General features: G+C 42.8%; 5 protein-coding genes across 6 annotated transcripts in view; 2 read left to right on the forward strand and 3 right to left on the reverse strand.

Annotated features, from left to right (window-relative positions):
- LOC132986890 (SH3 domain-binding protein 4) overlaps positions 1-29,029 on the reverse strand; it is a 30,233-nt gene extending 1,204 nt beyond the window's left edge. The window contains exons 1-6 of one of the 2 annotated variants that reach the window (XM_061053569.1): positions 28,885-29,014; positions 18,349-18,403; positions 14,070-14,281; positions 10,887-13,246; positions 1,809-1,997; positions 1-1,638 (exon numbers count right to left, since the gene is read on the reverse strand). The exon at positions 1-1,638 is cut by the window's left edge and continues 1,204 nt beyond it. In XM_061053569.1, coding sequence (XP_060909552.1) covers positions 1,414-1,638; positions 1,809-1,997; positions 10,887-13,246; positions 14,070-14,193 — 2,898 coding nt within the window. In that variant the 5' untranslated portion in view covers positions 14,194-14,281; positions 18,349-18,403; positions 28,885-29,014 and the 3' untranslated portion in view covers positions 1-1,413. Of the gene's footprint in view, positions 1,639-1,808; positions 1,998-10,886; positions 13,247-14,069; positions 14,282-18,348; positions 18,404-28,884 lie in introns of both variants that reach the window. The other variant, XM_061053568.1, reaches the window with a different exon arrangement.
- Positions 29,030-48,623: 19,594 nt separating this feature from the next.
- LOC132986886 (dual specificity calcium/calmodulin-dependent 3',5'-cyclic nucleotide phosphodiesterase 1A-like) lies at positions 48,624-75,094 on the reverse strand. Its single transcript, XM_061053564.1, has 16 exons — positions 74,039-75,094; positions 64,232-64,258; positions 58,678-58,791; positions 58,116-58,298; positions 56,467-56,533; positions 54,529-54,645; positions 54,101-54,241; positions 53,039-53,139; positions 52,789-52,914; positions 52,521-52,622; positions 50,682-50,802; positions 50,435-50,516; positions 50,040-50,160; positions 49,486-49,670; positions 49,185-49,340; positions 48,624-49,103 (listed from the first exon to the last, which is right to left on the reverse strand). The coding sequence occupies exons 1-16, from the start codon at positions 74,626-74,628 to the stop codon at positions 49,048-49,050; spliced, it is 2,289 nt and encodes a 762-aa protein (XP_060909547.1). The 5' UTR covers positions 74,629-75,094; the 3' UTR covers positions 48,624-49,047.
- A 7,478-nt stretch (positions 75,095-82,572) lies between these two features.
- On the forward strand, positions 82,573-87,649 carry LOC132986887 (cell division cycle protein 20 homolog). Its single transcript, XM_061053565.1, has 10 exons — positions 82,573-82,817; positions 83,082-83,224; positions 83,429-83,525; positions 83,621-83,746; positions 83,957-84,153; positions 85,135-85,229; positions 85,317-85,548; positions 85,681-85,806; positions 86,987-87,104; positions 87,192-87,649. The coding sequence occupies exons 1-10, from the start codon at positions 82,625-82,627 to the stop codon at positions 87,368-87,370; spliced, it is 1,506 nt and encodes a 501-aa protein (XP_060909548.1). The 5' UTR covers positions 82,573-82,624; the 3' UTR covers positions 87,371-87,649.
- Positions 87,650-92,489: 4,840 nt separating this feature from the next.
- On the reverse strand, positions 92,490-102,222 carry dusp19a (dual specificity phosphatase 19a). Its single transcript, XM_061054668.1, has 5 exons — positions 101,950-102,222; positions 99,881-100,122; positions 98,296-98,342; positions 97,948-98,100; positions 92,490-92,807 (listed from the first exon to the last, which is right to left on the reverse strand). The coding sequence occupies exons 2-5, from the start codon at positions 100,101-100,103 to the stop codon at positions 92,601-92,603; spliced, it is 630 nt and encodes a 209-aa protein (XP_060910651.1). The 5' UTR covers positions 100,104-100,122; positions 101,950-102,222; the 3' UTR covers positions 92,490-92,600.
- A 4,944-nt stretch (positions 102,223-107,166) lies between these two features.
- On the forward strand, positions 107,167-120,218 carry frzb (frizzled related protein). Its single transcript, XM_061053584.1, has 8 exons — positions 107,167-107,501; positions 112,862-113,110; positions 115,491-115,526; positions 115,658-115,717; positions 116,549-116,614; positions 118,029-118,233; positions 118,941-119,004; positions 119,268-120,218. Exons 1-8 carry the CDS (start codon positions 107,297-107,299, stop codon positions 119,325-119,327), a joined length of 945 nt encoding a protein of 314 aa, XP_060909567.1. The 5' UTR covers positions 107,167-107,296; the 3' UTR covers positions 119,328-120,218.
- Positions 120,219-126,230: the final 6,012 nt, after the last annotated feature.

Genomic DNA, 126,230 nt, shown 5'->3' on the forward strand with positions numbered 1-126,230 from the left:
CTCTCTCTAACTGCAGCTTTTGATTTACAATGTGACTGAAGATCTGAAGTTTTAGTAAAGCGTCAGTGCTTTTTGGTAAACGTTTAAAATGCACGTCGTGAACATTTTGACAGCCTTCTTCGCCGCTAAATGAAACAGTTTGCTTCAGTGGCATCGTCTGTAAATGTTGTGTGAGGCAGAGAAGTGTGTCAAGGATCTGCAGCCTCTGACACGAGTAACAAACTGAATCTGCTGATGAAGACGGAGCGATGAAGCTGACAGCTCAGGAGCAGTGTGAGGACACGTGGACAAACATCAAGATGACCTCTGAAGCGTTTAAACAAAGCCAGTGTGGTCAGAAAACAGAAAAGTTAACATTTTCGTTGAAAAGATTGTACATAAAAGACAAAAAACTCACAAATGTGTCAACCCAGAGCTGCACACTGTTGAACTTATTTTCTGCAAACGAGGAAAATAGATGATTGAATTTATTTATTTCTCCTGAATTAATGGACTAAATGTTTTGGCACAAGAGGAGAGAGAGAGCTAGAACATGGTTCTGTTTTCTTGGCAGCACTTAAAGGGTCATTCTGGTATTTTTTCAACCTGTGATTTTTTTTTTTTTTTTTTACGTCATTCTGGAGTCTAAACGACTGAAGAAATCCATCAATACTTTGAAATTCATACACCACAGCAGTGAAACAGGCTGTGGTGTCTGCAACATGATGGATCAAAGTGTGTCCACTAAACGTTGTTGGTTTCGTCACATCCCGGCTAAGATTGTTAGTCTAAGGGTGTGACAACATAACATAAAGGATCCCTACAGAGAGAGACTGCTGGTCCACTGCGGCCTCCTTTGTTTGTCTGTTTGAGTTGCTTTTTTGATCTCAAAACATATAAAAAAATAAGCGGGTAGCCGAGGTTTAAAACGAGCAGAATAACCCTTTAAAGGTTACAGAGATGGAAAAGGAGCACAGTGAGAGAATCTGAAGAAGAAGACAGAGTGACTTTTCTCTTTGTTGTACAAATAAATAGAACAGCTTTGACACACGTGTGATGAGGATCCGATATTAAAAAGCGTCTTTTCTGAAAAAAGTGTCTCTGTTGGCGTCTGATCCACAGTTTTTAACCCAAACTGTTCAAAGTGAAGCCTTATAAAATGCTGTGCCATAACAAGAGTACAAAAATACACAACTATGCAGACAGGACTATTAAAAGAGTCTGTGTGAACCAACACCGCAGCTCTGTGTTGATTGGCCACTAGCCGAGGGGAGGCGGGGTCAGCCTGGCAGCGCCTCTAATGAGCTGAAGGCGAGCAGAAGACCGCAAAGGGAGCAAACTGCAAATCTGCAGCATCTCGTCTGTTTGAAACGCTCCCGGAGAGCGAGGTACGCTGGTGAGGAGGGGGGAGGAGGCGGAGGAGGGGGGCGGGGGTCAGATGGCGTAGTCGTCCTGAGAGGCGGGGCTGAACGCGGAGCTCCGCAGGGCGTCCAGGCAGTTGACGAGGATGAGCGTGCCGGTGAGGTGCTTCCAGCGTTTGGTGATGGGGCTCTTCATCTTGTCGAGGCCCAGGTGAAGATCCTGGATCACGTCTCTGTAGCTGTCCCCGATCTGAGCTGCCCACGTGACCAGGAAGTCGTACGCCGGCTTCCACATCGCCTGCAGACGAGAGGAGAGGGAAAAGGTTACAGCGCGGGCAGTTTTTGATTCTATCGATCACTAAAATAAACTCAGTATGTGAGATACGAGCGAAAAACTGCAGTTCGTCCAGTGTCCACTAGAGGCAGTCTCCTGAGCAAATAAAAACACACCTTATTAAACATTCTTACCTCACTGTCCACCACTCCGTTCTTGTCACGATGCGGCGCCTCGTAGGCGTCCATCTGCTGACGGGAAACCTTGGCGAGCCTCTCGGCGAGCTCCCTCCAGCGTCCGGCCACCTCCACCGCCGTGGTCAGGAGCACAAAGTCCATGACGAGCCGCGCCACCAGTCCCTGACAGTCCATCTTCAACAGAGCCTGAAGTGGTGGAGAAAGGGAATAAATACATGAGAAAAGCTGAGCTGGGCAGGAAGGAGGGAGGCCCCGGGTTCAAATCCTGGGTCCTGCAGAGGTGAACCGTGAAGAAGCACCAGATACGAGCTCAGACTGAAGGAGAGGAAAACAGAGCGGAAATCAGCGACGGCTGACTCGAACTCTACAGAGAGCTTATTAAATGTTCATGCGCTGGTTTCACTCCTCTGACTTTATCCTCTGGTATTTTCCAGCGCCTGCTTCACAATCCGTCTGTAAATCTCAGCTTTGTACATTTTTCACATGCTTTCTTCCTGCTGCTGCTGCTGCTCTGACAGAAACACTCAGGAATTACTCTCCTGGTTACAACACACACACACACACACACACACACACACACACACACACACACACACACACACACACACACACACACACACGCAGAGGGCTGTTTCCACTTCAACTAACTGTATTTATACAATAGGAACTTCAGTTGTGTAAAAAGCATCAGTATTTATACAGACTAGATAAATGACAGCACAGCACAAAAACAAACTACACACACACACACACACACACACACACACACGCTGACTCTCAGAGTGGAGGTGAACTCAAAGCTCCAGTTTTGGCTTCAGCCTCATGTTCAGGAATGTTTGGAACGACAGGATGTGGAGGGAGGAGGAGGAGGAAGAGGAGGAATATGGAGGGGGGGGGGGGGTCGGGGTGAGGAATGCAGCCGATCGCTCCGGCAGCCTCTCCGACTCTCATGAGGATGAGATAACAGAGCGGCTGAGAGCCAATCAGATGAGCCGAATGTTTGTGCGATGAAGGTGAAGCTGCTCGGAAACCAACTGAACTCCCTGAACGTGTCCAGACTCAGTCCCAGTGACACCTTTTGTGTGTATTTGTTTGTTTGTTTGTTTCAGTGTCTTCCTGAGTGTTAGTGAAGGAGAAGGAACACCTGTTTCCTCGCTGGATATTGACAGGAAATTCCTGCAAAAATAAAAGGGGTCACTTCCTGTCTTGCAACAGGTTTGAGTCTATAAAGAGGAGAGCTGCAAAAACCTGCTTTATGGATTCATGATGAAAACACATATGGACCATCGATGTCAACAAACTTTAGCTCTATTCTCTGTAACCTCCGGAAAGCTGGACACCATTAAAAAAACCTTTAATAAAGCAAATCACTTCAATGTTTTATGTCATGCTTTTAATGGATTTTATAATGGAGAAAGCGATAAGATGAATTTCAAGATCAAAGATTTTCTTGAAGTAATTTTCAATTTCACTTATTTTGATCCCAATGAGTTTATGGGTCTGCTCTCTCGTCCTCTCTTGTCCCCTCCTCTGTTTTTGCTGTAAATCTTTGATGTTTGTTGTAAAGTATTTATCAAAGTGAGAGGCTATGTGAGTCTGATTTTAAACTGATAATTACATTGCAGCAGACGGCGACGCTGCAGTTTAATTTATCCGGAAAGATTCAGACAAACAGAGAGAGAGAGAGAGAGCGAGCGAGAGAGCGAGAGAGCGAGAGAGCGAGAGAGAGAGAGAGAGAGAGAGGACAGATTTAATGCTACGCTGCTGTTTTTAAAATGTCAGCTGGTCTGTGTGAGCACATTATGAGACTCTGTGTGTGTGTGTGTGTGTGTGTGTGTGTGTGTGTGTGTGTGTGTGTGTGTGTGTGTGTTTGGTAGTTAAATGCCACAGACTGTTCTTCAGAGCTCTGTGGCCCTGCAGCTCCGAGGCTGCATAAATCAGCTGCTCGTCAGAACGGGAACAAAATTCCTGTAGACGTTTTTTTGGAGATAACGTCAACGTGGAAATGAAGCAATCATGTCCGCACACACACTCAGACACACACACACACACACACACACACACACACACACACACACACACACACACACACACACACACACACACACACACACACACACACACCTTCAACAGAGTGAACCCTGGGTGTAACAGAGTGTGAGCTTTTCTGATGAACGTGGTGTTTCCATCGTGCTCGTGTTTCGTTTTTTTTTTCGCTCTCGGCTGCAGACTGACGCGCCGTCTCTCCTCTTCAATCTCCTCTTTATTATTTTTCTATCCCGTCTTCATTTTCCGTCTGACTTCGTCCACCTCTCCCATCTGCAGCCTTCACTCTCCATCTGTGCCTCTCTGCACTTTCATTCCTTTTCCAGTTTGGTTTGAAAGCTGCCTCCCTTAAACTCTTCACCTTTTTTATCAACAAAGGTCAAAAAATGTTTTAAAAAAAACTTGAGGAGGCGTTAACCCTTTACACACAGACCTCCTCCTGCAGAAGGCCATGAAACATCACCGTCTGCATTAAGCTGTTTTAAACTGACCTGAAATGAAAAGTATAGAAGCCAAATCAGTCATTCCTTTTGGAGCAGAAAGCTGAGGCTCTCGTCTTTCACCTCATCACAATGTTATGATGTCATCAACACATGCTAAATGTGTTTAGTGTGACCTAAAATGTGCTGTAATCGAGCAGGAGGATTCAAACCTGCCACATGAGAGTGTTGCATGAAAACAAGTTTAAAAATGATAAAGCCGAGGCGTCCTCCAGAGTGGGTGACCTCTGTCCGAACCTGTGGCTCCTTTCCCACATGTCCACTCTCTCTCTAATGTTTAGGAAAGGGAGCTTCTTTGTTTTGGCTTGTAACTAGGGTCGTTCTTATTTCCCTCCTAGCGTTTGATCACCTGTGATTTTAGTGGTTATCTTTCTGGAATAACTTTAAGATACAGAGGATCCTCTCCCCCGCATCCTTACAGAACAGTGTGAGCTCATAAATCAAATTCATCTCACTCCTTGTTGACGTCTTTTAAAGTACATGCTGTGCTGATCTTAGTCATATAAAGCTCTGAATAATCTTTCATAAACGACGTGGCAGTGAGCAGAACGATCAATAAAAGGTCGGTACTGATTGTTTATTTTCTTATTACATAAACACTCTGAAGTTTTTGTTTCTGAGATGTTCTCATGAGCAGAGTTAGAAAAACTTCTGGACAAATCAGGAACCTTTCTTTTTTTTTGGAATCGCTTTAAATGTCGCACCTCTCAGGACTTCCTGTTTGAGAGCGGAACACGTGAGACGTGAGACACAGCGGAGATCTGTACAGTATCGACTTTAAGGTCATTAGATATGAAATACTTTAAGAAACAACATCAGAGTAAGAAAACATCACTTTGTATAAAGAGAGAGCGCGTGTTTCTCCGTCTGAGCTCTGCGTTCATTCTTCATGAAGCGGCTCAGAAATAAAACTCCCACATTCCTGAACGAGAACAAATCTCCAGAGAGGGACCGATCCGAACTTCAGTCAATTACTCCAAAAGAAGCAGAGAGACACACCCAGTGAGGGGGAGGAGGGGGGAGGAGGAAGTGAAGGAGAAAAAGAGGAAGGGAGGATGAAGATAACGCAGAGAGAGAAATCGGGACGTGTGTACAGAACGGAAATAGAAGATCTTTGCAGCTGCTGTTTAAAGTCACTGATCATCACTTTAATGTAAAGCCTCCCGTTCAGGTTTCACATGTTTCATTTACACTCATTGGATTTAAGTTACTGTCACTTTGACCAGTCACTGTATTTAAATCCATTCTGTAAAGCCTGATTTATACTTCTTTTAGAGATTCACACATCTACTTTTCTTCAGTTCTGATCCAATTCTGATACGTTTGTAGTGATTCCGATATTTTTACATCATAACTAATCTTGTTTTTGTTGTTGTTGGTATTATGGTAAAAGGCTACACAAAGCTGATGTAAACCCACTACTGCAGTGCATTGTGCTGTCGTCTCACACAAACAGGAAGCAGCAACAGCTGGCAGGTTTTTCAAAGTAAATCTCTTGAACTGAAGTGTAAAGCCTGGCTCACTTTCCGACAATGGCGGGGTCGCTCCCGACTCGAGGCTGCTCGGAACCGATTATCTGCCCAGATGATCTTGCAGTGTGAGCGGCGCAAACTTCAAATCTTACCGTCCCCGATGTGCTCGGCGATCGCCTGGGAACGCCCCAACTTATTTCAAACATGTTGGATATTTAGGATCTAAAAATGTCTGGCAGTCCTCGTCTCCTCAGCCCCCCGTGAGTCTATTCAGCCGGCATCTTTTTTTTTTTTTTTTTTTAAATGGAAGTTTGGAAAATGTTAAATATTCCTCACAGCTTTGATGCAGCTTGTCTGCTGCAAACATCATCAGATAAGAAGAAGGATCAATTATTATTCATGTTTTAAGACTTTTTATTGTTGTTCAAAAATCCTTTTTAACTCTCCATCAGAAAACATCATTTTATGTTTGACCCTCCTTGAAGTCTTGTAAATCGCCCTGTGCCAGCCAGCGCTCTGCATAAACCACTGAGTGTTCTCTCAGATATTCAGGTCACACGTTTAAATGTTTAAAACCACAGAGTAAGAACTACAGTCTGAATTATTCATATCTCATTCATTGTCTTCTTGTTGTGTCGCTGCACGCTGTTTAAAACACAAATTAGGACCTGTGTGTCCCATAATTCACCTGCAGCAGATAACGCTGAGCTACCAATGTGACATGTGCACAGGGGGTCTGGGTCAGAGAGGATTATGGGAAGTCTGCAGGCGCCCGCAGGTCGACGTCTGCAGCGTCTGTTTAGTTTGAGAACAATGTGGCAGGAAACATCTGCAGGACTAAGATCCAACAGACACACACTGGATCCTTTCCCTCGTCTAAACACAACAACAACACGACGCAGAAAACAACAAACAACATGCACATGTGACTGATTCACACAAAGACCGATTCATTCACAGAGATGGTGCTACCTGGGAACTTTCAGAATGAGAATCTAAAAAAAAGTATCTGTGTTGATCGGGGGGAGAAATTCTGATTTGACCGTGTTACACTGAATAACCTCTGAAGAAACTCACAACACAAACACAAAAACTTTGGCAACATTTCCAAATCATTGCCGATGTCTTTGTCTAACTTAGAAAATGTGCGGAGTTTGCTGTTTTTTATTTTGTTGGATTAATTCCTCTCCTACCCACCTGTCCAATGAAATAGAAGTAGCTTTTTAAAGCGTCTGAACTTTCTGATACTATCGATCGTTAGAAAAACAGATTATTTGAAAGTTTTAAAAGTGGTATCAAAGTACGGAAAGAGCGGGAAAATTTGACAGCCATCCTTACTGCATTAAAAAACAACAATCCAGCAGCATCAGATCACGATAAATAGCCTTGCACATTTGACTTTGACATAATTTATTGGTGCAAATAAAGAAGAATCATGCGAAACCTGCAGTTCCTCCAGTGTCCACTAGAGTGTGTCTCCTGTAGTGGGTCAGTCTCCATAGAGCCCCATGATAAAATGTCAAACTTTATAGCAGAAATAAACATGTTTACAGCCTGGTATGAAAACTGTTTTTGTCTCTAGAGATCATTTCTCTCTTCATGAAAACTGTACAACTAACCTGTTGACATTCTATTAAGGCTGTAAGTGATGTATAATTAGAGGCTGTGTCCTCTTTGAGTGACAGGTGGGAGCTGCTAGCTGTCTGCTAAGTGTCACCTCAGCTAATTCAGTCACTGACCTTTAACCCCTGAGTCGTGTTTGTGTTGTTGAAGCCTTTTGGAGATTTGTTATCTGTCTTGCTGCATGGTCAAATGTTTTTATTCTTTGTATAAAGTAAAATATTTCAAAGTTACCTATATGGCATCAAAACAACAAAATGAAGTTGAGAAGTTGTCTTGCTGAATGCGTCATCTGACACACTTTGTCGCAAGGTTTTCTCCTGAGGTCAAAAGCTACAAAAACACCATCTGCTTAATTTCACACCACACTGCTGACGAACACACACACACACACACACACACACACACAGATACCAATACAGTTGCGGTGTTCGAGAACTTCACAGAGAGATTTTAAGGATGACCACATTTGCACAAGTTTGATGCTCTAGATTTAGAAATCAGATATGGGCGAGAAAACACTTAAGTCTGATATCTGTAATCATCAAAATGCACAAACAAACTGAATATAGAAACATGAACAAAGTATTCCCTGACACTGAAGTGATTAAACTCTAATTCACGTTTTCATGAGCAGAGTTTGAGTGTGTTTTTACAGTTTACCTGCACTAGCAACACGGTGGATATGTTTGTATTTCAGCTTATTGTGAGCGCTTCATTAATCCCTGAGGGTGGAATTCTGGTTTACACTTTGTCATTAGAGACATGCTTCTCACACACACACACACACGCCCAAAACACACACATTACCTAACAGGACCTGTGGACATGCATTAATAGAGAGATGTCAGAGTGAAAGGGGGGCTGCTTCACAGGGAGCTCCAGAGCTGTTTGGGAAGTGCCCTCGCACCTCTCCGGCTACCAGACCAACTTCCATATTATAGTCCGCATCGGGAGTCGAACCGGCAACCCTCCAGTTCACAACCCAAGCCCCTACGGACTGAGGGGAACAAACACTGCAAGCAGTTTACAAACAACGAGCTGCAGACGCTTGCAGAGTCCGATTTGCTCAAAATCTGGCACGTCGACGTGGTTCTTTGGCTTCTCACGTCTTTGCCGGCTTCACTCTCTGTTTGTCACCAAATGCACGTTGTCTCATAGGGAAGGTTTTAACAGCCCTGTGTGTGTTTTCCGAAAGTGCAGTTGCACTCAGAAACCTTCGGTGGGCGCCAAAGCGCACCAAACTAAATTCCCAGGGCCCTGGTTACTGGAAAACAATTTGGAGAAAATGACAAAAAAAGATTCAGATTATCTTGGTTTGGGCATAGAGATAGTCTGGATTCTTTATATGATATAAATAAACCGGCCACATTGGAGGTAATTATATAGAGAAGGGATGGACATTTCTAAAAGTACAAACGCACTTCACTGTCTGTGTGTTCACGTCCTGCTGATGAAGCTTTACTTCAACAACAATCAGAGGCGGGCAGAAAAGACTCAGACGTTTGAGCACAAAGACGCTTCTGCTGCTTTAATCTATAAACAGAGTCCATCCCATTTTAAATGACACAGCAGTAAACCATCAGAGATCTCCTCTGTGACAAAGGGAGCCGTTAATTCGGAAAGAAAAGTCTTTTATCTGACAGTTTTCAGTCTCACTCAGCTCCACGCTCACTCACAACAAAATCTTCAAAACCAACGTCTGAGTCTGCAGGAGGAACACACAGCACATCATGTGTTTCCTCGACAAAGAGTCTGCGTGGGTTCTAATTAGCTTTAGTCCGCGGTAGTGTTGTGTGATCCTGAAGGAAGAAACAAAAAACAAACCTGTATTCAGACATGAATCGTGCAGCTCTGACTCCGTCAAAGGCCGTGTTTTCCCTCCCCACCTTCCATTATGTTCTCTCCCATGCTGCAGTTTCTCCGTCTAAAAATGGTTCTAACTAGTGTTTAGAACCTCGTGAAATTACAGAGTCTCTGCTCCGAGTTACTTCAGCTGAGAGACGCCTGTGAACTCTGACGGAGGAAGAGAGGCTGAACACATCGTGAGGATGATGGTTCAGAGCGATCACCAACACTCTAAAATACGACTTCAAACAGGGACGGAAATATAAACCAGAACCTCAGTTTTATAGAGGTTTATTTATTTATGTTCCATTTCAGTTCTGACAAGAACTGTTCCCAGCCGGCTCATATCCTAGACTGAATCCTGTTTCATTAATTGGCAGGTAAGAAAGGTAAGAAAACACTCAAAGTCAAGCATCATTTCTTCAAAACTCTCTGCAGGTAAACAATGTCATTTGGTTCGCCCAGAACATCAACATGCCTGTGCTGAACTCTGCTCTGATCAACCTAACATACAACTTCAACAGCTCCATTTTCTACATCCAGTCTATGGCTATAGCCCCAGCTAACAGGAGGCTGAGTTGGTGTTTGAGCACAATATTTCACTAGCATCGAGGGCCAACATGTCAATTATTCGTTTTGACTAGTAGTGGGTCAGGACGTTCAAAAGTTTAGACGACTAAAACTGCATCCCTCGTTCTGACTGACTGCTAAGCTAGAAAACACAAGAAAGTTATTTAGTGCTTAATCCCTGCATGGCATGTATTTATTTATGTTCTACACACAGTCTAACCTTTGTCAGGAAATAAAACATTTAACACATTAACACACGGAGAGTAGTATAGAGATGTCACCTCTAAGGCTGTTGCGTTGGAAAACAACACTTTGTAGTGGCTGATTATAGGTAAGAAAACGTCTGCTGAAGAGTTCCCGCCTGATATTCAAGTCAAAGTCAAACATTTTCTCTCATTTGTGTATCTGAGGAAGATTAAAGCTGTCGGTCTTTCTGGGTTCCCGTTTTTTAAAGACTCTACTGCAAATAAAAGTCTGAGGCTCTGTTTCATTTGGATGGTTTCCTCCCTCGAGGCTTTGATTCATAAGTACATAAAGATAGAAAATGATCGGAGCAGCCCGAGAGATCAATCTGATTTGGAAGATCAGCAAACCACACACACACACACACACACACACCAGCTCTAACTCCAGCAACATTGGCCTGTATATGGACAGATTATTGTGCTGATCTCCAAAGCTCTTCAGGTCCTGATTAGACCTCATGCCGACACAGCACATATCGACCCCCCCCCCCTGCAGAATCAACACTCTGAGCCTTAAGGCCTGAAGAAAAAAAAGCCCGGAGCAACCATGGAGAGATAACAGGAAGAAGAAAGAAATGTGTTCTTAGAGAGAAATCCCCGACCAGGAAGAGAACGGCTCAAGCACATGGATATTTAATCACACACATGAAGGACGGGAGACACTGCTGACTCTCACAGCGTAAATCAGGAAGCGCAATTTGCATTTTGTCAAAACAATGACTGAGAAAATGCAAAGTCACAGCAGCAGAGGAGGAAGCCAAAGCTGTAACTCACCATCAGGAGTTCTTTCTGGAACGACTTCCTCTCTTTGCTGTCTGCGTTGTTGCAGTCCTCCTTCAGCTTCTCCAGCACGGACGCCACTCGCTCCGGCTCGCTGTCCAGCTCCGCCCGACAGAAGTGTGTCAGCGGCAGGTTCACGTAGCCAAGGGCGTCCGCGAATGCTCGCCAGTTTCCGATGTTCTCCATCAGTATCGTTCTTACAGAGGCGTAGATGTAGGTGAGGAACTTGCAGGGCTTCAGGATCTGCTCCAGTAGCAGCGACGTCGTGAGGTCCGGCCCGCTGAAATAAATGGGTTTAACCTTTCCCACAACCAGAACATTCTTGGCGTGAACAAATCCCATCCTGCCCTGATAGTATCCGATGTACCATTCCTTAGTCCACAGCTGGCCCTTCAGCCTGATCTTCTCCTCGCTCAGCAGAGCTACAAAGTCTCCTTTCTTGTACTCCAGCAAGTACTGGTTTTTAGTCTGCCTGATGACAGTTTTGATTAATTTTCCAAACTTCAGGTTATTTATCCTCCGGTCCTGAAAAACGGGGTATTTGGTGGCGATGGCAAGAGGAGACAAGACTATCTTCCCCACTTCCTTCTTCTTGAGGAAGCGCCGTTGCACTGATGTCTTTGGACCTGCTTTGGGTGGAGGTGTCGGTGTCTGGACACAAAACTGCGCCAGGATACAGTCTCTGTCGTCTTTGATCTGGATTCTTAAAGTGAAATCTGAAACATCGTCCGTGTTTCTTGAGGCCATGACGTAGACGAGTCGGCTGACTTTTCCCAGTTTAACCTGGAAGCCTCGCACCACCTTGGCCTGGTCGCTGGACTTCACCTCGTAGTTGGCCATGTTGGAGTAAACATCCACCCGGAGGTCCTGCGGTCTGGACAACACAAACTGATGTTTACCCCAAAGCTGCAGCACCACCGACGGAGAGGACTGCACCGGTTTACCCAACTCACTCACCAATAAAGTCTTTGGAGCGCAGTCATGACCGAACAACGCCACGACTGTCTTAAAGGACGGGTGGATGTGTTTGGGACCATAAACCCCTAAAGTGATCTTTTTAACCACATGTTCCCAAACTGTGGAGTCTGCAGGTAAGGACTGGGACTGAGCCACGACGCACACATACATGCACGGCTCCAGGTTGTCCAGACACACCTGCACTGTGTCTCCATACAGGTATGCCTGAGGAACAGGTGTGTAAGGCCCCTCTTTACAGTCACTCCTCACACACAGGACTTGAGTCGTCTGCCTGCTCTCCATTTTCACCACCACTGACACCTTCATCTCCAGCGTGACCGTGGTTTTGGTCTCCATGTTGCTGAGTTTGATCTCCACAACCGGGCTGACGGTGGTACAGCGGTCGTTGTTCAGCTCCAGCGGCGGGTCGAGCAAAGCCTTAATGGAGATCTGCTGGGTGTCCCCCGGGGACACGTGACCCTCGGGTATGTGGACGCTGATGTTGGTGTCCGGAAGCTGAACGGCCCCTCCTGAACTGTCCAGCCTGCAGACGATGTTGGTCTCCACAGGCTGCGTTTGACCCCAGCCTGGATTCTGGCCCAGCGAGTCCAAGTCGTGGCAGGACCTGGCGAGCTTGCGGTGGGTAAGCCACGCTGTCCTGAAGTCCTCCCGGCTCTGGAACTGTTCAGGTGCCGGAGCTTTGAGGCCTCCAAAGAAACTGGAGGCCTGAGGGGGGTCAGACTGAGCCTGCAGGATGGACAGCTCAGACAGACTGTAGGAACGTTTGCTCCTGAAGAACGGGTTGTCCCTGCGCAGCGTTTGTCCCGCCCCTACAGAGGGACTGATAGCGTTCAAGTTAAAAACACCACCACCAAATCCGTTAATGTCGGCCGTGCTGCTGGTGGAGTTTGGCACTGAAGGAGTGAGCGTATCAAACAGAAGGAGGTCCACGGATTTCTCATTGCTGTTCTGATCCAGCGAACTCTGAGGACCCCCGTTTAGGAAAGGGTTAGTCGAGGTATTAGTTGTTCCAAAAGGATTTCCGTTTTGGAAGGTGGTTGGTTTCAGGATCACTCCCGCCCACTCTCCCAGAAGGTCCATCTCTTTGGCCGCCTCCTCGTTACAGTCTCCCACAGTGTCGATCATCCCGCTGTCACTGAACGACGAGTCTCTGTAGTTGATGGGCTCCACGTACGCCGCGGGGATGTAACCCATCTCTGTGTTGTTGTGGGCGTACCACCACTCCCCTCCTGTAGAGTCCAGGACGTAGAGGCGGTCTCCCTTCGAGAACTTTAACGTGGTGAAGCTGGATGGGCAGTAGTCCTTAATGGCAACCACTTCTCTGGCAGTACCGAAGGAGGCCGTTGTGTCCAGTCGTAAGGCACTGGGAGAAGGCACTGGAAGAAAAAACAAAAGTGTCAGGTAGAGGTAGATGACATGTGCTGAAGATCACGTGAGAGGAAACAATGTGTGGGACTAAAGCTTTAGGGTTCGGAGGTGAAATGTTGCTGCATGTTGTTTGTAGATGGTGTGGCCTGGTGGTGATGGCGGGAAACAGCAAATGAGAAGATTCATCGCTTAGTTCAGCCATCTTGTGTGTGGGGAATCCTTTCATTTGCTGTCAAATCAAATCAGATTTGGCTTTAACGTATGAAACTTTTGACTGTTTGCTCCATGTTTTATCAGTTCAGTGTCAAACTTAACCGTTTACCTGTACGACACACGGTTCTCACAGTTTTCTAAATGCTTCAACCGGGCCAAGATACTGTAAAAACTGGGAAAGGATCATTGAAGAAATCTTCTTTCAGGTTAAAGGCAGATTCAGTGGCTTTTTCCAAAACATAAAATATAGACTTGTACAAAAGTAATGTCCCTAAATCATCACTTCAGGGCCCTCCGTACATGTGTGGTAGTGACTGTGTCTGCAGAGACTCTGTCCTCTGATTGGATTTTCACGTTTTGGTTGACTCTTTGGTTTCTGAGCGGGGAGCTGGTGTGTTTCCTCCAGCCAATGACAGCCGCAGCAGGTTAGGTTAGGAGTGGATACATTGATCGTCCCTGAAGAAGTCGTGTCCCTGCCTCAATTGATATTAAAACTCCTGCAGCCAGCGGTCAACAAATATGACATCTTGTCATGCACATTTAAGTCACTTTAATCCCAGGCTGCATGCACACACAAATGAACGAAACCGTAATAAAACTACAGACACACATGCTGACCTTTAACATCCGTCAGGCTGGCCTCTGACACTCCTTCACTGAGGTCGATCAGCGTCCCCTCAGACCTGCAGCGAGGGAGAGACGTGTTGTTTGTGGCCGTGGCTCTGATTCGATGAGCGGCCATGTTTGGAGCCGTCGCTGTGTCTTCGAGCTACTCTGATGGGTTTCCTTTGATGGAGGCCGGGTCAGACATCAACAACCTCCCATGACCTCTGAAAGAATCAGAAAACAGCAGATTGTTCAACTGATTAGGGATGTTACGATACCAGAAACAAAAAAAATCAAATGATGCTGATGCCTGTTGGATACCATGGCAACCAAAATAAAAGTCCTAGACACCCAATCTTGGAAAAGAAATGTAACATTTCAATTTACCAAAAATTGCAGGAAAACTCCTTCACAGTGTCTGAATTGGACAAAACGTCGCCAGTGTATTTTTTCAAGGTTTAATTTTGGTCTTTATGTCTTTATTTAGAGAGGATGGATAGAGTCAGAAATCAGGGAGAGAAAGAGAGAGAGTGCAGAAGGAACCACAGGCCGTGCTCAAACCTGGGCTGCCTGCTTTGAGGACTACAGCCTCAACACATGGGGCTCAAACCGAAATTGGAATTCCTAGCAAAGTGAGTAAAGTGCAAAGTGGAGGTGTGCAAATCTGCAGTTAAAGTTCAAACAGAGCAACCAGAGGGCTGATTACTATTTAAGATAGTAATTGCATTGGGGACAAATGAGACCCGGGGTCTTCTAGTGTTCCTCACAGGAGCTCTGAAACGACGACCTGATGAGGGTAAAAGCTCAAACTCTCTGTGGAGTGGGCGGTTTGACCAGACCAGTAAAGCCCTAGCTCTCCTCGGGACCTGCTGGTTATAATGTTTTTTTATAATAAATTACAGAAAAAGAGAAACTTAAGACTTAAACATCCTCTTGTTTGTTTTTCTTTAAACGTGTTGATGCCTGGATGTTTCAATCTGACGTGTTTTTCAGTTCTCAGGGTGCTTTAATGAACACACTCAGTGATACACTGCAGGATATGTGTGTGTATATATAAGTGCATTTTTAAAGTCTCCTTAATATATTTGATCCTCTCAACCACAGACTTAATGTTCAGATCAGGAAAACAGCTTAGAGTTTAAGATCTGAGAAAAGAGAATAAATAATTTTCAGCGGAGTGTTCACTGATGTCTGATTAATGTTCAGACAGAGTTATTTATTCATCAAGTTAGTGTAGGCTCTTTTTCACATTTGATTTCTGTGAAGCTGAAGAAGTGTTTGCACGTTTCTCTCTAAGTGAACTCACAGCTTTTTTAAGTCATTGAAGAACAAACAGAACACATTATCAGTGTCGACATGAATTAATCTGTATCGGCCCTGGAGAAAAACTGTTATCAATTGACCCTAATTTAAATACATAGAAACACGAATGGCGTGCAGAGACGCTGTTTGCTCGGCAGCTCAGTTAGGGGAGAATTTAACCCTTTGTGTCTTTTGTGAATTAGACGGGTTTAGCGGGTGAAAAAGCAGCACAATCCTTTAGTGAACGAGGAACTTGGTATCAAAAAGTATCCATAACCCCAGTAAAAAAAAAAAGCCCCCAATTATTGAACATTTTGGGGGCTGGTCTTGTGGTTACGTCGAAGGCAGCATGGTTTACGGGAACAAAAATCCATTCACACATACATGTGATCTCATTTCTAAATGATGGCTTGCTCGTATTTCTCCTGTATTCAAAACAAGCTGCATTCACGTCAGCGCGGGCCACCCAAGTAGCTTATATTTCCGCCATTACCCGCTCTGTCTCTCCCTTTGTTTCCTACTCTATCCACGTCCTATCAAATAAAGGGGAAAAAAAAGCACAAAAATAAATCTTCAAATTAGAAAATATATATCTTCATATATATTGAGATATATTGATTCAGCCTTAATTCAAACCATGTAGAGGAATTAAATATTCTGCTGAAACAAGACAGGTCCAAACAGCAGATGTGGGTCAGTGGAACAGGGCAGTTTGAGAGACACCAGGCTCTTTCTGAATCCATAATTCATACCAGTGTCAGCTCGAGGAAGACTCTCTACTCAGAGAGGAAGAGGAGGAGGAGGAAGAGTCACTACTGACACACTTCTACAGACAGAACTACTCTGCAAACCAGAAAACATGATTATACACTTTATTCTGCAGAAAATCTGTCTGTGATGTAGCTATCAGGCTGTAGATAAAACACACCATAAATGATGATTTTCAGGATAATAAAGGAAGGTTTCAATCCTTCTTTATGGATTTGTTTTGCCAGTTACATATTAAGTTTTTAATTAACTGTTGGCTAAAGCACTCTTGGTAATTAGTGTTGTCACAATACCACAATTTTAAACTTTGATCAAACAATATCAATATCTGTTTGATGCCATGGCAACAAAGATAGAAATCCTCGTCTCCCGAGCTGCAGCATGTTATGTCACTTTGTGATAGGGATGTCCCGATCACGTTTTCAGCCGATCCACTGCAGACATCGATGATATTTTGTGTGTTGTTTTACAGGTTGTCGTACAGGCAGCAGCGTCACCTGATAAAAGGACCACAGAAGTTTTCCTCATTGGATCAACAGCATGGTTTTACTAACTTTGACTAACAGAGCAGAACAAAAACCTCCAAAGCAGCAACTCAACAAGTATCCTCCAGTAAGGACAACTGACGAACATAATGTGATGATTCATTAATGACAAAATTAATTAATGTGAATGAATCAAAACAATTTGTAGCAGACAAGGCAAAAAAAACTGTGCAAAAAGTGTCATGAATCAAAGGCAAGAGGTCTATGAATATGAAGACATTTTAATTTGGTGGGCCAGACAGAGTCACGTCTGACTAATTAAAAATAAATACAAAGACAAATGTGTGCAATTTTCAAACATTACACGATTAATATGAGGCTTTATGTAAGAATGGTGCTTTATAATAAACTTGCCTACATTTGTCTGCCATGTGTTCCTTTGTGTTTCTCTGCTGTCTTCATCGTTTTTCCTTCACCTCTGAAGCTTGTTGAACTCCATCAGTCTGTCTAAAAGCTGCTGAGCTGACATTTAGAGTTGTCTTTGATCCAGATATATCAGTTTCACATGAAATGATACGTTCTATTCTGACCCATATCAATGTCAGTGAGCTCTGCGTTCAGCGCCTTCAAAACGTCTGGATCTCATCTCTTTGAGACGGGGGGGGGGGGGGATCTGGGGAGGTTGAGAGTGGGAGGTGGGTGAGGTGGGGTCAGATGTGAACTCTGGGTGGTCTGCAGCAGATATCCAAACCTTGGTGCAATGTTTCCCTCCCCTCTGCAGAACAATGGTGGGTGGGGGCATCCTGCATGTAAATCTGCTCATGTTGGTGTAAAAACATCTGAGAGGCTGAGTGTGTCACTAACTCTCCCTCTGCACCTCTAATAACACCGAGCAGAGTTTAACTGTTTACTCTCATCAGGGGGGGAATTAACACGAGGAGAGCTTTGCTCTAATGTCGGTACTTTCCTCAACAACTCAGAAACAAGAGCCTGCAGCTGAATTCATGTTTTTAGGGCTCATGTTTGAGTTTGAGTCTCAGGAGGATGTTTGGGAGGCAGGACAAAGTTCAAAAGTTATAAAAAACGAATCAAAATAAATCCCATAAGTCTGCTCTTCTGTGATTTGATTGCGCTGTGCGGGACTGCACAGCATTTCATCACTTGTCCCGCGTCATGCAAACTGAGTCGATGTCCAGCATTTGATTGGCTTCAGTTTTCCAAAGTGCAGGACAGTCGCCTTTCTAACACCTGGCTTTCATCCAATGGCTGAGTAGAAGGCAAGAGAAGGCGATCCCCATGGCCAGATGTCAATCAATCAGCACACACGTGGGGGGCGAGGGTTCGCCAACTTGTCCCCAGCCTCATTGCCTGCTTTATGCCTCGCTGCCACAAAACAAAGACACAAGCTACAGGGATGTACTTTTTGGCAAAATACGACACAGCCAAAGACAAAGGAAGGAGACGCTGGGAAAGTATTTATACTGCTGGGGGAAGCTGGTGGAGGGCGATTCCCAGAAAGTCTTTTGCAACATTTGCCAGATTTTTTTTTTTTTTTTTTTTTAAATCGTCCATGGAGGAGAATACGACTTGAAGCAACACACTGCATGCCAGACTCACAAGAAATGCCTGGCTCAAGAAAAGAGAAGAAATGTTGATCTAAGGATACATTTCTCCTGAGACCAAAAGACGATTGCCCAACAGATAAGCTCACAGCAGTTGAAATAACTAACGCTCACCACACTGAGCAGCACACAGGTCGGAAGAATGAGGATCACGTCACTTCTACAGACTCTAAAGAAGACAAGATAACAGAGATCTTAAGGTTTCCAAAGTTGCCAGACTCAGTGTGAATATGAAATAACAAAGCACATTCGATTCATTTGCATGGATATAAGAGACATAGAGTCTGCTCCACATTTGCAAAAGTTCAATTATTGTTATTAAAATAGTTTCAATCACGACCAAAATGATAAAGAATATTTAAGTGTGAGAAAGTAAACATAAAGTGATTTACGGGACAGTTTTAGAAAATAAATCAGCACCTGATATTTCCGTCACTGAAGCAGGAAGTAAACATCCTTAATAAATGATTTCATTCCTTTACATACTGACTTGTTTTTGACTTCCCACCCACAAAACAAATCAAAAAGTTCTTGGTCGTTAGAGGAAGAGGAAACAAAACTCTGAATAATTTAAAATGGAACAGATATCCAGACTTTCCAATAAAACTGCTGCAGAATTCAGGTCTGCAGGCTGAGAGGAGATAATGTGCTCGTTTCTCTGTTTGTACTGCTCTCTGCAGAGAAGTTTACTGCCACAGATCCTCCATCAGGCAGCCTCGGGCCACCGACCGCTGTCCTGTAAACCTTCAGACTGTCAGGAGGACGAGGAGGAGGAGGAGGAAGAAGAGGAGGAGGAGGAGGAAGAGGAAGAGGAGGAGGAAGAGGAGGAGGAGGAAGAGGAAGAGGAGGAGGAGGAAGAAGAGGAGGATGAAGAAGAGGAGGAGGAGGAGGAGGAAGAGGAGGAGGAGGAGGAAGAAGAGGAAGAGGAGGAGGAGGAAGAAGAGGAGGACGAAGAAGAGGAGGAGGAGGAGGAAGAAGAGGAGGACGAAGAAGAGGAGGAGTGGAGGGGGGAAGAGGAACAGGAGGAGGAGGAGGAGGAAGAGGAAGAAGAGGAAGAGGAGGAGGAAGATGAGGAGGAGGAGGAGGAGGATGAGGAAGAGGAAGAAGAGGAAGAAGAGGAGGAGGAGGAGCAGGAGGAGGAAGAGGAGGAGGAGGAGTAGGAGGAAGAGGAAGAGGAAGAGGAGGAGGAGGAAGAGGAGGAGGAGGAGGAGGAAGAGGAGGAGGAAGAAGAGGAAGAGGAGGAGGAGGAGGAAGAAGAGGAAGAAGAGGAGGAGGAGGAGGAGTGGAGGGGGGAAGAGGAACAGGAGGAGGAGGAGGAAGAGGAAGAAGAGGTAGAAGAGGAGGAGGATGATGGAGAGGAGGAGGAAGAGGAGGAGGAGGAAGAGCAGGGGGGGACTCTGTTGTGTTAAGTGCAGCCTCTGACTGATGGGATTCTCCCCTCACAAACTAGAGCTATGAATATTAAATTGTAATCTTGTCTGCCCTCCTCTAACCTCTCTGCTCTCATTTCCTGTCAGGGCCGTGAGGTGATCTTTGTCGTGGGCGGGCGGGAGCGGAAGCGCCTTGACCCCCGCAGAGACACCGTAAGCAGATTAGCACGCTTCATCTCTCCGCACAGACAGCGTCCGTGTTTAAAATAAAAATCAGTCAGTCCTTCATTCAGTGTCCCTGCAGAGGAAGCGCTGTATGAAGCCGTCATCCATCCTGATCCTTTTACACGGCGGGTCACTTCCTGTCTGTGCGATTGCGTGTGTGTGTGTATTTTGGTCGTGAGGGGGATCCCAGGAGGAGATGAAGCCAAATGTTTTTTTATAGTCCAGATTCACTAAACACAAAGCGACTCTGATCAGCTGATTGTGCAGAGAGGATGCTCACCTTCATCTGAGAAAACAGACAGAAGGGTTGGAGGTTTGGATCCCTCACTACAGGCCGTGGTCACAAATAGATCTTTAGTTTTGATGCATTAAATACTGACTTTGAAAAGAAATCAGACAAGCGGATGAAACAACTGCAAAACACATGACTATGCTTTTTCTTGCCTCTTTCTCCAACATTTCTGACCGCAGCTTCAAGTCTTTTACTCAACAATTTACCAGCATTAGAAATCATAAAAACCTCAGCTGTATTTGCTGAATCTGAAGGAAGAGAGGGGGGGGGGGGGGGGGGGGGGGTTTGTTTGATGATGTTTGGATCACAGTTTGTGTCCTCAGAGCGACCCGGCCTCCTGCCTCCTGCTGACTCAGTTTATTTTGTTTTACTTCTCGTACATTATCACGCAGAGTGTATCTGTGGAGGGACAGACTGCAGAGGAGGAACATTAATGAACCTCAGGCTACAAAAGCTGCCACTGTACAAGGTCAGAGTCACAACAATGTTCACCCTGCTGCAATAAAAGCCTCCTGATGACCACAGACAGGCTCCATATTAAAGCCTGAGTTTAAGGCCGAGGAGGGGCCGAGGAGGAAATGCCTTTGTGATGAGAGGCTCTGCTCAGTGCTCGCTCCTCCAAGCCCCACTTCAACACATTGTTCGTATTTAAACCCTCACAGAGTGCGAGGAGGATGCTTCAGACTCAAACACACAGACAGAAGACAGAGTTTACGTTTCAGAGACACTGGAAGGATTTCATGTCCACACCGATGTGCATCTTTTGCCCCGGCTACACGTGTGCTAAAAATGAGTCCATGAAAGGCCCCGTGCCAAACTCTCACGGATGGTGAAATGCTCCTGTGACTGCGCCGCAGAGCAAATCGCAACTTGGTGGTGTTTGTAATTTAAAAGAGCAATTTTAAAGTCATTTGGGAAAAGATTTTGCGTCTTATCAGCGAATTACAGCGCTAACATCAACTCGCAGTTAGAGCAACCTGTTAACTCGCAGAGTGCAAAAATGACCATCCACTGAGAGTTGGTGGTAACAGCGCCGCAGTGTTTGTAAGAGATGTCGGTGTATTGATCAGGCCAACCATTCCTCCAATGAATGGCTTAATTTACAGATCAGTCTAACAGTCTATAAACTAACAGGGGTTAAATCAGTCCGGGCTGTCAGCGGCTCAACACTTCAAACAGTGAAACTACTTGGAGAACATTTTTAGAGGCAGGCCTCACAACGGGGCGGCTGTGGCTTAGTGGTAGAGTCAATTGTAACCCCAAGTTGCTCCTGCTGCTTCGGCGGCGATGTATAAAAGTGTATGAATGGGATAAGCTAATAGTGATGATCTCTTTACACAGCAGCCTCTGCCATCAGTGTGTGAATGTGTAGGAGTGACCTGCGGTGTAAAAGAGCTTTGAGTAGTCAGAAGACTAGAAAATAAATATACAACTTCCACAATTTCCCAGTTTGGGATCAATAAAGTAATTCTGTTCTATTCTAAGTCCATTTAACATTTAGAATGAAGTTGAAGAAGCTTCACTTCCCCTCTCAGCCCATCATCTTTACGTGGACAGAACTGAACTCCGTCAGCATGAGAGTGCAGCTCAGTGCAGAGAAAAGGTGCAGATAGCTTCTCTCCACATTCACACAAAAAACAAGAGCAAACTGCACGGAGCAGGACAAGTCATTAGAGCTGTGTGCTTTATGAATCAAACCTTGAGGTGGAGTGGAACGCTGAAGCTCATCATCTTTACCCTCAGCATGTCTGATCAGGTATGATACACCTGTGTAGCCTTGAAAGTCCAACTAATGTGCAAAGAAACCCATTCCAATACACTGAATAATTAGCTTTAAAAAATGTGCATCAAGCCTCTACTTTACACAACCTGAACCAATAGTACAGACTCTCATCCAAATGTGCAGTCGTCTGGTTTTTCTCCACTGACGGAGGATTCATCAGCTGAGGAGCGTCGCCTCAGTGAGCTCACAGACCCTGAATCAGCAGCTCGTGTGTGAATTCATGAGATAATGAGAGACAAACAGATGCCATGTTCTCAGCGGCGGTGGCGGCGGCTCACACAAACTGTCTCAGGCGGAGTCACACTGCTGATTCCTCGACTGTTTGGTACAAAGCTCCAGTTTCTCTGCACACATGTGCTCACTGATGATGTCTTTAAATCACACGGCACAAACCCCTCATCCACACAGTGAGCGGCAAGGGGAGCCTGCCACAAATATTAGAACAAGAAGCAGACATTTCTAGTGCGTTTCAAACATCAACCTTCACCTGCAAAGTCTAAAAGGAGCGGGACAGGGGGTCCGGAATAGCCTGGTGGTTATGGCATGTACCCCATGTAGAAAGGCTGTTGTCCTATTTCTGATCTCGGCTATTTGCTGCATGTCATCCCCAAGTCCCTCCACACTTTTCCTGTCTCTCTTCAGCTGTCCTGTCTAATAAAAGCAAAAAGTGACGAAAAAATATCTTTAAAAAAAAAAATAGAAGAAGAGCAGGGCAAAGACGAAGCAGAGTCGGGGCAACAAAACGACAATAAGGAAAGGATAAGATTCACTGTTACTGCTTTGTAAAGAATTATGCTACACTTTTCTGCCAGAAAAAAATGCTTCATTAACAATAATGTTTCGGCCTTTTTCCACAGTACCAGCACAACAGTTTCTGAGATTGTCTCTAGATTGATTGGAGAAAATATGGAAAACATTTGAATTTGGGGGGGGGGGGGGGGGGGGGGGGGGGACATGATTGATTTCCATTGCTCATATTTCTTAACACCTTACATTCATTTGTAACCGCAGCAACACCACGCAGACAGCTTGGTGTCTGGACAGGCTAAATCTAATTTGATTTCTTTCAAATTAAAATTCAGGCAGTCGATCTTAATTATTTGATTTTTCTGTGGTTCCTCTGTGAAGTGCAGGATTGGCTTAGACATACTACTCGCTATGCAGGCCATTTCCAACAGAGAAATCAGTTTGCAAGTTTTAGCTTTTAGCTTTGAGTGCAAATACAATCCCTCCAAACTCTCTCTCGCTTTCTGCCTCAGCGAGTGCATGCTTCAGACCCAGGCTCTGCTCTTTTAAAGAACACATTTTTCTGTTGTGTGGCCCTCAGGCTGCAGACTCCTGACAGTCAGAAAAATGCAGACTGTCTGACACACACTCAAGAGTCTTTACTGTTCACATATTAGCTTGTTTGTTGACATACAAACTCTCCCCTGAGGACTCTGCTGCCGACTGAGAGCGCTAAACTGCATGTTAAGACATTTTAGCTGCAGACACGCCTGCTCCTCTCGGGCCCGCAGCTACTTTCACTTAAACACATATTTGCACACGTTTGTACCAGATTCAGTCTGCAGCTGAGTCAGAGTGTGCACGCTTCGTTCAGTCCTCCAGGAGACAACAGCAACACAGCGAGGTGGAGCTGCAGGAGAGACTGAGGAGGAATGTGAGGAATGCAGAGCCCCAAATGAAATCATGCATTATTCAAGTGAAGCAGGAGGGGAAAAAAGGACAAATTCTCTTTTTCTCCTGACGACAAAGACGAGGTTAGAGATCACGTTCAGCTGTCAGTCGGCGCTTTTATCAGGAAATTCATGGGGCCGAGCTCAGAGTTACCAGTCCTGTCACGAAGCGAAAAACAAAGGCATTACACTAAGACCCGTATCCCCCGTGTCCCCACAACACACAACACACTCACACTCACACACACACACACACACACACACACACACAAACACAAACAAACTTCACTCCCTCTAACTTCTCTAACAGGCTCATCAGCAACAACAGAAAACTAAACTGATAGAGTGAAACTTTGCTTCTTAAATGTAGTGGGCCACATATGTGTTCAGTATTTCAAATCAAGCTGGTGTTAAATGGTAAATGGACTTTTATAACGCTTTTCTAGTCTTCTGACTACTCAAAGCTCTTTTACACCGCAGGTCACTCCTACACATTCACACACTGATGGTAGAGGTTTCTATATAAAGAGTCCATCAGAAATAACTCATCACATTCATACACCGCCGACGAAGCAGCAGGAGGAACTTGTGGGTTAAGTGTCTTACCCATGGACACATCGGACGTGTGGCTGCAGGAGCTGGGGATCGATCCCCCGACCTTCCAGTTGAGAGACGACTGACTCTGCCACTGAGCCACAGCCGCCCCCCGCGCTTGTTACCGCTTTCTTACAGCGTGTGCCAACAGCTCACAAGCGTTGGACATCACGACAGATGGTGCAGCATCTGAAGCTGGCTGTCCACACCGCATCCGATAAATATTTGCATCTCTGCTCCCAGGATTTCGGTTTCCCATTAAACAGTACGACATCTAGTGGTTTTATTTTGAAGGGGGAGAAATGGAAGTGTGGACGTTCACCGGGACTTTGAAAACCCCCGGTCTGAAGTGAAGTGGACACCAAAGTTCGGTGAGGAGGATTTCTTCAGTCCGAGATAAAACAATGAATCACAAACCCTTTAAACCCCAAGTGTGTCTGAAGCTTTGACCTTTACTCCCCCTCCAATGCATCTTGCAAATTTGCAAAGTTTTGTGTCAGGCAGCAGGCCGAGCGAGAGAGGGTTTGGGCTGAACAGTTAGCGAGCTAAAACAACAAGTGCAGGGACGTTAACATTTACATCCTGTCAGGGAACAATTGGTTTAAAAACAAACAAGTTTTCTTCCTCTTCGGTGACAAGTGGAGTCGACTCACTGCCACACACACACTCTCACACACACACGCACACGCACACGCACACACTCTGGGCTCCAGCTGATGGAGCATGAAGGGGTGGCTGAGCTCCTGTATGAGTCACTGCTGGTATAATGGCTGCCTTCAGTCATGTAAAGCTGACAGGGTGGCCTCAGTATGAGGTCAGGACGACGGAGAGGTACCAGTCTCATTGCAGCTCAAGCCGTGCCCCCCCCCCCCCCCCCCGCCCCCCTGGCCACCCCCGTCATAACTCTGCTGTAATCAGCTGGCTGTAATTGAGACTCACTACACCATGAGACGCACGTTCACCCCTGGGCAGAGGATAGGGGGATGGTATCAGGAATCACATGCATCCATTCAAACAATGAAGAGTATTCAGATCCAGCTGTGAACCAACATCAGTGATAAAGACGTGAGCTCATCTCACACTAGGCCTGTGTTATAAGAAAACATGTCATGTGTGTCATAACATTGTTTTATAATGTGATGCATATCAGCTCTGTAACTATGTTTTTTATATTTACAAAACCTGTTTGCAACATGTTTCTTCCAAAATGAAACCAGAAAAGTTTCATCACTTTCACCACTAAATTGCCACAGAGTAATGGAAGGTTAGCTGACAGCTAGCTGAAGCTTCATCTGGCTGTCTCAAAATAGTGTGAAAGGATGGACATTATGCCCAGGTTTTGATCCAAAGGCTAAAACTAGGAGCGTCAAATGGTCGTGCAGGGTTCGAATCCGATTTCGGCCCTTTGCTGCATGTCATCCCCCAACTCTCTTCTCCCAACATGTCCTGTCTCTCTCCAGCTGTCGGGCAAAAAGGCTCCAAAAATAACTTTAAAAAAATTAATTTGGTTCATTCTGGGTGTTGTAGTCAAGACCACCAAGAAATACACGAGACCAGAGTGCTCTGAAAACAAGACAAGACCGAGACATTTAGGGATCAAGACCAAGACCATAAATATCACTGAAAAATCATCAACTTGTGTGCAGCAGGTGCGTCACTCACTTGGAAGGTCGCAGCCGTAACCGGGGGATAAAAATGAAATTATGAATGAATTGAAGTTAATAGTTCTTTTAGAAAAAAACGTTTACCTTCTGATCAAAGTAATGATGTGGAAAAATAGCAGTCAGCAGCATCAGCGTTGGTCTTGATTTAAAATCCGGAGTGCGCCCCAGTCCAAGGCCGAGACAAGACAAGAGTAAAAATGCTTCTGATTCCGAGACCTTCACAAAGTCGTCTCGAGACCAAGACCGATTTCAAGTACTCCAACACTAGTTCCTGCCATTAAAGGGAACTGTTTGAGTGTAAACTGAGTGACTCCTGGTCACACTGCCGGTGCAGCTCTCTGAAAATATCCTCACATGACAATGAATGATGAAACAGTGAATCAGATGAGAGAAACCAGACTTCAGTGTTCTCGGACTGATTTTGTCATTCGAGCAAACCGTTCAGATATTTCTTCTGCGTTGTCATCTCTGGATATGAAGGTTCTAAACAAGTCAGAAGCAGAAGGGGGGGGGGGGGGGGGTGTTCAAGTCATTACTACCAATCAGACCAAACCTAACCTGAATGTGTGTATCAAATGCAACCGTATCCATTCAACATATGTTTAGTTCATAACAAAAGTTGCCATCCCTGAATTGCACGGCTGCACGTAAGAATTCAGACAATCAAGGCTGTCACACAGGTTGTAAACAAACTCCGAATGTAGTAATTTAATCTGAAAACACTTCACTCAGAGGTGAAACAAACCATCACTTCACAGGAAACTGTGAGCGCAAAACTATGGCAAGCCCTGTGGGTCAAATGCTCTGCAGTGGAAAGTCAGTCTGTGTTTACAGCAGCTCTTTAGTGATTATACGATCACCAAGATGACTGAATTGAACTGTGTTTCAAATCTATTTATCATGGTCAGAAATGTAGAAGTTAATCGGGATCATGTCAAAAGAAAAACCCCTACAAGAGTTAAATTTAGAGACAGGAACAAGCTCAGCATGCTGCTACAGCTCAGCAGACCACAGCAGGTTCATTGACTTTTTGCACTCCGAAAATAAGAGAAATAAATGTTCTCATTTTTAATTTCCCCAATGATACACGCTAAATCCAAATGATGATTGAGGAGTAACCATTTTTTCAGGAAAGGAACAGTTGGTAACATTACATATCTGCACAGTTACTCCTGCATAAACCTTCTTTGACTTGAAGAGCCCATATTATGCCCTTTTTGGGGTTTGTATATTTAATCTATGTACCTACTTTTGTACGTTCACAATAGATAAAGTCTGAAAAAAGTGTCTGTTTTCATGTACTGCTCCTCCTTGCTCCCTCTCCGCTCTGAGTCCGTCAGCTACGCTCTGCTGAGCCCACACTGTTAGACCCCACGTGGGCCAAGTCTGCTCTGATTGGTCTGCCGATCCGCTCTGTCGTTATTGGTCAGTTGCTCAGCACGCGTCTCAGAAATTTCAACATGAGCTGCTGGGCTTGCCACAACGAGCCAATGGGCTTAGATCAGTGATCTCACACTGACAATGACGCCGCACGGACACATTTTTATCGAGGGGGGCTAGAACCGAGCGTTACACGCGGCTAATGCTACAGCTAACAGGAGGACGTAGGAGAAGCCGCGTTTCCGTGGACTTTGAATTTTTGCACATAGATGTGCCTAAACATGCACAGGACACATGGAAAACACACTAAAGAGCATATAAAAACCAGAAAAAGCATAATATGGGACCTTTAAAGCTCCTGTGAGGAACTTTTGATTTGTGCAGAGTTTGGCGCCCCCTGTGGACAAAATACCAATATGCAAATAGGGCCTATATATTTTATTTCGAGATAGGACAGTGGATAGATTCAAAAATCAGGGAGAGAGAGAGAGTGGGGAATGACATACGTGAAAGGAGCCACAGGTCGGCCACCCACCTGGAGGACTATTGCCTCTGTACATGGGCCGCGCACACTAACCACTAAGCCACTGGCACCTACCTCTAGCCCTTAAATTACTATAGGACTATTTAAAATAATTTCATGGTTTTTAGTCTGTTGAATTCTGTTGTGTTGTTCTCTTGTGGATAGACCTTAACCACCTTCAGGGACAGTGGGGGTCCAAAGTCCGTGGCACACTTATTTTGGAGGCATGAGCTGAAAAGTTTGGGTACGAACTCCTGCTTTAAGTAAAGAATCTGCATAGTTTTTTCCAACACTCTGATTCCTGATTGTATACATTTATTTCAGTGACACTCAAGCACATTTTTAACAAACAGTTCAAACTTTTACTTCTATAAATGATCCGTTCATGCGTCACTCTCTGGAGACACCGAAAGACCCTTTCAGTGTGAGCCTCCTGTGATCCGGCGTTTATGCAAACATGAGGTGTTGTTGTGAAGATGATAAAGATGATGCTGTTATTTAATGCCATGGCAACCACAGTCCCAAACAGCACCCTCACCCTCCCCCCTAACCCCACACACACACACACAGCTGCAGACAGACCACGGTTACACACAGAGAGCATTAGCATTACAGTGAGTCCAAACAGGATCATAACACGACTCCTGTTAGATAATGACATTTAGAAGTGATTAGAAACGCCTTTTCTCAGTTTCAAACTTGAAGCGACGCTCTTGAAAACGTTTTTGATGACATTTGAGAAACATAAAAACAGCCTTCACTGTAGCCTACTTTAACAGCAGGTAGCCGATACAGTTACACCCACAGAGAGGCTGAAAACGGTCAAACTAAAGAGGGAAAAGAAGGAAAAGAAAGGTAAACCACTAAAGTCTGAAAACAAAAACGACTCGGAAAGACTACAAATTCAACAGAGACCGGTATGTTCTAGATTAATCGTCATTTTCGCACAGACAGACTCCTCAATCTGCACCAGTGGAGCTGGATATCCACAGGGGAAAAAGTTGCAGCTCCTTCTTTGGGCTCCAGGATGGAAACGGTCGCCTCCAGGTGGAGCGACTCGCACATTTTCAGACTTTTCAGTGTTGAAGGAGAGCCAAAACGACTTTAAACTGAATGCACGCGAAGAGGGAAATGTCAGCTTACCTGGTCGAGAATTAAAAGTGCGTTTTAGTCCCATGAATAAAGCGATAATAAACCCGACGCGCAGACTTCTCGCCGCTGTTCTCTCCCTGCGCTGCTGGATGTGTGTGTGTGCGGATCCGCCGGGTTCTCCTGGAGGAAAGCAGCCGAGCTCCGGCTGATGTCACCGGGACAGGGAGGAGCCTCGCCGGGCCACATTTCCATAAGGGCGTGATGTCACGAGTTGGAAACACTCTGGCTCCACACACTGGAACAGAAAATGTGATTTACACGACTGCACATTCACAGAACAGAAACCCCCGTGATTTAAAATCACACCAGCACCAGAATCTGATTTTAGGTTAATTTAGTTTTTCTTATTATATTAATGTGTATTTATCATGTTATAATAATCTTAGGATTGTCGTGATACCAGAATTTTAAACTTGGATATGACTCTATTAAAAAAAATTAAACAATATAGATAGGCTATCTGCTTTAATAGCATGGCAACTCAAATATTAATTCACACAATTTTGGATTATTTCTTGTTTTTCATTGCCAAAAAAAACTCCTGCACACTAAATTGCACAATACATTGGCAGTGTCCGTAAAAGTTCAAGTTGCTGCAAAGCGAGCTTGAGTCTTGTCTTGCAGGGATATCTTTTCAAAGCAGTGTGTATTTAATGCATAAAAAACTAAATATATATATTTCTAACCGAGGCCTGTGGTGAGGGATTCAAACCTCAAACCCTCTGTATTGGCCTTGCACACTGAAATGATGCTTTATTTTTAAAGCAATATTTAAACAGTGTGCAGGAGATCTCTTGCAATGTTTGATGGACTCATTCCTCTCCTGTAGACACTCTTCAAAACAAATAAATTCAGCTTTGGTTCTCTTTGATACAATTGATCTTCAAAACAAAAGAGATAGTGTCCTTTTAAAACATGGTGTCGTAAAGTTCTGCAAATGTTGACAACCTCAGGACTACTGTTGTTAGATAAACCTGCAGATCAAGCCCGTCCTCGTAGCTCAGCAGGTCTGATATGAGCGGTTCTGTTCAGTTTCATGTTCGGGCTCTTACAAAATGCCACACTGAGACACTTTTTCATTCTCTTTAAACTGAGTGACAGGCTCCAACAAACGCTTCACAATCCATACAGTGGAACAATAACAAACACCAGATCTTATCAGAGAGGAGCTTTGTTTAACAAAAACACCCGGCACGGCACTTTAATGGTTTATGCAAAACCTTATAAAGCCCATTATCACAGAGAGCTGAGGTGTCATGGAGATATCACCATCTGTGGTTACTGATTATCATGGTGGCCATTTTTCCTTGATGTCACTGTCAGGGTGGGGAGCTTTAAATGATGTAACTGTCATACAGGTGAATTCCAGGTTGGAGCCGATAAGTTTAATAAAAGTAGAATCTGACAATTATTATTAGTTCACTGCTTTGAGATTGATCAACACATTCAAAAATAAAACGGTGAAATCCAGATTAAAAATGTTATTAGTATATGCAACAATATATTGAACAATTTATAGCTAATAGACGACAGATAATGTCAACATATTACAGTTTTATTTGGAATTTATTGCTTCCTATCCCATTAACAATGTGAAACTGTGACGTCAGCATTTAACCACTTCCTAGCTGTCATACATTTACTACACTAGCTCATGTAACCATTAGCTAATAATGTTTTATCTACTACAGTTTATAAATATCAGACTGTGTTGTTAGTATCTAAAGATTCCATATTGTTCATATTTTAACCCTTCATGTTGTCAGTCTGTGAAACCTACACAGTAGCTTTGCGCGATTTGTAGCTCAAAAAACTCCTTATTTATTTCACACTGGCTTAAGTAAAAACCATCTGCCTGAATTGGTTTGTTTCAGCTGCTGTCTCTTTAAGGCCCCCCTCCCCACGTGCCCCCTTTCTTCTGATTGGACATCTCTTTTGAAGCCTTTCGGGGGGGCAGAACACTGCAGGGCTGTCAGAGAAGCGCTGCTCTCCAGTGCTGAAAAAACAGCCCTGTAAACAGCTGCACCGACCATAGAGGCTTGAACACATCGAGTGAACTTCTTGGTTTCACATTGGGGAACTATCGCAAAAAAATGAAGCTGATGAGGTTAGTCCTGCCAGGTGGGGGGGGGGGGGGGGGGGGGCAGGAGGTTTGCTTCTGGTGGGGAAGCTCAGACATGTAGTGGGGGAGCCAGGTTTTGGGGGGCTTTGTAGGTGGTAATCGGGAGTTTTAAGTGGATACCCTGGGGGATTGGGAGCCATCCGAGGTTATAAAGGATGGGGTGATGTGGTCACAGGGGCGGGAGAGTGTGAGAATGAAAGCAGCAGAATTGTAATTTCTTTAGTGTTTTGGATGATGAACCGTAGATGAGACTTGTTCAGTCGTCCAACCATGAAGTGATGCGTGCGTGGGAGTGGGTTTCAGCAGCTGATCCGCAACTAGAACTTTGACGTCCTACCGTCATTACAGTGAGCTATGATTTAATCTTTTCTTGGACTGATGATAGCTGCATGCCAACTTCTAGCCATTGTAACCGTGAAAATACAGAGAAATCAAACTCTGAATGTCACAGAAGTCTGGCGTTTAAAATAAGTTGGTTTGAGCGGAGACTTGTGGATGACTGTGTGAGGTTCAATCACTTTAAAGTGTCTGACAGAATAATTTATGTTCTGCGGTGGGAAGTTCAGAAACAGAATATCAAACTTTGATTCAACCTCCACAGAGACGCCGCTTCAGAAATAAGACATGTTATCTTTCCGTGATGTAGAAATGAATCTAATGTCTGTTATTTTTCATGGACTTATAATTCCTTGTTTACACTTTTGCTAAAATATTTTATACATCATTTATGCCATCATTTTATACCATCATCTTATTAAACATAATTCATCTTAAGTGCCTCACTGAACTGAATCAAAACCAAGTTCATGGCAATGTAAAAGTCTTAAAGGGGACATATTATGAAAAATCCACTCTTACAGTGTTTTTGAACATATATTTGGGTAACCTGAGTGTCTAACGACCCACAAAATGTGAAATAAACCCATCCAGTCTTTTGTTTGTGTTCTGCATAACTCTTACAACACAGAGAAAAATGCTCTGTTTCAAATCTGCTCTCCTTGTGATGTCACAATGGGATTCTGGTTTAAAAAAAATTTCATCTCTTTCCAAGGAACTTGGAAAAAAAACTCAGATTTATGGTGTCAAAACAACAGATCTTCAGACTTCAACAGTCTTTAAAACCGAACAAGTTTTCTAGCAGTCGCTGAAACTGGTGATTTCTAATTTTTCAGGTAGACATGATAATGACTTGTCAATCACAGGACATAACCATGGTTTGCATTTGGGCCCAAACCCATGTTGTCCACGTCTCCCCAGACATTTATTCAACCAAAACTTTGTTTGTTTTTTTCTTCCTACACAAATAATGAAAATCCCAAATCACATGAGACTATCGAAACATGAGGTGCGATGCGTTCCCCCGCTGGTCACATGTGATGCGCCATGATTTTCACATCTTGTTGTGTGTGTATGCTTGAGATTATGGAGAAGAATATCTCTTGATGTGTGTGATGCTACCTGATTTTAAAACTATTTTAAAACTCCTGTAGTGTGAGTCAGGCTTACGGGAACATCAATCAGAACCAAATTGAAGGTGCACTTATCTGTGAGTCATTCAAATATTACTCGTAAACCAGTCTGCTAACAAGTCAAAAAGCAAACCGTACAGTGGGAGTTAAATATGTGTGTGAGTGACTGATTTGCTTATATATTGGCATTATGACGCCTTTCATTCAGAGAGATGAATGACTTGTTGTAGATGCAGGAAGTGATTGACCCCGAGGCTCTGTCTGTGATAAATCAGTCTGGGTTCATTTCAGGCTCCGACAGACAAACAGGCACGTCCGTACAGCTAAATTACATTAGCAGAGCGCAGACAGCTCTTATACACCGTGTAATATTACCTAACAAATCACTCCATGTTTCATAACTCTGAAAGTAAGCCCGCTTCCATCTCTGCAGACGGGAGGGATTGAAACAGATGCACTAAGAATCAAAATCTGTTCATTTATATTCAGTGGGAAGAATCGCCTTGATAAAACACATCAGCAGACGTGGAGCGTAAGATTGAGGCTTGCAGGCAGACTGAAGACAGATTGCAAAAGACATCAAATAAGTTTCATAACGTGTGTTCGCCCATGAAACAAATGGAGCCATTATTGCAGAGTATTCCTGCACAATAACCTGCAGCTCCAGGCAAATACACCGAAGGATTCTGGGAAGTCTGAGTGAGAGAGGATGTGAGGCTTCTGTTCAGATAAGATGGAGGGAGCAACAGATCCCTAGGAGGGAAGCCAGGACATTTGGAGCTCCCCCTGCTGACTGGCTGCAGCATACGTCGTAAGCTCCGCCTCCTCCATGTTAACAGATCAAACTATAAACTATTGGTCAAACTATAAACTTAAAATACTCGAAAAATACATTTTTCTCAAACTCGGACATGAATCAGCATGACAATAACTATAACAACAAAGCCAAAGGGTTCATCTTCTGAGTAGTTTTGGGCTTTTGGTTAAAAAAAGAGCGGATTTAGCGTCATGATTGACAGCTCTTTTAACAAATCAGGCTCCTCATAAAGATGCAAAAGTTCAGTTTCTTACTTATACAAACAGTGTGACGCAAAAGTGAACAAGTGTCAACGTTTAAGTACCTTATTTGTTCAATAAATACAGTGTGCAGGACTTTGTCAGCATTGTTGCGACGGACTGAACAGCAGAGGCGCTGCTTGCCAACAGGCAGGGCAGGCAACAGCTTGGGGCCCCAAACCAGTAGGGGGCCCCTGAGGGCTGACAAACTAAAACTAAAGCAGTGCCCCAAAATGTGCATTTTTTTGCGACGACAGTAGGAAACCTCCCTAAGGGGGCCCCATCTGACAGCACTCGTTCTCTTTCCCTTCTAATTGTTGCATGCATTATTTTTGTGAAAACCAAAGTTTGTCAATGAAAGTCAACATGTAAAAATTAAGAGGAATTATCCGTCTATAGGAGAGAAAAAAGGAACAGGAGTAAGCGTCAGGACACTAGCAGACATGATAGTGATGAATGCTGGTTGGAGCGCCCCCAAATTGATTTTTGCCTAGGGCCAAACCAGACTCTGGAATCACCTCAGCTCAACAGGTAGCTACCTCTGGGTAAAGCTAAAAGACATCCACCTGATGACCTGAGGGGTCCGGGTCGGGTTGTAGTCTGTTAGCAGGTCAGAAATGTCCTCAGGGAGCTGAACCATTGAGAGCTTTATGGACTAATAAAAGGGTTTTAAAAAGTGATTCTGTTTTGCACGGGGAGCTGATGGAGTGTTTTGAGGACCAGAGTGATGTGTTCAAATTCTCTCAGACGTGTCTAGACTTTAATTAGTCCAATTCATGGACTCATTTCTTGGCTTTCGTTTGGGATAAGAATGATCTGAATTGTTCTTTTAGTGGTAAAGTGCTGTTCTGGTAATGTTGGAGATATGATTGTCAAAGCTTGAGGTCACAATCCAAAATGATGCCAAGATTTCTGGCCTGCTTGCTGTATTTCATGGACATGGATTTGAGGCGAGGATGGATGTGCTGGCTCTGATTTTTTTTGGCCCAATGGTGAGTATTTCAGTCTTGTGAAAGTTGCTGGACATCCAGGAGTTTATATATGTCATGCAGTCTGTTTGTTTATTCATCAATATTGTTTTGATTTTTACTAGAATTATATACAAGTTGAAAATTCTGGTATCTGACAACCCTGCTCGATACAAGGCCACACTTGTTCGAGTGTATCAGTGTTATCTGAGTCAGATTGAATGTTCTGTAAAGCAGTCATGGTACAAACACACAGTTACTGTTAACAAACTAAACCAGGCTGGTTAAATAAGCCCGACTCAGCTGCAGAGTGAGGAGACGTCAGCTCCAGCTGTTCCTCTGAAAGAAAAGCTGGAAGTCTCAAACAATGAAAGGAACACAAACGTCCGAGAAACTACCGACAGACGCATTGTTTCCTCCACTTCCTCTAATCGGCTGGATATTACCCTCCTTCGTTTGAAAAAGAGAAGTTTAACTTCTTCTAACGGGTGTCACAGAACAAAGTGAGACTGTTATAACAAGCTGCTGCGTGTCATCAGCTCGTATTTACTCTGAGATTCAGTTTAACCAGCAGGTAAATATTGTGCCTGATGGATGGGTGTGTGTGTGTTTGTACTCAAACTTTGTCACATCCTGTCTTATTATTAAAGTGTTGACAACTTTATATGTTCACCATGACGACCAGCTTTACTTCAGTTGAGAGGGAGGGTCCAGCTGTACAACATGAACATATCTCAGTCAGTGGGGACTCTGGTTGGGAACCGGAGGGCCAATGATTCAAGTCCCCGTGCTGACCATGTCATGCCTTTGGTTTTCATGGATACATTTTTCTTAAAGCATTTTTTTGTCTCCATGAAAAACAGTCCCCAAGACTTCAAAATAAAATAAAGTACAACAGGGTAAGGAGACTTGACTTGACATAATCAGACATGATGACATTATTTTGAATTTACTCAATTAAAGATTAGAAAATTAACATGTGATTTATTCCTGTTCATGTTTTAGCTGCTGATGAAAAGCAGCAAATTTAGAAGAAATAATCTGATTAGAATCTAAACTGTAAATGTTCCAGTTCCAGATAAACAAACACAGTTTTCTGCCTGTGAAGTGATGGATGGATGTGCAGACAGATGGATCTTGGTTGGAAATGTTCCCACTCAGTGGTAAAAAACAAACAGCTCAGTTCAAACTGCGTAAAGTTGGTCAAAGGCAGACTGTCACAGCTGCAGCACAGACAGAGTAAATATCTGATCAAAGCTCTGATTCCTGGGTGGAAAAACTCGGGAGTGTAAAAACACTGTGGTTTGGAGGCGGTGTAAAAACTTAAATTGACACATAACTCCAGCGCAGAACTTCTCACCAGGACGGAGATAGACAAGCAGAGTCTGCATGAAAGGAAATGTGCTGAAAACAAGTTTAAATATTTAACAAGAAATCCCTCTGCAATCAGTCGCACTGTTGTTGGAGAAAGGAGAGTAAACAGTGTGAGTCTCTCCTGATGGTTCTCAGCTCAAACTACATGCAGCATTAACATCCACTCTCAAATCAGCCAAAACAGGGATGACTGTAATTAGAGTCATTAAAGGACGAAGGACAAGTTTAAACAGCTTTTAAACCACTTTAAAAAGGATGGATTTGAGGATGTCAAACACAGGTGCTGGCTCTGTTTCTTTTCCTGTGGGAGAAAGATTGGAATCGATGTCATGTCACTGGCACATACATAACACTGAACCATTTGAATCGCTGGTAAAATGAGACAATCGAAACTGTAAAAACAACATGACATCACTCGCTGAAACTCAGACCCAACTACTGTACTTGTGCACATTGAGGAGGTTGGCTCGAGTACAGACTGTATGACAAAAGATGGTCGTGAGGTCGAAGATGACCGATCTCACGGTCTTCCTACCAAAGATAGCCTGCAACAAATATCTGACAGTGTTCGATCATCTCACAATGTGTCTGCGCGGTGTTGCTCTCGTGCAGTGAGGAGGTTCCTGGTTTGAATCCCCGTCTGACAGGAGTCTCTCTGTGTGGAGTTTGCATGTTCTCCCGTGGGTTATCTCTGAGTACTCCCGCTTCCTACCACAGTCCAAAGACATGCTCGTAATGTTAACTCTAAATTGCCCGTAGGTGAGAGTGTGAATGGCTGCTTGTCTGTCTCTATATGTCAGCCCTGTGATTGGCTGGTGCACAGTCCAGGGTGTAACCTCTTGCCAATGACAGCTGGGATTGGCTCCAGCCCGTTGCAATCCAAAACATGAAAAGCAGTATAGATAGTGGATGAATGAATGGATCTCACAATGTGAATGCAACTACCAACCAATAGAAATTCACATGGGCACCAGAGCTGTTGAAAGCATGTGCTAAGGTGACTTATATCAAGCTCTCTTTGCAACAGTGGCGTCCTTATTGGGACTCTTTTTCCTTGCCATGAGCATGTCCACATTTTGCTATTCCCTCGTTTTTTATATATGCACATGAATGTCACAGCAAGAGACACTTTCTGCTGACCTCCACAGCAACGTCAGCTCGATCAGGTTGACGGACAGGCGTACAGTGATGAAGCTAATGAGGCTGTGTGCTGAGCTGCCTCACAGCCTGTGATTCATAGGTACATCATCGCACTGTGTACATGCATGTCGTACCCAACATTATGAGATCTGAATGTTGTTGCTGTCGCACAGTCTGAAGGAGGCTTAAGACACTTCACTGACAGCTTATGTGAGATGTGCTGTTTTCAATGTCGAGTGTAATGTTTGTGTCTCCAGGAATAAGGCCATAACATTATATATTTATCACATTTACTTACGGTAGTGCCTGATTTTTCTAACTCCGGCTGGTTCCTGCAGATCGTCTCTCAGTGTTTTTAAAATACTCAACTCTTTCCTTATCTCTGATTTTCACAACCGCTCTGCAGCTGCGTTCATAATTGGCGTTTTTGATATGATACTGAGCGCTGAAAGCATTTTTATTAAAGGCAGAGTGATCTTTTTTGAAGGCACAGAACCTCCAGTTAATGCAAACATCCTTCCATGCATTACATCAAAGACAGTCATACGGCTCGACCTTTAAAAAATATGTTGCTAAAATCACTGTATTAATGCGAGGGTGTAATTTTACACCTGCAGTGATGAACTCTTGACAACAGACAGGTTTGACCTTTAGAGAAAATCCAACATGGTGGAAAACATCAGCTCAGAGTTTTTTTTTAACATCAGAGACCGTCCGTGGTTTAATAACAAAGACAGGGTGAATAAAGACTGGTGATCATGTTTCATTTGAGTTCATCCTCGATTTGAAATGTTTTACAACACAAAGGACACAGATTTGGAGTGACCATTTTTAGTTCACCTGCTAAACCCCAACATTGCATCATGTTACATCACAGGGGGACTGGTGTTCTCTAAAGCCTCCAACAGACGCTGCGATTTTTGAAATCGTGTACATTTATTGCAACCTGTGCGTCCTAAAGACAGAATGTGCAAGATTCAAACATAATCAGAATCGGAATCAGAATGGGGTTTTATTGCCAAGTACATTTACACATATAAGGAATTTGACTTGGTGTATTAACAGTTAACAAGGAAATAAAGCAGAACTAGCAAGAACTTAAATAATACAGTATAAGACAATATTACAGTATATAAAATAGAATTTAAAAATGTAAAATATAAAATATAACAAAAATAAAAAACACAAAAAGTACAAAAGGTGCAATGTAGGAGCTGTGCAGTGGAGAAAAAAAATCTTACAGTGTATGTAACCTACTCACAGAGTGCATGTAAAGAAAATACATTTAAATGTAAAGTCCAGTGGGCGTTAATGTAACACATAAAGAACAAAAATATATCATAAATGAAGTCTATCCTGTGTAAATGTGTCTCTGAGTCATGACTGTCTACAATGAGTGAGAAGCTCGAGTCCCGCTGACTGTGTTGTTGTCAGAGCCGTGTTTACATGGACGGGACGGCCGGCTCCTCCCCTTGTGTATAAAAGCTGTTTTAGTCAAGGACTAGAGAGAAGAAGAAGAACATACTCACTGATTATTTGGATGTTAGTAAGAGTTTTTAGATGACGGTCATTCTGTGTCAATTTACATTCAATGTGAAGCTACGAGCTAACTAAAGAGCGCCAACATTAGCATGCTAACACAACAATGCAGGACACAGGTGATCGCAGCTCGAGCAAAGGACAATTTTGTCCGCCGCTTGCACTGAACGGTGCTTAATTATGGTGTGTTCTAATTCATAACTCCTTTGTGTGAACGTGAGTTGAGAGGGGTTGGGGGTGTGTTGCTGGAGGAGAGCGGAGGCTTCAGAATAGCGGCGGTGATGGCACACAGCAGTTTGTTTTGGTTTCATGCTGATCTTGCTACTAGGGCCAGGAAGAAAATGTTTGAGATTTTAACTCGTGGTGTCAGGCATGTTAGTAGAGACTGAATATCTCACCTCTGTATCAACACAACACACGTTTGTTTCATGATTTCATTTGTACCGTCCAACTTTCTTCAGGACATGTGTGAACTACATTCTGAATTGTGCTGTCAGTGCGTGTTTCTCTTCGTGTCTGTTGGGACAATATGAGAGAAAGATAATAAATATGTGATCAAAGAGGAGATCATGAGTTTATTCTGGAATAAAACAGACATGTGAGTGATGTTTTAATGACACCATGACGTGTTGTCAGGGATGTAATACATTCACATCTGCTTATGAATAAGGTGCTAAAACACGTTTGTTCTTAGTATCCATCACGTCTACATTACAGACCAGTACTACTCCACTCTGTACTTGAACATCATGGTGAATGATGATATGACACTCGTCTGGGAGCACTGTTTCAGGCCGTGAAGCATTAACATTCAGCTCACAGGTGAAGCTCAAGAACAGCAGAACACCTCAGAGGAAACAGGAGATCCAGTGTTTTTGTTTGAGACAGAGAGAGAATCTTTTTTTTTACACTCCAACAGACTGAAATTGACGCTCAGAGACATGATTTACACACATGTACTCACTCATTAGCATGTTTGTGTTTGAACACGTTAAGTCACATATGTACATGCTAACATACTGTAAAATCTGGTGTGTAAGACCTTGCCATTATTAGAGACATAGGGCAGTGGATAGAGTCTGAAAGCAGAAGGAGAAGGAAAAAGAGAGAGAGAGAGAGCGAGAGAGAGAGAGAGGGGAATGATTTTCATCATATTGTAATCAAGCCAAACTTTGTGAAGCCACAAGTAAGATATATATTTTTGGATTAGGGAAATATTCTGGTAGCTCCAGTCAGTGAAATTGTAAGAGGCTAACGTATTTTTCAACACAATAACAGTGAGTGTTTTTCTGATAAAAAGACTTGATACAAACATAAGGTGTGTGTTACTGTTGCTATGTTCTTGTTGTAAGTTATCATGGTATTCTGCAGCACACGGTGTCTGCTTCGGTAAGTATTTAGCTGCAGTTTCCACACTTAGCCTACACCTAAACAACGCAATGAAGCTACCCGATGAGCATATATTACACACATATTACATCTGAAAAGGCTGCAAAATAAATAACGACAACACTGAAACGTCGGTCAGATTGGTGAAGTCGAAAACCGGCCATTGCTGTTTGTATACCGGTGTTTTTGCTCCCCTTGGAGCCAAAGTAGCTGCATTCCCAATATGGTAAAAGGGGCGTGACATTTCCGAGAACCGTGTTGAGCGACTGACCAATTGCGACAGAGCCGACTGGCCGACCAATCAGATCAGGCTTGGCACACGTGGGGACCCTGGAACGCGGGCACTTCAGAGCCTTAGAGAGAGAGTCAGAAGCGAGGAGCGGCAGTACATGGAAACAGACACTTTTTCCGAACTTTATCTATTGTGAACGTACTTTAGTAGGTACATAGATTAAATATATGAATAATATGACCTCTTTAAGTCGGGGTGAAAACATTTTATGTTTGTGTTCACACATGCAGCTAAACCCCAAACATTCCTGAAAATGTTCAGGAGTGAAAACAGCTTATGAAAATGCAAATGTTCCTAGTTTATCAGATAGAGTGAGCAGGTCCTTCTTTGTGTTTTGAATGCTGTATTCTTCACATTAATAAAGAAAGAAAACCTGAATTGTGTTAGTGAAAAATAACCATTAATTCTCCATGCGCTCGTGTCAAACTCCAAACCCTTCGTACATCCTTTTTGCCTCTGATGGGAATAATTATCGTGCAGCTTCAGCTCTGGCTCTTCAAAGATTTATTTTGTGTGATGGAACAAACAGTAACGTCTCTTTCAGCAGCAAACTAAATGCCTGTTTTCACAATCCAATTATTATGATCCTCTGTGTGTCAGGACTTCTTCCTCCTGCTCGGTTTGATGGCATTCGTCACGCCGTCGACCCAAACAAAGAGCAGACACACTGAGGGTCGGCGACAGCACGGAGGCTTGATTTATATCAGAACAGACGAACGAGCAGCGGGCAGCCATTTTTTTCTGAGAGACTCTGATGATTATCTGGAGGACAGGAGTTTATTAAAGTCGTTTTATGAATGCATCATCAGTTGTTTTTCTAAATTATAAGTTATTATCGTTCCTCCCTCCGACATTGAATGAGTCACTCCATCATTTAAAGACTAACACCCGACAGAAGCTCAGTAATAAAGCACTTTAATAAGAGGGAAATAAAGCAGCAGTGGCTTGATTTCAAGTAGGGAACAGTTGGTTTATGACTGGGAGAGGCTGAATTATAATTTAGGGGGAGAGAGAAAGAAGAAACAGAATTACTCTTAGGCTGCAGCCAATATAAAAAAAACTCCATAAGCTCATCACAACCTGAAGATAACGAGCCTCAAAAAATTTGTTGCAGAATGGTCAGATATGAAGAGATTTTAAAGGTTAATATGCTCATAATAAACTAGATAATTATTGTTTGTCTACACATAATTCTTCTTCAAACATTTGAACACAAACATTGAGGTCGTGTGATAGCTGAACCTATTACTTACGATCGTTATCCTGCTCCGAAGGTTTGTTCTGATCACAAGGGAGGGGATGTTTTTGTGGGCGTGGTTGCATACGGCGTTAACAGCATTATGTGTGTCTTTACGCAAGCTGCAACCTCCTGTGTTGAAAACTGAAGCCGATGCGGAAGTGGAAAATCCTGCAGTTCCTCCAGTGTCTAGTGGACACTGGAGGAAGGGTTGAATCATACAGATACCTCGGGACAATAATTGATCACAGGCTCACCTTCCAACCCAACAGCAAATCCATCTTCTCCAAGTGCCAGCAGCGCCTCTTCTTCCTCAGAAAACTCCACAAATTTCAAGTCCACCAATCAGTCCTAACAGCATTTTACAAATGTTTTATAGAATCAGTTTTAACCTTCAAGCTCACAGCCTCGTTTGGGTCTCTGTCAAACATTCATCGTAACCCATTAAACAGGATCATAACAATAAGCAGCAAAATAATCGGACAGCAGCAGGAACCACTGATCAGTATCTACAACAGGAGAACAAAAGTAGGAAAAGGACAACACATCTCAGACAGCACACACACACTTTGGCATCTTTACAACCATCTCCCCTCAGGCCACAGATACAGATCTCTCTCTTCCCGGACTGTCATGCCATGTCAAGCTTTGCTCCCACATCCATCAGGCTCATGAACAAATGATCTATTTCTTATTTATTTTTAACACCACTCTTTTAACCGCTTAGAACAATTATTTATGACCTATTTATCATGCTTTTAATAGAGCCACTTGTATGTGTGTGTTTCTGTTGTTTTTGTGTCTAGCTGTATGCGCACTGATGCTCTTTTACACAAATTAAGTTCCTAACGGATAAATAAAGTTATTTGAATTGAATTGAATTGAGAGGCTGGCTGCAGAAGCACAGGAAGTCACATACACACCTATTCAAAAAAGCCTATTTGATTGACAGCCTGATTGACAGGTGGCCGCGGTGTAACGGTTTGTCAGGAGGTTTAAAACCCGCCTCAGCTCCAGCTCTCAGCCTGTCGTTAGGTTGGCTGAAAGTTAGGCTGAGACAGCATTTCCAGCATGGAGACTCCAGCGCCCCCTGCAGGAACAGATGGATGATATCACTCAGGCTTCATCCATTAATATTCACAGTCTTTGGATTGCATAAGGCGGTAACAGCATTATATTCCTGTTTGTTTTAGCTGTTGTAACACAAAAATTTCCCCCAAAGGGAAATCTGTAAAGTTAATCTTTATCTTCATGTGTTTTAAGACAGTGCAGTTTCACTCAGAGACCTTCGGTGGGCGCCAAAGGACACTAAACCAAGTTCCTACATGTTGTTTCAAATCAGTCAAACACGGATAAAAGTCAAACTCATTTATCCATGCAATAAATGCAAGGGCTATTTCAAATAATTTTTAAATTCCAGTTAGCAACTTATTTTCTTAAAGCTTACAGACATGCAGGAAGTCGCACCCTGCTGGTGGGTCATCAGAGGCCGAACTTCAGTGATTTAGCTTCAGTTTTTTTGTGCATTTAACAAAAGCCAAACACAAATGTATCCATGGCTATGTAAGAGGTCTTTTTGTCAGTCTCATGCCGCTACTTTAACCTGAGTCCAACAAAAGTATGGATTTTAAAATGTCAGATGTTGGCATACACTTTGGAAATAGGTGAAGGTGGCCTTTTGTCAGACGTTTACAACAAACAGTTCTGCAGAAACATTTTCTATTACACCGGCTGATGTTTTAAGGAGATCACGTACTTCTTCTTTGTGCTGCGGTTTCTTCACGGCTCTCGTTTAAATAAAAGGATTCCCTGTTGACAAAAGGCTTTTCAAACTTTGCTCAGACCTTTGAGTCTCAGAGTAAAAAGGGAGAGGAGGGATGTTTGCTCGCTGAAGCTGAACGAGCTGAAACAACCTCCTCCTTAAACCAGAGTAGATATTCAGGACGTTTCTTTGACAGAGCGTTTTAAATCTGACCCTCTTTCAGACCCTTTCCCCCGTTTTCAATCTTGGTGGTAAAGTAAGAGTCGTTTAAAGTTTAAGTGGGGTGGCCTTTTTTGTATTTCGGAGGGAATGTTCCGCAGCTCAGATGTCAGCTTTAACTTCTCACATCGTTGGTTTAAACACGATCGAGCGGTCACAGCAGGACGGACACCTGCAATGCCCCTGCTGCTGAAACATAAACGACATGTGACAAACGTTAAAGGGATTCAAGATTTAACAGTATAACGTCTGATATAGAGCAGACAAAAGTTATATATTTTATAGGGTTATGTTCTTACATTATCCCAAATGTTTCCAACAATGTTTAAAGACAGATTTAATAATTGAAGGTAAAAGTGTGTTTCATATAATTTCATGTCTTCCAGGGAAACAAAAATACAAGATTACACATCGTGTGTGTACTTAGCTTTGGATGGTTTAATTAATTTGAAAGGGGTCATATTATGCTTTTTCTGGTTTTATATGCTCTTTAGTGTGTTTTCCAAATGTCCTGTGCATGTTTAGGCAAAAATTCAAAGTCTGCGGAAACGCGGCTTCTCCTACGTCCTCCTGTTAGCTGCATTAGCCACATGTAACGCTCGGTTCTAGCCCCCCTCGAAAAAAAATTGCCATTCCGACGTCACTGTCAGTGTGATATCACTGATCTAAGACCATTGGCTCGTTGTGGCAAGCCCAGCAGCTCATGTTGCACGCCCGTTAACTTCTGTAGCACGCCCACGATATGCTGTAGCCTGCTGTAGCACAGTAGTGCTAAGGTGCTAATGTTTATGCTCCCCTCGGACGAAGCCAGTGGCTGCATTCCCAATATGGTAAAAGGGGCGTGACATTTCCGAGAACCGTGCTGAGCGACTGACCAATTACGGGAGAGCCGACAGGCCGACCAATCAGATCAGACTTGGCACACGTGGGGACTCTGAACGTGGGCACTTCAGAGCCTTAGAGAGAGAGTCAGAAGCGAGCCGGTGCATGGAGCGGCAGGACATGAAAACAGACACTTTTTTCAAACTTTAGCTATTGTGAACATACTTTAGTAGGTACAAATATACGAACCCCAAAAAGGGCATAATATGACCTCTTTAATGTGCAATTAAGACTTTTACCTCCTCATTAAGACTGAGCTCATTTTAGCCAGGTGTACCTAACATTCTGAGTTAAAGCAACAATATGTAGGAATTCAAACGTCTCTGAATGCAACTGCACTGTTATAAAACACTCATAGTGCTGTTAGCTCCTCCCCCTCATCGACTACATGCATTTGTTGACAACCGGAGGGCGAGGAAGCCGGCAAAGATGTTGAGAGAAGCCAAAGAACCAAGTCGATTGACAAGGTTGAGGGTCAGACGATTTTCTGCAGCCGGTAAAGCTGCTAAGCATGAGACAACGATTACACTGATGAGGGATGGACACGCTGCCGTCAAGATTGTTGAACTCCCATCAGCCATGAGACAGATGATCATCTACTTGCTGGGCAATATTGTAACCTGTTTGCAACCTTTTAACAGCATCATAGTTAACTAGGCTTCGGGCTTGTTTCGCGACACTGTAGCCAACTCTCTTTTTCTCTCCTAAACTTAATCCCCCACCGTCCTCTTCCGTTTTTTAGCCTCAGTCATTTTATCAGACAATAAAGAGACGGGCTAACAGGCCGTTCAGTCGTAAAAACACTTCCCACGAGATGACCTCATCCTGTCGCCAAAGTTACATAGTGCAGTAAACGAGCAAACAGAGCGCTCTGTGGACGTGAGAGAGACGCCGTTCAGCTGAAAGTTATTGTACTATTAGATCTATGCCTTTGAAAGTTGCATATTGTTGCTTTAACTGTGTTTTCTTTTCACCAGGCGTGTCCCTGTAAGCTGCTGTAGTACAGACCGATGACATTTATCAACATGTCGGATGTATGGCTGCCAAAGAAAACAATAAATAAACCATGTTTTAAAAGTGATCTGAGTCTCGGCCTTCGATCACATCCGTGTCACTTTGAAATAATTAAGTTGGCAGAGGTGAGGGTTTCCTCCAGCTGCTGACACAGAACTCTGTCTGCTGGAAAACACTGTGGCTGAAATAAAACACTTAATTATAATGAGTTTGGCAGATATTCAGACTTCACAGGCTGCTGCTGCTGCTGCCACCTTTGGAATAATGTTATTATCATCAAAGTAGCAGCAGACAGAACTTTGATATGATTGTAAAAATCAGACGATATCAATACCTTTTTTGATATCATGAACACTTTTATTTCTTTTTTCTATATCTATTTCTATCCATCCGTCCAGCCGTCTTTACCGCTTTTCGCGTTTGGGGTCCCTGAAGCTGGTCCCAGCTGTCATTGGGCAAGAGGCGGGGTAACACCCTGGACTGTTCACCAGTCAATCACAGAGCCGACATATAGAGACAGACAAGCAGCCACCCTCACATTCACAACCTATACGGACAAATTAGAGTCACCAGGTAACCTAACGAGCAAGTCTTTGGACTGTGGGAGGAAGTCAGGTTACGATTCCCTCTGGTTGTGAGCTGTAACAGAATGAGGAACCAGAAAGTGCTATTTTAAATCTACACAGGTTTGTTCACACTGCCCCCTGCAGTCAGATGAACTGCCCTGCAACGGATATCGGATTGGATGGAAGATTTACAGTTGTGCTTGGTACAAAAAAGCAAATAGATCTGATGAGTTATTGTCTTCATGGACACACACTGTGGGGGGGGGGGGGGGGGGGTTTATTTATAACAGCTCTGTTTTGATTTCGAAAACGATATGTGTTATCCATAGTTAGGCGTGTAGCTGACATGATTGACAGGTGGGCACGATGGAACGGTTGGTCAAGAGGCTTAAAACCTGCCTCAGCTTGTTGTTAGGTTGACTGAAAGTTAGGCTGAGACAGCATTTCCAAAATGGCGGCTGCTGGCGATAAGCCTCCAGAGCCCCCTGCAGGAACAGATGGCTGACGTCACTCAGGCTAGATCCGTTGGGTGTGACCTCACTGCTAGGCCACGGGATCTTGTTTACATCCCACTAATGTAACAGTTAGAGAAAAAAGCACAACAATGCTAACCAAGCTAACGTAGGAATAAAGCCATAATAAACAAACAACAGGACATAACCGTCGTTGTCAATGTTTAATACAATAATACAGAAAACAGCTGTACAGTATACAGAGCACACACACACTCACTCTCTCACACACACACACACACACACACACACACACACACACACACATAGCCAAAGAGCACACGATGACTTTAGCACACGTTGCATTAACAAACACGGCGCTCAGAGGATCTGAAGAGTTTCACTGTCGGCCATGTTGGCTCCACCCTTTTGAATCTGGTGTTCCTGTTGCCGTTGTTGCCGTGGTGATACAAAGTACAGCACAGTTCATATCAACAGTCAGAAGAACAGCAACGACAGAGGCTGTCGGATCTCTTAGATGCTCTTTTTATGAATTACAATTCTGGTATTTTCTGACTTAGTGTTTTCTCTCGTTGTTGTTTTTTTTTTTCCCCCCGTAAGAGAGTCCAAAGATACTACAAAGATGGCAGAGAGTAAAATGTTAAGCTAACCTATGATTATATCAGCCAACAGTACAACAAGACGAGCTGTGTTGTAAAAAAAAAAAAAAAAAAGCGTATTCAAAGTGATCACATGTAAACTCTGTTTTGATTGATTATAAATCCACACTGATGGACGTCTGCTGCTCCGCTTGCTGAGGGCTCAAACCACAGATATAGACACATAGATGATGACGGGGCCGCTGTTGTTCACAGGAGCAGTGCGTCTACGCTGTTGCCATCTTGGAGAGGGATATAACCGCAGCTCGTAAGGGACGACATGGCAAAAGGTTAAACTATTCAAAACTCGTAGAAATGTCAGACATGTATTCATGATCGAGGATATTTGGTTACAGTAAAAATGCAGAAAAACGGAGCATGTTTTTATTTATTCATCAAAAACGTTCTCATAATCCAGAGATAATTGTCTCCTAAAATCCAGAGAAACAGCAGATTTAATTATTTTCAAGCGAATCAAAGACGCTTCTGTACATTTTAAACACCTTTTTAAAATCGCCTTGATCATACAAACCTGTAAGTTTCCTGGATCATGAAAACATGTCTGACGTCTGTGACAAAACAATCCGCTTGGAAATCAGCCGACATGAATAATGTAATCACTTACATTCATTAAGAACCTCTTCTTCCCCTCTCCAAGATGGCGGCCCGGGGAGATGCATCTCAGAAACCCAGAGGCCGCATCTACATGTAAATATCCGTATGCTAAAACTAGCAGACTTTTATTTTTTTTTACTTCAGGCCACGCCCCCAATGATGATGTCACAGAGGGTATACCTTAAAAAATGCATCTCAAATGCAAATGAATCATCTCCACAGTTATGAGACAGGAGTCAGAAGAACAAGAACTTTTTTGAAGTGAAGTCACAGTGAGGATGTAGTTGTAACATCTCCAGCTGCTGAAATTGATGCTTGTGGGACGGGTGTGGTTTCATAATAAGAATAATTTAAAGCTCCTGTGAGTGGTTTCTAGTTATTTATGATGTTTTAGTGCCCTCTGCAAACTTATCCTGGACAACTCCAAAATATGTTAACTTCACGATCTGAAACTTTGCCCACATTTAGTTTGGGCATCCAGCATTGTAACACTGTGTGTGAGTTTTGGGGAAATCGGGATCAGCACATCAACTTTTAGGTAAAAAAAAAAAAAAAAACAGCCATGGCCGAGCACACCAGCTGGGGTATGACCCAGAGCTGAAAGTTACAACAAACTTAAAGTCATGCCCTGTGCACCAGCTGGACTTAAGCCCTGTTTCTGTGACTTTTAGGTCAAGCATGGATGAAGGTAAACTTAAAAGTTAAACTCAGCACATCTTGTTTACGGGATGATGAACAAAAATGCATTAAGACGAGAGAGAGAGAGAGAGAGAGAGAGAGAGAGAGAGAGTCACCCTTGATTGGATATCGAACCCAATGAAAGTTTACTCAGACAATAAGCCAATCAAAAGGCTTTGTTTAAACAGGCAAGCCTGACACACAACATCACAGAAGCTTTTTTAACCTGACGCTGATATCGGAGAAAAATGGGCCACAGTGTGAATATGGTTGATGACATCACATTCAGTGGGTGTGGCCAGAGGCACAACAGTCATTTGAGCCCAGAGCAGAAATCATCCTCACACTCCTGACATCTTATAAGAGATTAACTTCATTCACAAATGCTTCATTCCTCCGCAGAATAAACACTTAACCTGCGTTAGCCTGAGAACACTTTGCTCTCTGGTTTCACCTGTCTTTATTTTTATTTACGTCTTCCTCTTATTTCACATTCTTTTTCCCACTGAGTCTCTAATAAAATCATAAACACGTTCAGCACTAAGAAGCTGTTCTTTGATGAACGGTGTCACTTTAAATGTGATGGATCGTTGTAAACATAAGGTCTGCGGGCCCTACGCGGTCCGCTGAGGGGGCCCGCCGGGGTCCACTGCTGAGTTTAAACAGACGAGTCTGAACACTCGCCGTCGTCGTCGAGTGGTGAGTGTGCTGCGGTTCATCCTCAGGCGTTTTCAGGCACTTCATCCTCCTGCTCATCTTTCTCCACTGACCCCGCCCCTGCAAGAGTTACCATAGCAACAGCTCATTGAGGGTTACCGTTCGTAAACATTTGCCTCAGATTTCCGTTTTTTTTCTCACCGTTGCAGGTCAGGTGATCTTCAGGAGGGGCGTCGTCACAGTTCTGTGATTGGTCCGAGGTGTGTCTGTCAGGGACACTGTGGCTGGGTGAGGCTTGTGATTGGTTGTCATTAGACGCCACGCTCTCTTTTTCCTCTTGCTCCTTATTGGCCAACTCTGTCAGAAACAAACAGGAAAAATAAGCATGTATAGTAGGGTTGTCACAAAACCAGAATTTTAAACTTTGAAAAACCATAGCAACAAAAATAGAAATCTGAGGCGCTGTTTCGAGCTAATTGGTAACGTTAGCGTGTGGTTGTACCGTGCACAGACAGCTCCTTCCATCTGTCCTTGTTGCTGGCAATGACACCTGACAGGTGGGTCCTCAGAGCCGGCAGGTCGATGGCAGTCAGGGAAAAATCCATGTGTCCATCATCACTGTTTCTATGGCGACCACTGCTGTGTCTCTGCACCGACTCCACGGTAACCGAGCCACTGCCTGTCAGGCTGCGGCAGAGCAGAGATCAGGTGTTTTGGAGCAAAAGGAAAGAGACATTTGTCACGGGGTGTCAACACAAAGACGGGAACCTGTGCTGATCGATGCAAATTTGAGTCATTATATTTGACATGCGTATATCATATGACATTGTAAAAACCTATTTATAACTTATGTAGCTACATTATTTTGTTCTGCAGAGATAGTTCACCCCCACAATGTTTGTGTTTTTGTCAAAATAAAATACATTAACACCGCTACATTTGTGTGATTTGGAAATATTAGCAGATAATATCTGATGCCCCTGAATTTAATTTTTCACTTTTCTTGAGAAGTGACACATTTAATTATGTTACAGTGGAAAGTATATATTTTAGTACCTGGACTCCCTGTTTCCTGTCTCTCTGGCCTTCCTGTCCTCATCTATCAAAGGACCAATCACCTTCTCTGTAGTGTCGATCAGACCGCTGAAGGTCGGCTCCACGATGAAGTCGATGAAACCTGTTAGCAGTCAGAGAGGAGATGAATGGATAACTGGTTAACATTATTTAAACTTTGTGTATATTTTAATGTTTAGACGATCTGTCTGAGATCAGGATGAGTGCAGTTCGGAAATCCACCACCAGGTGTCACTGTTTAACCAGAGTCAGACTGGAGGGTTCAGTCAAGGTTTCACTTCTAATCACCTCAGTGCTCCTGGTTATTCTTACTTTTCTGTCACTTGTCATCACCTGCGGACGATCCTGATGTTTGGCTGGTTGATGGTTATTCTTACCTATCTGTGATTGGGCGATCATGGTGGCTTTACGGTCACAGAGAGGAGAGAAAGGAAGGCCGAGCTCCACCTCTTTATCTCCCTGAAGGAGAAACAGAGTTTCAGTGTCCTGTTACCTGTGACTGTGTGCTGTTACCTCTAACAGTTTATTTGTTTATTTGTTAGGATCCCCATTAGCTGTACCGAGAGCTCGGCTATTCTTCCTGGGGTCCAGTTTTTACTTTCAAAGAAAACGGTGTTCTCTTACCTGTCTGAAGAACTCCTCCATCAGACTGTGGGTCCAGCGGTAGTGCAGCGGCCAGGCTTTAGCAGGATGACTGATGTCTGCAGCGTGAAGCATCAGAGACAAAACCTTCACTTTGTCTATACTGGAGAGAGAGAGAGAGAGAGAGCGAGCAAGAGAGAGAGAGAGAGAGAGACATTTAGTAGTGTGAACTCATGGTATTTAATGTTTTGTCATTTCCTGGCAAACATAAAAATAGTTGATGACTTCCTCCACCAGTGCTAAGGGTATTCTTGCAATTCAATAATTATTTTTCAACTGAGTGACAACTTTTTGCTTTCTGAGAAAAGTGTTTGTGGTTAACCTTCAGGAGGACTGTATCAATTAGAGGTAGGAACATTTTAAATTAAATTGTGTCTGTGTAAATTGAGAGTAATTCTTCAAAAGTTGCACATGAGGAAAGGTTAACACTTTCTCTTAAAATAAATAAATAAAAGACTTGAATTGCTCGTCCACATGTGTCCTCCTGTGTGTTATCTTGGCGGGGTTCAGCTCTTTATTTTTTGTATTTTGGTCACAGTGTGCAGAGAAGAGTCGTCCACACAGCTGATGGACCACAAGCAAAACCAGCCTGTCGACAGACTGATGACAGAGTCTACCCCAAAATCTCATCCAAGTGTGACAGGAACCCCCCCACCCCCACCGCACCCCACACACACACACACACACACACACACACACACACACACACACACACACACACACACACACACACACACAGGAGGATGTGGACTGCGATCAGACTGGATCTGTTTTCTCTCTCCGAGCGGTCTCTGTCTGGTTCAGCAGCCTGCAGGAACATATGTCTGCAGATTCACCAAACTCCCACTGAAGATCTGCTCGTCTTCATCACACGGACACACACGCAGTCTGCCAGAACACGCTCGTCATTAAAGCAGCTGACCGGTCTGATATTTACTTTTTATAATAAACATGATTTGATTTGTGCGATAGAGGATAAACACTGCATTCAATTTAAAGGGAAAACCCATCAAACCTGTGTTCAGTTCTGGGTTCAGTCAATTCCAAATGTTTCCCTACAAACAAGAAACGTGTTCCTCTCGTTAAAGCAACATCTTACATCTTATATCTTTTGATTTTCTACAACACATCACCAAATATTCTGCACATTCCCTCCTCTCCATTTACAGCAATCACTCTTAAGATTAAAAATATACGACATAATAGAAAGGAACAGATCTAGAAATCTTTCACAATGTTTCATGGGAATTTGTATGAACAAAAAATTAAAGAGAGGGGGCGCTGGAAGCCATCGGTCAGAGCACGCGTCCCATGTACAGAGGCTGAAGTATTTGAGAGTGGGCGGCCCGGATTCAAATCCGACCTGTGGCTCCTTTCCCGCATGTCGTTCTCCACTCTCTCTCTCTCTTGGTTCTGACTCTACCCACTATGAGAAAGGCATAAAAAGCCTCAAAATCAATATCTAAATAAAATAAATGAAATAGAATAGAGTTGATCCTCTTTATGGTTTTAAAATCAATGCATCTTATTTGATATAGCCATTCTTCCTGTGCAGTTTTAAAGTCTCTGTAACAGCCTGAAATGAATTATTGATGTCTCTATATGACCTACAAAAGCAAACGACACCATCAGAGAGAAGACTGACTATTTTATTTTTTATTTATTTATTTCTGCATCATCATTTTTAATGCATCTTACAGCCGTAACAGGGTGGGAGTCAGAGAAAAAGATTTACAGTCGATCAATACCGATGAACAGTTTTTAAAATAATCAATCCTGATGGTGTGACGTGTGTGTGTGTGTGTGTGAGTTAGAGCGTACCTGAGAGTCTGTGTCAGAGCGTTCCTCATCGTCTTTATCTGCTGGAAGTGACACGACATGTCTGTGGACATCACCATCTCTATCACCAGAGCCCGCAGCTCCCTGAGGAGGATCGATACACACCGATAATCAACACACACACACACACACACATCACCTGTGATTAATAACCGCAGCTCCCTGTGGATTTTTAATAATCATAAATAATCACTGATTAATAACTTGTATCATAATGTTTTTTATCTCTATGATCAGAGTCTTTGATCACCTCCAGTCGTCTTTGTTCAGGTTGATCAGGATGTTCATGTCCTCTTCCGCCATCAGCCTGTAGGCGGCGCTCACGTGATGATTCTCAAGCACCGACCTGTCGTTGTACAGGATGGCGACCTCCGACCTGACGGACAGATTCAACAGCCAAACAGTTTGTTTGTTGTTTTTTTTTTTTAAATGAGTTTGTATTCCTATTTAACTGATGATAATAAATAGTGACACATCACTGTGTGTGTTTGCACACTCGCCTGGTGTGGATGTGGAAGTTGTTGGTCGTTCCTGTGTGTTCAAAGTCGTGAATCGCCGCTGCAAAAACCATCGCAAGAATCTCCAGCTCGCTCAGCCAGTGCTAAACACACACACAAAAACACACAAAAACACACAATAGCGTCTCACTTTTTTTACTTCAAAAACTTGTTTAGATTTATGTCTTTATTTGAGAGACAGGACGGTGGATGGAGTCAGAAACTGGGGAGGGAGAGAGTTTGGAATGACATGCTGGAAAGGAGCCACAGGTTGGACTCGAGCCCTGGCCGCCCGCTCTACAGGTCTGAGGCCTCCTTACATAGGGTGGACGTACTAACCGCTAGGCTACCGGCGCCCCACATAGCCCTGCAACAACACAGAGGTTATGTGCTTACATGTACGTACTCAAGGGTGACCATACGTGCCAGATTTTACCGGGAAAGTCCCATTTCCAATCTCTGTGTCCTGAGTCCCTCACAAATATCTATAAAATACTAATATGTCCTGGTTTGGAACAGTCCCTGTCCAAAACCAACCAAAACAATACATCGTGTTGCAACACTGATTTGTTTGTAAAAACGTAAATCAATGTTGTTGCCAAGGCTGTTACAAGTTCAATAATGATTTTTCTGTACATATGTCAATCAATCTCAGGGTTGCAGCTGCTGCTTAGCTAGACAAAAGTGTAACCATGTGTTGAAATGATGCAGGCAGCAAGCATCGTGATTGGTCCGCTGGGTCGCATCGTATTTCCTGCATTTACATAATTTCCGGTCTCGCCACTGTTTTCATTTTCCACTCTGCAACAATGGGAGTAAAATCTACTTCTGCTCAACATCTATCAGATTCCAACGCCAGCATAATACGATTGGTTTCTGTTGCCATGGTTTCCTGTACACAAACGAGCATGTTGTGGAATGTGGCGGAACAGAAAACTGGGGATAAAACAAGCCGTGAAATCGCACTGATAACTTAGAGAAGTATAAATCAGGCTCAACAGTTTGTGTGTCTTCATGTGTGTGCGTGTGTGTGTGTGTGTGTGTGTGTGTGTGTGTGCGCGTTACCATGAGTCCTGTGTGTAACATGAGGAAGTGGGCGGTCTGTGTGACATCAGCGGCGTGGATCAGGTTGTGGTACGGGTTCTTGTGTTTGCTGTAACCGTTCTCCAGAGCTTCGACAAACTGGACCAGAGCCTGAACAGGGATCTACACACAGGAACACACACACACACACACACACACACACACACACACACACACACACACACACACACACACACACACAGAGTACAAATACAATGAATACTACAACACCCAGGTGAAAGGTCAAATACATCAGGTAGATCTAAGTTTTAGCTTCTTTAATTCAAAAACAAACCCAGAAAGTGAAACTGTCTTTGTGCATATTTATCAGAAGGGAAAAAGTGTACACCTGTCCCGACATTAAGCCCTGCCCCCTCCCACAGGTGTTAACGATACAAAGCTGTGTGTACCCTGAACCTGTTGATGAGGTCATAGCGGGTCAGCAGGTCGTAGACGAGGAACTTGAGGGCGTGGTCTCCCGTGGCCTCGTGGAAGGAAAAGACATCAAACGACCACTGATCCACTTCCTGGAAAACAACCAATGAGATCAGAAAGACACGTCAACAAATGACAGGTACGTCCCAAAACGTTCCTTTCCTATCCACTTCTCCTTGACCTCGATTTAAAACATCACGGGGTCAATGAGAGGTGCAGAAGAGGAAAAGTTGGCGGTGGAGGAAGAGAATCAGACAAAGCTCTTACACTGTGCAGATGTTACAGATGTTACAGATGTCACAGGCTGTAGTGTAGTGCAGGTAAACGGCTTTATAAATGATGCTTTATAAGCGGTGCGTTCATATGAAGGACGATTCGAGTGAACCCAACATGTTACATTTTAAATCCTCTATTCTTTGAGTGTAATGTGGGATTTGTGCCAGTAGAGGGCAGTGTGATAATTGTGTTTGCACAGAGCAAAAGGAAGTGAAGCAGAGCGTCTATTAAATTAATGTTTGTGACTAATGATGAGGTCATTATTACATTCCAGCTTCATATTGTGATTTATGTTGTTGTTCTCTAAAAGTTCTATTTTTATTCTTTCTCTGGTGGTTTTACATCCTGAGAGGAGCAGAAATTAGAAAAGTAATTATATTTGTTAAATCATTAGAGACCTAATTTCATTGTTTTAATGCTTGTGAGGACGTCCTGAGGAGGAATAAAGTGATACAGCAAACACACTGCATTGCACCTCCTCCTCTCCTTTTTGTCTCTACGTTATCTCCTCTTGTCCTTTCCTTCTCCTCTTTCTTTTTCTCCTCAAATGATTCCTCCTTTGCTCAGTTTCTTCCCTTTTTTTCTCTCTGCTCACCTGTCCATTTCTTACCTTTCTAACCTTTTCTTTTCTTTTTAAACTCCTCTTCCTTCTCATCGTTCCTTCTCGTCTTTCCTTCTCCACTTTCCTTTTCCTCTTTCCTTCTCTTCTTTCCTTCTCCACTTTCCTTTTCCTCTTTCATTCTCTTCTTTCCTTCTCCTCTTTCCGTCCCTAACCTGGATGTTTACTCATATCAGCTCTGTCTCCCTTCCTTTCCTTCCTTACCAGCTTCTTTCATTCCTCCTCTAACTTCTCCTTTTTATCTCCACATTTTCCTCTCCTCCTTTCCTTCTTCATCTCCTTCTCGCTCTTCTTTTCCAATTCCTTAACTCACTATTTCATGTCTGTCTCCTTTCCATCCATTTCTCCTTCCATCTGCACCTCCCTTTTCGTCCAACATCTATCCATCTCCCACCCACCCATCCATACATCTATCGCCTTTTTTCTTTTGATTCCCTCTTACTTCCTCCTTATCTATGGCCTCCTTTCCTTCAATTACTCCTCCTTTCTTCTACCTCCTTCCATTTTATCTTGTCATTTTAAGTCCTTCTTCCCTTTTTTACCTCCTAACTTTCCGTTGTTTTCCACCTACTTTCCTTCCCTCCTTCCTTTCCCCTTCCTTCCTTTCCTTTTTTACTTCTCTCCTCCTCTCCTCATTTCCTCCTCTTTATCACCTCAAATTCATTTTATGTCTATTATCCTTTTCCATCCTTCTTTCCTTTCTACTTTCTCTGAGGGGGTTTCATCTCTTCACATTCTTCAATACCTCCTTATTCCCTTATTGCCTTTGCTTCCCCTCCTACAACATATCTTTAAGTTTCCTTCCATCCTCTTAGGTTCGTTCTCTTTTCGCTTCTTTACTTTCAACATTACTCGTTCTTTCTCACTTCCTCACTTTCTGTCCTTCCTTCCTTGCTTCTCTTCCCTTCAAACGTCCTGTATTCCTTCTTTCCTTTCCTACCACCTTTTATAATAAAAGTAAATAAAAAAGATGTGACTTCCTGCAGATGGTTCTTCAGTTTTTTCAAACAATTTTTACCTTCAGAGCTGTCAGAGCCGTAGGAGGGTAGGTCAGACCGGCCATGTTGGACGTCCGTCTGTACATCCTGATGTCACACACACACACACACACACACACACACACACACAGAGAGATATAAATATCAGACCTCACACTTGGTGATAAAGACAGCTGCGTGCAGATAAACACTCCATCCTTCACAGTTTGAGAGGGATGGATTGTTTGTCGCCATGGTAACCGTGCTCTAAACATACACATACACTCAGCGAGTGCTGGGTTGTCGTCGCCGGGCGTCACGGTGCAGCAGATATTTTCTGATTTCATGCGTCATTAAGCGGCAGCAGATGAACTGATAGTGCTCTCTTTAACACTCTAATGACATCGGACCTCATTCCCTGCACGATCTTCATCTGCATCTACAGCTCGCACGCTAACGTCGTTACACGCCGCTTCTCCACGAGTAATCACATCTGAGGAGAGGTTCTCCCGGATGTTTTCCGATGTTTCTCAGAAAGTTATTTATCTGTTCTGTCTTCAGGTGATGCAGGGACAAAAATAACTCAAACAATACCTGACTGAGCCTGAAGAATTCACCGTTTTCTTATTTTCTGGACTCTTCATGTCCTTCAGTCTGTGCAGGTGAAAATCTTCATGTTCATTAATGTTCTCGGGTTTTAATATTTAAACCGGATGTTTAATGCCTTCCCTACACTAGAACATTTGAAAAAAGTTTTTTAAAAAGTAGTAGATGGGGAGCTGGTGGCACAGTGGCGCAGTGGTTAGTGCGTGCGCCCCGTGTATGGAGGCTATAGTCCTGCAAGCGGGCGGCCCAGGTTCAAATCCCACCTGTGGCTCCTTTACCACATGTCATTCCCCACTCTCTCTCCTTGATTTCCAACTGTATCCACTGTCCTATCTCTCCATTAAAAGCCCAAAAATAAATCTTTAAAAACTAGTAGATGACACCCTCTCACATCTGAAGTCAATGTGTCTGCAACTCACCAAGTTTTCAGTCAGGGTCACTAACTGCAAGTTTACAACTAGATTCCTTTGAGACGATTTCCCATCATGCACCTGGTGGACATTTATAACCACAACCCTCAAGCAGAAAACCAAAAGGGAGGAGAACCTGGTGGAGCATGAATGCCTCTTTGACATGTCCTCTTCTTCATGATAGAGTGGAGAAGGAAAAAAAACGTGGACAGAAATTACTGCAGCGCTCGACATTCATAGAATAATGATTGAGATCATATTCCTGGTGATGACCGGGGATGTCCAAAAGCACCCGTGAGGACTGGGGGATTTTCCTGGTGAGGATCCCCGGTATAGGGCAGCAGTAATTTCTGGTCAGATTTTGTTTCTTCTCCACATTACGTGCAGCAGATGGGAGGACTCGTCAAAGAAAATAAATCATAGTGTTTGAGTGCGTTGGTACAGATACAATCCACTGAGAAATCAGGAACAAAAGACTTTGGAGGTGGTGTAAACAGCACTATGTGTGTTTAAGGACAGTGCAGTTGCACTCAGAGACCTTTGGTGGGCGCCAAAGAGCACCATACAGAATTTCTAAGAGTTGTTGCTTTAAGAGTTGTGTCTTTGTAATTAGATAACAAATAGCACAGTATGGTAACTTTTAGTACTTCCAAACGCGTACTGAATGTTTTTACCTCTCTACAAATATCCCAGCCTGCACCGCGTGGACGATGCTCCTGAATCTCGGCTTCTCCTCCGGGCGACGCTTGGCCACGCCCATCTTCCTGCTGAAGGTGCACGCCAGCCAATCGCGTACCTCGCTGGGTACGGACTCCGCCTGCAGGTCGCTAAGCTCGTCCTCAGTGTCTAACAGACGTCTGCAGGCAGAAACAAACATCGTCAGTCACAATGGGGGCAGACTACCCAGGGCCCCAGTGGAGGAAGAGGAAGGGGCCTTAAATAGATCTACAGCTTTTAGTTTGGATTTGTTTCTCTCTGAGTCATTGTAAAGGAAAAACTGGCAGAATAAATAAAATAATGTAAACGTAAAAAACCTTTTGGATGCTTGAAATGATACCTGTTTGATAACACAGCAACAAAAAAAAAGTCCTATACACCCAGTACTGGCTCATTTATTTTATATAATTTACAAAAATACATTGGCAATGCATTGGCACTGAAATCCTGGCGGCGCTCCTGCTGTCACTCTCAGTGTGGACAAGCAGTGACGATGGTTCACTACCTGTCGAGTCTCACCTGGTCTCATCTGTGTAAACAGAGTCCAACATGGCGGCAGCGAGCTCCAGGTTCCTGCGGAGCTCCTGCAGGTCGACCACGCCGCGGTCCATCTGCTCCAGGACCATCTTCAGCCTGAAGACACACACGCGCACACACACACACACACACACACACACACACACACACACACACACACACACAGCAAGATCAATGAGAAAAGTACACCTCACTGCACTTTTTGTTAACTGTAAATGTGTTAATCTATACACAGTGTTTTCAAAGTGAGGGTCTTGACCTGCCTCCTGCAAGGAGGAAATTAAAAATCCATTAATAGCTTATATTGAGATACAGGCCTTTATAGATTTTATAATCATTGCTTATTGGGTTTGTTATAGCGACAATAAGCACCGGTGAGAAGCGCTCTGAAACTGAGGTTGTGAGCTCTGCCTGAGGAAAAAGCCCTGATATGTTTACCTTTTTTTTCTCAAACGTGTCATATGGCTCAGGGACTGTGTTGTGTTGATGCGTTTTTATATTGCCTATATTGTTTAATATCGTTTTTTTATGTGATATTTGTTGGGCACTGTTTTGGGTTACTTTCTCAGTCTGCCTTGAATAACTGTTGCATTCCCGGTGAAGTTAAAGTTTGACTGCATTTGATCCTAATAAATCTTGTACATTTTGCAAGTGGGGGTGGGGGGAAGGGGGGGAGTCCCTCCAGAGGCTGATGCTATATGGGATCCTTGGCATGAAACATGCAAAATATGGACGTAGTCTCAATGATGTCGTCCATTGGTTTCTGAAGCCAAACGATGGCGGCAGCCATGTTGAAAATGCTACTCAAACTAACTTTAGATCAAAGAGGTAAACATGAGGTGGAGCTGAGGTGGAGCTGAACCTCCTGACAAACAGTTGCAACACACCCAGCTGTCAATCAACTCAGCCCCACCATTCATTAAGCAAAGTATTGCAAAACTCTTAGCTTCAATATCATTTAAACAGATGTATAAAAAAATCAGCCCATCAAGTTGTTATGAACTGAGACATGAGCTATTGAGACCAAAACTGTTGTACACAAAGTTGGACATTTTATCATGGGGCTCTATGGGGATTGACTCACTGCAGGAGACAGACTCTAGTGGACACTAGAGGAACTGCAGCTTTTTTACACTTGCACATTGGCCTCATCTTTCAACACTGATAGGTGGGGATCTACTTTGGTTATTAGTATTAACAGAAGATGCTTTAACTAATCACCCACATCAACCCACTAGGAGCCTGTAATAAAACAAAGTAGTTAGCTGTGTTACTAATCAGACAACAAGTAGAGATTTGTGTGTGTGCCATCAGCTTCTGTCTCCCACATGACTACAGACTACAAGACGACCAGTTCTTCTCTGAGTGTTTCCCATTAAATGCTTGAAACAGTTATTAGCTTTGGTGCATTATCTGCAGTAAAACAGCACGTCCAGCCACTTCTGAAATGAAAGCTTTTCACTCCATGCTGTTTTCAGTGTCATCAGCCTGCAGAGAGCCGTCCTCTCCTGAGCGGATCAGCGGGAAACACTTTGTACCAGCTGTTATCGCCCTCTTATCACGCTCTGCTGCCTTGGCTCAGTGTTTCCTGATTTCAATCAGACAATCACAGCCTTGAACTCGCCCACCCAAAAAACTATTTTTACCCACCCACTTGAATAAAGAGTGGCCAAATCTGCCAGCAAAGCTTGTCTGAGCTGCTGCAGGTACACAGGAAACAACTTTTTTAAAATCTAATTTAATCTTCTTAGTCTGCTGAAATCTGACAAAGACACAGTGTTAGAGTTCAATACTCAGCCCCCCAGTTCAGCTTTCACAGATTTATACCACATTGGGATGTATGGTGTTTGACTTAGAGATTAATTCAGTATTTTTTAACCTTGCCGCCTATTGAGGTATGTCGAAGGGTATTTTTTTATGTAAGCTTTATTTTTTTATTTTTACATATTTTGGGTCTAAAAGATTAACAAAGGTACAAAAGTTTTAAAGTGGACATATTATGAAAAATCCACTTCTACAGTGTTTTTGAACATATATTTGGGTAACCTGAGTGTCTACTGATCCACAAAATGTGAATTAAACCCATCCGTAATTTGTTTGTGGTCTGCATAAGTCTTACAACACAGAGAAAAGTGCTCCGTTTCAAATCTCCTTGTGATGTCACAGTGGGATTCTGGTCATTGCATTTAAAGAGACACACACACCAAAACGGAGCGTTCTGAGAGAGCTGGTTTATACAGGGTCACAAACCTCCTCTGGTGCTTGATTCATGTTATATTTTGACCAAAGCACAGCACAGATGTTTCATTTAGACCACAGGGGACTGTTTGAAAAGGGGTATTATATGTCCTCTTTAAAGTAGCTCCAGTTAATTACTTCATCCTGCAGCGGTGAAACAGGCCGTAATGTCTGCAACATTTGATGGATCAAAGTGTGTCCACTAAAAGTTGTTTTAGGCTCAGACTTTTCTTCTAAGTGTGTGACAAAATTACAAAACTTATCCCGACAGAGAGAGACCTTTTCATTAAAGAGGAAGATAATTATTTTAACCACAAACAGCTGTTACATTATGGTAAATGGGCTTGATCTTGTTTTGGGCTTTTCTAGGCTTCTGACTACTCAAAGCACTTTTACACCGCACGTAGTGTTGTAGCCAAGACCACACTAACCGAGACCAAGACATCACGAGACCAGAGAGCTCCGAGACTGAGACAACAACAAGACATTTAAGGATCGAGACCAAGTCAAGACCAAGACCAAAGAAGGGCGAGACCAAATAAAAAGTTGTCCGGCCAGTCCAAGAGCAAGACAAGACAGAGTAAAAATGCTTTAAATTCTGAGATTAGGCCGAGACCTCCAAAAAGTGGTCTTGAGTCCAAGACCGATTTCGAGTACTACAACACTAACTGCAGGTCACACACATTCACACACTGATGGTAGAGGCTGTTTTGTTAAGTGACCATCAGAAGTAACTAATCCATTCATACACATTCATACGGCGTAGAGGGAGCTTAACTTTGGTTAAGTGTCTTGGCCAAGGACACATTGGACATGTGGCTGCAGGAGCTGGGGATCGACTCAGATGACCTGCTTTACCACTGAGACACAGCCGCCCCGCTCTTCAAAGACAACAGACTCCATTTTCAAAAACAGTATTTTACCTTTTTGACCAAAAAGGCTTTCAGTCTTTGTCGTCTTCAGAAAATCTAAAACATGTATAAAAACAAGGCTTCGATTTAAAAATACCAACATTATCCTTCAACAGAACCCAAACAGGAGCTGAGTTACTCCTCAGATAACGTTTTCTGCAGACTTCACACACCAGTTCACCTGATCAGGAGGAGGAACCCATCTTCATACTTTGCCCCCACACAGCTGCCGTCCTGTTCTCACTACACAACCAGAACATGAAAATCTGTTTCCTCCAGATGGTCACATGACACCCTGCCTCCTGTCAATCATCCAACGCCCACAGAAATCAACAGGAGTCTCCTATAGGAAGTAAACATGATTATAGACCTCGGTTTAAATCCCGATCCTTATACAATCACTGTGTCTCTGTCATTCAGAGAGCAGTTTTAACTTTAGTATCACTTAATGCTCGGCTCGGCTTCATATTAGTTTTTTTCTATAGTTATTAATCTTAGGTGACACATGAGAGATTCTCCACAGTGTAAAAAGATGCAGCCCTAACAGAATATTAGCTCAGGGTTTTTATTGTTTGGAGATGCTGCGTGGGCAGGAAGGTGCAACCTGTACCCTGAAGACAGCTCGTAAATGTGTCCTGTGCGGTGCCTGTCCTGCAGACGTTGGTGCACACTGATGGATGGAGGGATAAACTGACGGGTGAATGGAGGATGGATGGATGAATGAACAAACAGATCGATTATTTTGTGCTGCTGAGTCTCTGCGTTTTTAAAGACTCTGGACCGAGGGAAGGTTTTCTTTTTTTTTTTTTAATGTTTACAACAGAGGAGACATAAAGACTCCGCTGCGGCCGGGCATCGTGCCATCGCCATGGTAACCAAAACACCTCCCTGTAAACTGGATGGAATCTGTTTCAGTTGCCATGGTTACAGCTGGAGTCAGAAACGGAGGGAGAGAGACGGAGGGAGAGAGATTGAAAGAGAAAAAAAAGTTCAAGATGCGAGACATTGAAGGGTTTTGTTTGCAATAATGATTGTAATATATACCCTGACTTTTGATTATTGATGATTATAAACTTCAACACTTCTAATCAGTTGACTTTTTAAACTATTTGTGAACACTTTCGGACTCCAGGTTCCAGCCTCTTTAAGGATGTTTTTCCTCGCCACTGTAATTTTGCTAAATGTTGCGATTGATGGATTTATGTTGGGTGTTTGTAGATAATATATCAATCAGGTCTTTTACCTGCTCTTTGTAAAGTGATTGGTGTCCAAGCTAAGAAAAGGGACTGGGCCTTCAAGGTCACATATTCTCCTCCTCTTCAACCAGTTTAAATAAGTCACCAAAACGTGTGTGTGAAGTTTCTTGTTCTAAATCTCTGATCCTGTATTTGATCATGTCTATAAACCCCTCTATTTCAGCCCTGCTCAGAACAGGCTGTTTCTGTGTCCGTACCTTTAAATGTAAATGAGCTGTATCTGGCCACGCCCCCTCTCTGGAAGGGCTTGGGTGTCTCGGGCTTTCTCGCTCCATGCCCTATTGTTTATGGTGAGAAGGCAGACTCAGAGGAGCAGAACAAACACCTAGCTGTGGGAGTGTCACCCACCTGGGGGAGGGGCTACTGCCCTTTGTGATGTCATGAAGGGAAAATCTCCAAACGGCCTGTTTGAGCACACATTTTCTGAAAAGTGGAGCAGGAAAAAGACGGAGAGGATTGACTTTTCTCATCATTGGGGGGTTTGTAGACAGACTAGGGACAAAAATGTTTTACAACAGTTATTCAACTGGTTGAATTATGTATTATACTACGAAAATTTATGGATTCATGCAAAGTGGCTGTTTTGTTCTGCTGTCACCATGGACAAAAACAAAGCAGCAGAGTGGGAAGTTTGGCTGTCCAGTCAGGTTGTGGAGCTTGCTGAGTTGGTACAGCGGAGTGTCTTGTTGCTGTTTGTTAATGTTAACAATTATTAGCTGTTTATATAGCCGTTGTATGGAGCCGGTAACGCACTCAAGGTCGTGGTGTTGTGCTGAGTGTCTTCACTGCTGTGAACGTCTTGGTGCAATCGAATGATTTGCAGCTGGGCGGACATTCAGCGTGGCATCACTCGCTCTCATTGTGTTATGTTGCTTAATTGACTCTATTTCTCTCTCTCTCTCTCTCTCTCTCTCTCTCTTAATGTCTAGCTGTGTTTTTGCTGCTAACCTTTTTTTGCATCATCCAAATGTTTTATTTTATTTTCCATTTTCTTAAAGACTTTACTGTGAAGTTATTGATGCCATTGTGTGTGTGTGTGTGTGTGTGTGTGTGTGTGTGTGTGTGTGTGTGTGTGTGTGTGTGTGTGTGTGTGTGTGTGTGTGTGTGTGTGTGTGTGTGTGCGCGTCTTACCTCTGCGATGTACTTTTGTATTTCTGCCTGGAGACAAAAACAAAAACAGAACAGGCATTATAATCCACCAATCACGCTGCATTCAAACAAACATCATTCAACGCCTTTTTCACACATGCACTCCTGAACATTTGGAGTTCAATTCAGCACAGGCTTCCTCTAAACCCTTCCTGAGTTACTCTTTCTCACAGGTCGGAGTTTTCACTGTCGGTGGGCGGGATCTGTAGGGCCGAGACATGATGTAAAGAAGACGCTGTGAAAGTGTGGAAATCACATCCAAGATGGTGGACATAGCAACAGAGTCCAATGCTTAGACGACAGATATTATGCCTTTATATCACTTCTTGCTGTTCACTGGACGTGTTCTCAGTATAAACTAAGAGTGGAGAAGAACTAACTGGCGAGCAGAAAAGAGTACGAAACAGCTTCATAATTTGCATACAGAAAGCAGCGGTCGCACAGCGTTTGGGTAATATAATCATCATCACCGCACAGTTCTTGTTCAGGTTGACTTCTCTTGAATATTTCCTGCTGAGTAATCACATCAGCTCACCCCGATGTCACTCACATATTCTAAAAGGAGGCTGGCAAGAAAAAGCCATTGAAAAAAGTCATGCTGAGTTTTGTGCAAACTGACATTAACACACAGTGGCCAAAATGTGGTACTGCAGGTCACATGATTCAAACTGGTCAGAATAGATTTCATTTCAACAAATATTTTTGAAAGTTTAATGATATAATCAGCTTTGACAGTGTAAATCTGATATGACACAGAATTGCTTCTTGAATCAGTCTAGTTCGGACGTCTTAACGAAAGTAGTCCTCAACCAAAGTTCATCAGAATAAGTTCACCCTGGACCAACAATCGGGACAGAGTGGACTCAGTCAGAAAGCTCACCAGGGTTGGTTCAGCTCAGACAAAAAGAGAGTGAATGCGTTGTAAACAAAACACTGGAGAAAACACATCGTCACGCTCACAGCTCTGCAGTAAATCCACTACATGAGTCTGACCAATAAAAAGCCTCTCTGGGATGAAACACGTCTAGCTAATATAAAGCAGCAGGGCTGGAATATGACCCTAATGGCGGATCACAGATCTGACACGGATCTGACACTGCTGGGCTCCACTCTGAAGCCTGCAGCAGGAAGCTGTTATTTCATGCTCCAGCAGTAATTGTACCCCAGCCTATGTGGGCGGATCAGAATTACAAAGAGGGGACAGAGGACAGAGCAACGGGCTGCTGCTGCAGGCAGAAAAACTACTGAATACCTGCTGCAGAGACAGAGACAGGTGAGGACAATGACAGGTGAGGGCAGAGACAGGTGAGGACAATGACAGGTGAGGGCAGAGACAGGTGAGGACAATGACAGGTGAGGGCAGAGACAGGTGAGGACAGAGACAGGTGAGGACAGAGACAGGTGAGGACAATGACAGGTGAGGGCAGAGACAGGTGAGGACAGAGACAGGTGAGGGCAGAGACAGGTGAGACAGGGACATGTGAAAACAGAGACAGGTGAGACAGAGAGAGGTGAGGACAGAGACATGTGAGGACAGAGACAGGTGAGGACAGACACAGGTGAGGACAGAGACGGGTGAGGACAGAGACATGTGAAGACAGAGACAGGTGAGACAGGGACAGGTGAGACAGGGACATGTGAAGACAGAGACATGTGAGGACAGAGACAGGTGAGGGCAGAGACAGGTGAGACAGGGACATGTGAAAACAGAGACAGGTGAAACAGAGAGAGGTGAGGACAGAGACATGTGAGGACAGAGACAGGTGAGGACAGACACAGGTGAGGACAGAGACATGTGAAGACAGAGACAGGTGAGGACAGAGACAGGTGAGGACAGAGACAGGTGAGACAGGGACATGTGAGGACAGAGACAGGTGAGACTGAGACAGGTGAGGATTGAGGCAGGTTAGAACAATAATATATACAGGTGAGGACAGAGATAGAGAAAAAAGTGGACAGAGACACAGACAGGTGACAACAGATAGAAATGAGGTCAGAGATAGGTGAGGACAGATGAGGAAAGGGACAGAGACAGGTAAGGACAGAGACACAGGCACACACAGGTGAGGACAGGGACAAGTCAGCACAGTGGCAGGTGAGGAAAGAGACACAGGAAGATACAGGTAAGGACTGAGACAACGACAGGTGAGTATAGAGAACAAGGACAAGTGAGGACAGAGATAGTTTGTGAAGAATGAGTCACCACTCTGTCATGAATTTCTCTGCCCGCTTTCACCGACACATTTACATTTTATTCTCCTTCTCCATGTTTCTGTCCTCCAGCTGTTTTTCACTCTCACCTTACCATTTTTATTTCTGACACGCTCGAGCATAACAAGCATTAAAGTATCTTTATCTTTTCTTAAATACATTATTTCTCTGCGTGAGTCTGTTTTTTAAGGTTCCGACGCTCGGTGAGTTTCACGCTTTTTGAGCGGTTAACTTCATCTACACCGCCTACATCGACACCAACCGCCTTGCAGCAGCTCTTATAATGAACCAACAACAGAAAAACACACTTTTAAAGATTTAAAAAAATACATGAAAACATTTCTACTGTTCTGTACTGACACTTTATCTTATCAATATTAATGCAAATGTAACATAGAGACAAACATTTTGCTTTATATGTTTACAGTTTACTGGAGGAATTTGACGTTTTTGTGATAACAGCACAAACAAACTGGCTTCATAGGGACTGTTTTTATTTCTTTTGAATTCCACTCTTCTTCATTTTAATATTTCAGGTGACTGGACATCAAAAACTGATTTTCTGCTGCAGGTACCCAACCACTTCAGCTGGTTTCGATCCTATTTTACGCCTCACAAACTAGTCTGATGAACTCTTCACACATGCACAGTTCATCTCTTTTTTTTCCCCCACTCCTTGTTTGTATCTGATAAAGCATTTATATTTAAATTAATCAGCTTTGGATTTTAAAAGACCAAAAAAGAAAAAGAAAAGATGTCCTGTTCTCTTTCTGTCCCTCTCTCCTCCTCAGCAGAGAGTTTTACTGCATCGAAATGCTCTGCTGTTTCCATGGTAACAAGGAGGATGACAAAAAGAAAAAAGAAAGAAAGAAAATAATGAAATCCGTGCACACTAGTTTGTTTTTCCCTCCAAACGGCAACAACAGATTTCTTTTGTTTGATCTGCATCTAAGAATAAATGTGTTCAATTGAGACATGAGAGGACTCTGAGTGGTTCAAGCACGACACACACACACGTCAACACACACAAACATGCAGGTAAACACACACACACACACAAACAAACAATAACATGACACAAAGAAGCTGGTCGAGCGATGACATTGAGGTCTGTTATCATGTCTTTGAGCTGTTTTTTTTTAAGGTTGAAAATTAAAAAGTGGAAATATTCTGTCAGCTGTAAAGTCCTGTATTTAAAGGATTATTTCAAAATAAAGTACGTAAAGTATAGGAATTAAAATATGCCTACAATATACTTAAATTTTAAATTCATATTTCAAATCGCCAAAGTTGCAAAAACCAGGCTCATGTCAATAACTTACTTTCACTTTATCAGTGAAAGTACATAACCTCAAAATGTGTACCTGTAGTAGGGTTGTCTCGTGATTTTTAGGTAACGCTAGATAAGGGTCCAAATATTATCATGAATTTAATGCATGAATCATGAATAAATGATCATATTCACTGCAGTTATGCACATGTATTAACAGTATCATCATACATGTATTAATGCATTAACTAAGGGCTTTCAGTCAGCATGAGCAATGACTTATTAAGGAATAAAAAATAGTGTCTTCTGTTCTGTTGCATCGATTTTGTTCTTCTTTTAATTGTACGACTAAGACCCAGCTTACACGACAAAGATGTCAGCCAAAAGTGGTCACTTTTTGTTGCTTTTGGGCCGCACGAGAACAAAATTGTAAAAAAAATTGTAAAGTTTTGAAAACCTGTTTCAGAGTGCAAACTTTCTCGTTTAAACTGGAGATGTGCAGTTCCTCTGGAAACGGATACTTCTCACACATGTGCACTACAGTTCCAGTCAATGGACGAGTAGGTGGACTACAACAACAATGGCCGATGTTGGAGTGTTCGACTGGCATGACTCTCACTTGAAGAAGCGACCTCTCTTCATCATCCATCCACATGAATGTTTGTGTGTTGTTTTTGTATGTTTGCACCGCATCGCTCTGCAGAAGGAAGAATATGTACGCTTGGCATGTTGTTTTATTACAAAGTCAAACCGCCAACTACTTCCCTGGCATGTATACTACAGCGTTCTTTCTTGATTTTTTTGGAAGATCCATGAGCATGGCAGTTTTTATCAAAACGTTGCCGTCTGAACATGGAACTTTTTTGGAAAGGAAACAAAATATTATTCAGTGGACTGTTTACATGTAAACATGGCCTAAAGCCCTTTAGGCAAATAGCCTACTGAGAGATGTAATTTTTTTAGGCTGCTCAAATATCCTCTAAATCAACAGCACATTTTAACAATCCTTTCAAAACCTGCAAAGTGATGCCAATGATGGATTTCCCCCTGAAGTTACAATCTGAGTTATGTAAGAGTTTCGTCTGTTGAGCACGTCTGTTGATTTCTGCGTTTTTATTTTTGCACCTTCAGTGTTTCACTCGTCGAAAATCACTGCTGACAGTTCACACGTTCCCTCGCCAATGTTTATTACAGGATTTGGCCAAATCAAACACTCGTCAAGGCTTCAATCGACACACAGACTTGTGCTGGTCAGTTTCTGATGTAGTCCTCCTGTGATGTTTATTTACTAGTCACTAAAACAAAAGAAAGAAGCTGTTGGGTCTTTTAAACAGAGCGTGGATCACCGAGGGGCAGAAATCTGTGTTTGTTTTTTGGAAACGATGCGGCACATATTGCATTTCAGCGATGCTGCTGATGTGAGAAATTTCCATTAAATCAAACACTGCGTCCTCAGTAACGTGATAAATGAGACCACGGTGATGTGAAGAATGAGAAATGATCTCATTATAAGATGTTAATGTAAAAACAGGCAGCAGGAGCCGTGGTTAAAGAGTATGTGTCTGTCTGTCTGTCTGTCTGTCCTTCTGTCTGTCTGTCTGTCTGTCTGTCTGTCTGTCTGTCTGTCCTTCTGTCTGTCTGTCTGTCTGTCTGTCTGTCTGTCTGTCTGTCTGTCCTTCTGTCTGTCTGTCCTTCTGTCTGTCTGTCTGTCTGTCCTTCTGTCTGTCTGTCTGTCTGTCTGTCCTTCTGTCTGTCTGTCTGTCTGTCCTTCTGTCTGTCTGTCCTTCTGTCTGTCTGTCTGTCTGTCCTTCTGTCTGTCTGTCTGTCTGTCTGTCCTTCTGTCTGTCTGTCCTTCTGTCTGTGTGTCTGTCTGTCCTTCTGTCTGTCTGCCTGTCTGTCCTTCTGTCTGTCTGTCTGTCCTTCTGTCTGTGTGTCTGTCTGTCTGTCTGTCTGTCTGTCCTTCTGTCTGTCTGTCTGTCTGTCTGTGTGTCTGTCTGTCTGTCCTTCTGTCTGTCTGTCTGTCTGTCCTTCTGTCTGTCTGTCTGTCTTTCTGTCTGTCTGTGTGTCTGTCTGTCTGTCCTTCTGTCTGTCTGTCTGTCTGTCTGTGTGTCTGTCTGTCTGTCTGTCTGTCCTTCTGTCTGTCTGTCTGTGTGTCTGTCTGTCTGTCCTTCTGTCTGTCTGTCTGTCTGCCTGTCTGTCTGACTTTGTTTTGGGTCTGAATGTAGAAATAATAAATAAATCTATAATAATAATAAATTTTTATGTTATTATTATTTTCTGCATCTTTCCTCTGCACTGAGCTGCACTCACATGCTGACTGATGTTGCTTGTAGCCAATGAAATTCTGGATCTGATGCTTCAATCAATAACTCACATCCCGACCTCAGGAATAATGTTTTCTGAAGCCAAACAGACTGTGGACTGTGACGATCGCAGGCCTTATTTCAACAGTAGCATGTACTTTTTGTTTTAGATGATTTTTGGAAGAATTACAAAACACTCTGAAACTGCCAACTGTTAGCTGTGAGACTTTGTTTGGTTTAAGTTACTGAAAACCTGTTCACTCTGTGCATAATTTTTCTCAAGTTTTAGAGTCGCCATTTATTTCTTTTCATGTGTAAATCTCCTGATAACAGCAGCTGCAGCTGATTGAGTGCAAAGCATCCTGGAACATGTTAAACCACTCACTGCATGTGTTCGTTCGAATTGTCCCTCCTATCTCCTTTCACTATCCACTTCACCTTAACCCCGGAAGCATTTAAGTGGCGGCCATGATAAGAGCCGTTCGAATTCCCTAAAAGCTAAGGAAAGGTGGGTCAATGCTTCCTTGGATGGTCCAGTGTATCCTCCTTTAGCATAGGATACGCTGGACCATCCTTTACGAAAGGACATGAGATATGCCGCCCCACAATTCCTTGCGGCCGCAACATTTAAAGCGACTCGCGCATCCGACCGTTCACGAGCATGAACGATGATCGTAAAGTGACACAGATCATGTAAGGGATAAAAAGATAAGAGACATTTTTATCAGATGATGTTTTATTCAACATATTTCATTCACTTAAGAATGCTTTGTGCAGTTGTACATTTGTGTGCTTAAAACATTATGTCTAGGATATATCTTGCATTAATGTAACAATTCATTTCATACAGTCATATTTATTTTGATGTTGATTTCTGAGTGGACAGGAAGCTGATGGTTTCGCTTTTCTTACTTTTAGTCTGGTAGTCTATATTGCTTTTATTTCAATCCCAACCTTGTGGTAATTAGGATTATTTCACCGGTAAGAAGGCACAGGGGAAAGTTTTTTAGATGCGTTTTTTGTAGTCCATTTTCAGAACATTGTAGTTTCACCACGGCAGACCCGCGTCATTAACCTCCACCGGCTCGTCGCATTTAATGACGTCGCCTAGTGGAAAATGCGGTCGGATTGTCCGAGCAACGAGATCGCCTTTCCCTAAGTCCTTTATGAATTCTCCTAACATCTTTCCTTGACCTCATGATGTTTTCACGGGGTTAAGGTGAAGTGGATAGTGAAAGGAGATAGGAGGGACAATTCGAACGCACCCCATGACTCCACCAGCAGGAGAAGTCAGATTTGTCCGTCAGTGAGCATAAACTAAAGACCTTTTTTTTTTTTACCCTTTTATACACTACATTTACCATCAACACTGATTGGACGCCCACACAAACAAGCAGAAAAAAACAGCAGGGGGTTTTGGGAACCTGTGTTCAAACACCTGAGTTGTGTCTGCAGGGGTTCTTTTTACAGGCAGGGGCAGAGCATCAGTGATTTTGTAGCCCAAGAGACAAAAGAGGCAGAAAATCACTCGCTGTTCCTTGTTAGGAATAATTACTGAACACGCAGCAGCTGAAAGCACTCAAGAAGAACATACTGACATTTTCATCAACCCTCTCTCTCTCCTCTCCTCTCCTCTCCTGGCAGTTAAACATAATGGGAAAAAGTACTAGAATTTAAGAGATACATTTTCTAAACCTTGTTTACACAAGATTTGTGCTGATGTGGGCATATGTGAGGTTTAATTTCATTTTTTTTTATTTGGCAATTGTGAAGGCGATGTCACATAGTAATGCAAAAGTGATGTAACTTGTGGTGTAGCTAATTATCTTCAGCAGTAAGAAGTGAGGATAACTACACCAACACAGGTTTAAAAAAAAAAACAGCAAAGGACAATGCACAGGAAAGGGAAATGTTGGCAGCAGCTGAAAATGATCAATGTCAGCGCATGGGTCCTGAAATTGACAATTTTCCACTCAGACTTTTATAGATAGAGCACCAAATTGCAATTTTACAATGACCGTTTACATACAGAGCAGGTCTGCAATATAACCAACAAAGACCTTAATGAATCCCTCGATGATGGAGCAGAACTGAACTTGTTTGTTGACAGCCGTCTGCCTCCAGCGGAGAGAGGAAAGGCTCTGAAAGAAGCACAAATCAGCTTTCTCTGCAGCACTGAGAAACACACTGCTTTGGCTGACTGTATCTACCCTGATTAGACGTCCACATAAAACAAGACTGATATTGATAATATTCCCTTAAATGTTCTCCACTCACAGTTTCAATTGTTTCAGTTTTTGTAAAGCAGATGTTGAACCTGCTGCAGGGTTTTTTTTCCCCTTTCAGACACCAGAGCAACAGTAGGGTCTATCACGGATGTCGCTGTTTGTGTTTTAGTTCACCTCAGAGGTGTTGGAGGAGGCTGAGGTCAGAGCTCTGTGCAGAACTGAGTCCATTTAGCCCCTTTCTCACCTGCTCTGCACTGAACATTTCCTGACATCTTGGCGGAGGGCAGCATGTGTGAACACAAACATTTGAAGCTGTTCACCTTGACTTTAAGGTGACTTTCTCCTGCAGCTGTCTGTAAAAAGTCGATGTGAACGCAGCAGATAATAGTCTTGAACACGGGGGGGCCGAGGGAATGGACGGGGGCTTGGACTCTGCTCACATTTGGGAGGAGTCTCTCTACTTTACTTTCTTTACTGCTCGCCTCAGATGTCTGTGTCGTGTTTTCCGCTGTTTGTGTTTGTGTTTGTGTTGTGGAAATATCTTCATACATGTGGGATGGATATTAACCCACAGACAGGAGTCCATTCTGAACACACCTCCACCTTCTGCCCCTCCACTCGACAGGGTTGAGATGATACCAGAATTTGAAACTAAGACGTGATACCAGAAAAAAAAATCATATCCATACTTGTTTCAATATCAGGAAAAAGAAGTCCTCAACACACAAGAATTGCGGACAATGTCTAAATTGCACAAATATGCTTGCAACGTGTTTGTGCAGTTAAGACGGCGTGACCTCCTCTTGTCTCTGTCCGTTTGTTCGAGACAGAGACGTCACTTTTGCCTCGTTATGAGACACCAAAGGACTTAAGAAACGTCGTTATTTGCAAATGGGACACTGCTGCTCTCTCTCTTTTTCTCTCGTCGCAGCTTTTGGTTAAAAATGTGACTGAAATCTGAAGTTTTTTTCAAAGCTTCAGGACTTTTCAATACTAGATATCATTAAAATAACAGGGTTTGTATCGATTTCAAACACTTGATATGGATAAGTATTGATCTATCATACATTTTGACAACCTTAACACAAAACGGTGTCGGACTGTTCCTTTGAATTCATGATCGTTTCTGTGCTCTCAAAGACTCACAAGAAGTCACCTTTGTTCTCAGTGTGTGCAGTGATGAAGCTGGAGTTAAAAAACATTGTTTCATGTCTCCTCTCTCTCTCTGTCTATCTCTCTCTCTCTCTCTCTCTCTCTCTCTCTCCTGATCAGTCTGCATCCTTGCAGAGAGTTTGCTGCATCGCAACGCTCCGCCGTTACCATGGCAACTATAGAGAACCATAAAAAAAAAAAAAAGAAGAGACAAGGCTGTTCTACATCTGTGGCCTCAAAAAGAGAGACACATGTGATGCTGATGTTTCCCACTGCGGCGTTAGCTCATTAGCGCCCAAAATATCTGACAGACAGACAGACTTCATCAAATACCCTCTCTCTTTCTCTCTCTCTCTCTCTCTCTCTCTCTCTACTATGTTCAGTGATGTCGCACGCCCACAGCTTTTCACTCATTCTCTCTCTCTCTCTCTCTCTCTCTCTCTCTCTCCCATCCGTCACCTCTCCATCTTCACCTCGTGCCACCATCACCACAGCAACCAGGCAACCACGCTGATGCCGTCCCCGAGTATGTCGCTCCGATTCACACAACGTGATTATCGATATTACATCATCATAACCATCAGCATGACATCATCACCATCGCCAGCTGAGCGTGTTTACTCACATCCCTCTGAGACGGATCAGGACCTGCTGGTTGTGGTTCTGCTCCAGAGCGTCCTCCAAGTACTGCACCTGCTCAATCTGCGCCTCCTCCTCACTCTGTTGCTGCTGCTGCTGCTTCTCTTCCGTCTGCTGCACCTCAGACTGTGACATCTCAACAATCTGCACCTCCTCCTCCGTCTGCAGCTCCTCCTCCTCGGTCTGTGGAAGATCCTCAAACTGCTCTTCCTCCAGCTCCTGCTCCTCCTGTTCAGGCTGTTTCACCTCTTCATCAAGTTGCAACTCCTCTTTCTTTTGCATGTCCATCTCCTGCTCTTTCTGTAGCATCTCCTCCTCCTCTTCCCGTTGCACCTCTTCCACAAGTTGCACCTCCTCCTCTTGCAGCTCCGCAGACTCCTCCTGCTCCTCCCCCTGTTGCTGCACCACCTCCTCCTCCTCCTCCTCCTCCCCCTGCATCCCCTCCAATGCAAACTCCTCTTGCCGCTTTCCCTCTTGTTCCTGCACCAACTGCTCCTCCTCTTGCTCTTCCTCCTGTTGCTCCTCAGCCTCCTGCACCTCCTCGGACAGCTGTGACTCCTCCACCTCCTCGTTCATCTCTGCTGGGTGGAGGAGGAGGAGAAGGAGGTGGGATGTTCTGGTGTTTGTAGAAGTGTTCGCAGTGGACAGTTTATTCGTCTCTCAGACTGATGGAGTGGTGAAAAAAATCAACGCCGATCTCAGGTAGAAGTGTTCGGGTTTGATGGAACTTCATCCGACTTCCTGTGATGTCACACGAACGCCTGACCAATAAAAAACAACGATTAGAGAAGCCAAGGGGTTAAAAGTCACAGGACAGAGTGTTGTTGTTGTTTTTTTCAGAAAGTTAAATTCAAGAAGAGATGGATGGCATCATTCAGCACCAAGAGAAAACAGCATTGATAAGCTGATGACCTCCTGCAGCAGCGAGTAGTTGAGCTCTGTGCTCCGACACTGCGGCTGCAGAACAATCCAGCTGAGTGTCCCAGAGCAACGCAGTACAGCAACGCAACGAGCAAGTCGACCAGCGGCTGTGAAGACAGGATATAGGGAGAGAGAGAGAGAGAGAGAGGAGAGAAGGAGAGAGAGAGAGAGAGGAGAGAAGGAGAGAGAGAGAAAGAGAGAGAGAGAGGGAGGACAGGGGAGAAGCAGAGAACATTGCAGAGCGTTTCCGTGGTAACTCAATAACGGTTGCTAAGAGTGATGGAATCCTCCTCTCCTCCTGCTTACCCTCCTCCCCAATTCAAACAAACATAACTTTACGCTCCGTTCAAATGCAAACAGGCATCTCAATCTTACCCCCCCCCCACTCCATGCATCTGAAGCCTATGTGTGTGTGTGTGTGTGTGAGAGTACGTGTGTGTGTGTGTGTGTGTGTGTGTGTGTGTGTGCAGTGCTGAGACTTGTGTTTGCATGACAGAGAGGGATCATCTATGTTTGTGTGTGTGTGTGTGTGTGTGTGTGTGCGTGTGCATGAGTATGTGTGGTTTTTAGACAATGATGATGTAATAGTCCTGAAAACGAGAGTCACACTACCTCTCCACTCAAGTGGCACAAGCAGTCATTCATCAGTCCTCCTGCTGCCCCCAACAGGCTGCAGAGGTCATTACACTAACAGCACACGGAAGAGCAGAGCAGACCAACACTGTGTTAAAGGGGAAAGTAAAAGAGTTCAAGTTGTGTTTATCCTGAGGATGGTGTTAAAAAGAAAAAGCACATTTTGCCGTGAAATTCTGAAGGGTTCATCCTCTGAGGAGGAGAGATTAATGTTGAACAAGAAAAATAAAACTGGCAGAAGAAGATCAAGATAAAAAAGCAACAACAAACCTGAATCCATGCACAGCCTGAAACAAATAAATCAATGTTTGACAAGCACTGAACGAGCCCATGAGCCAGCTGTGGTGATCACACACAGAGATAACAGCAAGATAACTTGTCTGATATTTACATGAAATCATCTCTGAAAGGCTCCAACAGCACAAACAGGACCCAGAGGTTAAGAAGGTCAAAACGGAATTAGCTGAGGTGACACCCAGCAGACAGCTAGCAGCTCCCACCTGTCACTCAAAGAGGCCACGCCCCCTAATTCTACATCACTTTAAGCTTTAATGTTAACAGGTGGGTTGTAGAAAGATTCAGACTGTACCAGGATGTAAACATGTTTATTTCTGCTGTAAAGATGGACATTTTTAACATGAGGCTCGAGGGGAGACAGCCTCTAGTGGACACTCCAGGAACTGCAGGATTTGGGACTCAATTTAATTTTTCAACTCTGGGTGTTGCTGTCTGGCTTGTTATGACATATTTCATATGCTGCTCACTGATTGGTCACATCGAGTTAAAACGTAATTTCTGTGACCATAATTGGGTTAGTTTGGACGTCACGCTCAACTAGTCAAAACAAACCGTACGTCTCCATGGTAACCAAACACTGACACACCTTCAATTGCCAACCAACCTCGTCCACACGTAGAGTTTAGGGTGGACTTTACACCTCCAGACTTCTGATTTCACAGGTTCATTAGGACTCTTCTTCGGGCTTTGACTCTGCATTAGTGATGCTCATTTACATTTTCATTCCAAAAAATCAATCAATAAACAAACAAACAAACAAACAAACATGTTCCTGGTGGAATCAATAAACAGGTGAGGTGTCACCTTCTTCATCGGGTGGTTAATAATCTACTGCTCCATGGAGAAAGGTTCAGCTCTTCCAGTTTTCATCTGTTCACCTCCCTGACTTTTTTTATTCGGTTGTAAAAGAATAAGATTTATGAAAAACAACAACGGAGCCGAGTTTCCTTTGAACGTAAACCATTTATGACTTTTCTTTAAAGCCATTTTTTCTTTGTAGTCATTTTTGACTCACAGTCAGGGGAGGTCACAGAACATCAAACACAAGTGTTGTTGCCATGGTTACCTGCATCCATATAGGAGAGCTTTGTTTTTGTTTTCTGTTCCTTCATCTTCACAGCTTCAGTCCGTTAAACTATTGATTTACGAGCGGCTTATCATCCTTACTCCAACCCTGCTGCTCGATGAAAAATAACTCAAAATACACACAAACAGAAAATGAAAGGAAAATATGAACAACAGTTTGGTTTTTGTATCATTTATACAAAAGGTTGGATAAAAGATGAAAGACCTTTCTCCTTCCTAGCTTCACCCATCACCTCTCGTCTGTTTCTTAGCCTCAGTCATCGTATCAAACAGTACAGCGACGGGCTAATGGCTGCTTTATAGCTGAAGGCTGCTGTGTGAACTTCTCGCAAGATGAACTTGACCCTTTTCCAAAGTTACATAGCGCAGTGAACAGGCGATCAGGGCGCTCTGTGAAAATGAGAGACGCCATTGTCCCTGTTGAATGTTATTGTCCGATTAGATCGACCTTTGAAACTTGTATTCTGAGGTGGAAAGTTATATGTTGGTGCTAAAGACGCCCCATCCCGCACAAGGAGAAGCCCCTTTGACTTCTCCTGAAAGAAACTGCTGAACTGATGTGCCCAACAGAGTTGATTTGCTTAAGTTGCATCTGTGCCATCAAAAGCTCGATAAGGCCTCTTGAACAGTAGGTTACAGAGATGCTCAGTGTAAAAAGTCGCTCCCTAGCGCCTCCACAGGAGAGCTGTAGCCACTGTCTTTATCCCACATCCACACCAAAGGTGGACATAGAAACTATTGGAGGACTAGAAGTTTAAATCTTTCAAAAGAACTATTATTAAGTTGTTGTTCCCAGGGAAGGGTTGCACAGTGATGCAGAGGGGTAAGCACAGTGGGGAGGCTTCTGGTTGGACAAGGGGTTTCTGACTTCAAGTCTGAAGACATGCTCGTTAGGTTAACTGGTGAGTCTAAATTGCCCAGAGGTTTGAGTGTGAGCGTGAACATTTGTCTGTCTCTATAAGTGTAACACTGTGTCTCGCCTCGCCCAATGACAGCTGGGATCGGCTCCAGCCCCCGCCACCCTGAACAGAATAAGCGGTTTAGATAATAGGGGGGTGGATGGATGGATGGATTCCCAGGGAGTTGGTCAACTTGCAGAGAGTCAAATTTGAAGGTTGCATGATGCAGTTCTTCCTGCGAAAAATTGGTTTGTTAGTTTGTTTCAGTCTGATGGCACCTCACTCTGTAGTTTTTGCAGACAATCTAAATGGATGTCTGTTTAAGTGTTGATGTGTATAGAGAGGTGTATACCACTGTTTTACAAGTTTACTGATCCTTTGCACAAGAATCTCTCTTGAGGGATAAATACTTTTCTGTCATTTAAAATTCAAGCTAAATATCAGAATCCAGTTTGTCACCTAGACACTCAGTAATGTCTGCAGGTGCATTATTAAAAGCTCGCTCGGCAGCTGAATAACTTTGTGAGACAGAAAAGGAAATGTTTTGTAGAAACGTTCTGTCCACAGGTCTTTAGATAAAAAGAGTCTGAGAGATGTTTTTCCAATTTTAGATTACAGAAGAAAATCCTGTAACTTCAGGAACAGGAATCCACTCTTATCTTAGATTCATTCTCTCTCGCTCTAAATCCGCCCGCTTGGAGGATTACAGCCTCTGTAGCACTAACCACTTTTCCACAAGTGCCCCCTGCATGTACTCAACTTTAAGCACATTGATTGACAGCTGTTACACGTCAGAAGAGATCTAAAGATGCTCTGTTTTTTTAGAAGGTTACAACAGGTGATAAAATAAAGGACAGTGGGATAAGTCTGCAAAACAATCTTCTGCAAATAATGGAAAGGTGAGAAAGTAAGGACAGCTATCCACTAAAATATCTCTGTGGGAAGGTTTTAGTACACCTTCAGGAACATCTTTCATTTCATTTTCCAAATTAACTGATTATCGGTTCCGAGCAGCCTCAAGTCGGGAACAATCTGCGATTTCATGGAAGGAGGAATCAGACCTAAAAACGTCTTCATTATCCCACAGTCTGAGTCGGGCTTAAATTACACAAAAACATGTTTTTTTTGTTATTTGACTCTGCAGACGTTTGTTGTGCATTTTTTAAATTGGATTCATTCCTCTTCTTTGAACCAGTGTTGTAAAACAGATGTAGTCTTTTTTAAAGCTTTGGTACTTTTGGATACTATCGATCATTAAAATAACAGAGATTGTATCATTTCACAACATGTGGTATCGAGAAGTATAGAAGTATCAAACATTTTGACAACCTAAATCCCCCTCTGATCTCTGCAGAAGCTACAGGCTGTCTCATTGCATCAAAAAGACCCGACACATCCACGTCACCCCGATTCACACTCCATCTGTCTGACAGGTGGAGCTGCAGTGAGGAGTGTTAGAAACAGTTACGCTGCTGAATGCTACATTCACTCCTCTCTCTCACCTGTACTCCTCCACACTACACCTCCCCGAGAGTAACCCCGTCTTCTCTTCACATGCAGTGAGCTGATAAAAGACCCCAAACACGAGAGCCACTGACTGAGAGTCTTACATGTCAGAGTGATGGTACAGTAGATGAGAAGATGCAGTCGCAGAATGCCAATCACTGGAGGTGGCAGCTTCATGTTTCTTAAATACTTGTCATTCAAATATTTCAGCAATCTTTGTAAGCCGTGCAGAGCTGTCAATCACACAGAATAGATTTTTTTTTTTCATGAGTCAAATGTGTCCAATTAACATGTAAACAACTGTTGTGTATGAAGATGCTGCACAACAGACTTTTATTGTACAGGAGGCGGCTGTGGCTCAGTTGGTAGAGTCGGTCGTCTCTCAACCCGAAGGTCTGATGTGTCCTTTGGGCAAGACACTTCACCCCGAGTTGCTCCCGCTGCTTCGTCATCGGTGTGTGAATGTGAGTGAGTGGATTAGTTAATACTGATGTCTCTTTACACAGCAGCCTCTACCATCAGTGTGCGCATGTGTGGGTAGGAGTAGTCATGTTTTACAATCGTTGATACTTCAGAACATGTTTTAAAACGACACAATCTCTGATATCGTAATGATCGATAGTATCGTAAAGTAGAGAGGGAGAGAAATGAGTCCATCAAACACTGCAGGAAAACTCGGACACACTCTCAACATAACATTTGCAACGTGAGCAGCGGTTTGCTGCAATTTTTGTTCATTATAAAGAAAAGAGAACAATAATCCTTTGCACATCCATTTCATAACTATAGATATCAAATATAGAGCAATGCGTCCATCAAAAACTGAAAGGTTAACTCCTGTCTAGCTTGAAAACAAACATTTAGTGACAACGTTTCAGTCCTAGACCTTCATCAGGCAAACAGTTCGCTGAAATAGACATGACATCTTAAATAGGAAGTGGCTAAAAGCCTGACACCAATCCTCATCATGATGTCGGCTCTGAATCAACAAACAAATAAACAAACAAACAGCTTCTTGTTTCAGAGCACACACATCAAACCAGCTACCAAAAGAGGAAATTCTAATCTCCAGTTCAGGGGACACTAAAGGTCCCAAACAGTAAATTATGATCCAAACACAAAATCGGAAACGTTGCGGTAGATCTAAAATTTAAAAAAATGCTAGTAGACTAATCAATTTGAATCACTGAATCACGGCATCTCAACAGAAATATGAGAAGTGTTTACCATGTCTTGGAGCTCTTGACACTGCAGTTATTAGTATGTCCGAGGACACGCCTCCTGATGCTGCACCTGTTCCTGATTGGACGCTGCGGCCGACTCACTGCTTTGATTGGCTGTAGAGAGTCCCCTGAATTAGAAAGAAAGAAAACAAAAAGTTTTTGACCATGTAAACATTTCAGCTATTGAAGGTTTAAAGTGTCTCTTTGATGAAATGACTGTACAGTTAGAATGGAAATGAACATCAACAAAGGTGATGATTGTGTACTTTAGAGGTCACAGGTATAACGAGTCGTGTCACTGGTGAGAATGATCCCTCCTCATTGTACTCCTCCCTCGCTCCACTGTCTAATTTTCCACACAAAACTGACCTCAGCTCGTAATTTCCCCGAGACGTCAGACCTAAAAATAGACAAAGCACCCAAAATAAATGGAGCTAAAATTAAAAAGGATCCACAGCTGCAACAGAGCAGCGAACAGGAAGCTTTGTGCTTTCATGTGACGTTTGAGTTACTTTACTTTTCATTTTACTCCTCTGACCTTTGATATTTAGAGGGACATTCAGAAATTGAATGATGTTTTTTGCATTGCGTCTTTGTTTGAGAAGATGTCTAACACTGTCTGTTCGTGTTTCTGACACTGGTATGAAGAGGGGTCCTTACAGAATATCTGCAGAGCTCTCAGAGAGAATTAAAAAAAAAATCACAGAAATAAAAATCAAAGACAAAAGGATAAATTACAAAGGAAAATAAAGAAGATTAAATGTGTAAATGTCTCCCTCTGCTGGTTAGATCAGCTCTGAAAACCTCAACATCAACATCATTTTTTTTTTTTTTTTAATAAAGATCATAAAAGACTAAAAGAAAGCCAACAAAGAAAGAGACCAAAACAGGGAGAGGTAGTGCTTTTCATGCACATATCCTATGAAGAGTCTCCCTTTACAAAAAAATAAATGTCAAAACATTACAAACTTAAAAAAAAAACGATATGTAACTATGGCCCGTTTTCCGAGTCTTCCCAATCTCTTCAAACGCTATATGTCACCCGCCAGTAACCTACTCAAGAAGAAGCAGTAGAAGAAGAAGAAGAGAAGCACGCTCCACCAATCGCATCAACGCATAGGAAAACGTTGCCCTGGCAATCCACCAGTTTTTAACGGCTGCTCCTTGAACAAGCCAATCACAGACGCGCTTTAGGGAACTGGGCGTGACGTCATCGTCGAAACGAAATTTAAACGACAGAGAGAGAAAACGCTCGGTGGAGATTCCTGTTTATCGGAAGTGGTAAGAAGATTTTGTATTTTCTTACCTTGAAAATTGTCATTTTTACTTTGCTTTTACTTTGGAAGTGAAGTATCAAAGTAGGCTATGCGATAAATGCCAACTTGAGCTCGTTTTATTTTTGTGTACGTAAATAGTAACGTGTTCGTTTAGGTTAATTTATGGTAAGCTTCGTTTGTTAGCCGACACCATACCACAACAAGCATAACTATGATAATCTTAAAGCAAATATATTTAAGCAAATGTGACTACATTCCTACAAAGAAGACATTTTAACGTCACATGAGCTGTTAAAGTGAAGTCAAATCTGTTCGTTAGCATTAGCGTACGTCGCCTAGTGTTTCGGTTGAACGAGTGACCGTGTTATCTGGTGACTTTCAGCCGAATGCGCCTGTGGTTGTAGTATCTTGTGACACGTTTAAGAAACGGGAAAAGTCCTGTTTTTCTTTTTTCGTGATAACCACGTCAAAGTTTTTAATGGGAAAACTATACAAACAGACATTTTCGAGGACACTCCGTTTTCAGGAGCTGTTTCTAAGTACCCCATCAAAAGACGCATTGGGCTGAAAGCCACCATCTAGCACGGTCACTCTACAAACGGGAACACCTAGCCCTCTTTTTGACTCAACTGTTACTAGTTCACAGGGTAATGTCAGCCCTTCACTGTTAGACACTTCACGAACTTTGATTTGTCCTGATGAACAGGTGGTGTGTGCAGACCTGAATAAAATGGCGCAGTTTGGTTTTGAGAACGACATCCACAGCATCCTGAAGCTGGACATGCCCATCACAAACGCTCCCATGGCGAGGTGGCAGAGGAAGGCCAGCTCCTCCAGCAGCAGCTCCGTCCTGGGCGGTTTATCACCGGGAAAATCCATTAACACGTCCCAGAGCGTGTCAAAAACGCCGAGCAAAACACCAGGTAACGTGTGAAACCCACCCGAATTTATTTATTTGTGTGTTATTTAACTTGATCACATTGGTGCTGTAACATTTAAACGTGTAAGTCCCAGCTGAATTAAAAAACAGGTAGCACTTCTGCTTGGTTAAAAAGAGTATTGCAATAATGTAATGTGTATTTTTGTCTGTGTATCAAGTTTTGATTGTATAGCTATATCCCTACTCTATGGTTTGTCTTTGTGGGTGTAACTAGATAATTTGAGGTTAATTTTTGGTTGTCAAACAGGTAAAAGTAAAAAGCAAACACCCTCCAAGATGGGAGGTGACCGCTTCATCCCTACCAGAAACAGCAAACAGATGGACGTGGCGAGTTTTCTGCTTACTAAGGAGAACGAGCCTGTGGACGCCAACAGCGCATCAGGAACAGCAGTGAGTTATTCCTAAAAAAAATCTGACAATGATCAATACTTTTCGATAGCACGTGTGCCACCTGAGGTTTTTTTCTTATTTTAAACAAAACCGGCTGTAAGAGAAAGAGAGGGAGAACTGTCTTAAGTTGCTCAAATACTGTGGCAACATATTTGCGAAGTCTGCAGGATATATTTTAATGACTCATTGGTTCTGTTTTCAAAGGAAAGCCAGAAGGCGTGGTCGAAGTCACTGAATGGATTCAACATGGAGGACGCAAAAATCCTGCACCTTGGGGGGAAGCCGCTGAATGCTCCCGAGGGTGAGTGTGTTTGTATGCCAAGCTAGAGTCTTGAACAAATATAGAAAGTGAGGATTTGTTTTTAATTCCTGAGAATTCTTTCATCTAATTTACAGGCTATCAGAACAACCTGAAAGTTCTCTACAGTCAGGGTACGACTCCTGCTTCTGTGAAAAAGACAAGATATATTTCTTCAACACCAGACAGAATCCTGGACGCCCCTGAGCTTCGAAACGATTTCTGTAAGTCTTCATCTTATAGAGAAGTTTTTAAAGTTTGATTCGAGAGAGGTGGTTTCACATTCCCCTCCTGAAAGAGGGCGAGTCGGCACAATTTAAAAATAATTTGTCATTTGGAGATTCACTTTGCTATGGTTACAGCCTGTCGTTCTGTTGCTCCTGTGTTTATCCGTACACTTCCAGCTAACTTGAGTATGATCCTTTCTTTTCCAGATTTGAATCTGTTTGACTGGAGCAGTAGAAATACTCTGGCCGTGGCTCTTCATAACAGTGTGTACCTGTGGGACGCCTCTCAGGGTGACATCACTCTGCTCATGAAGTTGGAGAGCGAGGAGGACTACATCTGCTCTCTGTCCTGGACCAAAGAGGGGAGCTACCTCGCCATCGGAACCAGCGACTGCAACGTTCAGGTCAGTGTGACGCCAGGGCCTGTCTGAAACCATCAAAGTCCCACAACAACTATTGGCTTGTCTTTAGACCCTTTAAAATGGTCTGCTGAGGACTGTTGGTCAGAGTAGCCAGAACAGCTTTTAGCTTGACTGCTTTTTTTCACAACAGGATGTAGAAAGATACTGTGATTGAAACCCAGCACTTGACAAGGACAACTTTTCAGTTTGCAGCCTCCCTGATGCCAAAGATGTTTGGATAAACAATACTTTTTCAATGTTGTGACTAAATTTGGCTCAAGTGTTTTTATAAAATGGCTTAGCAGATAATTTGGCTCCATGAATCCTAGCAGACGAACTGAGCAGCTTAGCTCCCAGCTTCTTCTTTTTGGCCGGCTTCTTCGCTAAGTCTACATCCTTTGAATCAGATGAGATGAACACAGCAAGAGCAAATGCCTTAATTTTAAAGGACACATCTGCCCTTTGTTTGTAATGGGACCACAATTGTCATGATACCAAAATGTTAAACAAAGATATGATTCTGGTTTTAAAAAAAATGATATTGACACCCGTTCTGATATGAAGGAAACAAAAATTGATGCCCTAGATGCTGAATTTTGGGAAATATCTTAATATAAAAAGCTGCAGGAAAACTACACATTGTTTGTGTGGATTCATTCCTCTCCTACACACCTGTCTTATGAATTAAGTATTCCACTTCTTTGTTATTAGAAACCAGTTAACAGCGCTGTAAGGTATACAGTACAAATGTAATTCTTGCAGCTTTTTGAGACTCCAAAAGGCGCAAAAAGTCAGTATGTTTCGAGCTGAACGACCTCTGCTGTCTCTTTCTCTCACCACAAGTTTGGGTTAAAAATAGGACTAATGGTTGATAGTTTTGAAAAGTACCAAAGCCACAGAGTAACAGATTATATTGTTTTAAACAAACAATATCATTATGTATGAAATTATCCAAAAATTTCACAACCGTTTTTGTCTCGTCAGCTGTGGGATGTCGACCTTCAGAAGCGTTTACGCAGCATGACGAGCCACACCTCCCGAGTGGGAAGTCTGAGCTGGAACGAGCACGTTCTCTCCAGGTAAAGTCCTCTTCGTGTCTGATACAAAAACACTCACACACGCCTGCGTATTTGTGTGACTGGAAGTTAACGCTTCTCTCCTCGCAGTGGCTCCAGATCCGGACACATCCACCATCACGACGTGCGGGTGGCGGAGCATCACATCGGCACGCTCACCGGTCACTCTCAGGAGGTGTGCGGGCTGACGTGGTCGCCTGATGGTCGATACCTGGCCAGCGGAGGAAACGACAACCAGGTGTGTGTGTGGCCACGCGTGCAGGAGGGCGGGAACCCCAGCCAACCGGTGCGCTGCTGGAGTGAACACCAAGGAGCTGTTAAGGTGAGTGATGTCATGCCAGAAGCTGTTCTATTCTTCCAGATGATTCTGCTTCTTGAACACACCTCACACGTTCTTCCTAAGAAGGTTTCAAATCTGAAATCACGTTTTAATATCTCATTATTATTATTCTAGGCTTTGGCATGGTGTTCATGGCAACCAAATATCCTGGCATCAGGAGGCGGGACCAGTGACCGCCACATTAAGATCTGGAACGTAAACAGCGGCTCCTGCATCAGCTCACTGGACACGCAGTCGCAGGTAACTACAATGTTTAATGTCTAATTTTACAAAGATTTGTCTGTTTTCTCCAAATAATTCATGGCTCATAGTATATCTAGGTGTAAATATCACCTCATGAATACTTTTAATGAACTTCTGAAAACCCCTCATACTTTAAATCAATCTTAGTGTGAACATGAAATCAACTCAGAGTAGCAACGTGCTCAAACTAGGCTCAATATTGGAGATGCTTTTGAAAAATGGAGAGAGGTTAGAACACAGAAAGGTTTACAGACCGATGCAGAGCTGGATAAACACTGAAGCTTCAGTGTCCACCACATGGCAACCTGCGTGAGCATCGACTCTAAAGAGGAGGGGGTGGGGGGAGACAGCCCTCATGTTTTTAATTTGGACTGCAGTACCCATTTTAAACACTAGGTGTCAGAGTTACATATTGTTCACTTAAACTATTTTAATGATAGAATTTAAGTCAAAGGCCACAGTGGGGCCCACACTGACCCACCATCCAAACTTGTGTTCTATTAAAAATGTGACAGAGCCATTATTCTCCTTAATGAAGTACAATGGAATTAAGCCGACGGCCTGCCCAAGTACTGGCCAGCCAACAGTGGCTAAACTAGATTTTCCTGGGATTAGAGAGGCCACTGTGTATGAATTTGAAGGTCTTATACGGCTAATATCAGCGCTCTCTGCTTCCTCAATCAAACACTTCTCAGGTTGTTCTGGAGCTACAGTGAGAGATGTACTGACTCAGAAAGCTTTCTTCTTTCTGTGGAGTCAGGCTAGCAGTGCCTGCAAGTACCAGGACGCATTGCAGCCTCATTCTTGCCCAGTGCTCAAATAAATACATCTCAATAACAAGTCATAAAAGAACTTTCAATAGTTACATGACGTCCTCTGCTTTTATATTTGATGCATTTTCTGTGTCGTAGGTTAGGAGTGAGTTTGTAATTTAAGCGGACGGAGACAAGAAAACGTTTTATCAGCTGTAACGACCATAGGGTTTTTTTTGTTTTGTTTCTCTCTCAGACTCTACCACTGACAGAGATTAGCTCTGAAAACAGCAAACAAACTCTTTAAACCTTCAAAACTATCTTGTTGGTAATAAGTGTGAAATGTGGGACTTTAAAAATGGTTGATTTGAGCAGTTTGAGACGGCACAGATCTTTGCCTAAATCACTCGCATCTTTGCTTTTAGATCTCGTCACTGGTTTTTGCTCCAAACTACAAAGAGCTGGTCTCCGCTCACGGCTACGCTCACAACAACGTCGTCATCTGGAAGTATCCGTCGCTCACCAAGGTCGCAGAGCTCAACGGTATAGTACTTCATTTGTTTTGTCTGTATCAACATCCAGTGGTATTTATGAAGGCTATTCTAAAAGTGAAACTGCTTCCTGTTTAAGGCCACGAGGATAGAGTTCTGAGTCTGACTATGAGCCCCGACTGCTCTACGATCGCGACCGTCGCAGGTGACGAGACGATCCGTCTGTGGAAGTGCTTCGAGGTGGATCCCGTGAAGAAGAAGGCCAAAGAGAGGATGCTCAAACCCACCAGCAGCGTCATCCATCAGTCTATCAGATAACTGTTTATCCCGTCTTCACTTTGAGGACCATTTTATCCATGAACTCTGTTCCAATCATTGAATGAGCTTTGTGCAAATGTTTTGTAATAATCTTCAATAAAGTTAAAGTTTTAACATGGTATGCTGTTGTAGAGCTCAGTTCAAACCTTTTAATATTTATCTCAATGAGTGATCTGTTCTCAAGACAGCCAAACCACAGTAGTTTTATCTTTACTTTGACCATAGTTAAGTCTGAAACTGGTTTTGTGTTCCATTAAAATCCTTTTTGACTCAAACATCGGTGTCATCCAAAAGTAGTCATTTCTTTTCTGCGTTTGGACAAAAGATTACATTACAGAGCATTGGGACAAAAGGACATGTTGATTTCCTCTCCTTTGGTTTTTTAAAATTAATTTGTGATCATTTGCACAAACTACACTTTGGGAGAGAGGACAGTGCACACAAGGGGTGTTGTATACTGCCCTACAAAGGCAAAAGGCAGTAACTTCAATTTTTTCAAAAATGACTTTTTGTCATTTTTGGAACATTACAGATGTGCTTTATCATGTGGACAGATATCTTGAGTCAATTGTGCTGTTCTTTTGAGAAAATAGTAGTTTGTATTTGCCTTAACTTCCAAAAGCCCTCGAGAAACCAATGCAGAGTCCAGTAACTTCACTTATAAGGGTCTTTGCTTTTGTATTGCAGCATTCAGGAATGCTCAAACTGAGTTAAGGTCTTCTGCCTTTGTTTTGCTGCGGATCAAAGTGAAGTTACTGTTTTACTGCAGTGGAGTTGCTTTAATATCTGTCATCAAGCACTTCTGACACACACAGTAGCTTGACTAAAGTGTAGTAAAGAAATAGTGTTGGTTGTGTTATTTTAACCATGCAACTAAGTGAAATACAATATCAAATGGAAGTTACTGCCTTTTGCCTTGGCACGAGCCTGTATTATTGTACAGGCAATGCAAAGGCAGAGTACATTAACTGTTAATGTTAATGTTTGATATTTTTATGAACATTAATAACCTGATTAAAAAGAAAGAATTGCCACATTTCCAATATTCTGCCTGCAACTCATTTGGCTGGACAACAAAAAGACTTTAAAGTCATTTTTCTCAGTTCTACACTCTGGCGAGTTAAGGTCTTTTGCCTTTGTAGGGCAGTATAGCCTAGCGGTTATGTCGCGCACATCATGTACAGAGGCTGTAGAATATAGACCCTTTGCTGCAAGACATCCCTTACCCTCCCCTCCCGACATTTCCCGTCTCTCGTCAGCTGTCCCATCTGATAAAAGCAACAATGGAACTTAAAAATATAACTTAAAGTCAACACAAGGGGGGGGGCAAGTAGAAACCTTCATTATCTAAATGTCATTGCTGTTAAAATGGATTCCGGAAATATATGGCTGATTATTTTATTTAAACTCATATCTCACACTCCTGAAATTCTTCAACCACGCAGATGTATTTTAAGGTCAATTCGTGGAGTTTTCACACCGTCATTAGGGACAAATAGAACAAAGAGGTGGAACAATACAAACATGTTTGAAACGATTTTTCACATCCTTTTTCTCCAGGCACACATTCATCACCCACCTTTGGATCCCGACCATAGTATTATAAATATTAATGTTTGAAGCCTGAGTGACGTCACCCATCTGTTCCTGCAGGGGGCTCCGGAGACTCATCGGCAGCAGCCACCATGTTGGAAATCCTGTCTCAGCCTAACTTTAAGTCAACTGAACGATAGGCTGAGATCTGGAGCTGAGGTGGGTTATAAGACTCTTGGCGAACCCTTACATCATGCCCACCTGTCAATCATGTCAGCTACAAGCCTAACTATGGATAACATGTATTGTTCTCGAAGTCAAAACTGAGCTGTTTTAAAAAAAAATCCCCCCCCCCGTACAATGTGTGCCCATGATGACAATAACTAATCAGACCTATTTGTATTTTTGTACCAGGCTGTAAACATGTTTCTTAATGCTGTAAAAACGTATTTTTGGTCTGTCAGGTGTATGTGACTTCGGGTGTTTCCGGAGCCAGCCTCTAGTGGACACTCGACAAACTGCAGGATTTTGCACTTCCACATTGGCTTAAATTTACAACACCAGAGGTTACCGCTGGGTCCCGACCCACCAGTTAAGAACCGCTGCTCTTTAATAACAAAAACCTTTATTTAAGATTTTATAGGACTCATTTCTTGATAAACATAAAGCCCCTCTTCATCACCCTCTTTTTGTCAACCGAGGCACTCCTTAAAAAAGGATTCCTCCCAGAAACACACACATACACATTTAATATTTGACCCTTAAAGGGATAAATACTCCACTTTCAAACACGCCTGTCTCACCAGATGTTTGTCCCTTCAGGACTAAAAGTGTGATGAGTTAATGAGGCAGGCCGTAAACTAGAGTGTGTGTTGATGTATGTCGTGTCACAGTCTGTGTGTGCACATATTGTCCCACAGAGCCGCTCTTGTGGTTGTAAATAAAACCTCATGGCAACAGCGGACTGTCTGATTGGTCAGCTGGCTAATTTACTGTTAATTGGTTCTTCATAATCAGCAGCAACACTTAAGAGATTATTAAAGATGACACGTGGGCGGCTGTAGAAGTGTGTGTGTGTGTGTGTGTGTGTACGTGTTTGTCTCAGTAATGTATTCAGGCCTTTGTCTGTCAAAAGGCTTTTGAGGAAACAAGTAGAACAACACGAGCGGAGCGGAGAGACTCGTTGTTATTATGAGACTTTCATCCGGCTGAATTTATAAAAACAGGACTGTTAACTCGACTACCGCTTAATGATAATTTTACATCTTTAAAAACAAATAATCTCTGAATAACACACACATAAAACGTGCATGCATTTACTCTAAGCTCGGCTTAAACAAGCAACATTCAGCACAAAAAGCAAAATACAGACAGTATAAATGATAAGACCTGAACAACAGTTTGTCACTGATTTGTTTGCAACCATCTTACAGTTTAGCAACCTTTTAAAGCGACCCTTTTTGTTTGGCAGAAGTTTGAAGAGACGGAGTGGTTAGCATGCAAAGATATCAAAGCTAGGTGTGAAGTGCAGACTGATTATTTCAAACATTATGTCACACAGCCAGAACGATTATTATTAGTCTGATATTTACATGAAAGAATCTCTAAAAAGCTCCAACAGCACAAACACGCCCCAGAGGTTAAAGGTCAGAGACTGAATTAGCTGAGGTGACACCTAGCAGACAGCTCCTACCTGTCACTCAAAGAGGCCACGCCCCCTAATTCTACATCACTTTAAGCCTTACTATAATGTAAACAGGTGGGTTGTATAAAAATTCAGTTGTCATGAAGAGAAAGCTCTGGAGACCAAAACTGTTTTTATACCAGGATGTAAACATCTTTATTTCAGCTGTAAAGTTGGACATTTTAACTATGGGGATTGACTCACTGCAGGAGACGGCCTCGAGTGGACACTAGAGGAACTGCAGTAAGTTTAAAATTAAATAGTTGAGCTAGATATTTTTTTTTCCCATTATCTGGACTTATCCCAGGATAACAACACTGGTTTTGCAAAGTTATCTTGAGATCTCAAATCAACTGTAATGTACTCGTTATTATGAGAAAGCCGAGTCCAATAAAATGAATAGATGTATGTCCACTTAGGGTTTCCGTAAAATATAATATTCCATGGGCAAACAATGAATAACAAGGAAGTGACTGATGATGAAATCCTGCTCAAACAGTAAGCTGTTACAGTCTAAAAGTTTCAAGATAAACAATGGTGAAAGAAAAGGTCCTGACCTGTCACAGTCTTTACAGGAGACTCCCCACATGGCGTGATGGTCACCACTGCCATCTTCCCGTCCAGAGCCGAGCAGAAGGAGCCCATCGTCAGCAGGGGGAGGAGGAGGAGGAGAAGGAGGAGGGGGCGGACTCCAAGCTGAAGGATGAATCTGTATAATTTTGTTCCTTTACATATTGGGGAGACATCTTCGTCATGCTGCCATCCAGACGCTGCTCAGACAGTCTGTCTCTGTGTGAGTCCTCTCTCTCTCCCCTCTCTCTCTCTCTCCCCCCTCTCTCTCTCCCCCTTCACTCTCCCTCACTCTCCCTCTCCCTCTCTCTCTCAGAGTGTGCAGAGGTCTCTAACACTTCAAACAGGGATTGTTCATTCAGGAAAGGAGGATCAGTATGTTCTTTATGCCTTTAGTTATAGTCCACATTTTAAGGATTTAGTTAATGATTTTGCATTTTATTTGTGTGCCTTTGTTGTAGAGACAGGATAGTGGATATAGTTGGAAATCAGGTTATCAGTTATTTTTTAAGGCTAACCTGAAAAATCCACTTCTACAGTGTTTTTGAACATATATGTGGGTAACCTGAGTGTCTACTGACCCACAAAATGTGAAATAAACCCATCCAGTCCTTTGTTTGTAGTCTGCACAAGTCTTACAACACAGAGAAAAATGCTCCGTTTCAAATTTGCTCTCCTTGTGATGTCACAGTGGGATTCTGGTAAAAAAAAAATAATCCCCTCCCCTCCCCTGATATCTCCACCCCTGGACTCCACCCCCAGCCTAAAACAAAACTTTTGCGCAGGTCTGCCATTTGTATTCTCGCTACAGAGGAGTGAAGTCTATGGGGAAAACTCAGGGGGGGGGGGGGGGGGCTCATTGCATTTAAAGAGACACACACACCAAAAAGGAAGGTTGTGAGAGAGCTGGTTTATACAGGGTCACAATCCTCCTCTGGTGCTTGATTCATGTTATATTTTGACCAAAGCACAGCACAGATGTTTCATTTAGACCTCAGGGGACTGTTTGAAAAGCGGGATAATATGTCCTCTTTAAACAGAAACGATAGGTCAAATACAGAGGATTAATTCCCTCAAAAGCAGAACTTTTATTTGACAAAACACATAAACGACTGAAAAAGACGGCACAAAGAGGACATGGTCAATAATAACACACAAGACTACAAGAACGGAAATCTTTTTTCTCTGAAATAAGACAAAAAGAAACAAATCTATAAGAGTGTGAAAACTGTTTCTGAAATAATGATTTTAGACAAACTCATCGATACATTTCTGATGTTTGTGCAAATTTTGAAATAAATCTGATTTATATGTATCCTCTTTTCACTTTCACTACACTATAAAAAATATCTGAAATATTCTAACACTAAAATCTTGTAGTCTCATTAAGATCACTAAGTTCTTAAACTGCCGATTCATTCTGAACGTTTCCTTTTCCCTCCTTCAGTGTTTGGATCCGTTCACCATCGGTGTTTTGTATTTCCTCAGCTGTTCCAGGAAGCCTGGGTTTGGCGAGGAGGCGGGACGAGCTGATTTGACCAATGACAGAGCAGCGTCAAAGGACAGGCCCTCACATGACATCAGGCAGCCAATGACCACCGCAGGAGCCCGCGAAACACCGGCATTGCAGTGGACCAACACCACGCCTTTCTAAAGAGGAAACAGGAAACAGGTATTATTGAAGCTGCAGTGACTGATTTCAGCCTCTCGGGCAGAAGAGAATAAAAGAGAAATCTTATTTTGAAATGGCCATGTTCAGACACATTTATCTCGTATCTCTCGAGTTTAAAAGCATAAAATGGACATTTTCTTGGACACCAGAAAAAGTTCCCGTTTTCAGGAGATAGCAAGCTTTACTGTCTCAAAACCAGCTTTGTTTTTCAGAGAAAAAAGACAATAATCTTGTTCAATCCTGAGGGGAAAACAATCGTAATCAAAGGGAAATGGAGGAATTTAAAATGTTTGGAGCATGTCCGCTTGGGGCTTCCGTAGTTGTATTCTATTGTGTGGTACCGGACTCACATGCTTCACATGTCTATCGAAAATCCGCTGCTCTGAATAGTGTTAACTGCTTTTTTGTCACCAAAAAGTGGGGGCTATTGACAAATGGCTAATGCGTTTCGGCTCGTGGCCTTCATCAGGGTCATCAAGAAACAGATTAACAAACATCATTTAAATAGGGAAGGTACACAATTGAAGGAAATGCAAAAAGAAATCAAAAAGGTAGGGACAACCAATCAAATGCCTCCACATATGTGTGTATCAGCCGATAGGGCACATGCAAGGTGGGCTGGTTTGTTGGCCAGGTAACATGGAGGTGAAGGGCGTGTCTAACAAAAACAAGGCTGACATCACAACTGGTCAACGGGTAGGGATCAAGGGGAGTCACAGAGCAGAAAGTCATCAGTCAAAGCATCTACAACCTGACGCATCGTCCTCCAACAACTTCAACCTACTTTTAAAAAGATCGAAAGAAACCAAATAAATGACTGTCCTAATTACAAACAAAATTCTTATGTGGTAATGGCGGTCTTAACTGAAAGTCCGAGCCAGTCTGATGCAGTATAAAAATCCTTTATTAGCAGGACGTGTCTAGTCTAAGCGTTTCGATTTAACTGAGTCTTCGTCAGGACATGTGCCCTGGACTTTCAGTTACCTCACAATGAACTTTATTTGTAATGAGGACAGTCGTTTATTTATTAGCCATCTGACCTCGGTCCCCTAACCTTAAAGGGCGCCTCATTTTTCTTTCTTCAACCTTTTTCTATTATCCATGACTTTAGCCAAAAAGAGAAAACATGACGCTGTTGCAGTGGCGCTCTCTGGCCAACAGGGGGCTCTACCTACCAGCAGACAGAGCCGTTCATGCCCTGACATGCAGGACAATGAGCCACACCACAAATTTGCTCTTTAGGTAATAGACGTGTTGTTCATTAGTGTCTTGAGAGCCTCATTAGCTTCTCCATTACAGCCTCTATTTTCCTTCACATGGAGGGTTTACACAACAGCAGCGTATCTAACAGGCTGAACGCAGCGCTGAGCTCATTAATGTCAATCTGTTCATTCAAAGAAGAGGAGGAGGAGGAAGACGAGAGCTTAAAGACGTCGCAGTGCTCCGTCAAACAGGCTGTTTGTTTAAGCGGATCAAATTCAGTAAGGCGCTGTCTCAAATACTAAAATAATTAGATACAGACCTCAGAATATTTCCCCCCCCTGTAGGAGCAGTTCAAGGACGCCATCGCACATGACAACCATGAAGTTATAACCTTGACTGGCAAAGTTGCAACAACATTAAGCAACAGGCAGGGGCGCTGTAAGGGGGAGAAAAGTTAGGACGATTCTAAGGGCCCATAACTGACAGGGTCCCTTAGAAAATCTTTAGCAGCAAAAAGTAGCAAAAGTTACAATGGCAAGAAAAAACTTCTCTTCTCTCTCCTTCCCTCTGGGGCCCCCTAACTGGTCTGGGGCCCCAAGCAGTTGCCTGTCTTGCCTGTTGACAAGCAGCGCCTCTGTACACACATCAAGCCTATTTTTTCCCCCACCCCAAAGAGCACCTGTTTGCTGTTCAGCTTTATTGAGGACCTACTCAACATTACCATACGATACACTTTATTGTCCCCTTGGGGAAATTTGTCTTGGACTCAAACATTCAGCCACTTCTACTGGAATCAATAAATAATGATGTCATTGATGTCAAATAAATCCTGGCATCTGGACGTAAAGGATATTGATGTAAAAAATTATAGGCAATGTGGGACCCAAATCTTCACCCCACCCAAAAAACAATCACCCCTGTATTTCTTAAAGTCACTTTTAAATGATTATGTACATTTAAGGATGTCTCTTTTTTTCATACCTGATTTGTAAGTTTCGTTAAGTTGATGAAAACGTACAAAACCTAATTAGCATGGCCCCCCACTTTCGGTATCTGTTCCTTAGCCCTAAGCTCAGTCACATGATGCTGTCGTTGTCATGACAGCGTTCATACCTGAATTGCTTTCCAGCCAGATGGCCTGCTGGGTAATGTGACCCTGCTTTTAAAAAAAAAGCATCAGTTTGATTATCAGGGCTGGAATTACCCCTTACAGTCCTCAGAAACATATCATAATGAACACACACACTTCCCGTAATCATACACCCCTAATGACTGCCTAATGAGTGTGAGTGTGAGTGTGTGTGTGTGTGTGCGTGTGTGTGTGTGTGTGTGTGTGTGTGTGTGTGTGTGTGTGGTATCATGTTAAGGTGAACTGCAGGCTTCTCCTTTAAAAGCTTGTATGACACTGAGATCTGATCTGTGTGCGCTTTAATAAAACATGAACAAAACTAAACATCTATTATTCAAAACAGAGGAGGGGGAGGTGGTGGTGGTGGTGGGGGGAGGTGGGGTACTTCAACATGGGTCATCCTCATTTTAAGACCCTAACATGTGTTTTTCTTCCCATAATCCCTTGCTGTCATGGGATTGTTTCTTGTTGTTGGACTTGATTGGGTTGTTTGGTTTAACTGAGGTGGAGCGGCTCTCACTAAGGTTGTATGAATGTTCAATACTTAATAACACCTCAGCTCTATGTTTCCTCATCCCTATGTTCCCTCAACCCTATGATCCCTCAGCCCTATGTTCCCTCAGCCCTATGTACCCTCAGCCCTATGTACCCTCAGCCCTATATTCCCTCAGCCCTACGTTTCCTCAGCCCTATATCCATCAACCCTATGTTCCCTCAACCCTATATCCATCAACCCTATGTTCCCTCAATAGGTTCCCTCAGCCGTATGTTCCCTCAACCCTGTGTTCCCTCAACCCTATGTTCCCTCAACCCTGTGTTCCCTCAGCCCTATGTTCCCTCAGCCTTATGTTCCCTCAATCCTATGTTCCCTCAACGCTATGTTCCCTCAGCCCTAGGTTCTCTCAGCCGTATGTTCCCTCAACCTTGTGTTCCCTCAACGCCATGTTCCCTCAGCCCTATGTTCCCTCAGCCCTATGTACCCTCAGCCCTATATTCCCTCAGCCCTACGTTTCCTCAGCCCTATATCCATCAACCCTATGTTCCCTCAACCCTATATCCATCAACCCTATGTTCCTTCAATAGATTCCCTCAGCCGTATGTTCCCTCAACTCTGTGTTCCCTCAACCCTATGTTCCCTCAACGCTATGTTCCCTCAGCCCTAGGTTCCCACTGCCTTATGTTACCTCAACCCTTTGTTCCCTCAGCCCTGTGTTCCCTCAATCCTATGTTCCCTCAACGCTATGTTACCTCGACCCTATGTTCCCTCAGCCTTATGTTCCCTCAATCCTATGTTCCCTCAACGCTATGTTCCCTCAGCCCTATGTTCCCTCAGCCGTATGTTCCCTCAACCTTGTGTTCCCTCAATGCTATGTTCCCTCAGCCCTAGGTTCCCTCAGCCCTATGTTCCCTCAGCCTTATGTTCCCTCAATCCTATGTTCCCTCAACGCTATGTTCCCTCAGCCCTGTGTTCCCTATGTTTCCTCAACCCTATGTTCCCTCAGTCCTATGTTCCCTCAACCCTATGTTACCTCAGCCCTTTGTTCCCTCAGCCTTATGTTCCCTCAGCCCTATGTTCCCTCAATCCTATGTTCCCTCAACCCTATGTTCCCTCAACCCTATGTTCCCTCAATAGGTTTCCTCAGCCGTATGTTCCCTCAACCTTGTGTTCCCTCAACGCTATGTTCCCTCAGCCCTATATTCCCTCAGCCCTATGTACCCTCAGCCCTATATTCCCTCAGCCCTACGTTTCCTCAGCCCTATATCCATCAACCTTATGTTCCCTCAACCCTATATCCATCAACCCATATGTTCCCTCAATATGTTCCCTCAATAGGTTCCCTCAGCCGTATGTTCCCTCAACCCTGTGTTCCCTCAACCCTATGTTCCCTCAACGCTATGTTCCCTCAGCCCTAGGTTCCCACTGCCTTATGTTACCTCAACCCTGTGTTCCCTCAGCCCTATGTTCCCTCAGCCGTATGTTCTCTCAATCCTATGTTCCCTCAACGCTATGTTCCCTCAGCCCTATGTTCCCTCAGCCGTATGTTCCCTCAACCTTGTGTTCCCTCAATGCTATGTTCCCTCAGCCCTAGGTTCCCTCAGCCCTATGTTCCCTCAGCCTTATGTTCCCTCAATCCTATGTTCCCTCAACCCTATGTTCCCTCAGCCCTGTGTTCCCTATGTTCCCTGAGCCCTATGTTCCCTCAGACTTATGTTTCCTCAACCCTATGTTCCCTCAGTCCTATGTTCCCTCAACCCTATGTTCCCTCAGCCCTTTGTTCCCTCAGCCTTATGTTCCCTCAGCCCTATGTTCCCTCAATCCTATGTTCCCTCAACCCTATGTTCCCTCAATAGGTTTCCTCAGCCGTATGTTCCCTCAACCTTATGTTCCCTCAGCCCTAGGTTCCCACTGCCCTATGTTCCCTCAGCCCTATGTTCCCTCAGCTTTATGGTCCCTCAACCCTATGTTCCCTATGTTTCCTCAGCCCTATGTTCCCTCAGTCCTATGTTCCCTCAACCCTATGTTCCCTATGTTCCCTCAGTCCTATGTTCCCTCAACCCTATGTTCCCTATGTTTTAATGAGTGATTAATGCTTTCTACCATTTCCCAGGAAATCCTCCAAACTTTGTTTTTATCTTCTAAACATGAGGATCGTTTTTATTACTTTAAATTAATACCTTCAATTTCAAAGATGTTATAGATTTTATAGACCACACTATTCATTTCTGCAATGATAAATACAAAATAAATAAAGTATAATCTGCATTAAATGGTAGTAACATGTTACTTCATTGCGAGCCTGCTGGATGAAGTCACAGCAGTCCTTCATGTGGAGCAGAATATCAGCGTCTGGATGATCCATGATGCTGACGGTCCGATAGATGAAGAGATCAGGAAACACGTTCTCCACCCCGAAGGCCACGTTCAGGATGTGAGACACCTGCAGAGGAGGAGGAGACTTTATCTTTAATATGTCACAGAGAACAATCAAAAAGTGTGAGTGATAAATACACACAATCACACAAATGAAAATCAGCATCATAAGCTCTTTATATAACAATCTTCACATGTGTGGTTTTCTAAATTTACACATTGATTAATTTAAAGATGCTGATGGGTGTTTGAAGAGACTCACCTTGTGTTTTCTCAGAGTGCTAAAGTCATGGGCAGCATCTTGGGAACCTGTACACACAAACACATACCCATAAAAGTCAAAACACCACATTTATGTGAATTAAACTTTTTGTTTTTTGAGCAGATTTAGAGAATTTTGCAGGAAATAAGGCTAAAAAAAAAAACATTCAGCTGCTCTGTTGGTTGTTTTGTTGATACACACAAACACAATAACAATTTTAACTCTGAATATCTTTACACACACAGACACACAATTTAATATTGAAGTCTTTTATGAGCAAAATTAGAACAATGAATTGATTTTTTTATTTTGTTAATTTGTTTTTGTTTTGTATAATATAGTGCCAAACAAAGCTTTCTAATGTTGTTGTTTTGGTCGTCATGGTTTAGACTTCGTTTTTAATCAAGTCGCTGTCCAGAGTGCTGAACCAAACAGTTAACCTGAGTCCCTCCTGCAGAGTGTCTGCTGCAGGTCACAGGGTCATTTATGTTCCACCTGCTAACAGGTGAGCCCTGATAGGTCACATCTCCCCCTGTACTCCCCTCCCCCTCTTCACCACCAGCACCAACGTCTGGACTCAGGTTTCTCTGAAGCTGAGCTGAACGTGTCGGCGGACTGAAGGTGACTTCCAGGGCAGGAGCGCTTCCCGAGGGGAGGGGGTGGAATAATCCAATCGTTTGGAGTGTCTTCTTTCTTCATGAGGAGAAATTCATGTTTAAGAAGTCCTCATTGAGGCCCAACCTTATTTGTTAACCAGAGTTTACCACTGTTGATTTGATCAGCGTGTAATGCAGAGCTGGTCAAGTTATCTAAACAAATTTTAATGTGAAGAAAACATTAACTTTTGGCTACATGTAGTCCAGATGTATATGTTTTAAAACATAAAGATCCTTAAAAGTCTTGAAGTATTACCTTTGATTTAAAAATGTAAAGACAGGGTTGGTAATTTCCTCCAGATCCACTTTTTAAGATTTTGGTTGAAATTGTCTTTAGGTCCTGACAGAAATTAATAACTCATGTTCTCTGAAAAAGGAACAAAGAAAATCCGTCATCTGTATCAGGTGTAAGCCTGTAAAAACTTTGACCAACGTCTGCCACAAGGTACCAATCTGATGAACCAATCACAAGCCTCCCTGTCTCCCTGCTCGTTCTCTACCTCCACACTCAAAGCACGTCACAGATGATGGAGACATGAGACAACGTAGTTTCTACACAATGCAAGAGATGAGCTGAGGTCAGCTTCTGGAGAAATGGCACTCGTGCATGTAGGTGAGGGGCGTGACTTTTGAGGGAGCACAGAGGAAAGGGGGTTCAGACGGAGCACTAAGGGAATGCTACTTTCAAAATCATGCTAGTTTTTCTAAAATTATCAACCCTGCCTTTAAGGCATACAATGTCTTTTAAAAAATAAAATGTTGTGTGACACAAAATAAAACGTGCAGTAAGTGACAAAGTCCCTCTCAATCCATTTTCTTTTTGGTAGGTTTCTTCACCTTTTTCCAAACATTGAGTTGAAATACTGAAGTTTGACTTTTAGTTGGCTCCCACAGGTCTTAGTCAGTAATTATCTGTTACGTTCACTCACCCAGCAGCAGGAAGGGCTTGACGATGCCAACCTGCACGTCCCAGGAAGTGTCGGGGACGTATCCCAGCATCGTCTCAGGGGGCACGGGGTCTTCAACCACGGTGATCGTGGAGCCCTTCCAGGTCTCGATGATGCGGCGGCCGCTCAGTGATGTCACACGGGTGCATTGCTTCCTGAGCCGTGTGCGAGGGAAACTCTGGATCTCCTCTGTCAGAGACTGCATGACTGGACCAGACTGGAACCTTAGGAGGATTAAAAGGTAATCAGATGAATTTCAAATACATGAATATGTTGTAAATAAGAGGTTGTATTTTTCTGTGGTGTTCCTCAGGGTTCAATCCTGGGTCCTATTGTGTTTACATCGTTCTCCAAAGTCCCCTCAAACGATGTTTAATATGTATTTTTACTGATTGCTATGCAGATGAAGTTGGACAGGAGGTTTTTTCTTCAGATTAAAGCTGCTTTTAGTTAAAAAATGTGATCTTTAAAGCTTGATATATCTTCTGTACAGAAGCCAAGAGGGGACATTTTTTTTTATCTCTGTTTTCCCATGATAACCAGTGAATTTCATTTTCTTAGGATATCAACTAACTTATCTTTGTACCTCAGGATAACAACCCTGTTTTCCATTGATTCTAAAAGTTCAGCCATTTTCCTGAGATCTATCACAGGAAAACCAGCGTTGATATCCCAAGTTAACAAAATAAATACATAGAGATCTCAAGGAAACAACATAAATCTATTGGTTATCATCGACGTTGTTCTCCTCTTAGGTTACAAGATAAGAGTTGACTTCGAAGGAAAACCAACATTTACTCGTTAACATTGGAAAACAAAATAAAATGTATGCATGCATTTCCGCTTAGGGTTCCCGTACACTTTGTTATTCAAAACACTACTATTCTTTACTTTCCTGCAATGTCCAATTGTCCTAAGAACGAAATGTAAATCTTGGCCAGTGGAAAATAATCCCCAAGACCCTCTTAAAAAATATTCTAAGACTCCATCATAGCTCATTATTTAGCTCTATTATTTTTAATATGTTCGTTTAGGAATAACATGTTCTGCATTAAGGGTCGTGTTTACAGCTGAGCTTCAGATCATGAAGTACTGCAGTGGCGTGATAGAATATGTTGGATTTGGCTTGATTAATTCTCCTCCTCTTCCTTGGTGGTTATTGTTTGGTAAATCCATCCTCAGAAACAAAATCTATGTGTTTCCTTTGAGCAGCATGTGAAGTGTTTCTTTTGGCTTTTTAAAGTTGGAGAAGATTGCTAAATATAGCCTCTCTTTTCACCTTCCCTGGAAGGTGAAATGCTTGAAGTGAATGCCGTAGTGAATGCTTGAATGCTGAAAAGCTTTTAATCAGATCCTCTTAAAGTTCTCATGTGACATCCATCTTTGTCTTTTTCTGGCTCTCCATCAAGCCAAGAACTCAGACCGAGATCCTGCTGATGATCTCTGTAAGACTTTCTGCACATGCTAACTCCTACAGCTGTATATCACTGCAATCTCTGCAATTGTATATATAAATAAATCCTTCTCGACAGTGGCATGATAGTATTCTGTCAAACACTATAAACATGCATCTTCGGTGATCTGAAAGCACCTGAAGGATTCTATGTTGGGGTTTTTTAATGCACCCTTAAGGACTCATTTAGATATAGCCATTCACACATGTTAAGGTTGTTTAAGCTGTATCCAACCACATCCTTTTAGCAGTTTATATGTGAATGTTTCCTTGGCCACTTTTAAAGCATGCACGACTGGAAGATGCAAGTTAAGGCTGGGGAATGCAGTTTTTGGGGAAAACAGCTAGAGTTAGCTAGATTTAGAAAGTATGCAAATGGGAGAAAAAGGTCAAAAACAATTCCCCATAAGCGCATGAATGTGCTCTGCAGCTGTTATTCTGCAGGATGAGGTAAATGTCATTCATAATATTGTATCTTATAGTTACCAATCAGATACATTAAGACACTCTAGGCTCATATCTCATGGATTAAACAACAAACTAACCACATAAATAGGTCTATTAAGAGTTGGTATAATTTTCTTTGTTTGATAAAAACCTGTTTCTTCAGATGCTCAGCTTCGGTCCGGCCTCTGCTCAGACTGGTTCTGGTTCAGCTGATGGCAGTTTAAACTCCAGACACAGAGCAGGTGATCCGCTTCAGTTTGCAGAAAAGGAGCAAAGGTCGTCTTTTATCATCTTCCGGTCGAGGAGGAAAACACTTGAAAACTCTGGGTCAGGTTTTTTTTTTGTACGCTGGACAAACCAGGTCCACATTAGACCAGGTCCAGAGTTGACCCAGTTTAACCAGCTTCAGGCCTCTCTGAGTTAAACTGTGGAGAGGACTGAGTCTGCAAGAGGGGAGGCTGAAGTGCTGCTGTGCAACATGAAACCTGCCGTCTGTCAGCCTGTCACTGTAGTGCTCTACAATGGTGACAAATCCATGCACTTAGAATAAAGACCTGCACAAAAATCACTCTAATCAAATAAATAAAGTACTACATGATGTCATAAACATTAACTTACAGTGTATGGCCCCTTTATTGGATTCACATTTTACTTAAGGAAAAAGAGTACATTCAATCCTTTTTTTCTATGTAATAACTTCATAAATAATGACAAGAATCCTAGATAATGTAAAAATATTAATATAGTAAAGGTAGAAGATGATGTTTCACATGTTGTCCACAAGGGGGAGCCACATCCTTGCCATCACGAGCTGCTACAGCCTAATGAAATAAAAACCTGAATGAGTTAAATAAAATAAAACACTTTTTCACAATCATGTTCAAAGTTTTATGACCACAGGTTTTCTTCTAAGGACAAAAGAAAGGCTAAATGTGTGATCAACCAAAAAGAGTTAATTTAATAAAAACTGGCCACAATGAAAACCTCTCATATTGTCTGATTATCACGATTAACGATGTATGAAATAACTAAACATACAGGAGTCGAAGTGCCCTTATTTACAGGAGCATATATATTTGAATTTCATTAAATGTCTGAGTTCCTTCCTGGCTTTGTCTCATTGCAGATTCCTGCTCCACAGAAGATGAACCCTCAGGTTTTACAGGCCTCATTGGACTTTAAATAGATCAATAGATAGGTATAGTTAGTGAGGTAGGATATTAAGGTAGGTAGTCGTAGCTGGTTTGCTCGGTAGGTAGCTCAGTTGGGGGGTTGACATTTGCTGGTAGGTTTTTGTGTCACTGCAGTGTCTGAATGAATGAGTCTGTCCTCAATTTCCAATAAATGTACTTACCTACCTACTGACCAACCGACCAGCCTGCCTACCTACCAACTTATCTATAACTATTACCTACCTACCTACCAAACAAGCTACTTACCAACCTACCTACCTACCAAGAGAGGTACCTGACTACCTACCTACCTACTGAGCTACCTACATGCCTACCTCCTACCAAGCGAGTTACTGAACTAGAACTACCTACATACCTTACACTCCCTACCTTCTTACCAACGACCTACCTACCAACCTACCAATTGGCTAACCTGATACCTTCAACGACCTAACTACCAAGCGAGCTACCCACCTACCTACAAGTGTCTACCTCCCAATTGAGCTACCTAGCTATACCTACAGCTACCTACCTGATCATACTGTACCTACCGAGCTAGCCACCTACGACTACCTACCTTAATATACCCATAACCGCATACCTACCTACCAAACTGAGCTACCTACATACCTACATCCTGTCACTCATTCACAGAGAGTGAAAAGTGCATCATTGTCCAAATTTAAAAGTATCTAATTTCTGCTCCAATTGTCTCTTAAAAAACAACAACAAACACACAGATTGATCATGTGCTGAAGAAGTGAGGGATCATGGGAATTTTAAACATTAGACATCTAAGCTCAGAACATATACAGCTACATATTATACCCTAAAAGATTTCCGTCTATCTGCATGTGGCTATAATACGCTGAGGATAGTGAGTTCATCAGTGTTACAGGGAAACGCTCTTTAAGCTCCACCCTCAGGACAAACTCTGCAGTTTAACTTTACCTTGAGCCTCTGAAGCAAAATCAATAATTGTTGAAGATCATTTTCAATCCTCTGCAATACTCTGTGTGTGTGTGCGTGCGTGCATGATTGCGTGTGTGGACAGCTGCGCTCTTATTTATGTTGGACCAGATTCTGGTAGTTTCCAAGAATATTTCCAGGGAGAGAGAGAGAGTTTCTGGGTGAAATCAGAGCTTCACAGCCACACACACACACACACACACACACACACACACACACACACACACACACACACACACACACACACACACACACACACACACACACACACACACACACACACACACACACACACACACACACACACACACACACACACACACACACACACACACACACACACACACACACACACACACACACACACACACACACACACACACACACACACACACACAAAGAGAGAAAGTTCAACTTAAGGTGTTTGTTTTGTGTTGAGAAAAAGATGAGGAGAGGAAACAAAGAAGGAAAGGAGAAGTAAGTGGGGGAAACAAAGAAATGGGAGGAAAGGAAAGGAAACAAGTAAAAAGGAGGAGAGGAAACAAGAAAGGTCAAGGATCAGCGAGGACAGTGGATGAAAAGAGGAGGAGATGACCATACAAGAGGAGAGGAAAGAAAAGGACACAAGAGGAGAAGAAAGGCAATGAAACAAGGAGAGGAAAGTTGAGGAAGTAAAGGAGTAATGAGGGGAAGTGAGGATACAATAAGAGGGAAGAAGGTGAGAGGAAAGGTAATGAGACAAAGAGAGAACAGGAGTGTGAAAGTGAGGAAACCTGGAGAAAAGGAGAGGAGGGATGGATGTGTATGTGCAAGTGAGTTTAACACCAACAAACAGCAACACCCAGCAGAGTATTAGAAAAGAAAATTAAAGAAGGAAGGGGGAACAAGAGGAGGGAGGAAGGAATGAGAGAAGGAAGAGAAAAGGACATTTCAGAGGAAATAAGTAAGAAGCAAGGGAAAAAATAGTTGAGAAGAGGAAACAAAAAAAGAGCGAAAAAGAGCAAGGAAGGGAAGGAGGAAAGGGAAAGAAGGAAACAAGAAAGAAGTGGAAACAAGAGGAGAAAAGAAGAAAGGGGAAAAAGAATAGGTGAAAGAACAAAAAAGGGAAAAAGAGAAGGAACGAAGGAAATGAAAACATGAGAAAGAAAGATAGATGGTAAGAAAGACAGAAAGGCAAACAGGATAATAATAATAATAAAAGGAAGGAATAACAAGAGGAGGAAAGAAAGAAGTGACGGATCGAAGGGAAAGTGCTGACTCAGATCTCTGAGCTGAACCATGAGTCAGAAACCTGTGTGTGTGTGTGTGTGTGTGTTGGCCGTAACTGACATGGGAAGCTCCTCCAACATCTGACAACCATTAGTGCTGTCACACACACACACACACACACACACACACACACACACACACACACACACACACACACACACACACACACACACACACACACACACACACACACACACACACACACACACACACACACACACACACACACACACACACACACACACACACACACACACACACACACACACACACACACACACGGTCATTCCCAGTTTTAATGGACCAGTTGCAGGACCTGTTGATATAACAGGCCTGCTGGGGTCAAAGTTCATACACTAAAGTGGACGTAGCCTTCGTGATGTCACCCCTTGATCGTATTGTGCTGTGTGGTGTAGTGTCAGTGCACGGCGGTGTACCCTTGTGTCATGTCATATTGTGATCTATTTTGTATATGGCTGATCGCAGCTTGGTGGATATTCAGTACAACGACACAACCTTGAGTGTGATATTGTTTAAGTTTAGTTCGCTAAATGCTAGCATGCTAACACACTGCTGATCCTTCCAGGTGAGTTCAGGTACCTGCTGCTGATTCCCTCCTGACCTTCATCAGAAGGCTTGCTACAATACCAGAGTTTCAAATTAGACCGCAGCACAGTATTTTGTTTATTTTCGGTGCACTCATCGGTCAACTCCCTCCTTACCCGACTACTCTCCTGACCAGATCTCAAAATGGATCACTTTGAAAAATGAACGAGGAAAGACTGCTTTTTAGTGTTGCTCAGCTGCACCCGTGATGTGGAACAGCTAAGCCGCCCTCTCTTGTTTCATACGGCGTTTTTTTTTAAACGATCAAGTATCTGAACTACAAGGGAAGGAAATCTGCAACTGTTTTAAAATCTGAAATCGCTGAAATGGAAATGGTGCAATTATTTTTAAATGTTTATATTTGTTCTGTTTTTATTTTTGTATTGCTCACCTGGAAAAGAGGCCTCGGTCTCAGTGGGTCCTCCCTGCTAAAATAAAGGATAAATAAACAAAAAATAAATGATGCTCGTTAACGTGAAATAATGCAGATAACTGAAGTCCTATAGGCTCCACATTTTGGGGAAAAACTTTGTTTTGGTTTCCAATGAATGCATATACAATCTCCTGCATGTTGTCAAAAAATGCGCAAATACACTGGCTACGTGGTTGACCATGTATTTGTGCAATTGTTTTTAAAGCTTGTTACTTTTCAATTCTATCAATCATTAAAACATAATACAGCCTTATTCAGAAGGATCGTCAGGACTGCAGTGGTGAAAAGTTTCTTCTTCTTTCCCCTCCTAACTGTAGCTTGTATAACACTTTTCTAGTCTTCTGACTGCTCAAAGCGTTTTTACACCGCAGATCTCAACTTTCACATCTGTTCACACACTGATGGCAGAGTTGTTAAAGTGACCATCAGAAGTAACTAATCCCATTCACACACATTCACACTCCCGCAACAAAGCAGCAGGAGCAATTTGGGGTTAAATCATCTGACATGTGGCTGCAGGAGCTGGGGATTGAACCCCTGAGAGACGACCGACTCTACCAACTGAGCCACACTGGACTAAACTATATCTGGTTTTGTTCATTTATAAATGAAATATAGGCACAGAGGACATTTTCCTGCATTAATACTTTCACTGCAAAACTTTTTATTTAAAATAGTTTTCACTTTATTTGGAAAACTTGACTTTTCCCATTCTTTTATTTCCATTTTTTTTTTTACAGGATGTTAAATGTAAAATCCACTGATTTCACGAGTTGTAATGAGTGAGCTTTCAAAGGCTTTACTGTTATTTATTTTTCATCTAAAAGGAATCTATCTTTATGCTTCGAGGATAAAACGAGGAGAGGAGAGGGAGAGGAGAAGGGGGTGCTGCTGTGTAGAAGGAGGAGGCGGGAGAGGAGGAGGTGAAAGTGTGAATAAGAAAGCAGCTCCTCCTCGAGCTGAACTGCAAGACCGGACAGCAGCAGCAGGAGCAGAGAGGTACCAGTCCGCCGGAGAAACACGTCCTGTTTGGATCTAACTCCTGCGTCATGTTCTCCCCGGGGCTCTGCGTGTCTTTGCTGGTCGTGTCCTGCGCTCTGTGCCCGGCTCCGGTCCGGGCGGCGTCCTGTGAGTCGGTCCGGATCCCGCTGTGCCGGTCCATGCCGTGGAACATGACCAAGATGCCGAACCACCTCCACCACAGCACGCAGGACAACGCGGTGCTGGCCATCGAGCAGTTTGAAGGGCTGCTGGGTGAGTTTCCTGCCGGCCTGTCAGCTCATTATCCCGCAAATTAGACCACTGATGGGACTAATTGACTCACGAGCCTGTAAATTAATCCTCTGATTGACTAATTAACCGACTGATGATGCGTTCAAACACCGTAAAGTTCAGTCAAAAGTTAGAGCTCTAAAGTCTATCAATGGGTTTATTTACATACTTACTTTTATGTCGGTTATATTTAAAGTCGTGGTGTTGTTTATTTTATTTGTTTTAAAGACTACTTGTATTTGTACAGGTTTTATCTTTTATCTCACATAAAATGCATGAAAAAAGAAACACTGTGCAGAATAAAAACACACAAGTAGGACTGAAAGTGGTCAAAATAAATATTTTTCATCCTTAGGGGACAAAAAAAGAATCATTTAGAGTTTAGAAAAGTTTTTTTTTTAAAATCATCCTAAAGGTGAGCCATCACTGTGTGTCCTTGACAAATAATTCAACATTTTCTTCTTTGCATTGTTTCAGCTTTTGGGTGTTTAGCAGAAGAGCACAGGTAGTGATCAGAGTATGGGGCTGTCAGGATACATGATTTATTTTTAAACTTGATATGATGCCAGTTAAAATCGAACAGTATTGATACCTGTTTGATACCACGGCAACAAAAGAAGAATTCCTAGTTGCCCAATATTTTCTACTTTCTTGTAAACGTTTCAGTACCAAAACATTGCCACCAGATTTTTACAATTTAGACAGCATGCAGAAGTTTGTTTGTCAGTGTTTAATGGATTCATTCTTCTCCTGCACACCTGTCTTGTGAAATAGTTGTGGTTTCTTTTCAAAGCTTTGGGAGATTCTATCGTCTAAAAACACATGGTATTAAAAGTTCTGACAACCTCACATCTAGTATCACAAAGGTTGTTGTGTTGCACCTCAAATCACATCGAGCTGTGATGTCACAGTTTCCCGGAGAACCTCTGTACATCACTGCAGTAAGATCAGAAACTAAACCACTAACGATGAGGTCAACAACGATATAAGTGGTGTTCCCCTTTTAGTCTGCTGAAACTCTCAACCCAGCTGAGCATGGTCAGGTGTGTTCAGGTGTACTTCTGAGCTGTGGAGTCACGCTGTCCCACAGAATAACCATCACTGTTGTCAAGGTTTGCAGAAGATGATTATGAGCAGAACTTTAAAATCAAAAACATAAAATTGAGTGACTGAACCCCAGAGTTGAAGCAGAAACCCCAGAGGAAAACCTGAACAAATACATTCAGTTTCTTTACTGTCCCACAAGAGGATATTTGTTGTCCAGCAGGATGACACAGAAGAAGACATCAACACAGACAACATTAACAGTAATCAAAACAGAGTTAGAAAATCTGAACACAACACAATTGTAACAAACACAACTTTAAAAGAAATGCTCTAAACAAACAGTTTACAGTGGCAGCTTCTTCTTCTTCTTCTTCTCTTGTTTTCTGTCGGGGCACAGCTGGTTCTGGTCTGAAACTGAAACCATCGTTTCACTCAGAGAGCATGGAAACATTTCAGTGGAAACTTTCTTTCTGATTAAGTTTACTTAAGAAGGAAAACTTGGCTCCTGCAGCAGCAGCAGTCTGCGATAGAGCGGTATGAAGGGGTTGGTCTGAGTTACAGCACGCTGACGGTTTCTGCTGAAGAAAACAGGAACATTTCAGTCGAGGCTCTCTCACCAAGGGGAACATCAAGTGCAGACATGTACCACACCTCATGTCCAGCGTTCCTCCTCTGCCTGTTTAACTCTTTCAACAACTACCTCTAAAGACTAACAGACACATTCATATCACACTGACGAAGCAGCAGGAGCAACTTGAGGTTAAGAGTCTTACCCAAGGGCACATTGGACATGTTGCTGCAGGAGTTGAGGATCGAACCCCCGACCTTCTGGTTGAGAGATGACCGACTCTACCAACGACTATACCACTGATCCACTGCCTGCACATTGTTTCAATAGTACAAACTAGATGGCAACTCTTTGATACCGAAACAATGGCAACATATTTGTGCAATCAAGACAAAGCTCTAAAGTTTTCTCGCTGCAGCTTTTTGTCAAAAAATTAATAAAGATCTTTAGTATTTCATAGCGTCAGAACTATTAGTACCATGTTTCATTAAAGATCCCATATTTGACTCAGTTTCAACTTTAATTTTGTCAGACTGTGAAACCTACAGAGCAGCTTTGCATGATTTGAAGCAAAAAAAAAACCTCCTTATTTATCTCATATACTGGTGTCAGTAAAAACCCTCATTTCAGCCTCAGCATTAAACCGTTAGTTTCAGCTGCTGTCTCCTTAAGGCCCCCCTCCCCACGCGCCCACTTTCTTCTGATTGGTCAGTTCTCTAGGAGTCTTCAGGGGGGCAGAACGCTGCAGGGCTGCTCTCCAGTGCTGGGAGAAGAGATGTTATGCAAGAGGTTTTAACGGCTTATAGAGGCTTGAAACTGTCTTGAGAAAATTCTTGTTTTCTAATCGGGGAACTATCTCGTGATTTGCACAACAAACTGTTTTTGTGTTTTTTTTCCATAACAAATATCAGTGGCACAAAAGTGTACACACAAGGATTAAAGAACAGGACTAAGGTTTGATTAACTGGAAGTTTAAATTTATATAAAAATGTAATGACTTGGTCAGTTTTTTGTTAAAGTGGAACTATTTGTTACTGAAACATGAGGGTTAAACGAGGGTGCACAACGCTGCTGGTATTCAAAATCACAACCTGTGTGTGTTTTTGATAAGTTAAGCTAATAAATGCTGCTCTGCACGTTCTGCACACACACACGGCCTCCACATGTAAACTGTACAGTGTACAGTCTGACTCCTGTGTTTATCTCGCTGTCTCGCTCTGTTGAAAGTAAATATTACAAACTTCCTGTGTCGAACTCTGAGTGTCAATGTGAAGACAGAAAATCATTTCTGTCACCTGTTACATGTTTAACATCATGTAACCAGCTGATTAATGTTAAATATGTCACCATAGACTGAATGTATTTAGATGTGAAAGCAGTATATGTTCTAGTCTGGTCCATCTCTTCAGTCCAAACAGAAATCATTTGGATGTATTCTCATCAAATGTTCATGACTCATGTTTGCAGCTTTTAGTGAAATTGTTCAAAAAAAAAAAACAGATGCACAGATTGCCCTAAAATGTTCTTCAGATGGTCTTTGTGTCTCTTGATTGCCTCATCCCATCTCATCTGATGCATCCTGAGGTGAAAATACTCAAGTTAAATTCTTCATACACTGTTCTGGTGGCACATACACGCTAACTTAGCTAACAGCTTGCAGCTATCTGTCCTGTTTGGACTTATTTTTGTGGTTAAGATATACTCAACTGTAAAGGAAAATCAAAGTAAAAAGGATGTGGAAAACAAGTCTGTCTTCAATAAATACATTTTGGTTTTGGCTGAAGTCGGCGCTCAGCTGAGGTCAGAGGAGCGAGGAGAGAAAATGCAGCTTTAACCAGAAAAAATGTCCTAATGAAAGACCTGCAGGCCAAAAACCAGGAAGCAGCACAAGGTCACAAGTTCAGAGTCTTTTCTGTGACTTCATTATGAAACCGCTTCAGCCAAACCTCAGTCCGTCTCCGCAGGAAGTACTCTGATATGTTCTCTTTTAGCCCGAGCTGAAACGTCTGCTTTCATCCTGCGTGAAACCTGCAGCAGGATGGAAGTCAGTCCGCGGTGTGTTCACCACAAAAAGAACACAGAATCATGAGACGGCCGCAAAAATGCAAAAACTAAGTTTATTGCTCATATTTCTGTTGCTTAGAGCTTGTTAAATGTGTAACTTTTTGAAGGAGACCTATACTTTATACTTTGATAGTTGTGTAATTGACATATTTCATCCGTTTCCATTTAAAGACGAAGACTTGGGGAAGTTTCTGGTGTTTCCTGGCCTTCCTATTCGTCATCTCATTCACTGATTTATAAGAACATTAGGCGCCGGATAAAAGGGAATGACAGAAGAATAGTTCTTCCAAACAAAGCAGGAAATCTGAGTCTGGCATTTTTATTTTTTTTACTCAAACTCTGAGATTTTAGCTTCAATCCTAAGTAAGATTTGCAGACTATTTTTGTCACTTCTCTTCACTCCTGTCCCTGTAAATATCCCCCAGAGGTCTGAATCACAAAGCGGTGTTTCACCAAAACATACCATACAAAACTTGTGTTTGTTCTGGGAGTCTCCCATATTTTGAAGCCATCTCCCGCCCCCTCCCATTTTTTGTTATATCTCACCAGAAACTGATAATTTTCATTGGCCCACAGCCTCGTTTTACATAATCCAGATACACGGATGGATCATAGGGACGGATCCATACGTCTTTTACATTTCTCTCAAGATACCAAAGTTGATACACACAATCCACAACTACATAACATTTCAACCTCTTTGTTTACGCGATCTGATTCCAGGGGTTTGTGTACGGCCACAAACAAAGATTTTAAGCAGAGCTGGACTGAGCAATTCCAGTGTTTAACCACGAGTCACTTGGCTAGTAGCAAAGTGTGCAGGGTGGGTTTTAAAATTGGACCAGTAAATCAGCTCCCAACAGCACAAGCGCGACGTTGGGGCACAGAAGGGCACACTGACGATATGTGAAACCTAAATGTTGTCCTTGTTTCAAATGAATTGATCATAACACTGTAGCTATAAGGATTTCCACGATCCAAGATGTTTACACTTCGATATAGTTTGAGTAAAAATCTAACTACATTGATACCTGCGACATAGAAGTCCTAGGCAGCTAATATTTGAGTAATTTCTTGTTTTTAATTATCAAAAATTGCAGGCAAACTCCCGCACACTGTCTAAATTGCACAAATACATTAGCAACATTTCAGTACAAAAACATTGCCAATGTATGTTTGCAGTTTAGAATCAGAGTCACAATCTGGTTTTACTGCCAAGTACATTTAAACATACAAGGAATCTGACTTGGTGAAAGCAGGAAATGTTGAGAGGATAGAGAGTGGGGGGGACGACATTCACAGGCCTGTGGTCAGGAGATGTAGACTACAGCCTCTGTACACATGGGGCACGGCATAACCGCTAGGCATCTCCTGCAGCAGTTTTTGGTCATAAACAAGACTGAAGATCTGAAGTTATTTTTAACATATGGTGCTATTTAATACCATTTGATTATTAAAATCACACAGATTGTATCTTTTTAAAACATGACAAGACAACCTTAGTAACTCATGATGTCATCTTTGGGGTGGCTGTGGCTCAGTGGTAGAGTCATGTGTTTTATTCTGAAGCCCTTTCTTCCGTCTCAAACTGAAACATAGTTTATGATTCTCCCTGGGTGAATATAGAAAACAGTCTCAGTGACACACCTGTCTGTGTTTCCAGGTACAGGCTGCAGTCCGGACCTGCTGTTCTTCCTGTGTGCGATGTACGCTCCAATCTGCACCATCGACTTCCAGCACGAGCCCATCAAACCCTGCAAGGCGGTGTGCGAGCGGGCCAAGTACGGCTGCGAGCCGGTGATGAAGCGTTATAACCACAGCTGGCCCGACAGCCTGGCCTGCAGCGAGCTGCCGCTGTACGACCGCGGGGTCTGCATCTCACCTGAGGCCATCGTCAAGGCAGAGGGACCAGGTACCAGTGCACTAATTATTTATATTTATACTATCACTTCTATATTTATGAAGGTTTATTTGTCTCTAAAGACAGCTGAGGTTTGATATTTTATAATAAGGTTTTGACTCCTGTCTTTCCTCATCTTGATGTTGGACTATACCCTCCCTACATTAGGGCCTGCACACTAACCACTAGGCTACAGACACCGCCTGAAACCACATATTTAATTAAAGATGGCAAAAAAAGAACATATCAAAAGTTGAAAGTGAGAAATGTAGGTTCAGAACAGTTGCTCTGTTTAATCACTTTTTCCTTTAACAACACTTTGTAAGCGTTTTTGTAAATGAGGAGACCAGTTTCTGTGAAGTGGTTTACATCTCTTTCTTAATTTAGGATTTCAGCTGTTCAAACATTCAGGATCTCTTTTGTACACTTTATAATGCTCCAAACATTTCAATGGGCGACAAGCAGGGTGGGCTCTTCATCCCCGAGAACAGGGAGGCTATTATTTCCAAACAGAATTTAAAATTTTGACTCTTCGGACCTCAGACCGTCTTAAATGACCTCCTGCCGAGAGAAGGCAGTGATGTTTCTGGATCTGGTTTATATACAGTTTCCTCTTTTGCATGGTACAGTGGCTGCAGCGATGAACTGTGTTCACAGACGATGTCTTCTGGAAGTATTTATGAATATATGAAGTATTCCTGAGCCCATGCAGCGATGTCCACTACAAAATCCTGCCCGCCTGTCTGCTGATGAAGCAGTGGCGGCTTGTGCATTGTTCTCCATGTGGGGGCACATTTTCTTACAGATGTCATAGTTCTGGAAAAGGCCATTAACTGGCTAACGGCATTAGCATTGTGGCAATTTAAACTTAGGAATCTATACATTTCATTGAGCACTGATACTTAACAAACAACAACATATGCCCTCGTACTGACTGGCATATATATCCTAAACTCTCTGGAGACAAACTGCTGACTCATGCTAGTCTAGTCTGCTGCTCTAATCTACCTTAATAAACGTCAATGCTCTGATCCAGTGACGCTGCATGACTGGCTCTGTATGTCTCAGTTGATGGGATGTGTTTTCCTCTGCTGCCAACTTGTGTGTTGTTGTGTGTAATGCGTTCATGAGTGCATTTTCCAAAACCCCGAGAAGCTTCTATCCTTTGAATTGAAGAGGAGCAACTGAGCATGTGCAACCAACTCATAACAAGAGTCAATGGAGGCCCAGAGCGCTAATTTTAGCACCCAAGACCGGAAACACGTCCCCCATAGAACATTTCAAATCTACATATTTATGGCAGATAATACATTTAACTCAATAACTCCACAATATGTACTTATCGAGAAGAGCATTAAAGTTTAAGTTCATGAAAAGGCAACAGGTAGAAGGAGGGAAACACAGATAAGTCTTATATCTGCGACTTCTTCCATGTTCTTCGTTTCCTCCTGTGATAGCGTTGATACGAAAGCCGCTCCTGAATAAGTTCCCTCTCTTTTCTTAACGTCCATCAGGGAGCCGTTTCCCTGCTCTGCCGAGCCCTGACGGTGTTTTTTCTATCATGTTTCGACTCTCAGCAGTTTGTTTCTGCTCCCTCTCGAACAGATAGCGTGACTCATTTCCCCTCCGACTTCACTCCCACTGACTTTCTCAAAGAGCTCCTTGATACAGGCGGCCCACTCATTTTACACTCAATAAAACCCTCACTGTCCTCCGCTTCTTTAAAACCGGCCCTGGACCATCTCAATCCCCCTGACCTCCATAACCGCACGCCCACGGATCTCCGAGCAGCCCGGCCCGGCTCGGCTCAGCGGGGTCTGGGGATTTTCCCTCGCTGTGATTTGTTGATTTGCTGAGGTTCAGTCAGGGTGGAACGTTCAACTTGTTCCAGTGATTTTCAGGAACCATCTGAACGTTTCTGCACTAAAGTTTGTCTCTGGTAGGAACAGAAGTTTTCCTCCATTTATGGCTCTTAAACAGTTTTGCATTCAAAGTTGTTTGACGCAAAACAAACTCGAAGAAAGTAATGTAGGCGAGCTAGAACAGGTAATGAGTAAACAAGACTATGACGCATAGTATCTGTATGGTCCACTGAAAATGCAGTATTGGTTAAATGCATCGATCCTATACTTTACTTTATTAGTACCCAAAAATGGCAGATAAACTCCTGCATTAATGCATTTGTGAAATTATTTCTCCCTCTCTCTCTCTCGCAACCTCCGGTGTTGAAAAATAAAGCAGATGAAGTTCTGTTCCAGTTTTGCTAATGTCAGCAGGTTTCGTCCTCCGTGGACTAAGAATTGTTGAGGAAAATTCATGTATTTGCTTTCTTCTTTCTTACCAAAATGAAAAAATAAGCGAATCAGACCACATTCTTTCTCTGTCTCTGTAGATCCATACTACCAGGATCCAGCCAGGTGTAACCCAGGTGAGACAACTCCTCGACCGTCTCTTTGCCTGAGTTTGTTATGTTAGCGTCTTTAATGTACATCTGAGCACAAACGGTCTATGAACCAGTTATTTAAGAGTTAATCTCTTCTGGGTTTGACACTCTGACAGAATCCAGTCCAGACTTTCCAATGGACTCCAACAACCTCCACTGCAGAGGACCAAATGGAGGTAACCTGTCCGCTCACCTGTCTGCCCACCTATCTCTACCTCTGCGACAGTTCAGGCTCCTCCTTTATGAAAGTCTTGCGCATTAAAGGACTGAGAGTTAGCTTAGAATTTGCTGTTTTGCCCCGGGTAAGATGAGAAAATCAACACGTTGACAACACAACAACCTTTAGCTTAGCTCAGTTTAGCATGAAGACTGGGAACAGGATCAAACAGCTAGACTTTTCCATTTTTCCAGAGGTAACAAATTTCACCTTCCACACCCTCTAAAGCTCAAATGTTAACACATTTATTTTTTGATTCTTCAAAACACAACAAGTTTGAAAAAGGAGATGTGTGACAAACTATTTGGTCCTGTTGTGTCCACTAAAGTCCTTTTTTTTTGTGCTGGCAGCAGGGGCGTGTCTGATATGGCTGGCCAGGGGTGGCATGGGCCCCCCTTAATATCTTAATGGCCACACCAATAATCCTAAACTATGATCTGTTTCCAGATCTGTGCCACAGGCAGTTGCAGCTCGGGCAAAGGACAATTTTGGTTCTTAATGATGGAGCCTTCTAATTCGTAACTCCTTTTGTGTGAATGTGAGTGGAGGGGGTTTGGAGGTGTGTCACTGGAGGAGAGCAGAGGCTTCAGTATGGAGGAGGCGTGGCCAAACAGCAGTTTGTTCAGGTTGCTCAAGGGCGACATTCACTGGAGCAAAAACTTGCACATTCTTCCATCCTTTAAAGATTTAAACATTGGCGTTTGTCGTCTTTATAGCATTATTCTAAGTCAGACCAGTGTCTTAATGTTTTTCTTCAGACCCCTTTAATTTGTTTCTTTTTGGTCCGTAGATCGCTGCAGATGTAAGACCGTCAAAATGGGTTTGAAAACCTACCTGAAGAACAACTACAACTATGGTGAGTCATGTCGGGATCATTGATTTCAGTGGTACCAGCTGATATATATACAGTATTTAAGAGAATTTTTAGGATTTTTTAAGATACCAGATAATGTCGTCTGTGGAGCGTTGAATCGAGTGTTTCCATTCAGTAGTCAGTCTGCACCCGCATGAGAGATACCATCATCTGAGATCTGTTCAACAAGTCGAAACTCTCTTTATTTGACTTGTTCGGGGGCTTAAGTGTGCCGCTCAATGAGAAATCTTTTTTAATAACACACGGCTCTGAAGTGGATTCTTTCTCTCTGAGCTGTAATTCTCCTGTGGAAAGATTTTGGTTTGGAGGCGTTTAGGTTACTTGGATTAAATCAGACACGCCAATGCTAAGAAGGCTTTTCCAGATGAGTCCTGCGCACAGGCACGATTTGGCCAATCCAGCAGGGATTTCCATGAGGACTTCTCGAGCTCGCTGATGCCTCCGGCCACAGAATCCATTTGGAGAAGATTTCAGATTCTTTCCAGCCATCATAAAACCAAGAGCTCAGTTTGAAAGTATTCCGATTTAATTGAGGAGTTTAGTGAAGCATGGCGGCATGACAGAGAGCACAACAAGGTGGTCTATATAATTTAACTGCAGGCATTCTTACCTCGCTCTTTTTTTATTTTCTCCTCCGTCTTTGCAGTCTGCAGCCTCGCACTAAAAGGATGCATTAAGGAGGCTGCTGGGGACAAAAAACAGCAAAATATCCATTTCTTGCCATCAGGTTGATTTTCCTGCTGCTGTTTGGTGCCTGGACGGTTTTACCTGTTATCAAGAAAAAAACATTTGCAGATAGACAGATCTTAAAGCTGTTCTAATGAGCCTATTAATTTTGCTTTGCACTGTCCAAATATAAAGTGAGAGTTTTCACTTTGAAGTTGTTGTAACATTCGATCCTTTACATGTTGGTAAAAAGTGGATTTATTGTTTTAGTGCGACTAAAACGTTTAAAATGCATGTCAACATGTTAATCTGTCTGAAATGGCTTTAAGTTGTATTTCTCAAAGTTTGAGAAAATACAGATGGAGTGGTTTACTCTTGCATGTATACGCCTCAGCCAATCAGTGTCCAAGGTGTTCTGAGCATGCTCCACAGTTCTTTTACCTGGAGGTCAAACAGCGTCTGCCTTTGGTTATTTAAAATAGGGTGCATCCCATTTGTACCAAAAGTGAAGCGTAGAGTTTGTGTGAAATGAACAGAGCGTTAATGTTTTCATGACTCGACATACAACCAGTTCGTCCATTGTTTGGTATGTGACTAGTAGGGCAACAGGAAGAAGGTCAGCTGAAAATGAAATGGCCTAATCAAGATATATTCTCTTTTTTCACCTTTTGTGGAGAGATGACTTCCCAATACTTAGTTCTGCTGAAGACTCTCTCTCTCTCTCTCTCAGTGATCAGAGCGAGGGTGAGGGAGGTGAGGAACCGCGGTCTGGAGCCCACAGCAGTGGTGGAGGTGAAGGAGGTGCTTAAATCCTCTCTGGTCAACATTCCCAAAGAGACACAGACACTGTACTACTCGTCCTCCTGTCTGTGTCCTCCTCTGACTCCTGGGGAGGACTACCTCATCATGGGCTACGAGAATGAAGAGACGTCCAGGTAAGGGTCGCTCCAGGAAATAAGAGCATTAAAGGTGACATATCCTCCTCCTCTTCAACCAGTTTAGGAAAAAGTGTCAGATCTCCCCAAAACATGTCTGTAAAGTTTCTTGTTCTAAATCCACTCTGATCCTGTATTTGATCATGCCTATAAACCCCTCTATTTCAGCCCTGCTCAGAACAGGCTGTTTCTGTGTCTGTACCTTTAAATGTAAATGAGCTGTGTCTGACCACGCCCCCTCTCTGGAAGGGCTCGGTGTCTCTGGCTTTCTCGCTCCATGTCCTATTGTTTATGGTGAGAAGTCAGACTCAGGGCAGAACAAACACGTAGCTGTGGGAGTGTCACCCACCTGGGGGAGGGGTTATTGCCCTTTGTGATGTCATGAAGGGAAAATCTCCAAACGGCCTGTTTGAGCACACATTTTCTGAAAAGTGAAGCAGGCAAAAGACAGAGAGGATGGACTTTTCTCATCATTGGGGGGTTTGTAGACAGACTAGAGACACATATTAGTGTTACAGAAACATGGTGAAGTGGATTTTGAATAATATGTGACCTTTTAATCTATAATTTTAAACATTTGCACAGATGTGTTTTTTTATTACTTTAGCTCCAGCCTGTTGTCATGTATGTACCTGCTGTATCTCATAACATTTTTTATTCCAATGTAGTCGCCCCAGCATGAACTTCTCTCACATTTGTGGTTGCAGGTTGCTCCTGATTGACAGCTCCATTGCTCAGAGGTGGAAGGAAAAAATGGGCCGGAAGGTCAAGGTGAAGTCACTCACTCGCTTGCTCGCTCACACACAGACCGCAGCATTTTTTTTGGCAGTAGGGTTCATTTAAAAAAAAAAAAAAAAAAATGTGTTTACAGTTTCAGAGCAGTGTTTCCTGTTATTTTCTGTGTAAACACACCTGCAGCAGCTCAGGTGGAGGCTCTTTATGTTGACTGTGATTTGTACTGAACTAAACTATGTTTCTGCAGCTTTCTGCATAAATGTAATGTAAGTGAACTTTGTGTGTTTGTCTTTGTGCAGAGATGGGATCAGATCCTGCAGGGGAAAGGACGAGCAACTCAACGCCGGAATCGCCACTAAGATCAGAGTGTGTATGTGAATGGGCATGATTTGTGTGTGTGCCTGTGTGTGTGTGCGTGTGTGTGCGTATGCGTGTGTGTCTAGATATTGCACTTTTACAGGATGTTGTAGTTGAATGTAGTTCATCTCTTCATCAGTCAGACTGTTTGGAGTCTGATTTTTGTCTTTTATTTTCTTTGCACAAACATTATTTAGTGTGCGTTCAGAGAGAGTGTGTGTGTGTTTGAGTACGTGTTTGAGTGTGTAAGAGAGGATTAGTGTGTGTAAACACCTAAAGCACTCAAATATGACCAGAGAGGGGGCGGAGCTTCAAAGCTGTAGTACTAAACATACGCACAGCCTTTATAGTATGTACACGACACTTTTTTATATTTCTGGAAACAAATGTCTTTTCGGCGGCGGCCATGTTGGCCGTCACAACCTGCAATAATCCTGGATGTTGGCCATGTTACCATGGCGATGTGATGAAGGACATATTGGACTTTGATGGATCTGTAGCCATCACCTTAACTTTGCAGAAGTGTGCGAAACAGAAGAGAGTAATACTCACGCTTACTTCAGACAGCAACACAAGCAACAAGAGCAAATAGAGCAACAATATCAACTGTAGCCATGGGCAACGAGAGCAACAACAACAAATGGAGCATCAGCAGCTTCTTCAGCGTCCAAGGCTCCAATGAAGGCGTCACAACAGAAAAAGACAAATGTGTGTGTAAGAAAATGATTTGTGGTTTTTTGCTTTTTGTTTAAACAAATCTTCTACTTGTAGCTTTCATCTGTTGTCATTTGTCATTTTTTTTGGGCATGTTTATGTTTCATTTGGTGTTTTGTTTTCTTGTCAACTGAGGAGAAGAGCAAGAATGAAATGATAAAACCCAACTTTTAAACACATTGTTTGTTTGGTTGATGTTTTGCATACCTGGTTGTGGGTGTTCTGGTTGACAAACGGCTTTGAGGTCAATAAAGTCAGAAGTTATTCAGAAGGCTCAAACCCAGAGAAAACTGCTTTTAGGCTGCAGGCCAGTAGGGGGCCCCCGAGGGCTGACAAACTTTAAACCATAGCAGTGACTCAAAATGTACAAATAATGCAATGACAGTAGGAAACTTTCCTAAGAGGGCCCCACATGACAGTACTCAAGTTATTGCTCTGCTGAGTGTCACAGTATTCCTATAAAAACGTATCTGTGAATTAAAGTCACCATTGAAGTCAGATTATTTATAACATAATGGAGGTGAACGCTAGTTGGAGGGGCCCCCTGTGAGTTTTTGCTTTGGGCCCCAACAGAATCTAGATTTGCCACAGCTCAAACCAAGCCCCCAGGATGTGTGCCAACCTTTGAAGCCTATTTTGCCTGGTGGCTGAACATGGTACTGCAGCGTCACGTGATGCCATTGAGCACAGAAATACTTTTCCATGTAAGCTTACATTAAGAAAGAGATGTCTATAAATCAGCAAATGATATTTTTTGAGGTACAACAACTTCCCAATATGAAGACTAAAAATCAACATGGATCAAACCCATCAGCCATGACATCGATGAGTCTGACAGTTATACATCAGGAACCAGATATTGAAGCAGCTAAACAGAATATAACTGTCATTCATATAATCAATAATCTTTCATTTAGATATCTATATCAGAGCTTTTGTTACTGGTTCATGTCAGGATGTCGTCTGTGAAAAAAAATCCTCATAATAATCCTTTTTTTCTGCAGTCTTAAAAAAGCAGATTTGCTCCGTGAACGCAGCCTCTGACAGACATACAGCTCCCTCATACTCGCTCTGTAGCTGTCCATTGTAAACACACTAAGAGTCAACACTTCTTTGAACTGAACTCACACTGATGTTCTGAGCTGTGGACTCTTCACAGCAGTTTGAACCATTAAACAAGTTGTAGTCTTAGGTTGTTTGTCTTGGACTATAAAAGTGGGACATAACTGTTTGACTTCACCAGACTCCATGAACTGCAGCATATGTGAAATATAAAAATACATTTACAAGCTGTTATGGTTCAAGTAAAGGGAAGCTCAAATAAGGCCTTCCTAAATGAGGCTTTTCGTAAGTGTAAATGGACTTGAGTTTGTTTCAACATCTTTTGTAACTAAGATAACCACTAGACCTGCAGAGCTAAACACTGAAGCTTCAGTGTCCGCAAAATGGCAAAACCTGCTTCCACATCCACTCTAAGGAGTAGGATCCACTGGAGTAGCAATTTCAAACACAACGTGTCTAAGTTACATAAACAAATACATTTGTCCAAGTAGACGTATATATATGTAATTATTTTCACCTTAGGGTAAGATAAACATCTTATTTCAAGACATAAAAAGCAAAATGATATAGGCCTTAATTACGCAAGCTCTAAGCGGAAATACTTCTTAACATTTGATTGTATTCTGTTTTCCATGATTATGGGTACATGTTGGTTGCTTTCTTGAAATCTCAAAGTATTTATCTCGGTATGAACAAAGCTGGTTTTGCCATGATAACAAGTTTATTCCTTGAGATCTTGAGAAAACAGCCAAAATGTTCCTGTTATCCAGGAGACAACTGGGCTAAATAAGATGTATGGACGCATGTCCTCTTAGGGCTTCCATACTGAAATGCTTCTAATGAGTAAAAATATCCGCAGATGCTGCAAGCAAGTTTTACTCAAGTATCTTTATCTGAGTTGAGGAACTTAACATCATTTTCTTGCTGCATTGACAGCTAGTTTTACTCATTAGGAGAACTTCAGCCCTCCTTTTTGCCGTGTATCAAACTAGAAAGGAACAGATGTTGAACCTTCAGACCCTTTAGTGTTTCTCACTGATGGGAGTTAAGTTTGTTCAACAAAACAGCAGCAGCCTGAACACGGCCTGTGTGTGTGTGTGTGTGTGTGTGTGTAGGCGTGCTTCCAGTAGTTCCTGCCTGCTAATTTCCAGCCGTGTTTTCTCAGCTGCAGTTTCCATGAGAGGGGAGAGAAAATGTTTTCATAGATTTACTGCTATTACACCTCCTTATCCCCCCTCTGCTCTCCGCTGCCCTCCCCTCTCTCCCCCCACTTACCCCTCTGCTCCACGTTGACTTCAGCTGACGGCCTGACTGAAAACACACCTGGTGTTGGTATAAGGTGCAGTCTGTTCCTTCGGGCTGAGTGCTTCTATTCATGTTCCCGAGTGCTGACACAGCAAACAGTCACACACTGAATATTTTCATACTGACTGACCTCGCTGAAAGAAGTTTAAAGATGTATTCAGTGACTTTTCAACACTAGAGGGCAGGAAGTGGGAAAAAACACAGTTGGAAGCCGTTTTGGACTATTTATATCCCACAGAGCTCTTGAGAAGGAAGCAGTGACAAAAGAAAAACAGGAGTTACGGTTATGCTGTTGAAATTCAGTGTTTTCGAAGCAGTCAGTTCAGCTTCAATTTAACTTTGGTTTGGTCCAACTTCTCTCACCGTTTATGCCCGGGTTTGGTTGGTACTCAACATATTTTTAAGCCTACATTTGATCCAACATTCAGGGCTATCTTGGCACCTTTACACGGGCACAGGTAATTAACTACATATGGCAAAGGTTTTGTAAATTACTACATGGTGCTGATGCTCTTGCTTGGTCTACAATGCTTTTATTTTCCAGCATTTAGGCCCCTGTCTGGTCCAATATTGATTGGGATTTTAGGTCTGGTTTCATCCAGTCACCTATAGTGATATAGTACAGGTGTCTTAGTTTAGTCCTGGTTTAGTCCAAAATTCTTCAGATTTTAACCCTGATTTAGTGTAGGAATCATTGCTGTTTGGCCTTCATTTGGTCAAATATCCTCTGATGCTTTAGCCCTGATTTGATCCAATCATTCCTGTTTAGGCCCCAGTCTGGTTCAATATTCATTGGCAATACAGGTCTGGTTTCATCCAGTCATCTCAAGTGATTTGGTACTGGTTGGGTCCAGCAATCATTGGTGTCTTACTTTAGCATTGGTCTGGTCCAATTTTCATTGGTGTTTAGTCCTTGCCTGGTCTTACATCCTCTGATGCTTTAACCTTTATTTGGGTTTGCTTCAATATTTTTTTGTGTTTAGGCCCCAGTACCGTAAATTACATTAGCATTTTGGGTCTGGTTTCAAGAACTGTTTGGCCCATAACCAGCAGAGTGTTAGCTTTGGTTTGGTCCAGTTTCCATTCGGGTTTTAAACTTGGCTTTGTCTCACATTTGTTTGTGTTGAAGCCCTTGTTTGGCCTCATATTTAGCCTTTGTTTTTAATTGTATTCTCCATGTTTTATATATGGTTCAGTCTAATGTTGTAACCCTAGTTTGGTCCAATAGTCATGGGAACAATATTCCAATACTCATTGAACCAAGCTTATGTTTCTCGACCAGATATTACCCACATTTCTTTCCCTATTTATTCTTGTGTATTTACTCCAGTTTGTTCCAGCCCATTTGGTCCAAACCGTGGTTTAGTCCTTCTCATGGTTTCTCTTTGGTTTGGCCTAATGTTCAAAGACTTGTTTTGGGTCCAAGTATTACTCAGTTTGGGGATATATTCTCTGTTGGTTTAGCTCTGATTTGATGCAATATCTAAAGGTGAGTATCCATTGTTAGGTTCAACCTTTGTCTGTGTATCAGCCCTGAGTTCATTCAGTATCCAGTGAGGGGTTTAGCCTCATTTTCGAAACACTTTTTCAGGCATTTTGGATTTAAATCAGTATTCTCAGTTGATTTGGCCTCTGCTTGTTCCAGTTTCTGGCGGTGCCCTGATTTAGTCACATTTGCAGCCAGTTGACTCCTGGTTGTTCTAAATTGCTTGCGTTCTAGCTGTCATTTGGCCTAGTGTTTTTTCCCCTAGCTTGGTACAATATTCCTTATTCATTTCCACCTCTCTGGTGCATTAACTCTGGTCTGGTCTAATACTTTGTGTTCAGTTTAGCCCTGGTTAAGTCCAGTATTCAGCAGAGCTTCTGTTGTGGTACGATCGATTATATGTTATGATTATATCTTTGTTTTGTATTTTATCTTTTTAAAACATTTAGCCTCCGTTCAGTCAAGTACTGTTGGCACAATACTCTTTGGGTCTCCAAACTAATGCATGCACAGAATTTAAAAACTAAATCTTATTGTTTATCGTTGATTTCTGCTGCAATGAAGAGGTTAAAACATTCACAGCTCTGGTGGGAATTTCCTTTGTGTGTTAATCATTGTGATCAGCAGTCTCTCCAACTCAAACACGCACAGCCAAAGCTTCAGCAGTCCAACACACAGAGCGATTTTAATCTGACGTCAGCATCCAAACACACACACATACACTGTATAGTACCAGGTTGGTTCCCACAATACCTCAGCCAGTGTTTGTCCAACTTGCTGCTCCATTTCACATCATGAAACAATAGAACGCACGCACAGTAAGTGGTTCCAGTGGTTTATGGAGCAGTGCTGCGTCAATGCTGACCTCCAACTGCCCACAAAACAGAACGAGGGTGAGGAGGGGGGAGGGAGGGGAGGGGAGATACAGCCCGTTCTTACAACATTAAGAGGTGGAAAGTACTTTAGGTCATTTAGTTAATTGCCATATTAGATAACACTTTTAAATAATCGACTTTTCCCTCAGGTTCTCTCGTGAGAATTTTCTAAGTTCTACTTTTTTTATATGAATTCATACTGGAAAGACAAGTGCGTGTGTGTGTGTGTGTGTGTGTGTGTGTTTTTGGATGAGTTAGATGAGGTTTAAAGTGTACAAAAGTAAAATCTGATATAAGACATTTAATGCTGATGAAAACATGGTATTACAGAACTAATGACTCTGGTGTTTAAGGTATTTCTTTAGCTGCGTACGATAAACGATAATTAACAGTTAGTTCAGGGAATAACACATAAGTGGTTTTCCATGTAATTTGGTTCGGACGTTCATCGTCCCCAGAGGAATGTTCCTGCTCTCTCCGACTGCTTTTCCATCAAAAATGAGGTCTGTGGTTTAAAATAAATGTCTTGTTACATGTCATGTGTGTGTTTTATAAGATGCTGTATATTGGATTCATTGAATTTTCCTCAGGATCAATAAAGTATCTATCTATCAGTAAGGCACAGAATGATGAAAAATGATTAAGATTTACATGTTCCCTTTAGGTTGTGCATACATTGTGTGAATTGAGATAATTTCTCCCGAAGTCAAGCCTGATTTCCGCATCATCTCATGTCGTTTGTCCTGCAGTGTACAGCAGGGCACGAGGGCCAATCACGGCCATATCAGCTGCTTCTGACTAGTCAGATGAACGTCTGCGGTGATAGAAATTTTGGTTCTACGATTGCAATAACACTCACACGTTGAGAGCAGAGCAATGCTGTTTGGGGCGTCCCCTCTCTCTGACATGTCTCCACTAATGCATGTCTCTAGCTCCTGTGTGTGCATGTGTGTTTTTCAGGCCTTTGTGTGCGCAGCATGTCTCTCAATAACAGAGTGCAAACCTGAAGTTTCTTGAGGTTGTCAGGTGATGTAAACATGCGTCATTTTGGAAAGATGGTAAATTAACACGCCCGTGCTGCAGCTCCACAGAGTGGACATCGATGGCCTCTACTTTTCTAAGATCTTTTTTTTTTTTTACCTCCATGCCGGTCACATGACTGAAGAACAAGCACAGTGAATATTTAGTTCCCCTTCCCCTCTAATAATCTTGCCTGGATGAGACAAGAGACATATTTTATCACCAGAGTAATGTAGACTAGTTCCTGGATTCTGTTCTTGTTTTGACCCATCTGCTCCACCTTTATTAAACTGGATTACCTGAGTCATCACCGCACACTGAGGTCACTGAAACACCAAAAGGCATCAGAGAAAAGATGGAGGGACAAAAGAGTGTTTTTACTCATGTCCAAACAGGAGAAAAAAACATGATGATCCCTCATAACGATGCCTCCCTGAGAACCT

Source organism: Labrus mixtus, chromosome 13 (genome assembly GCF_963584025.1).
Source record: "Labrus mixtus chromosome 13, fLabMix1.1, whole genome shotgun sequence".
Taxonomy (NCBI): domain Eukaryota; kingdom Metazoa; phylum Chordata; class Actinopteri; order Labriformes; family Labridae; genus Labrus; species Labrus mixtus.

Excerpts from the sequence above, each read along its gene's own strand:
- LOC132986886 (XM_061053564.1), bottom strand. The coding sequence starts at position 74,628 with ATGAACGAGGAGGTGGAGGAGTCACAGCTGTCCGAGGAGGTGCAGGAG. Across the intron at positions 52,915-53,038 it reads AACTTCCACATCCACACCAG|GTCGGAGGTCGCCATCCTGT; the intron begins GCGAGTGTGCAA and ends TCTGTCCGTCAG. Across the intron at positions 49,671-50,039 it reads ACAGGAAACAGGGAGTCCAG|CCTGACAGGCAGTGGCTCGG; the intron begins GTACTAAAATAT and ends GCTCTGCCGCAG.
- dusp19a (XM_061054668.1), bottom strand. The coding sequence starts at position 100,103 with ATGCAGTCTCTGACAGAGGAGATCCAGAGTTTCCCTCGCACACGGCTC. Across the intron at positions 98,101-98,295 it reads GCACTCTGAGAAAACACAAG|GTGTCTCACATCCTGAACGT; the intron begins GTGAGTCTCTTC and ends CCTCCTCTGCAG. Across the intron at positions 92,808-97,947 it reads TCCAGCAGGCTCGCAATGAA|AAAGGCGTGGTGTTGGTCCA; the intron begins GTAACATGTTAC and ends TTTCCTCTTTAG.
- LOC132986887 (XM_061053565.1), top strand. The coding sequence starts at position 82,625 with ATGGCGCAGTTTGGTTTTGAGAACGACATCCACAGCATCCTGAAGCTG. Across the intron at positions 85,230-85,316 it reads AACGAGCACGTTCTCTCCAG|TGGCTCCAGATCCGGACACA; the intron begins GTAAAGTCCTCT and ends CTCTCCTCGCAG. Across the intron at positions 85,549-85,680 it reads AACACCAAGGAGCTGTTAAG|GCTTTGGCATGGTGTTCATG; the intron begins GTGAGTGATGTC and ends TTATTATTCTAG.
- frzb (XM_061053584.1), top strand. The coding sequence starts at position 107,297 with ATGTTCTCCCCGGGGCTCTGCGTGTCTTTGCTGGTCGTGTCCTGCGCT. Across the intron at positions 107,502-112,861 it reads GCAGTTTGAAGGGCTGCTGG|GTACAGGCTGCAGTCCGGAC; the intron begins GTGAGTTTCCTG and ends CTGTGTTTCCAG. Across the intron at positions 115,527-115,657 it reads TCCAGCCAGGTGTAACCCAG|AATCCAGTCCAGACTTTCCA; the intron begins GTGAGACAACTC and ends ACACTCTGACAG.